The 144,179-nt window shown below is 38.9% G+C and overlaps 2 protein-coding genes across 4 annotated transcripts; one reads left to right on the top strand and one right to left on the bottom strand.

The window, feature by feature from the left end:
• The first annotated feature begins 35,922 nt into the window (after positions 1-35,922).
• Positions 35,923-141,779, top strand: LOC145989829 (uncharacterized). Of its 2 annotated transcripts, none has more exons than XM_083125224.1 (3): positions 35,923-36,007; positions 100,142-100,300; positions 135,648-141,779. In XM_083125224.1, exon 3 carries the CDS (start codon positions 136,116-136,118, stop codon positions 140,253-140,255), a length of 4,140 nt encoding a protein of 1,379 aa, XP_082981350.1. In that variant the 5' UTR covers positions 35,923-36,007; positions 100,142-100,300; positions 135,648-136,115; the 3' UTR covers positions 140,256-141,779. The 2 variants fall into 2 exon arrangements, with proteins under 2 accessions (XP_082981350.1, XP_082981351.1); XM_083125225.1 differs by lacking the exon at positions 35,923-36,007 and adding an exon at positions 41,628-41,744.
• Positions 61,382-106,426, bottom strand: LOC145989830 (uncharacterized). 2 transcript variants are annotated; one of them, XM_083125226.1, is made up of 4 exons: positions 105,849-106,426; positions 83,995-84,156; positions 77,414-77,865; positions 61,382-63,647 (listed from the first exon to the last, which is right to left on the bottom strand). In XM_083125226.1, the coding sequence occupies exons 1-4, from the start codon at positions 106,008-106,010 to the stop codon at positions 61,706-61,708; spliced, it is 2,718 nt and encodes a 905-aa protein (XP_082981352.1). In that variant the 5' UTR covers positions 106,011-106,426; the 3' UTR covers positions 61,382-61,705. The 2 variants fall into 2 exon arrangements, with proteins under 2 accessions (XP_082981352.1, XP_082981353.1); XM_083125227.1 differs by lacking the exon at positions 105,849-106,426 and adding an exon at positions 103,091-103,178.
• Positions 141,780-144,179: the final 2,400 nt, after the last annotated feature.

Here is a 144,179-nt window from a genome sequence, read left to right as displayed (position 1 = left end):
CTTTAAATTTAGGAATGTGGGCGATATCCGCCATTCTAGGCATCTTAAAATCTGGCCTTCTTCTAGGTGGCGATCCATCTGAAGTATCATCGTACCGAGGCCTCTTTCTTCCGTCAGCCTTCATTCTGTTGGCAGCGAATAGAGGTTTCTCAGCTAACCTGGGGGGCTCATAAGGAGTAGCATCCGGATTCAGATCTCTATCCGGAGTTAATGGGCTGGAATGAACATCTGGAGTGGGTTCTGGCTGCACAATCAATCTTTGGAACTGAACCTGAAGTTCGCTTACCCTCTGAACAAATGTTCCTGTCTGATCTTGCATTTCTCTTCGCAGAGATACTTCAAGCTTCCTTGTCTCTACCCTAAGAGAATTCACCTTCTCTTCAGCTGCCTGCTCTACGTCCTTCCTCAGAGTTGAGGTTATTGACTCCATCACTTCCTTCTGTTCCTGCACGACTTTCTCGATGGATTCGGTCTTGTCACCCAAGTTTTGAACAGCTTTCTCAATGGACTCCACTGTAATCTCTACTTGTCCGCGCCACTGAGATAATGGTTCCAGTCTTTCCTGAAGTACCTCTTTTACTCTCTCCTCAACCTTTGCTATATCTTGCTGAGAAGTAATTTGAATATTTTCTACTCCGGCCTTAAGACCTTCTATGTCAGTCCTCTGCTGGGCAAAGAGGGCTTGCAGTTCATTCCTACGCTTCTCTTCTTCTTCCTCTTTTTCTCTCCGTCTTTTGGCTTCTTCTTCCTCTTTTTCTCTCCGTCTTTTGGCTTCTTCTTCCTCTTTTTCTCTCCGTCTTTTGGCTTCTTCTTCCTCTTTTTCTTTCTTTCTTATTTCCTCTAGGCTCTCAATTAAAGCTCGGAGAGTTTCAAAGTCTTTTTCCCTCTTCTCCTCAATTTCTCTTCTTTCTAGCTCTCTCTTCTCTTCAATCTCTCGTTTCTCTAGCTCTCTTTTCTCTTCATGAAACTCTATTAGGGATCTAAGTTCTATCAGTTCCTTTTTTCTCAGCTTTTCAGCCTGAACTGCCTCTCTTTTGCGCACTTTCTCTTCCTCCTGTTTCTCTTTCTTTCTGCGCTCTTCTTCTTCAAGTCTCTCTTTCTCTCGCCGTATTTCTTCTTCAAGTCTCTCCTTCTTTCTGTCTTCCCTATCTTTCGTCAACCATTCCAATAACCAATGGTCTGATGGAGGCTTGGTCAGCGCACTTGGTTCTTGTATTGCGGTCTCTGCTACCTGGGTCTGCGGAGCAGATTCACACGTCTGGCATTTAACTCCTACAGCAGGGAAGGTAGCCACATCTTTTCCATCACAGCTCCAGTGAATTTGGCGTTGGCACTGGCAACACTGGAAATGTGCTGCCTCTTCTCCCAGTTCTTCACAGCAACCATATCCAGACTCTGAATCCATGGTCTTCCTCCCTCTACTTCTCAGGTTCATACCAGTAAATTCTTGGTCCATGTTTAAACAGTCCACACTTTCACTTTCACTGGACAGTCCTTTTAATGCACGGTTCGGTTGGCTTCACTTAATTGCACTGTTCTGTCGGGCCCCACGTTATGGCGCCAAATTCTTTTGCAACGTCCCACCACACTCTAAACACTTCAATTAGGAGGACGGCAAAAGTCTACCCATAAATGCTAACTTCTTACCAGTCGTTGAACACAGATTCTAGATATCTCAGGGCTTGCTGGGTAAAACGTGAACAACAGCTTTATATATATATATATATATATGTTTATTATAAACTTATCGTAAGAAAGTCTGTTAGCACACTAGTCTTTAACCCTTATCACTCAAGTGCATTTACATTTACCATACACGTGCATTCACCACTTCTGGATTCAAAAGGGGGAAAGGGACCATTCAATTTATTCCTCGCAGTGAGGCGCCAGGGGGAGTATAGGGACCTAATTTTATTTAGGGCGCTGTTCTCTGCTGACGTCACGGGCTCCCCTGTAAGAGAAAGTAGTATGTGCGCGGTGCCCCCAACCAAAGCTAGGAACTGGCCGTAGCCAGCCGGCACCTCCGACAAGCGGGCGCAGGGTAAAGGATTTAAGGATGCCGCGACACCCCCGGCGTTAGCTAGGAATCGGCAAGCCGACCGGTGTCTCCTGAAAAAGGGCGGCAGGTTAGGAAGGAGGTCTAGGTGCTCCTAGACAAGCCAGGCAGGTAGAACCTGGCACCTAGACCGGGTAGTTAGGTTGCTGCTAGGCTCTTCTTCTTCTTTCTTCCTCCTTCCTCCTTCCTTCCTTCTGGGATGGCTGCTAGGCTTCTGGCTGGATGGCCGGTTTTTCCCAAGATGTTTGCCAGTTGACATCCGGGAGCCAACTGAGCTCCGGTCTCGCTGTGCTGGGTTTTATACTCGCGGTGGCGCATGGGTGGTGAAAATTTTAACTACAAGTACGCGTTGCTAACTCATTTTTTTACATATTGCAACCTTCGTACTGAGAAATATCAAGGTTTTGACATTGAGAAATCACTAGTGGGAAAATCACTAGATGCACGTGACAATATAAACTAAAACTGTGTGCATTCAGATAATACAATTAATAATGAGCCTCGCAGGACTCTGCTATTCTAAACAACACGTTGAACAATGTAAATGACAATAATTGATAACATTAAAAAGAATATAGCGACCACGCAGGGTCTAATAATGAGTGAAGCTCGTAAACGTAGAGGTGGAACCGTTAACGTTTACTGAATACATTTAAACTAAAAGCGTACGCCTCGCAGGGACATTCCGCTTAACTCTTTCATCAGATTAAAAAGAATATAGTGACCACGCAAGGTCTAATAATAATTAAATGGCGACCAAACAGGGTCGTTACACAGCTTTAGGCCTCTCTGCAGAACTGATTAAGGGAGACTTTTATAAATTGTACTTCATAATGTTTCCCTCTAGTTTCCAGTATGCAAGATTTTTACGCACAAAGGAATCTAACGAGAATCCAACAACACCATTGTGTTGTGTTATGCAAGAAAAATCGAATTAATTAAACAGTGATAGTTACATATTAACTACACTTTGTTGAATTGTGTAAAAATTTGTAATACATTTTTTGTACTTGCTAAAACATTAAAACATGGGTCCCCTAGTCCCTTAGTTCTATTTGCTTGAAAGAGGAGACTCTTACATCACTACAGACAATGTTTGCCTACTGTTTACGTTAACCATTTTGCATAATATTGTGTGTATTGTATTTTATTGTTGAAATACGTGTTTGACACCAAACAAACAAATAGGAGTCCCTTGATTGATCAATGACTTCTTGGATTATACAGTGTCTTCATTAATATTTCATATTAAGTTTCATAGATGAAAATTTTGTATCCTCTTTACATTATGAAAAATATGTTCGTTAATGACTATGGTATGAAACCAAACGATATAAGGGGCCTCCTTCGCCTTACCCCATCCACGCGGCACGAGGTTTGGACCGCTTATCACCACCACTTTTTTGAGCAGAAGCTTACAAACCCCGAATATGAATATAAGTTGTTGTTTTTTTATCCTGATACTGATTTCTGCCAGTCGCAGATTGGCTTAAGAAATATGAATACAATTAGAAGAAGCCACTCCACAGCAGAAGAGTTGACAGAATTATTTGCCAAAAAATTAGGTTGTGCCTGAGGTATCTTTACAGACAACGTCTGTTACAGACACAGTAGAATATTATAAATAGAAGAAAATAATTAAAATATAATTTGAGAGATTTTTCATTCGTATTTATTTCACTGCAGCTTTTTTCTACTTGTAATTTTCTTGAACCTATATTCATAGGGTGCCGCCTGATAACACCGACAACTTTCACAGCGTGTACCGGACATCAAGGCAAGCAACTTTTCTCAGTAACTATTTGCTCGTCTAATTCTTCTTTCGATGTTACAATTAATCGAAATATGACATCTCCTGACCTTATGTATGCAATCCCATTGATAGCTTCGGAGTTGCAAATAGCATTTATTTTTGCTGCCGTTTAAAATTCTAAGAGCAATATATAACATGCTATGGAAATGATATCATGCCAACAGTCAGGGATATCACTTATCTTTTCCTTTATAAAATGCATTTATCGTTCGTAACACACGCCTATGTTTCTTATCATATTTGATGCGTTGGCATAAGATAAATGATTCATAAGATTTGAAATTTATATTTACACTCCAGAAGATGCCTACTGTAACCGTATCAAACTACAAATTTTATCGCTTTCTAACCGAAATAATCCAAATTTTTGCAAACTGAAAACAATATTGATTTAATAGGGCGCAAATAATTTCAGAGGGCGCTATGGCATTCTCTTGAACATTTTTTTCTTTTGGATCGTTTGGCTCCCAGGGCTGATTCCCGCCGCCCCATAGCTATGCTTCTGAACATGGACTTTAAAAATAGCAGAGACTGCGAGCGAAGCGAGCAAGGAAATTTTAGGAGATGTATTTTTATTTGTATAAAATGTGAAATCGAGGGGGGCAATTGCCCCTCTATGTCCCCTGCAAGTGCCCTTGGCTGTCTGGAAGAAAAATGCAAAAAACACGTGAAAACTAATTCCATCTTGAGTATCCATTTGTCCTACTATTCTTAGATTCTGCTAGTCTTGTTTCCTTACTTCAGTGTTTGCCCCCTAGAATGGACTTCCATCCAAGGTTGGGGGAAGGGTAATGCGGCACTGTGGGTGAGTGTCTGTTCATAAATTTCACATCACTTATTGTAGCGATTAGCTAGAAGTGGCAGAAAAGCCACGCTAAGTAAAAAAAATCAAATATCTACTCCCTCTCTCTACCACATGAATCACTTTTACAAAAAGGTAGACTTGGGAAACAATAAATTAAGCAGTTCAAACTTCATACGAACACATCCAAGAAAATCATTAAAACACATTAGGCACCTTTAATTCAAGACTACTCAAAATGTCACAACTGTCCTAGATACTGAAAATTGCGAAATTATTTCCCGAAGTCTGAATCTGGAAGGGAATCCCCCCCACTCAATCCTGGAACGACATTATACGGAATCCCACACACCTTAATAAATCACAAAATCAATAAGTGTATTTGTTATGTTGACAGAAAATACAGGATATAATTATAACGAATACTGAGAATTCAAGGTAGGAATGTGTTCTGTATTTTTCACAGGGGGTGCAAAGAAGGCTCTCAGGGGGGAAGGGGCAGTTGCCCCCCACCCCCTGCTCTCTCTAGCTACGGGCCTGGTCATAGGCGTGCGCAGACCATCTGATTAGGATGGGCAAAAGCCTTGATGAAAGTTCAGTCGGGAAAGAAAAACCTCATTTTATCTCACTGTTTAAGTTTTATTGCATCGATGCGCTCACGTGTGTGTATAAACATATTATTTAAATACATGACAAATTTTCTCTGAAATGTGCGCGGTCCTTTTCCTCCAAACAATTGTTTATGGAATAAGACAAAACTGTTTAGCAGCAACATACTGAAGTACTTTGTTGATCCTGCTTCCCTCTCTGGTAATTTCCAATGCATTACAGAAAATTTTTAGATCTAATTTTTTGCAAACTGAAAACAATATTGATTTAATAAGGGCACCATGGCATCCTCTTTACATTTATTTTTATTTTGATCGTTCGGGGCACAGGGCCAACTCCCGATAAAATTTGAAATCGAGGAGGCAATTTCCTCTTCGTGCCCCCCTGCAGGTACTCTTAACCGTCTGGAAGAAATCATGCAAGAAAGACGTGAAAAATAATATCATCTTGAGTATCCTTTTATCCAGCAACTCTTAAATTCTGCTAGTTCTTGCTTTCTTTTACTTCAATATTTGCCCCCCTTGCCCCCTACAATTTATTACCGTCCAAGGTTGGGGGGAGGGACAATTTAAAATAATTATAATGATGGGATTGCAGGAATGCGATAATTTCAAATTCAAGTGGTGTTTGTTGAGGGGGCAATTGCGTCCCCCCCCGGCGCGCACGTCTATGGAGACAGTGTGCCACAACTTGGGGAAGGGGAGTTAACTTCCCTTTGTAGCTAAGGTTTAGCATAGTGCGAGGGCAAAAGTGGTAAATAGTGGAGGAGGCAACTACCCCCACGCTCCCCCTAATTGCCGTCACTGCGCCCGTGGGTTCAATACTTACCACGAAAAAACACTTTTATCTCTTTGGACCTTACGCTGTCGACTTACAAAAAAGTACAGAGGAAAATCACGCCCAATGCTGTGACTCAGTGTCACGACGTCGCGAGCGCATTGCATTACACATGTCTTTCTATTCGCATCCCACTGGCAGTAGCGCCAACCTGTCGTTATTTGAACAGCATTAAGTTTTTATGTGAATCATTCACCATCCGATAAATATATTTTAACATTCGTAATACATTTATTGCTTGCTTTGTTGTCACTAGGGGCGTGCGAGTGGGATTTTCGGTGGGGACGGGATCTTGACGGGAAAGCCACTGAAAAATGATCAAAAAATATATTTCAAAATCGTCCTGGGTAATTTTTGCCTATAGGTAGATTTAGCGGGAGGGGTATGGGAACGTGTCCCTCCCATACGAGAAGACTAAATATAAAAATTATTGATAGCATTGTAGATACTTAAATAAGTCTATACCGGAAACCGAATCCAACACTTGGTTACAAGGCAATATGATAACTGATGATCGAAATATTTTCCATATTTATGACAGTTTCGCCTGAGGAAATGAATTATCAATCTTATCCCTTTCTGTACCATTGTTAATATAAATAACACATAACTACTTCTATTTCACCAAAATCTATTGCTTTAATCTTATAATGGGATAAGCTGTGGCTAAGTAGGTAGGGCATCTGACTGGCACGCGGGAGACCTGGGTTCGAATCCTGAGGTGGGTGATCTAAATTCAGACTTATTCCGGCCTTGTCCCCATATATAGCAGCTCTGGGGCTCACTCGGCCTTAAATCAATGGGTACCTTAGGGACAGCCCTGGGGGTGAGGGAAGATAAACTTCACCGTGCCATGAAGGCACATTCTCGATCTCGGCCATTCTGTGATCAGCACCACGCTCCGGCCGCCTTTACCCCCGCCTCATGGTTGCCATCAGATACCCATTGATTTGAGGTTGGGTGAGCCCTGGAGCCGCGTTATGCGGGGTCAAGGCCGGAAAATTTCCGACCTTAGATCATCCACCCCGGGAATCGAACCCGGGTCTCCCGCCTGGAAGTCAACGCTATACCGACTAGACCACAGCGGCTCTATCATTTGGGGGTGGGTGGGTGGGTAAAGGCAGCCTAAGAGTGGTAACGATCACATCACCTCCAAAATGGCCGAGATCGAGAATGTGTGGGGCCCTGCCAGGCACGTATGCAGAGGGGGGGGCTCAGGGGGCTCGAGCCCCCTCCGAAATTTTTCGATTTACACTAGATAAAATTAGGTTTTTGGCTTGTGTGTGTGAAATAAAATATTGTGATTATAATTTAAGGAGAAATATAATTATCGAGGAAAGGCGGAGAATGTTCTAGAACCCTGAAGGATAACCCTGTTATTGATAATATTGTATGTAAACTTTTCTTGTTCTTTCGGTGTTGTCGCAACGAACTTGAGCATTATTTAAAGATTTGTCAGCATTTGGAAGTTGCACAACAAAGCACTGTTGAAGGTAGTGCCATGAGTCGGGCGATTCGTTGCATTACTACAAAAAAAGTGCGGAACATTCCAGAATATAATATGGATATAAATACGCGGATTCAATTCAACAGAATAATTCAATAAGACTTCACGAGTAAGTGTGACAGTCGATTAGTGATCAGTCAGTGTCCATTGACAGTTTTATAAGATGTAGAGATTCGGGGGGAGGAGGGGGGAGAGGACAAGTGACACATTTTCCTGGAAAGTGCTGAAGTCTTCCACTATTAGTACAAGTTCGGGTCCAAAGCGGAAGACATTTCCGACAGTGTAGTGCTAGTTTCGGGTCATGAGCCGAAGAGATTGAAGATCTCTAAAGTAGTAAATATTTCAGCAGTAATGGGCATTGGAGCATTTTTTTTTTAAAAAAAAAGGAAATAACCTGCACAGATCGACTGAAAATCTAAGTTTTGAGTGACGATTTATTAGTGACCGGACCAAGTTTCCAGTATGCAGTCCGAGAGTTTCGTGGGTTAAAAAAAAGGACTTTTAAGTAAAGTGTTTTGAAAAAACACTCAAACGCTAAACTACCACAAAGGGGCAGCCATGAAGGCCGAGAATTTTATGAATGTCGAGAAGAGAAAGCAAGAAGATGTTGCATATGTGGAAATTTTTAGCGCGAAAAGCAAATTCGACCATGACTCGAAAACCAGGGTCTCTGGTATATACCGTGCCATTCTTTGTTCTACCAAGTGAGCTACCGAGTCACCCTTGGCTTCGTTTGATCTTTTGCTGTCGCTGTAGAGCAATGGCACGGTATGCCTGGTGGAGTCAGCATTTTCCGCTAAAATTTCTGCATAGCACATCTCTTGTGTATGCCCAACCGTAAGATGTTGCCTGTTTAATTAATAAGCACAGAAAAAGGAGATAGAATAAAACTAAGGGACATTCCCACCGGTTGACAAGATATTTTTCTTCTGTGGTCAACACGAGCTGCCGTTTCAAGGTGACAATGAGATTGACCCACCAGGTTTCTCACCGAAGCTACAAGCTATACGTGTCGCTTGAGGATTTCACAAATCGAACACAGGTGTGTAAAGTTTCTGTTGATTGGGTCGATTGCAATCGACGTGCGTGTGCAAACCTGGGAGAACACATACGAATGGATTATCCATTGCATAACAGCTTTGTGAAACGGACACATACACATACTGAGATCGTTTCGGCACAAACACAACGTTCGTGCATTGCAACAGAGGAGTCGAGTGGTAAAAAATGTCCCGATATCACGTTCTGAAAGACGAAAAAAAGAAAAGAAAAGAAGACAAAACAGCAGCTCAAACAGTGGCAGATTTAGGAGACAGTTGCTCTCCATTTTTGGCCCCGCACTATGGCTTTTTAATGCTAACCTTCGTTTACCAAGAGAATGTAAACTTTTCTTGCCCCCCCCCCGTTTTGGAACTGAATCGCCACCATCGACCTTAAACCTTGCGAGGTTCTATCTATACCCCTGTAAAAAAATAATGTTTAGGCCCCCCCGAAAAGAATTTCTGGATACGTGCTTGGGCCCTGCCCCTACATCTCTCAAATGTGCCTTCATGGCATGGTGCTATATGCATGGGGAAGTTTATATTTTTCTTTATCATCTTTAAAGAGTCCGGGATTCGTGTCGGTGTAGATAGCTTGTGCATTGGTTCGGATTCCAGATTAGTTTCTCTGAACACGAATCGTTGTGCCCGTTCAGTGGGCGAGCAGTTAAGCGGTCTTCCTTCGATCTCACCACCGATGTTTCCAAGTTCGAGTCCTGGTGTTGGTGACCTTTCACCATTTTCATCCAATCATTACTCCTCCATGAAGCCCGGCGGTCACGAAAGAGTCACAGTCAGGGTTTCGGAGCGGAGTGCGGAGCGTACTAAAGGAGCGCTCCGGAGCGACTTCGAAGCGTCATTTCTACTCCGCTCCTCGCTCCGGAGCGGAGCGTGATACAACAGCACTCCGCTCCGGAGCGGAGTGGTTCGGCTTTCTGAGACACACGCTCCGATCCGGAGCGGAGCGTGATACAGCAGTACTCCGCTCCGGAGCGGAGTGGTTCAGATTTTTTAGACGCACGCTCCGATCCGGAGCGGAGCGTGAGACAACAGCACTCCGCTCCGGAGCATGGTGCTTTTGACAGCACGCTCCGATCCGGTTTAAGAGTTTTTTCTACACGAATGCTGTAATGCAACTATGAATAATGGGAATGTGCACATTGAAGCCGACTTCCGTGACGGAGTGGTTATAGTAGAACCACATGGAAAAGAGCCTGCAGTCCTGTTTCCACGTACTCTAGTTGTTTGTCTGTATGATCGCCCCCGCTTGGAGGGGAGGGACAGAGTGCATCATGCTTCCTTATGGCCCTAGTCGAACGGGTGAAGTGGGAGGTGCGCGGGGACTTTTGGCCGAAGCTTTTTTGTTTGTGGTCGCTCTACAGCAAAGCACCCTATGACGTCAGGGATCCTTGGGGTGGTTCAAATCCCGGCATGGGCTTGTACAGGGTCAGCAAAGTTAGTAATAAGTTTGTTTTATACACTTGTTACTTGTATGTTGAATTGTATCTTCTGCAAATATGCTGTATAAAGAAACAAACTGCCGGAGTAGTAAGTGAGGCGAGTGTACAATGTTTGTGTATATCGTTCATCAATTTAATCATAACATCGATCATCCCCATCTTCGCGATTAGTCAAAAGCGACAAAGAAGAGAAGTAAAATAAACTAAATCAATCAATCAATCATTCACATTAAACATTGGCAAAACAATACAATAATGTTGTTTTGGCTCAAGAGAGAGAGAGAGAGAGAGAGAGAGAGAGAGAGAGAGAGAGAGAGAGAGAGAGAGAGAGAGCTATAGTACATAAATTGTTCATTTGATGTAAGTTGAAATATGAATTACGTAAATAGTATTTCTTTATTGAGATGTACTATTTTGTATTGTGACTCTTAGACATAAGAGTTTGAATGTTATGTGTTGAATGTGTTACGAATAATTTCAAGCAATCAGTTTTTCTGATTTGCGGATTTGTCCGACCCACCTCCCCCATACAACAGACAGCTTCGTTTTGTGTCGTATTCCGTGTTCCTTGCAGGTGACTCAGTGCAATCGGCTAGCGCATTGGTCTTGTGCCCGTTTCAAGAGGGGAGGAGGGTGAAACTGGTACATAGCTTGTTTGTGTGTGCTTTCGGGGTTGAGAACTTCGTTCGCTGCGCTGTACGTTGCGTTCGACTTATCCGTACATGGTAGAGACACAGGGACGTCGTTAGGGAGGGGCACGCGGGGGCACTGGCCCCGGCAAACGTCCACGTGGTCCCGGGAAACTGTTCTGTATTTGCTGGAAATTTTACTCCGGAGCGGAGTGAACCGTTCCCTAATACTTCGCTCGTCGCTCCGGAGCGGAGCGAGAAATTTTCCAACTTCCTCTGCTCCGATCCGGAGCGAACCATTTCTTAGAATCTCGCTCCTCACTCCGGAGCGTAGACAACAGCCGGAGCGTTGATCCGCTCCGCTCCGAAACCCTGGTCACAGTATACATTAATTTGAGAAACATTAGATTAAAATATTTTAATATGATGATTATGTTTTAAAAAGAGCACTGGGGAACACAGTAATATCTTTTATCTTGCCCTTCAGTCTTAAAAATCTTATATATTACGTTTATTTTTATTATTATTATGTTATAAATCCATGAAATTGAATTAACATATTGGCGTTGTCAAGTTCAGACGATTTCCACTATTTGAATAAAGCTTGGATTCAATTTGCTTCCTTTCCATAAACATCTATCACGTTGGTGATGAGCAGTTCCTTGTATTTTTGTACTCTTTCACGATGCACAGATATAAAAGAGAAACCACTTAATTTTCTGTCTTTCATGGCACCCGTCGTCCATTTTTTCATGCTGCAATTTCGCCATTCCAATTAGTCAAGTGTTTTCCTGATATCTCGTATGGGGGGAGGGGAGCAAGTGCCCCTCTGGAGGCGCCCTTGGTACTGTGTATGTTTCAGACGGATACGAACTCATTAAGCCGACCTCAGCGACAGAGTGGTTAGCACAGTCAGCACGAAGCCAGGGGTCATGGGTTCGAATCTCGACCTGGACATGTGATTGTCCCTTCGTCAGTTTCATCGTATCATCACTCATTCTGCCTCCCCGATGGTGCAGTGGTCCCGGGTTCGATACCCGGTGAACAAGTAGTTCGGATCCCACTTTAAAATAGTCCTGTTCCGATTGGCCATATCGTGCATAAAGTGGACTTCAAAAACCCCAGTCCAATCATCAATAGTAGTCCAATCAGCCCGGTTGAACGCCCTCAAGTGAGGAGCTGAAGTGAGGAGCTCCTTATGGATTTCTGTCGTAAGGCATGATCTTCACTTGATGGCGCAGTGTTGCCAGCTCCTCACTCGAAAAAATCACCAAGGTTTTTGGTCTAACCTAACCTAAAGCAAGGAGCTGGCAACCTTTTTCTCGCAGTGTTGCCAACACCTTACTCGAAAAAATCACCAAGGTTTTTTTTTCTTGGCCTAACCTAACCTAAAGCAAGGAGCTGGCAACCTTGCTTGAGGCTTGCCTTACAGTGCATAAAGCAAGGTTGCCAACCTACTGGTGCTTTTGCCATGGCTTTTTACAAAAAAGAGAGAAGAGAGAGAGAGAGAGGGAAGAGTTAAACAACCGACAGCCCACCTACAGCTTTTTTTTCTTGGTCTAACCTAACCTAAAGCAAGGAGCTGGCAATCTTGCTTGAGGCTTCTTAATAGTTTGCTCTTGTAAGGCATAAGCTCTATTTTCTCGCAGTGTTGCCAATATTTTACTCGAAAAAAATCACCAAGGTTTTTTTTTTGTCTAACCTAACCTAAAGCAAGGAGCTGGCAACCTTGCTTGAGGCTTGCCTTACAGTGCATAAAGCAAGGTTGCCAACCTACTGGTACTTTTGCCATGGCTTTTTACAAAAAAAGAGAGAGGAGAGAGAGAGAGAGAGAGAGGAGTTAAACAACTGACAGCTGCCAACACCCAACCTAACCTAACCTAACCTAACCCACCCTAACCTAACCTAACCTAACCTAACCTAACCCACCCTAACCTAACCTAACCTAACCTAACCTAACCTAACCTAAAGCAAGGAGCTGGCAACCTTGCTTGAGGCTTGCTTTACAGTGCATAAAGCAAGGTTGCCAACCTACTGGTACTTTTGCCATGGCTTTTTACAAAAAAAAAGAGAGAGGAGAAAGAGAGGGAAGAGTTAAACAACCGACAGCTGCCAATACCCACCCCAACCTAACCTAACCTAACCTAACCCACCCTAACCTAACCTAACCTAACCTAACCTAACCTACCCTAACCTAACCTAACCTAACCTAACCTAGGCTGCGTCCGAATCGGCAGCAGATGTCACCTACAGCACCGTTCCATCCGGGGACTCAGCCAACCTCCGTTGTCCGAATTCGCGGCAGACGTGGAGTCGGAGGGGAGAGCTGAGAGGAGCGACAGATGCACGCTTGAACTCGCTGTGACGTTGCGCTTGGCAGCCATATTCTAACTTTCACTTTGTACAGACAACATTTACTGATTAGAGGATGTAAAACTCAGTTATACTTTAACATTTTATTGATAATACTGAATGCAGAAAAATTGTAAATGATGAAATAGCGTGTTACATTTTTAATATGAGTAGTAAATAGGTGGAAATCATTGTCATGTTTGTTTGGCGTCTGCCTTCTGCTTCCGTGCGATGCGCCTGCGCCCCAGAGTGCGGTGGGTGAAGTTCGAGCTGACACCTGGCGGGAAAAGTGACAACCAGAGACCCCAAATAATTTTGCTTAAGAGGATCTAATGTATTATTTTGCTTCTCTTGTAAAGTTTACTCTGAATTGTGCCACATGAACTTAACTTCTAATACACATTTAAAATTTTCTAGACCATCAACTTTGGGGGACTGAAGCCTCTAAACCATCAACTTTGGGGAGGCTATGACCAGAGACAGCAAAACGCATGATTTATTACTAGTATATACTAAGTATGTAATTATGAGTATTGTTAAAATTTTTACTAAAAACGAGTTTCAAAAGACGATGTGCATGAACTAGGGTAGTGGATGGGACGTTCGGGCTACAAATGACTCTCGCATGACATTCAGAACGAGATCATTGATATATTAGGGAGATCTGTTTTGCGCTCCGTGGTAGCAGATAATAGAAGTCGGGAATATTTTGCTATTATGGTTGACGAAACTTGTGACATATCCATCCGTGGACAATTATTATTCTGCATTCGAACTGTGAATAAAAAAGTGATATTTTTGAGGAATTAATGGGCTTTTATTAGGGGTGGGTGGGACGGAATCGGGACGGGAAAAATTTTCAATTTCCCTACTGAGTCGGGAAATGTTCAAAATTTCCCGAAACTCTGAAAATCTCGAATTATACACATCATTTTCACTTTAAGTGATTTCTGGATTAAAAACTAACAATTTACGGTAAGTTCCAGAAATTGACAATGCAGAAAACGTCGAGAAATAACGACATTTTCAAATGAGCATTCGGTATTTCCCGACTGCACCGGATCCCGAAAATTCGGGAAATCATTTCCCGAAGTCCGGATCGGAACGGGAAATTTTTTTCCCGATCCCGGTAATGAGTTTTCGGGATCCCGCACACCCCTAGCTTTTATGAGATTCCGAACACTGAGGCCAAAACTTAAAAAAGGGAGAGAGTGAGTCATTCATTAATTTATTTCAGTGATCAGAGCCCCCCCCAATAATTTTGACAAGTCGGCGCCCGTGACTGCAGGGACAAAATTTGCGGGTAATAGCCCTCCTTTTTCCGCCACTACTGAAGTAGGTTAGGATTTATATTCATCTAAATTTCAAGAAACTAGATATTATAGAATTACTATCCTCGTCCTGAAAAAATTACGGTGAAATATTTCCTGCTGCCTGAACAGTTTATATAGCAGAAAACAACCTGCAGTGTCATAATAGATTCTCCAGATGAATTTATCTTTCAAAGTACAAAATTATGTTACCAAAAGTAAGCATCTGCGTTTCATTCAGTTATACAGACCAATGAATCGTATCGCAAAAGAAAAAAAAATCACGGCATGATCAAAATCACGCATTGTGTATTTAGATATTAGTTTCCATTTCAAGCTTCCACCAGTCTCAAACTTACAGGACGATACGAAACAAGGAACTGAGAGGTTTCGATTTCTACAGTAAAGCACGGGTCTTTCTTGTCGCACAACAATTTTGCTACCTTGTGCATACATAGCTAGCCTGCCTAACCTAACAACATAGGCATTTAGCCTAAGATTAAAAAGCTTTCTCCCGTGACGTCAGAACATAAGGTTGCTCAAGTGTTGTGCGATAAGTGAGACCTGTAATGCACGGATTAATTGACACAGATTCAATGAAAAACAGGGTTGCCAAACAAAAAAATTATCACAGACTATAAAATATCTACCACCAAAATGTGTTTTAAACACTTGTAAATAAAACATGTTTAAAACACATTGTTTTAAACGTTTAAAACATTTGTAAAAAAAACAAAGCCGTGTGTTTTAAACGTTTAAAACAAAGTGTTTTAAACACTTTTGTTTTAAACATGCCAACCCTGATTATACAATACTTGTACCTAATTGTACAACATATACACAGACATAAAAGAGAGAGCCTTCCTGTAACTTACTTCATGTACAATTTATATGATTTTACAACTGTGAAAAGAAAGCATATGTGTTCTGTATGCACACATTTATTCTTATTTTTCGAAGTTGAATGAAAGCACATGTTTTTACGCTCTCGTAATACTAACCTTGCTCCACTGATTTTAAATTGCTTCCATCCGCTTTTTTTTTCTGTGTTATTTCTGTATGCACGCAACATTCGCTTTCAATAGACAGAAGGAGTGTTAGTATAGCAGGCTTTGAGTTTACAATTTATTAAATTAAACAATAATTTATGTAAGAATATACTTGTACTTACCGAACACAAAATAATAAAAAGCACATGTGAATATTTGCGTGTGTTCATGTTATATGACGACTGAGTAAAAAAATAATATTGACTCCCCGAAAGATAAAAGTTCCTAGTTCGACATCAGATGCATGCAAATTTTATGTTTTGCTCTCCAACATCTTGATTTTTATGTTTGTGCTATTTGTCATACAGCAGAGGAGAAGAGGGGGGAGAGGAGGGGAGGGAGTAGACCCAGTGTCCCGGTTCTAAGCCCTCAATTGGCGCTCGAATCATCATGTGGCGCTCGATCGCCTTAATGGATTTCTCTCGTAAGGCGCAGTGTTGCCAACTTCTTACCCGAAAAAATCACCAAGGTTGTGGCGCTCGTCGTAGCCTTTTATGATGTATATTTTGAGAGCAGAGTTGGCAACACTGTGGGTTTACTGTAGCCTTTTATAAGGGGGGGGGGTTTATTGCCCTCTGTTTACATCTGGCAACACTACCGTAGATTTTTTGACAGTGTTGTTAACCTACTGGGTTTTTTCACTGTAAATTTTCATCAAAGGACCTGAGGGGTCCATGTATTTTTTATGTCTGGCAATACTGTTGGGGGCCTAGTGTTGGCAACACTGTGGGTTTTTACTGTAGCCTTTTATGAGGGGGGTTTATTGTCCCCCTTTTTATATTTGGCAACTCTATTGGATGTTTTTTTTTGAGGCTTGGGTTTTGCCAACCCATCCGAAGAAAATTCCACTATATGATCTTTCACTGGCTAAGCTAACCTACAAATAGAAATTGGCAACACCGACGAGGCTCGAATTATTATTTGAGGCTCGTCGGTGTTGCGTACCCACTCTACAAAAATTCTACTATATGATATTTTGAAGCCTTTCACGGTGTATGTTAACCTCACAATCAGTGTTGCCAACTCGGGGCGAGGCGTAGCCTTTTATGGTGTATGTTAACTCTACCAGCAGTGTTTCCAACTCGTCGTAGCTTTTCACGGTGTATAATTTTTACACACACACGCGTGTATTGTGACGAATGCACTCTCTCATCCTTGAAGGATGAATGCATCTTATCGTAATTTTCCAACTGTGGGACCAAATGTTTATATATCGTGACCATTGTAAACCTCTTTCGGGAACAATGTGTCGCACACACACACGTGCGTGCGCGTGCCTGTATTGTGACGCAAGCAAACAAAAAAAACTTTGCGTGTCATTACAAAAAAAAACTTTGACCGTATTCTTAAATAACTAACAAGGACAATGAATCTTTTTGGCTTCCGCAAACAGATCAACATGGAGACTGCACCGCCAAATTTCAATAACCTCTTACCTTCCGTGTTATCTAAACTCAATGGTTTACTGATTGTTCATCTCAACAGCATTTGGACGAAACTGAATGACGATGTGGGCAAGATGTTTTATGTTTTTAATAACAATTTACATTTCTACGAAATTCCGATCGACGGGAAACTTCAAATCACCGTGAATCCGGAAAACGCAGGCGAAATCAAAATTTCTACCGGCAAGAATATTTTTCGAATCAAGCACGACAAGATGCTTTCTAACATTACGTACGATGTTTCTGCAGGAGATTATCTTTACGTGGAACTTCTCGGAGATTACGACAAACTTATTCCTCTCTTCGTAGAATTACGAATCGTCTATCCTATTATAAATAACCGTTAACCAAAAATGCCTAACGACATTTTCGGCAACACCAAGCGTGTAGACCACGCAGAAGAGATTCTCATGTTGGACATTCGAGTTAAGAAGTTGAGGACCGATTTGATCGCTTTGCAGGAAACCTTAAACAAAAGTTTAGAGTCGGAAATCGCTACGCTCCAAACGCAATGTCTCGACCCCATTCTGAAAATCGATTCCGAACTGAAAACGCTGATAAAAAATTATGTCGACGTACCTTCTTACGACAGCGTTCAAAATATACAGTTGAGCGTGGATTCGCTTCAAAATGATTTGGCCAAATTACAGCAATTTCAATCGAAAAATGAAGATTTGGAAAAATTGAAACTCGAAATCGAAGAACGAACTTCCGCAATAGAAAAGAATTTCTCTGAACTTCAAACCGTCGTGAACGATATAGATGCAGAACGCTTGCATGTCGTCGTTTCCAAATTACAAGAAGAATTCACCAGCACGTTGGAAGAAATTAAATCCAAGTTGCAGACTTTGGAAGATACAATGACGAACCTACCATCGTCGGACGAACTGCAGGTCATCGGTAAAAGCGTCGCGAACATAAAAATTCAATTGGAGGCCTATCAAGATTTCGAACACATTCAAACCACCATCGCTACGCTTCAGGCGTCCTTGGAATTGATCAACGAAGAAATTAAAAATATTCACGCTGAAGCGAGAGCGTTGACGAGCATTCAAGACACGTTAAGCACGGTTCAGCAGAAGATCGAATATTTAGAAAATTTGAACGTCGAAACGAATCTCGCTCATTTTCATCACGTACTCGACAACATACAGGGTGACTTGGAATCATTACGGACGAGCGTGCCTTCGAGCGAAGATTTGGAAAAATTGAAAACGGCGGTGACGGTACTATCCGATTCGAACGACATCAAAAGTTCATTGAGCGATCTCGAGAGTAGGGTGGCCAATCTCCCCACCTCCAAAGAATTGTACGCTTTGAAAAGAAACATATCTCGAATGCTGAAACGACTAGAAACGGAAACGGCGAACGTGGAAGAGATTCGAGACGAAATTAGTTCGCTGGTGTCGACGCTGCCCACTTCGCAGAGCGTCGCCGACCTTCACACGCAGTTTACAGAGATGCGAAGCATCGTGAACGATCTTACCGAGAAGAGCTCGAAATTGAATCAAGTCGAGAACCTTCAGAACATCGTCGTCAACATCAGAGATCAAGTCGGAGTGCTGGAATCCACGCAGGAATCGACGCTGACCTCTTTCGGTGCCAAGTTGCAAGAACTCAACGAAAACTACAAGCAGTTGAACGTGGAAGTGAAAATCAAACCGTCGTTTTCTGCCGTAGCGGATACCATAATCGAGCATTTGCTGCCCATCGAAAATAAACTCGGACAAGTTCACAGTAATCTGCTCGGCGTCGACACTAAATTCGCTAAACTGCATTCTCTGCAAGCCATCGAAATCAACAGCGTTCCCAATCAACAGAGAATCTCCACGTTCGTCGAAGGTAACAAACTGTACATGTTGCATCCTTATCATCCGTACTACAAGTTTCTCCTCGATGGCACGATTCAGATAAACGAATTTTCGTACTGGTCTCACGGTAGAAAAGCTAGCGTTCCCACCATGACTTTGATATCGAATCGTGGTGTCCAGAAAGCAGGAAACATTCCTCTGGCACGTTGGAACGAAACGCGCAACATATATGAAATACACGAAGACGAAGATCTCACCGTTTTCGACGTGAGTGCCGGCGATAAGCTGATCATTCAAAACACGAGCGAGGTGCCACCCTCTTTGAATCCCATCACGCTTGTGCTTCTCTTGAAACGTAATCTCTAAAAAAATGTCTAGGCAAGCCATCGTCGAAGAATTGCATAAACCTGCACGCCGTAACTACGAACGTTTGGCTGTGGTAACCAAGGGCATCGACGACCTCTGGCAAAGTGACCTCGTGGAGATGAGCAGCGGCAATTTGAAAAACGTGCATAAATTGAACAAGGGCAACAAGTACCTTCTCACCGTCATAGACACGTTTTCGAAATTCGCATGGGCTCTACCTTTGAAGGCGAAAACGGGAACGTGCGTCACGGAAGCATTCAAATTAATTTTTCGCGAAAGCGGCGGCAGACGACCACGGTTTCTGCAAACGGACAACCGTAAAGAATTTTACAACGCCGTATTCCAAAAGTTTATTCAAAAACACAAGATTCGACATTATTCGACCTTCAGTCACATCAAAGCCAGCATCGTGGAAAGATTCAATCGAACCTTGAAAACACACATGTGGAAACGATTCACGCTTCGGGGAAATTACAAATGGGTCGACATCCTGCCGGAACTCGTCGACACCTATAATCACACGGTACACAGAACGATAGGCATGAAGCCAGCCGACGTTACGAAATCCGACGAGCAGCGTTTAATTTCTACAGTTTACTGTCCAAAGTACACTCCCACGACAAAAAAAGCTAAATACAAAATTGGAGACCAGGTGAGGATCAGCAAATTCAAACGCACCTTCGAGAAGGGATTCACAAAAAAATTGGAGCACAGAACTTTTTACCGTGGTTCGAGTTCTACCCGGAAACCGACACACGTATATAATAAAAGATAGTAGCGGCGAGATTTTGAAAGGAAGATTTTACGAAGAGGAACTCTCTAAAACGAAACACCCCGACACGTACCTCATCGAGAAAGTATTGCGTAGGAAAGGTGACAAACTGTTTGTCAAATGGCTGGGACTTCCGGAAAAGAGTTGGATCGACGCGAACGAAGTGATCTTGTGAGTACGTGGAACGTGGTGAAGCGTCTACCGGATCCGGAAAGTCAAACGAAGAAAAAGAACGGTGAGTTGCTTCCCGACAGCATCCGCTGTCTGATCGTAGGTCCTTCGGGGTGTGGGAAAACGACACTGCTCGTTGACAATTTTCTCCTCGCACCGAATTGGTTAGATTGGAAGAACAGGCACCTGTACGTGTTCTCGAAAAGTTTGGAGCAATCTAAATACCAGCAACTGATGAAACTGTACGATGGTCTGGACATTGCAACGTTCGCCTCGGAAATAAAACCACTCGACGATTGTCGTGAAAATTCAGTTGTCGTGTTCGACGACGCCATCCTGGAAAATCAAAATGAAATTCGCAACTTTTTCACGCAAGGTCGTCACAAAGGAATGGATTGTTTCTACCTAGCTCAAACGTTTTCCAAAATTCCAAAACAGTTAGTGCGCGACAACGCTAATTTCATATGTTTGTTTCGTCAAGATCACACCAACCTCAAGCACGCGTACGATGACTACGTAGGCGGAGACATGAACTACAATCAATTTTCGGAAGGCTGCTGCTCTACTTGCTGGAACGGTGACGATTTCGGATTCGCGACGATCGACATGACGAGGAAACCCAACGACGGAAAATACAGAAACAAAATCAACGACTTTCTAAACGTTGCAACGTTGTGAGAAACGACGTATATAAATAACGTCATGACGAAACGAAAAATCGAAGACCCAGTGTCCCGGTTCTAAGCCCTCATTTGGCGCTCGAATCATCATGTGGCGCTCGATCGCCTTAATGGATTTCTCTCGTAAGGCATGATCTCCACTTGAGGGTAGAGTTGGCAACACTGTGGGGGCACTGTAGCCTTTTATGAGGGGGGTCTATTGCTTTTTGTTTACATCTGGTAACACTGCCGTAGTTTGACAGTGTTGTTAACCTAGTGGGTTTTTTTCACTGAGGCTCGAATCATCATTTGAGGCTCGTCGTAGCCTTTTATGATGTATATTTTGAGGGGCCTAGTGTTGGCGACACTGTGGGTTTACTGTAGCCTTTTATGAGGGGGGGGTTTATTGCCCTCTGTTTACATCTGGCAACACTACCGTAGTTTGACAGTGTTGTTAACCTACTGGGTTTTTTTCACTGAGGCTCGAATCATCATTTGAGGCTCGTCGTAGCTTTTTATGATGTATATTTTGAGGGGCCTAGTGTTGGCAACACTGTGGGTTTACTGTAGCCTTTTATGAGGGGGGTTTATTGTCTTCTGTTTACATCTGGCAACACTACCGTAGATTTTTTGACAGTGTTGTTAACCTACTGGGTTTTTTCACTGTAAATTTTCATCAAAGGACCTGAGGGGTCCATGTATTTTTTATGTCTGGCAATACTGTTGGGGGGCCTAGTGTTGGCAACACTGTGGGTTTACTGTAGCCTTTTATGAGGGGGGTTTATTGTCCCCCTTTTTATATTTGGCAACTCTATTGGATTTTCTTTTTTTGAGGCTCGAAATTATTATTTGAGGCTTGAATTATTATTTGATGCTCGTCGGTGTTGCGTACCCACTCTACAAAAATTCTACTATATGATTTTTCACTAGCTAAGCTAACCTACAAATAGGAGTTGGCAGCACTGACTTATAAACCCACTGGGTTCTCTTGACATGTTTTTTCATGATGTGTTGCTAGACTATTGAGCATCTTGGCGTATACAATGTATATATTTTGAGAGTAGGTAAACCTACATCCAGGAACTGGCAACACTAGTTTCTGACAGTGAATTTGAAATAAAATATTAAACAAAATACATGAGTAAGCACTGTGATTACAAATAGTACCAGTGTTATGCCCCCAACTCCAACTGGACAACTGGGGAAAATAATTGTACAACAATTTGTACCTAATTGTACAATACTTGTACCTAATTGTACAACATATACACAGACATAAAAGAGAGAGCCTTCCCGTAACTTACTTCATGTAAAATTTATATGATTTTACAACTGTGAAAAGAAAGGATATGTGTTCTGTATGCACATATTTATTTTTATTTTTCGAAGTTGAATGAAAACACATGTTTTTACGCTCTCGTAATACTAACCTTGCTCTACTGATTTTAAATTGCTTCCATCCGCTTTTTTTTCTGTGTTATTTCCGCATGCACGCAACATTCGCTTTCAATAGACAGAAGGAGTGTTAGTTATAATTAATCACATATTTACCTCATGTTAATTTTGATTATTTTGATTGTAGAAATGATAAGATTTAATATATAAAATAAAACATATTTAATTAGATTTACAAACTTTTATGCTCTCCTCTCCAATCAGCTAGTTCCTCATTTCCATAGCGAACCAGGAGGAGAGGTTTAGGGGCTCTGGCCCCTTCCGAAATATTCATGAAAGTGAGAAAGAAATCTGTTTTTTTCATGAATTATTTCAAAGGGTTTTCTATATCCTCTTGAATAGGTATGTTTAAATAGAAAAACTTCTATTCTAAAGTGCCTACAGAGAAATTGGAGGTATGAACCTTCGATAACTGACTTAATTAATTTCTTATAATTTGCCTAAATGATATTCTACATGTGATCTATTCGCTATCTATTTGAAAAGGTACAATTTCTGGTCCTTACACAAAATCCATTCGTAATAATATGTTTCGTTCATTTTGTTTATCTGGATTCGTTATTTTATTAAATGTTCCATAAATAGTTTTCTGAAAATTAGTTTTACGAGGATTATTAGTTTTTCACCAATGACACCAGAAAACAATTAATTTCTCCTTCCCCTTTTCAACTCTACTAGAATATTCAAAGGTGATACATTTTCATCATTCACAATTCACAGACAATATCCATATTAATTAGGAAAGTATGTTGTATGCTAGGTTAGCTAATTGTGTCTTCTACAGCTTCACTGTATAGAGGGAAGATGGAAAAAGAGAGCTCTACGAAAACTGACGCTCTTAACAATATTGTACGCCCGTGAAAATTATATATAAATAAGACTTAAGCGTATTATCTGCTTTCATGTCAGATTTTGCCAACCTGTGAGCTGTAGTGTTTAGGTGACAAGCGACCTGCTCAAATATGATACTGTTGACAATATTGTACGTCCCGTGAAAATTATATATAAATAAGACTTAAGCGTATTATCTGCTTTCATGTCAGATTTTACCAACCTGTCAGCTGTAGTGTTTAGGTGAAAAGCGACCTGCTCAAATATGATACTGTTGACAATATTGTACGTCCCGTGAAAATTATATATAAATAAGACTTAAGCGTATTATCTGCTTTCATGTCAGATTTTACCAACCTGTGAGCTGTAGTGTTTAGGTGACAAGCGACCTGCTCAAATATGATACTGTTGACAATATTGTTCGTATATTGTATTGTATAGGAGACTAGAAGCATATAATTTGGCGAAAAAAAAACCCAAGTAAGGTCATAGAGAATAGTTAAAAAAAAGTGAACAATTATATTTTGCATTGCACAGCATTGGATATTAAATAACATACCCCCAAAAAATCTCTGCATTATGCGTTCTGTAAAAAATTGCCCTACGTGCCAAACTGCTGTTTTCAAAGGCACTGTCGTACTTGTGTGCCGGGAAAGCGAATATGTGCGACCAAACTGTGCTCTAAGTGTGGAAAAAATATTTCTATTGCCAACTTCAAGTTTTTTTTTTTGACACGTATATATATTATTATTTTTTTAACAGAGGAAGAAAGTCCGTGCTTCGGAAAACGCGATGATGTGCGTAATGATATCTTCCGTCTCCTGCATAGACTTGTACCAATCTACTGTGTACCGTCTTCTTCCCTGCCTTGCCTCTTCTAGTTCGTCTGACTTCTTGTTCAATTTTTCCCCTGCAGCCGAAAGCAGAATGTTGAGATCACCACACCTCAGGCCGCTGATCTCCCGAAGATGGTCCTTGAGAACCATTTCACAAGGGATGCGAAATTCCGGCGTCGTTTTTGCTATGATTACAAGTTTCCCTACATCCTCACAATCTCCGTTTACTGCGTGTTTAAATATTTTACATAGTAGCTCGGGCGGCAAATCAGTTATACGAGACATGTTGTTATTATTATTATTTTTCACTCTGTTATTTATATACCCCACCCTAATTTTTGTTTCGTGTTCATGGCGATGGTGGTAGAGTGCCACACACGTAAATTTGCCGTTGCGTAGAAACGAATTTTCGTTTCGTCTCCCTCTCTCTTAGCATCATGTGTTCTACCCTGCTCGATAACCTTCGCTATTGTTACTATATTGTCATTCTATTTCTGGACACACTCGCGCAAACATTATTGAAAACAATTGAATAGCTCACGGTTCGCGGTTCCCACCGTTCGGTAGGGACGCTAATGTGGCAATATAGCACGGCGTAGTGCTTGCTTCTTTTATGCAGTGCATGTTCATTGGCTAGCTAGTAACTAGTGTTGCCAACTGTAATAATGAAGCACTATTTCTGTCATGGAAGGGGAAAAGGCAGGTAAAGTGGCGGTGAGTTTTGTTGGATTGGAAGCACCATATTTTTTATTTTATACTAAGTATTTGACCGGTTTGACGTTGTGTGCGTGTATTGCGTGTGTGTATGTAAAAGTGTGTGTTTGCTAATGAACGTTAAATTCCATAATGCCTCCAGTTCTGTCGAAGTTGAAATCAAAAACCTTGCATATCCAAGCTCGGGAAAATTCTAAGCAACGTGCACGAGTTCATGAAGGAGGAAGCCAGTCATGGTGTTAGCATCCCAATAAAGCATTTTGGCAAGAGAGCAGCGAACAGCAGCAACAAATTGTTCATATTTCATAATTTTGGAATTAATATATTGATTTTCAATTTTCCGTTGCTGCGTAATGACCGGGGGGGGGGGGGTCGAAATAGAGCGGCATCTGCCGCCACCTCCCAGGGAGGCAAAATGACTAGCGCCGGCCCTGGTTCATAACAAAAGAAAAAGCCGCGCAGCTTATCGTCTAGTGGCAGTATATGTACTTGTTATTGTTGTGGAAGCCGGCATTTTTTGTAAATGTACAACAAAGGCAACCGACTGTCGCCGATCTCAGAGAGGAAATAATAATACTGCTTCAGGAGGAGTGTTATGGTGCAATTGTAGCGGTTTAACACGTTGGCATGTTATTATCTGCCGTTGCAGTTCCATACCAGTGTATACGGGTTTTGGAAGTGAAAAGTTAGAACGCCACCAGTGCATTAATGCAATGAAAAATAATATATATATTTTTTTATTTTGTTTGAAATTACTCAAATAAGGAATTGTATGAAGAAGTCTTTTTTGCAGCATTTTTGGTAATTTTACTTATGTGTTAGTTCATATTTTGCGAATTTTTAGTCCATATGTATGTAGCTACATACAAAGTTACTTGTTAGTACATATTAATCCTAGTCCTGGTATAATGCATGACGTTTAAAACTCAACGTTAGATAGACCTGAATTCTCTAATTTTATTGTTGTATGTAACAGCTGTGCATCGGCGCACTGCAGCGATTTTTCTATCTGCTCCATTAGCAACACTGTTTTTTTAGTTGTTTCGCGCATTGCATGGCAGAATTATCTGCGCTGGACTCCAACCAGTGCGGCGACCCGTTCACCCAGCGATGCGTCTCTGCTCACGAACCTTTCGAAAGCTGCGTGCTCTAACTTTCTGTCTGCTTTGTGATGTGCATCCAGATCTGTCTGTGTGGTGTTGTAAGCAATGTTGTGATTTTTGCATGCGGCGTCCAACAAATTCACACCCTTGTCCCCTCTCTCCAATTTTTTCTTGAGTTTGGTACCCGGTCTGCAGTACTGGTAGCCAGGTAAATGCATCTCAAAAGGTAACTTGTTACCTTTTGACAACAGGCACCTGTACGTGTTCTCGAAAAGTTTGGAGCAATCCAAATACCAGTAACTGATGAAACTGTACGATGGTCTGGACATTGCAACGTTCGCCTCGGAAATAAAACCACTCGACGATTGTCGTGAAAATTTAGTCGTTGTGTTCGACGACGCCATCTTGGAAAATCAAAATGAAATTCGCAACTTTTTCACGCAAGGTCGTCACAAAAAAAAATGGATTGCTTCTACCTAGCTCAAATGTTTTCCAAAATTCCAAAACAGTTAGTACGCGACAACGCTAATTTCATATGTTTGTTTCGTCAAGATCACACCAACCTCAAGCACGCGTACGATGACTACGTAGGCGGAGACATGAACTACAATCAATTTTCGGAACGCTGCTGCTCTACTTGCTGGAACGGTGACGATTTCGGATTCGCGACGATCGACATGACGAGGAAACCCAACGACGGAAAATACAGAAACAAAATCAACGACTTTCTAAACGTTGCAACGTTGTGAGAAACGACGTTTATTTATATACGTATATATAAATTTCTCTATTTCGACCCCCCCCCCGGTCATTACGCAGCAACGGAAAATTGAAAATCAATATATTAATTCCAAAATTATGAAATATGAACAATTTGTTGCTGCTGTTCGCTGCTCTCTTGCCAAAATGCTTTATTGGGATGCTAACACCATGACTGGCTTCCTCCTTCATGAACTCGTGCACGTTGCTTAGAATTTTCCCGAGCTTGGATATGCAAGGTTTTTGATTTCAACTTCGACAGAACTGGAGGCATTATGGAATTTAACGTTCATTAGCAAACACACACTTTTACATACACACACGCAATACACGCACACAACGTCAAACCGGTCAAATACTTAGTATAAAATAAAAAATATGGTGCTTCCAATCCAACAAAACTCACCGCCACTTTACCTGCCTTTTCCCCTTCCATGACAGAAATAGTGCTTCATTATTACAGTTGGCAACACTAGTTACTAGCTAGCCAATGAACATGCACTGCATAAAAGAAGCAAGCACTACGCCGTGCTATATTGCCACATTAGCGTCCCTACCGAACGGTGGGAACCGCGAACCGTGAGCTATTCAATTGTTTTCAATAATGTTTGCGCGAGTGTGTCCAGAAATAGAATGACAATATAGTAACAATAGCGAAGGTTATCGAGCAGGGTAGAACACATGATGCTAAGAGAGAGGGAGACGAAACGAAAATTCGTTTCTACGCAACGGCAAATTTACGTGTGTGGCACTCTACCACCATCGCCATGAACACGAAACAAAAATTAGGGTGGGGTATATAAATAACAGAGTGAAAAATAATAATAATAACAACATGTCTCGTATAACTGATTTGCCGCCCGAGCTACTATGTAAAATATTTAAACACGCAGTAAACGGAGATTGTGAGGATGTAGGGAAACTTGTAATCATAGCAAAAACGACGCCGGAATTTCGCATCCCTTGTGAAATGGTTCTCAAGGACCATCTTCGGGAGATCAGCGGCCTGAGGTGTGGTGATCTCAACATTCTGCTTTCGGCTGCAGGGGAAAAATTGAACAAGAAGTCAGACGAACTAGAAGAGGCAAGGCAGGGAAGAAGACGGTACACAGTAGATTGGTACAAGTCTATGCAGGAGACGGAAGATATCATTACGCACATCATCGCGTTTTCCGAAGCACGGACTTTCTTCCTCTGTTAAAAAAATAATAATATATATACGTGTCAAAAAAAAAAACTTGAAGTTGGCAATAGAAATATTTTTTCCACACTTAGAGCACAGTTTGGTCGCACATATTCGCTTTCCCGGCACACAAGTACGACAGTGCCTTTGAAAACAGCAGTTTGGCACGTAGGGCAATTTTTTACAGAACGCATAATGCAGAGATTTTTTGGGGGTATGTTATTTAATATCCAATGCTGTGCAATGCAAAATATAATTGTTCACTTTTTTTTAACTATTCTCTATGACCTTACTTGGGTTTTTTTTTCGCCAAATTATATGCTTCTAGTCTCCTATACAATACAATATACGAACAATATTGTCAACAGTATCATATTTGAGCAGGTCGCTTGTCACCTAAACACTACAGCTCACAGGTTGGTAAAATCTGACATGAAAGCAGATAATACGCTTAAGTCTTATTTATATATAATTTTCACGGGACGTACAATATTGTCAACAGTATCATATTTGAGCAGGTCGCTTGTCACCTAAACACTACAGCTCACAGGTTGGCAAAATCTGACATGAAAGCAGATAATACGCTTAAGTCTTATTTATATATAATTTTCACGGGCGTACAATATTGTTAAGAGCGTCAGTTTTCGTAGAGCTCTCTTTTTCCATCTTCCCTCTATACAGTGAAGCTGTAGAAGACACAATTAGCTAACCTAGCATACAACATACTTTCCTAATTAATATGGATATTGTCTGTGAATTGTGAATGATGAAAATGTATCACCTTTGAATATTCTAGTAGAGTTGAAGAGGGGAAGGAGAAATTAATTGTTTTCTGGTGTCATTGGTGAAAAACTAATAATCCTCGTAAAACTAATTTTCAGAAAACTATTTATGGAACATTTAATAAAATAACGAATCCAGATAAACAAAATGAACGAAACATATTATTACGAATGGATTTTGTGTAAGGACCAGAAATTGTACCTTTTCAAATAGATAGCGAATAGATAACATGTAGAATATCATTTAGGCAAATTATAAGAAATTAATTAAGTCAGTTATCGAAGGTTCATACCTCCAATTTCTCTGTAGGCACTTTAGAATAGAAGTTTTTCTATTTAAACATACCTATTCAAGAGGATATAGAAAACCCTTTGAAATAATTCATGAAAAAAACAGATTTCTTTCTCACTTTCATGAATATTTCGGAAGGGGCCAGAGCCCCTAAACCTCTCCTCCTGGTTCGCTATGGAAATGAGGAACTAGCTGATTGGAGAGGAGAGCATAAAAGTTTGTAAATCTAATTAAATATGTTTTATTTTATATATTAAATCTTATCATTTCTACAATCAAAATAATCAAAATTAACATGAGGTAAATATGTGATTAATTATAACTAACACTCCTTCTGTCTATTGAAAGCGAATGTTGCGTGCATGCGGAAATAACACAGAAAAAAAAGCGGATGGAAGCAATTTAAAATCAGTAGAGCAAGGTTAGTATTACGAGAGCGTAAAAACATGTGTTTTCATTCAACTTCGAAAAATAAAAATAAATATGTGCATACAGAACACATATCCTTTCTTTTCACAGTTGTAAAATCATATAAATTTTACATGAAGTAAGTTACGGGAAGGCTCTCTCTTTTATGTCTGTGTATATGTTGTACAATTAGGTACAAGTATTGTACAATTAGGTACAAATTGTTGTACAATTATTTTCCCCAGTTGTCCAGTTGGAGTTGGGGGCATAACACTGGTACTATTTGTAATCACAGTGCTTACTCATGTATTTTGTTTAATATTTTATTTCAAATTCACTGTCAGAAACTAGTGTTGCCAGTTCCTGGATGTAGGTTTACCTACTCTCAAAATATATACATTGTATACGCCAAGATGCTCAATAGTCTAGCAACACATCATGAAAAAACATGTCAAGAGAACCCAGTGGGTTTATAAGTCAGTGCTGCCAACTCCTATTTGTAGGTTAGCTTAGCTAGTGAAAAATCATATAGTAGAATTTTTGTAGAGTGGGTACGCAACACCGACGAGCATCAAATAATAATTCAAGCCTCAAATAATAATTTCGAGCCTCAAAAAAAGAACATCCAATAGAGTTGCCAAATATAAAAAGGGGGACAATAAACCCCCCTCATAAAAGGCTACAGTAAACCCACAGTGTTGCCAACACTAGGCCCCCCAACAGTATTGCCAGACATAAAAAATACATGGACCCCTCAGGTCCTTTGATGAAAATTTACAGTGAAAAAACCCAGTAGGTTAACAACACTGTCAAAAAATCTACGGTAGTGTTGCCAGATGTAAACAGAAGACAATAAACCCCCCTCATAAAAGGCTACAGTAAACCCACAGTGTTGCCAACACTAGGCCCCTCAAAATATACATCATAAAAAGCTACGACGAGCCTCAAATGATGATTCGAGCCTCAGTGAAAAAAACCCAGTAGGTTAACAACACTGTCAAACTACGGTAGTGTTGCCAGATGTAAACAGAGGGCAATAAACCCCCCCCCCCTCATAAAAGGCTACAGTAAACCCACAGTGTCGCCAACACTAGGTCCCTCAAAATATACATCATAAAAGGCTACGACGAGCCTCAAATGATGATTCGAGCCTCAGTGAAAAAAACCCACTAGGTTAACAACACTGTCAAACTACGGCAGTGTTACCAGATGTAAACAAAAAGCAATAGACCCCCCTCATAAAAGGCTACAGTGCCCCCACAGTGTTGCCAACTCTACCCTCAAGTGGAGATCATGCCTTACGAGAGAAATCCATTAAGGCGATCGAGCGCCACATGATGATTCGAGCGCCAATTGAGGGCTTAGAACCGGGACACTGGGTCTACTGGACGGGGTACTATTAGCGCCATCTATTAGCAAACAATAGAAATAAAAAGTAGGGTCAAACTTTTTCAACACCCAAACATTTTAAACGTCCTCGCGTAGTAATACGATCTAGCTGAATGTACAAAACAGTTACCGTACATAATCTTTTCCATTTACAACAGTATAAAATAAGAGGAATGTGTGACAATATCCATATTAATTAGGAAAGTATGTTGTATGCTAGGTTAGCTAATTGTATTTTCTACAGCTTCACTGTATAGAGGGAAGATGGAAAAAGAGAGCTCTACGGAAACTGACGCTCTTAACAATATTGTCCGCTCGTGAAAATTACATATAAATAAGACTTAAGCGTATTATCTGCTTTCATGTCAGATTTTACCAACCTGTGAGCTGTAGTGTTTAGGTGACAAACGACCTGCTCAAATATGATACTGTTGACAATATTGTACGCCCGTGAAAATTACATATAAATAAGACTTAAGCGTATTATCTGCTTTCATGTCAGATTTTGCCAACCTGTGAGCTGTAGTGTTTAGGTGACAAGCGACCTGCTCAAATATGATACTGTTGACAATATTGTACGCCCGTGAAAATTATATATAAATAAGACTTAAGCGTATTATCTGCTTTCATGTCAGATTTTACCAACCTATGAGCTGTAGTGTTTAGGTGACAAGCGACCTGCTCAAATATGATACTGTTGACAATATTGTACGTATATTGTATTGTATAGGAGACTAGAAGCATATAATTTGGCGAAAAAAAAACAACCCAAATAAGGTCATAGAAAATAGTTAAAAAAAAATTAACAATTATATTTTGCATTGCACAGCATTAGGTATTAAATAACATACCCCCAAAAAATCTCTGCATTATGCGTTCTGAAAAAAATTGCCCTACGTGCCAAATTGCTGTGTCAAGTAAACATTTTCAAAGGCACTGTCGTACTTGTGTGCCGGGAAAGCGAATATGTGCGACCAAACTGTGCTCTAAGTGTGGAAAAGATATTTCTATTGCCAACTTCAAGTTGTTTTTTTTTTGACACGTATATATATTATTATTTTTTTAACAGAGGAAGAAAGTCCGTGCTTCGGAAAACGCGATGATGTGCGTAATGATATCTTCCGTCTCCTGCATAGACTTGTACCAATCTACTGTGTACCATCTTCTTCCCTGCCTTGCCTCGTCCAGTTCGTCCAACCTCTCGTTCAATTTTTCCCCTGCAGCCGAAAGCAGAATGTTGAGATCACCGCACCTCAGGCCGCTGATCTCCCGAAGATGGTCCTTGAGAACCATTTCACAAGGGATGCGAAATTCCGGCGTCGTTCTTGCTATGATTACAAGTTTCCCTACATCCTCACAATCTCCGTTTACTGCGTGTTTAAATATTTTACATAGTAGCTCGGGCGGCAAATCAGTTATACGAGACATGTTGTTATTATTATTATTTTTCACTCTATGTTATTTATATACCCTACCCCAATTTTTGTTTCGTGTTCATGGCGATGGTGGGTACCCAGTGCGGCGACCCGTTCACCCAGCGATGCGTCTCTGCTCACGAACCTTTCGAAAGCTGCGTGCTCTAACTTTCTGTCTGCTTCGTGACGTGCATCCAGATCCGTCTGCGTGGTGTTGTAAGCGATGTCGTGATTTTTGCATGCGGCGTCCAACGGATTCACACCCTTGTCCCCTCTCTCCAATTTTTTCTCGAGTTTGGTACCCGGTCCGCAGTACTGGTAGCCAGGTAAATGCATCTCAAAAGGTAACTTGTCTGGACATTGCAACGTTCGCCTCGGAAATAAAACCACTCGACGATTGTCGTGAAAATTCAGTCGTTGTGTTCGACGACGCCATCCTGGAAAATCAAAATGAAATTCGCAACTTTTTCACGCAAGGTCGTCACAAAAAAAAATGGATTGCTTCTACCTAGCTCAAACGTTTTCCAAAATTCCAAAACAGTTAGTACGCGACAACGCTAATTTCATATGTTTGTTTCGTCAAGATCACACCAACCTCAAGCACGCGTACGATGACTACGTAGGCGGAGACATGAACTACAATCAATTTTCGGAACGCTGCTGCTCTACTTGCTGGAACGGTGACGATTTCGGATTCGCGACGATCGACATGACGAGGAACCCCCCTCATAAAAGGCTACAGTAAACCCACAGTGTTGCCAACACTAGGCCCCCCAACAGTATTGCCAGACATAAAAAATACATGGACCCCTCAGGTCCTTTGATGAAAATTTACAGTGAAAAAACCCAGTAGGTTAACAACACTGTCAAAAAATCTACGGTAGTGTTGCCAGATGTAAACAGAGGGCAATAGACCCCCCTCATAAAAAGCTACAGTAAAAAACCCACAGTGTTGCCAACTCTGTCCCCTCAAAATATACATCATAAAAAGCTACGACGAGCCTCAAATGATGATTCGAGCCCCAAATGAGGGCTTAGAACCCGAGGGCGAAACCGTGCAGACGCTCTACGAGAAAAACAAGATAGACGATCTGTTGCAGTACAACATACAGAATTCGATGCTTGTGAGGGACGTGTGTTTTTTAAAAACAAACTCGTGCAAACGATCGTCTCCACGTGCTGCCAGAGCGTGTTGCAAGCGGACCAGGTTCGAGGGCATCAACTCAACTTGCATCTCTCGCATTACTATTTCAGCAAAGCGTTGCAGAACAAGCAATATTTGTGTTTCCCGCGACAGCATCTCGAGTACCACCACAAGCTGGTCGGGGGTTACGTGCACCGTAATGGCTAAATTAATAATAAATAGTATGCACAGGTAAATATACAAATTAAAAAACATCCCCAAAGAGATTCGCCCCCACGTCAATCAATTTTACGTTCGAAGGCCGTACGGGAAAACCTTTACTTTTTTTGGTTGGGCACCACGCACTCCTGGCGGGGTTATGGGGGCCAGGAATCCTAAAAAAAAAACAATTATTATTATTTTGTTTGTTTGTTTGTGTCACAATACACGTGTGTGTGTATGTGTGTGTGTGTGTGTGCGTGTGTGTGTGGCACATCGTTCCCCCGAGAGAGGTTTACAAAAATCACGATATACAAACATTGCCGGAGTTGGAAAATTACGATATGGCGCATTCGCTCATTACTGTTGCCAGCCATAAATCTCTCTCTCTCTTCATCTTACAGCAAAGTTGGCATCTCTATTTTTTTTTTTAGTTGTAAGTAAATTGCCAACACACTCTAGTTAATAATGCTACATATTATACGCACACACGCACACACATACTATATTACCATCCACCCATCTCTCTCTCTTTTACGGCAGTGCGTGTTTGTTGCCGGCTCTCCTTGTTTAGTATATGTAGGTTGGCAAAAATTGCTTTATGCACTGTAAAGCAAGCCTCAAGCAAAGTTGCCAGCTCCTTGCTTTAGGTTAGGTTAGACAAAAAAAAGCTGTAGGTGGGCTGTCGGTTGTTTAACTCTTCCCTCTCTCTCTCCTCTCTCTTTTTTTTTTTTGTAAAAAGCCATGGCAAAAATACCAGTAGGTTGGCAACCTTGCTTTATGCACTGTAAGGCAAGCCTCAAGCAAAGTTGCCAGCTCCTTGCTTTAGGTTAGGTTAGACCTGGTTAGGTTAGGTTAGGTTAGGTTAGGTAAGGTTAGGTTAGGGTGGGTTAGGTTAGGTTAGGTTAGGGTGGGTTAGGTTAGGGTGGGTTAGGTTAGGTTAGGGTGGGTTAGGTTAGGGCCGTGTCCGGATTGGCAAGCGCTCCGTCCAGTTCTCTCCCGTTGCTCTCGCGTACCGTCGAAGTCACGTCCAAGTCGTCCGAATGTGCATGTCCCCTTGTAGTACGGTTGTCACTTTTCCCGCCAGGTGTCAGCTCGAACTTCACCCACCGCACTCTGGGGCGCAGGCGCATCGCACGGAAGCAGAAGGCAGACGCCAAACAAACATGACAATGATTTCCACCTATTTACTACTCATATTAAAAATGTAACACGCTATTTCATCATTTACAATTTTTCTGCATTCAGTATTATCAATAAAATGTTAAAGTATAACTGAGTTTTACATCCTCTAATCAGTAAATGTTGTCTGTACAAAGTGAAAGTTAGAATATGGCTGCCAAGCGCAACGTCACAGCGAGTTCAAGCGTGCATCTGTCGCTCCTCTCAGCTCTCCCCTCCGACTCCACGTCTGCCGCGAATTCGGACAACGGAGGTTGGCTGAGTCCCCGGATGGAACGGTGCTGTAGGTGACATCTGCTGCCGATTCGGACGGAGCCTAGGTTAGGTTAGGTTAGGTTAGGTTAGGGTGGGTTAGGTTAGGTTAGGTTAGGTTGGGGTGGGTATTGGCAGCTGTCGGTTGTTTAACTCTTCCCTCTCTTTCTCCTCTCTCTTTTTTTTTGTAAAAAGCCATGGCAAAAGTACCAGTAGGTTGGCAACCTTGCTTTATGCACTGTAAAGCAAGCCTCAAGCAAGGTTGCCAGCTCCTTGCTTTAGGTTAGGTTAGGTTAGGTTAGGTTAGGTTAGGGTGGGTTAGGTTAGGTTAGGTTAGGTTAGGTTAGGGTGGGTTAGGTTAGGTTAGGTTAGGGTGGGTGTTGGCAGCTGTCAGTTGTTTAACTCCTCTCTCTCTCTCTCTCTCTCCTCTCTCTTTTTTTGTAAAAAGCCATGGCAAAAGTACCAGTAGGTTGGCAACCTTGCTTTATGCACTGTAAGGCAAGCCTCAAGCAAGGTTGCCAGCTCCTTGCTTTAGGTTAGGTTAGACAAAAAAAAAACCTTGGTGATTTTTTTCGAGTAAAATATTGGCAACACTGCGAGAAAATAGAGCTTATGCCTTACAAGAGCAAACTATTAAGAAGCCTCAAGCAAGATTGCCAGCTCCTTGCTTTAGGTTAGGTTAGACCAAGAAAAAAAAGCTGTAGGTGGGCTGTCGGTTGTTTAACTCTTCCCTCTCTCTCTCTCTCCTCTCTCTTTTTTGTAAAAAGCCATGGCAAAAGCACCAGTAGGTTGGCAACCTTGCTTTATGCACTGTAAGGCAAGCCTCAAGCAAGGTTGCCAGCTCCTTGCTTTAGGTTAGGTTAGGCCAAGAAAAAAAAACCTTGGTGATTTTTTCGAGTAAGGTGTTGGCAACACTGCGAGAAAAAGGTTGCCAGCTCCTTGCTTTAGGTTAGGTTAGACCAAAAACCTTGGTGATTTTTTCGAGTGAGGAGCTGGCAACACTGCGCCATCAAGTGAAGATCATGCCTTACGACAGAAATCCATAAGGAGCTCCTCACTTCAGCTCCTCACTTGAGGGCGTTCAACCGGGCTGATTGGACTACTATCAATCTTCCTCATCGTCGTGATATTAGCCAAAAATCGAGGAAAGCTACGCTAAATAACAAAAATTCATTTCAAATGAAATTAAAACGAACTCATTGGAACTCAAGTAACCACGGGTTGGTACTACTGCTAGTGGAAGGCAAAAATGCATGATGCAACGCGCACGTGACGAAACTGTTTCCGCATTGAAAGTGTTACTGCAGCGCCGTAGTGTTACCGAGATTTCTTGTACGTCGACTTCAGATATGGAGAGGAGAAAATTGTATTTTGAGGTAAGTAGTGAAGTACATGCTATGTTAAATGTACGCAGAAAGTGTGTGTATGGTACTGAGCTCGAGTCTAGTTACAGTTCGTAGCGAGTTGAAATTTGCAATTGTCATGCTTGACTTGACATAATGCACGGACTCCAAAGACCGGACATCAGGTTATATTATATCTGCATGTAATAGAGACATTTACTTTTTTCGATCCCGATTTTATTATTTTTTCAGTTCGCGATAATGTGCAACTTTTTTGTTGTTGTTTTAGCTTACATAGATGCAGTGGCGCAACCACAGGCTGGGCGTTGCTCCCAACCTTCGACGGAAGTCAAATCTAGGGGGGTAAACATTGACGGCTAAGGGCACCTGCAGGGGGGGGGGGGCAGAGGAGACTTACCCTCTTCGATTTCAAATTTAATGCAAATAAAAGTACATTTCGTAAAATTTTCTTGCTCGCAACTCCTCCTTTCTCAGTTTCGTGAAGTTCAGAGCCGCAGCTAGGTGGCGGCTAGGGCCAGCCATGGGCGCCGAATGATCTAAATGAAAAAATGTTGTGCAAGAGAGAATGCCTTGGCACCCCGTGATATTATTTGCGCCCTATTAGGGGCAAATAGGGGGAGGCAACGGGGGTGCAAACATTGACGGCCAATGGCATCTGCAAGGGGGATGCAGAGGAGAAATTGCTCCCTTCGATTTCAAATTTTATGCAAATTAAAATACATTTTGTAAAAATCTCGTGCTCGCTTCGCTCGCCAGCACTACTTTTCTCGGTTTCGTCGGGTTCAGAGCCTTAGCTAGGGGGCAGCGGGAGTCGGCCATGGATACCGAACGATCTAAATGAAAAAAAAAATGTATAAGAGAGAATGCCATGGCGTCCAGTGAAATTATTTGTCGATAAGAGGTTTGTGAGAGATACTTTTTTCTCCAGGTGTGCAACACTTTCTGGGAGGCCAGTGTTTAGTTTTGTAATGCATGTCCTTTGCTCTGCTGTCCCATAGACGGAGGAAACAACAGAATTTCGTGAAACCTGATTGTATCCCCAAAATAATTCCCAGTACCTTCAGATCAGCACAGATTTTCCGCTGGTGTTTGTCGTAGCTAACACTTGTGAGAATCAAAGCAATGTTTTCATATGTTTCCTTCAATTCACTCGCATGAGCAACTGGCACTGAAGGTTTCTCATTTCCATTATGCAGAAGGACCACCTTCAAGCTAGTTTTTGACGCATCGATGAACAACCTCCATTTGCCTGATTTATAGTTTTCTCCTAACTCCTGCATTAATCCAGTGACATTGTTGCAGTATACCAGGGACCCATTCAAAGAAAAAAAGGAAGAAAATTTTAGTTGACGTTTTCTGAATGTAATACTTGTCCCTGGTTCCAGCAGGTTCCACCCTTGCAGTCTTGAACCCAGCAGTTCCGCTTCTTTCAATTATTCGTGATTGGTTTGAGGATCATTATGGACAATTCCAACGAATGATTTGGCCACTTAGATTGACAAGACATGAACCCCATTAAACACACTTGGGATATGATCGAAAGATTATTCATGCACAAGATTCTGCACCTGCAACAACCATGCAATTATGGGAGGGTATCAAGACTGCATGGCTGAACATCTTATCAGGGACTTCTACCGACTGGTAGATTCCATACCACATCGAGTTGCTGAACTTCGCCAGGCTAAAGGAGGTTCCAAGGTAGGTATCCCATGACTTTTGGCACTTCAGTATATATTCCTAAGAAATATCTCTTAAGTTTAGGAATTTTCATAACTCCACATGTTTCTAATATAATTAATGCCATGCCTCAAAATGTAGCAATGACCATGCAGTTAGGATTGGTAATGCATGGTTTAAAGTACTCACATGTTGAAACTGTACTAAATAAACAACCACTTTACAGAAGATAGATTACATGCGTCTGTTAGATATTATAAGCAGATAGTTCACATACTTTACTAAAATTGACCAGAAATCAATTTACATAATTTAAAATGGACTAGTTTCAAAAGTGACTGTGTTGGCTTTTGTTAATACTCAAAATAATTCAAGATATGTACACTACTCCATGTTGTCTAGCAACATTAATTTTATTCAAGAAAAATCTGGAATATTTAAATATATATATATATATATATATATATATATATATATATATAGACACACACACACACACACACACTAATAGAACAAAAATACACATGTATGTATCTTTAAATTCTTTAAGAGAATTTGAAAGTTATTCTTTGCAAATACAATCTTGCATTACACCATACAAAACGGATTGTCTCCGTGTGACATATTGAGTGAAGAACTACACGTTTCTTTGGATACATTAATTGATAGTGGGCTCACAAAAATATATTTTCATCAATGACTACTAATTTGGAATGACTTTGAAGCATATCTTCCTGCAAAGTCTTTGATGCATTTAGTACATGTAAATTCCCTTTTTCTAGTGAGAATATTAAATACAACTTTAAGATGATATTTATAGTTAAATGCTTTACTGCATGCCAAGCATACAAATGATTCCTGCTGTGTGAATTCTTAAATGCAATCGAAGATAACGCATTGTTGTAAATGATTTGTTACATGTTGAACACACAAACACTTTCTCCCCTGTGTGAATTCTTAAATGCATTTAAAAATCATGAATTGATGAAAAAACTTTGTTGAATGTTGAACATTCTACTTTATCTTCTCCAGTATGAAATCTTGAGTGTCTTCTAAGATTCCCTTTCATTTTAAATCCTTTCTTGCATGTTGAGCATACAAATGTTTTCTCTGTGCTGTGAATAATGGAAAATGCTTTGTTGCATGTTGTACATACAAATGGCTTTTCTCCCGTGTGAATTCTTGAATGATCTTTAAGCTCGCCTTTTCTTGCAAATGATTTGTTGCATGTGAAACACTCAAACAATTTTTCACTGGAGTGAACCACTGAATGCAATTTAGAGATGTAAAATTTGTAAATGATTTATCACAAGTTGAACACACAAATACCTCAGGCGTAGCATGAAATCTCATGTGAATTTGAAGCTTACGTCTATGATAGGAAGTCATCTTGCATTCATTACAAGAGAAAACATTTCTGGAGGTCAGGAAGTTGAAACACTCTTCTGCCTTACTGTTAAATATTGAGGTCAGGAAGTTGAAACGCTCTTCTGCCTTACTGTTAAATACTGATGTACATTCGCAATTGTTCATTGCAGAAACACATGTTGTAAATTCTTGTGAGAACTGTTGTTTACATTTGGTTTGTGGTGTGTCACATTCCTGCAAGGAATTGTTAAAAGCTGAAGAATGTTCTGGATTTAACTGTTCATCAGAATCTATATATCCTTGGTTATTTCCACTTCTAATTCCACAGGTTTTCAGTGAGTACCCGGAAGTAGATTTAGGTGCTTACACATTTCAAAGTGATAAAATTTAACATATTTCATAATTTAAATAAATCACTTGGAAACACACATTTTTGGCCCATGAAATGTTTATTGTGTTACTACATAACATTTTATGCTGAATTCAAATATGCACTCACAATTTTTCACTCACCCTCAGTTTTGTACAATCACATTTTTTCACTATTGCTTTTAAGAATTTTAGGTATTCTTTGTGTGAATGTAAAACAATGTTTTGAATGATTTCAAACAGAAGGTGAACACAAACAATTGAACTCTTATGTGCTGGTTTCATTATTTGTGAAGAAAAAATGTCATCATGTCAGTGACGCTAAAATCACGAAAGAAATTTTTGTAGGTCCCCAAATTAGAGCTTTGATAATGAATAAAAAAAACTGATGGTCTGTTAAGCGAAGTTGAAAATCAACATGGAGCTAATTTAAAAGTGTTGTGCAAAACTTTTTAGGACATTGTGGGTGAACTGTTAGTCATACATAGGGTGACCAGACACATACATTCAAAAAAGAGGACAGAGCATGGCGAAAAAGGAGGACAGTGTCATAAAAAAGAGGACACCGCAAAAAATGGCTATACATTTGCCATTACTCATAATTTAATCAATATACAAAAATCTTACCAACATTTTGCTCACAGATGCTTTTCAGAAGATCTCTTTCTGTTTTTTTTTTTTAACAAATTACAAAGAATATCTATAATTTGAAGCACAGAATTTTACTCCCTTTCTAATTTTTGGATATTAGACTGAAATATCTCCACAAGTGAATGCAAATGTAAGAAGTAAGATTCTCTTAACTTTTTTCAAAGAGCCAAATTAAAATTTTAGGTAGTTTGGATTGGGTAGAGAAATATGATTTCAATGCCACGAACATTTCTAGCACTCTTTCAACAGCAGGGGAAATTGGCAACCACCTTACACTTTACTCCATATTCGTTTCTTCCATCCTTTAAAACTGGATATTTTCTTTCGCTTCGTTATTTCATGAAAGTAAATATTACTTAATAATCAAAATTCTCACTACGCATTTCTGTATCGCGTATGTATAACTCGAAAAGGAACTGGCCGACCTCTGTGTTGGAGTGGTTAGCACACCCTGCCACAACGCCAGAGGCCTCGGTTTCGAATCCCGGCCTGGGCACGTTTGGCCTTCATCAAAATCATCATATCATCGCTCATACTCATCTTCGCGATTAGCCAAATGTGGCAAAAAAGCGAAGTAAAATAAACCAAATCAATCAACCGAATAGGAACTGCACAGACTACATGCGTTCCAGCAGCCTCAGCGCTTAATACTAATGACTGGGGTGAGGAAATTTGCCTATTTACCTTTTTTCTTCCTTTGTAGTATACCATAAGATTTCATGTTTAAACTTTAAAGTTCGTTTCATTGAGTTCCTATTCCGAAAACACATTTTTACAGTGCCCATAAATTCCTAGTTTGATGGTTAGTTGCAATTTTGCTTAATCATGCCAAAAAATGGATAGATGTTCTGCAATTTTTCCATACTTCAGCTTTTTCTTACGTGCATTTCGCTTTCCCTATATTGAAAGATTTAAGGCTTTGTTGATGTTGTACTGACTGAAATCTGGAATTCGCCAGATTTGATGGTCTGAATTGGAACATTGTTTTAAATATTCTTTTGTTACAATGGTGCAAATTGTTTATTCATCATTTGTTCATATCCGCACAGTCGTTAGCACAAGCTCTTCTTGTGAGAATTATTTTAACAGACGATTCCCCGCAAATGTGAATTTCGATCAAAAGAATATTATTAATATGTTAATCGCTAGCGCACTTTTATGTATAAACTGACATGCTAATACAGTATAACTGTGCATTGTAAGAAGAAAATTTAAATAAGTTCACATCCATTGCCTATTTTAATGTCTTTTTTTAATTTTAGGGTGCCTTTTAAGTGCCTATTTTCGTGCCTTTTCTTAGTTTATGGTGTTTTTAAGTGCCTATTTTCATCATTTTGGTGCCTATTTGACTGCCTAACGCGTCCCAAATGAAGCATTCTGTATGCAGCACATTTGCTATGGTCAATGCTATACTAAAGGAGGACATTTAGCGATTTCTAAAAAAATCCGCCCGGACGCCGGACAGACACCTGAAAAGGAGGACATGTCCGGATAAAAGAGGACGTCTGGTCACCCTAGTCATACAAAGATATGGGGGCATCCCTCAAAATACATTTCTTGGACTCTCACCTGCATTTCTTCCCTCACAATCTTGGGTGATATTAGTGGCGAACATGGCGAGCATTTCCACCACGATATTACTGTTTGGCATTCACTTGGGAACCATAGGACAGTAATCAAGGTAACTATACTGCTCTTGTTGGTGTATTCTCAGCTCAACATCTCTTCTCATATCTTGCGTAAGTCTAGCACTTTTGTGCAAGTAACAACTGCCCAAAAGTAACCGGGATCGACCTTCAGGATGGAGGGTGAAATCCAGCAGGGATCAAGTTAACGCCCTTATTTAGGTCTCCAGGGAACAATCCTGGGACGAACCACAATCGGTAACAAGAATGTGATTTTAGAAAATCATAGCTACGACATTAGACAGGAAATGGTAACGGTCACCTGGCAATCTACAAAAGTAAATATTCTCTCCTACATGAAATTCACAATAATGAAACCACCAAGAAACATGATTGATCCGAAAAGGACAGATTTCTGATGGACTAGTTACCGCTAAATAATTAGCAACGAGGTTATATTAACAAATGCCACACGTGTGGCTTTCTCTGAGAGTTTTCTTCTATTTCTTGTTGATGTCACATTGTCTTTACGATATTAAACTATCTATAAGTATTTAGACTATAATTTTTCTTAAATGTTAGAGATAATTTTGACAGTCAAATACCAAACCTTACATTAATGTATAAAGCAGTGGCATCTTCTGAAAATTTGACATGGTTCACCACAACAATTCTCATTTTTTTGTGTATATTTATATTAATTAGATATAGTAGAAATAAAACACCACTGTAGGCATGCAAATAAAATAAAAACAGAAGTCTGAAAACTTCAAATTATATGTCAATTTCTATACATATGAAGAAAAAAAAGTTGGTTTACCACCGGTAACCGGAGGCAGCATGGGAGAATACACCACTGGTATCAAGAAAATTGTAACTTACAGTGGCAACCAAGATATAAATGTACATGGAAGTTAAATCACAAGTATTCTTAATATGTCAGATTTTACACTTTCAGTTTTATTGTATTTATTGCAACTCACATCTGAAGCAATCCAATTTAAGTTAGGGTTGGAACTGAATTTCATGTATCAAAGTACTCCCATGATGAAACTGTACTCTACTAAACAAAGAAACACTTCCCAGAACATATCAAATCTCAGATTAGATATTTATTTATTTAATTATCTTCAACTGAGACAAATTTTCAATCACAGAAGGTAGTATGTACAACATATGCAAATATATACACTTTCCCTTTCTTTCCAGGTAGTATGTACAACATATGCAAATATATACACTTTCCCTTTCTCTCCATCATCACACACGCACACACACACACACACACACACACTTGCATACAAATATAATACATAGCATATACCATTTTCGCAAGTAGCACGCTACTTTCGTGGAAAAATGAATAGTAAGTGTATCAGAGTTAATAATATTTGCTGTCAAATTTTAAAATTGCAATATGTTTAGAACACTCTGGTTTACACATCAGTTTCCTCAATATATTTTATGATATTGTAAAAAGTATGTACAAGTTATTGACTTTTCTGCAGAAACGATAATTTTCTTTAGTTAATATACAGTTTCTAAATGTATGTATTTCTTGTACTTTTATATTATTTTTCTGTAACTTTTTCTAATCATGACAATGAGGCAGGCACAGTTGTCCCTATAGCGCACAGGAGCAGTGAACCCCCAGTAATGTAGGGTATTCGCTTCAAGAATGGACAATAAACAATATCTTTACCTTTTTGCAATTTTTCGCAAAAATTCCTACGGAATAAGTAATGTCTTTGAGGCCGCAACACGACAAATTATTTTGCTGTGAAAGAGAAACCTCGAGCCAGCCGCGCTGATGCAGTTCCTCAGTTGAACCCCCGCAGGACAACTCCTGCAATGGTGAAAGCACCAGGTGGTAGGCAGAAGCTCGGGGTGGAAATAGGGCAAAATAAATGGAAACGGATACTGCCGAACCTTTAGTCTCAGGAAAACAGGTGGAAACACTTCAGGTACGCGAAAGTAACAGAATGGTGCGATTGGAAGCCACGACCCTGTCAGTGTCTCAATTTTATTTAATTTTTTAGTTTTTGAAGTGCTTGGATAGTTGTTAAATATTAAATGATGCTTTGAGTGAAGCAAGGGGTGGACTGTGCTTAGGTAACGTCATTTGATGGAGTGTAGGAGTTTTAAATTGTAGTCATAGCTTATAATTGATGTTATTTATTACAATTTGGGCTGTATGAAATAATCTAGGCCAGTGATTCATAAACACATCCCTAACACCTTCGTAACAGTTTCTCATTCTTTTCCCATGCAACCTGAAATTTTCCATAAAGGCACAATTTATTGTCGTTTCAGCACTTAATTTATTCTTATATTCCTATTATAAAACATCATACTTCCACATAAGAACATTCTCCCCCATCCTACTTGTTTTGGGAAGAAACTTTTATTTGCGGAAACTGAAGATGTTTTATACTACCCAAGGAGGAATAGTGGGGGTCATAACCTCACCCTTTGGCCTAGCATTCCTATAATAATAATAATAATAATAAAAGACCGTCCGAGACAGGAAAATATGTCACAATGATTGCTGGCTATAGTAAAAATGTATATGTAACCCCCTTTTTGAAAATAGTGGGCACGCCACTGGTTTCATATTACATCGGTGAACCTCCAGGAAAACAATCCATGAGCCACACGTGCAATGAGGATGAATGGCTTATTTTGTTGTACTGTTATCTAGTCACTTTCTGCCACTTTTGGCTAATTGTGAGAATGAGGAAGAATGATGAATGATGATGAGTAGTGTGGGGAATGGAGGAGCAGTAAGATCCATCCTCCCAACTAGGCATCTTTCCTAGTTTTTGTCCACTTTATGCACAGATAAGCTAATTGAGACTGGATCCGAATCACTAGTGCCTCTGCCAGGTCGAACCTGGAGCTCTTTGATTACAAGGTAACAAAATTTCCACTGTCTTCAGGGAAGCATTCCCAACAGGAAACTTATGTAAAGCATCGCTCCATCTGTTGCTCATTTAGCTATTCCAAAGAAGCATCCCCCAAATATCCACAATGTTAGAGCAAACATCAAACGAATTACGGGAATTATGATAATAAATAATGATCTATTTTTCATTAAGTACAACTATCATACTAGGGGCTTCTTTTGAATATCCATGTGGTTGTTTCAAGATTTTTTTTAAATGCAGAAGTAGCGCAAAAGTAGCGAGTAGCGTAGATGAGTAGCATAGCAAAGCTACATTTTCGGACGAGTAGCGGTAGCTGTAGTGAAGCTACTTTTAAAATGTAGCGTTCTGATCACTGGCATATACACATACCCACACACATCTCTCTGACAGAATAAGTTTCTACTTAACTATAACAACAAAAAATTTCAGATATTTACACATTTCACCTGAATGACACAAAGCATGCATCACAAACTCTGGTACCAAATATCATTACAGTAACTTTACCAATCCCATCATCATAATAAATACATTTTTTAACAATAAAACCCCTTTAACATATTCATAGATTTAGCCTGCATCATACCAAAATCCAAGTCCACCAAATGATGTGAGAGCCTGTTATATCAAGAGTTATTTTTCTGTAGTGGGGAACTTTTATATGTATGTATGTATATCTGTTCTCGGAATGATGTATTTAAGTAAACATATATTACGTAAATATCCCTGTCTCACATTAAACCATATTCTATCTAGTAGAGGACAACTATCAATATATCCATTTGTTATTTTATACAGAACCATTTGTTGAGAATTTTTGTGTCTATTTGAAAGGCTTATGAAATCAAATTCATTTAACAAATTATTGCAGCGATATTTGATGCTTTTTATAATATGAAAATCTCAGAATTTCTTTCTGTATGCACTCAATCATATGGTATTTAGTGGTTAGGTGATGTCATACTAGCGGACACTAAAGAGAAATTTAACTAGAACTGAGCAGAAATTGATGTATATTATTCAATATGAAGTAGTTTCTCAAAGTTATGGTGATGACATTAATTAGTACTAAAATAATGTAATGAATACTATATATAGTAATTTTCTGTAATTTTGACAAAATGTTAAGAAATTGTTCTATTAGATACAGTAGAGTTGATCACTTTTGTGGCATTATATTGTAAAATATGTACAAAATACATAAGTAATTAAGACATGATACACTATTTTTTTGTTTAATAGGGACTATATTTTTAATGTAAGAAAAACAGAAGTTAATAGAACAAATATTTATGCATAAATATCTTTAAATCTTTTGACAGAACATATTAGCAATTTAAGTATTTTCTGTCGGGCATATACTATAAAGGTTCTAGCTCTGGTTCCAAAACATGCAGAACTCTATGCATTCCTACAAATCATTGTTGGACGAATTTCATATTTTGCTGATCATGGTCAGATCTACTATGTGTGTATTATTCTTCAGGGAATTTGAAAGTTATTCTTGGTAAATGGAATCTTGGATTTCCATCACAGTGGATATACACCTGTGTGAGATATTGAGTAATGAACTAGATGCTTCTTTGGAAATGTTTTATTGTATATTTGAAACACAAATACAGTTTCTCACTTTCCTCTTCTGGATGCTTTTGAAGACCTTACAGATGCTTTGATGCATTTGTAACATAAAATTCCTATTCTCGAGTGCAAATATTACATCTAATTTTTACACCATGTTTATTTTTAAATGCTACCACATATTGAGCATGTGAACCATTTCTCTCAAGTGTGAATTCTTAAAAGCATTCGTAGTTCATGTACTGTTGCATGTTGAACATCGTGATTTTTCTTCTCCAGTATGAAACCTGAAATTGGTTTTAAGATGGTCTTTCATTTTAAAACCTTTCTTGCATGTTACACATACAAATGTTTTATCTGTACTGTTAGGGTTAGCAGATAACTATAAGGAAAACTTAGGACATGCTGTCCCAAAATATAGGTCACAGATCATTCACAGTAAATAATACATATTACTAGAACGTGTTAGCTTATAATGTAAGCTGTACAAAAGAATACAAAAAAAAATAATAATGATTTTTCAATGATTTCTTAAATACAAAATTAACAAACTTGTAATCCGCACTAAACAATACACTTCATACTACACGTGTTTTCGATCTTAATTCTCAGAAACACTTCTTTACTCTAAATTTCAGGTTTTGTATAAATATACTAATAAAATTCTGAGAAGTCAAACTCTGAAATTATACTGAATCACTACCAAACCTATTACAGACTATGAGTTCATTGTATTGATGTTAATGAAAAACTCTCTGAGCATTTGCATTATGACCTGAAATCATAAACAAATATTCAGCAATTAACATAACTTGATATGGATCCAGAAGCTTACGTAAATGTGATTCAAAATGTACGACATCCATGTTTTTTTCCGAATTCCTCCCCGATGCCGGACATAAGGCATGTCCGGGAAAAAGGGAACATCTGGTAACCCTATGTTCTGTGAATCCTGGAGTTCTTTCTAAGGTAGTCTTTCCTTATAAATGCTTTGTTGCAAAATACTTTTCTCCGGTGTGAATCCATGTATGAACTTTAAGTTGACCTTTCCTTGCAAATACTTTGTTGCATGTTGCACATACAAATGGCTTTTATCGAATGTGAATTACTGAATGCACTTTAAGCTGTCTTTTGCTTGTAAACGATTTGTTGCATGTTGGACATACAAATACCTCAGGCCTATCGTGAACTCTCAAATGATTTAGAAGATCATTCCTCTTTGTAAATGTTTTGTTGCATGTTACACATAAAAATGACGTCTCACCAGAATGGAATCTCATGTGATTGACAAAGGCACATCTACGATTGAATGTCCTCTTGCATTCATTGCAATAGAAAGATTTTCTATGGGGCACAGCGCTAGAAAGCTCTTCTTGATTACTGTTAAATTTTGAGGTAGATTCACAATCAATCATCCCATGACCATGTATTGCAAATTCTTCTGGGAATTGTGGTGTACATGTGACTTCTTGTGGGTTACATTCCTGCAACAAATTTTTAATTTGTAAACAATGTTCTCCATGTAATTGTTTATTAATATCTATATATCCTTCGTTAATTCCACTTCCCATTCCATGAATTTTCAACAAGTACCTGTAAGCAGATTGGAGTAATTATACATTTTAAACTGAAAAAGTTTAACAAACTTCACAATATATAATTCATTATAACTAAAAATACTTGAACCATATTTTGGAAAGGTTCTTCAATAGTACAGACAAGAAAAACTTAACAGACAAGAGGAGGTATGTGCAGAGTCGTTGAACAAGTTGAAAACAAAAACAGGACATGTATCTTGAGCATGGTGGAGTTGTGGACATATATGATATGATCTAATATCAGAAGCAATAGCAGTAACATATTAAAAACAAGGTCCAAATTTTCACCCAAAACTCACTTTAATGTAATACGTAAGTCGGGAGTGACTTACAGACGATAAGAGGATCCACTTCAGTGTATTGATACCATATCAGGTAATGGACACTGATAATGTGGACACAACAAGAACATGACTGTGACTACTGATATGTTTGTGGGAGTGTGTGCATGTGCAATACACTTACAGATGTCCATGCGCATACGTAATCTATTTGCGAAGTTTTGACCTGTTACAAATGCTATGAAAACTAACAACATGGAGACTAGGGTCAAATCAATAAATTAGGTGACCTACTTCTTCATTACTGTTAAATTTTGAGGTAGATTCACAATAAATCATTCCATGACCATGTATTGCAAATTCTTCTGAGAATTGTGGTGTACATGTGACTTCTTGTCATTAGCAACATCATACAAGGATGATTATAGATAAATGGGTGCTTAGTGCAAATAAATGAATGAAGGCAAAAATAGACATGAAGCAGGACACACCATAGCTGTTCTACTTCCTGTCATTGAAGTTTGCTTCAAATTTCCTTCTTTCAGCTTCCAGACTGTCCTACGAATAAGTCATTTGGATACTCTTTAGTATCCTTGTACTAACTATTGTTCAACTTACTTGCATACACTACCTCTATCCGGACACTATCTATAACTCATAAACTGACGTCTAGAGATCACTATGACCTGACAAACAGGTATAAAAGGAGCATTGAGCTATGCATTGTTCAGTGAGAAGAAGTATAAGCAGAATGAGTAAGTCAAAGTTGCTCAGTGACTTTGAACGTGATCCAGTTATCGGTTGCCACATGAGCAGGAAATCGATCATACATTTCAGTGCATGATCATGTAAATCAGTGCTACTGATTGTCTAGCAAGCACCATGATCGTACAGGGAGAATTAAAACAAATGGGGTTCCGTGGTTGAACAGCCACCCGCAATGTATAATATGCATGAACCTTACATTTGTTAAACTTGGAACTTAAATATATACAGCAAAATTAAAACAACAACATAAAATGATAAAAATTATTCTCTCTGCTGTTAGGATTTTTCAAATAAATAAATAATATGTGCTGTATTCTAAGTGAGGTAAGTGTACATATAATTTAAGCTTTCCACATTACTCTTGGATGACTGAATGAAAAATAATGAAATATTCAAGCAATATTTTTGACTATTACCAAAGCTGCTGTGATACAACGTGAAAGAATTACTGTTCTAATGGGAAAAAAAATTATGGATAATAAAGTTTGGACTCCAATTAAAAATTAACCAGTAGACCTACAGAAAAACGAGTTACATCAAAATTTAGCTACTTCATTTCTGCATCAATCTGTAGGAACCAATTTATTTTTCAAGTATGCCTTCGAGTTTTTATCGTGGTGAGAACAAAAGAGTACCGGTTTCATGGAGTTTTGCAAATGATCACTTTCTTTGTAATTCTATAAATAAAAAATGGGTGGTTTAATCATGATGAAATTTTAATGCGGTGCAGACAGAAAAGTTTAAACACAATTATTAATTTTCAGATTTTAAAATTGGTCACAAAAACATTCTTATCAATCTGTAGGAACCCATTTATTTTTCAAATATGCCTTCGATTTTTTATCGCGGTGAGAACAAAAGAGTGCCAGTTTCATGGATTTTTGCAAACGATCACTCTCTTTGTAATTCTATAAATACAAAATGGGTGGTTTAATCATGATGAAATTTTAATGCGGTGCAGACAGAAAAGTTTAAACACAATTATTAATTTTCAGATTTTAAAAATTGGTCAAAAAAACATTCTTATCAATTATGTGAAACAACTCTTTTTCAGTATTGGGTAGTCGTACAGCTCCATGCATTTGTTTTTAAAATCCATTATCGTCAATGCGAAACTGATTTTATACAGATTTTTATTCAACAGAGTAAAGATGTATGTGGAACGTGGCAACACCGCATGAACTGACTCACAGTGACAGCCAGCAGTTTCCACAGTTCAATAGACATCGCTGTGTGTGGTGTCCATAATTTTTAATTTCATAGCACTATACAAGGTGTAGCAATAAAGTTTCCGGATTGATTTTCTTATTCATTTCAGGTCGCGTCGATAACAAAGAGCTGGGTAGTATACTGACCTGTGGACTATTCTCTGCCTGTGCACAAACTTTTACGCATATGCATGGAACAGTCTCGCTGTAGCATTTGTTAGAAGCAGACTGTGCATCTGAGCTTAGTCGGAATCATGTTGAGTTCGAAAGTGGAACAACGCATTAATGTCACAAAACTTGGGAAATCCGCCACGGAAATTTACAATTAGTTGAAATAAATTTGTGGGGATCAGTGTTTATTTCACACACGAGTTTTCAAGTAGTTTTAGAAGTTTTAAAGAGGGTAGAGAAGGCGTCGGGGACGATCCACCATCAGGCTACACCTGCTCTTCGAAAACTCAAGTAAGTATCGAGAAGGTCGCTAAAATTGGTCATTGATTGGGTGCATTTAGGCCAGACTGTCATTCAGTCGTATTATAAGAACGTTTTGGGGATCCTTCATGAAAGGGTGAGAAGGAGACCAGACATGTGGAAGAAAGGCTCATTGATTCTTCATCAGGACAACGTGCCAATTCACAACATGCTATCTGTCAAAAGTTTTTGGTGAAACGCAACATTCTAGTGTTGGAATATCCACAGTACTCGCTGGACTTAGCCCCGTGCGACTTTTTCTCTTCCCAAAAGTCAAGTCTGCACTAAAAGGAACCCGGTTTGAGTCTTTGGATACGGTGAAAGCCAAAGCGACGCGACTCTTGAACAGGATATCAGAAAATGACCTGCAATACTGCTTCTAGAAGTGGGAGATCCTCGTGGAGCAGGGTAGGGATCGGGAGGGGACTACATTGAAGGGTACAATATTTTGATTGTCTGATTTTTTTTCAATAAAGAGTTACAGCATGAGTCAGGAAACTTTATTGCCACACCTCGTATAACATATAATCTTCTTTTTGGTTTATGGGCAAGAAGATACAAAAAATGCAAATTTATTTTTCAAACAGAATCCATTCAACCAGAACAAAAAAAGTGTCTGCCAGCAAAGGATTTCATTTTAACTCTTAGCATATTCTTTTTTGCATGATAGAAAACTTAATTTTTGTCAAAAGAGTGAAGTTTTATTGTTATGAAAAAGCATTAGGTCTACATATTTAGGCACAAATACAAGGCCAGTTCAGAAAGAAACTAAACTCTTTTTGTAAAGTTTGAGCATAAATTTGTTGAATAGAACTGACAGTGGTGGTGCGTGTCCTTAGTTATTAACTGGGCCCAGTTTCAAAGCTGTTTGAGTGCAGATGTGCTAAATGCCCATGGCGATCTTCAGTTACCCTGCCATGAAGGAACTGGAAGAGCAGCGAGTATGTGTGACATACAACATGTTCCGTGAAGCCTGCAACATGTTCCGTGAAGCCTGTCGAGGAATGTTACAGTCTAACATAGAGTTATGAATGGTACGGACATTTCAGATCACGTCGAACCTCCATTGAGTATGACGCAAATCTGGATGCCCATCCACCTCGACCGACATGAAGCACATGAAAAGGGTGTAGGAAGTCATATGTGCAAACCGTTGTCTCACAATACGTGAACTGAACATCAGTATAGGCTTGTCACATGATTTTCATGGACAAACCTGCAGATGCAAGTCCTGGATGGTCTATCACGATAATGAACGTGCTCATTCATCAATCATTTTCCAGGAGTTTTTGGCACACAACTGGCATACTCCCCTGATTTGGCACCAGCAGACTTCATCCTCCTTCCTAAGTTAAAATCAACTCTCAAAGGTCACATATTCCAGACAATGAAAGAAATCAAGGAAAATTTGATACGGGTCCTACAGGCCATTCCAGGACTGGAAGAATGCTGGGAGCGGTGTGTGCACAGTGGAGGGAAGTACTATGAAGTACAGATCAAAATAGCTGGTGAATATTACAATTTTCTCAATTTTGTAAAAGTTTGCTTTCTCTCTGAACAGTCTTTGTATGTGATGGAAGAAACCAAATTTTATATCCAGTCTCTAGTAGAATTTACATCGTAAAAGGTCTAAGAGAGTTCAATTGGATACATTTCACCACCACAACTCAAATTAAAACAGAATTACAGACTTTCACAGATAAATTTCTTAAATTACATGGCCAAATATTTTACTGTTAAAATATTATTCTACTTATGTTGAAAAATATGATGACTATAATTATTTTTTTAAAATTACTTGGGTACTGGGTCAATAAATCAGTGCATACACAGGGCGATCTTAAAATTCTTATTTCTTACATGTTTCTCCTACAGAACTGAATCATGAATTATAGAAAGCTTTTTTTTTATTTATGTTAAATCAGGAAAACCTGGGTATTATTTACGTTGCCTTATTCATGTTTTTGATATTTTAAAAGCCTATATAACCCCTCTGGCCAGGATTTAAATCTCCCGCCTGACAAAACCTCAAGTGGTATTTAAATTACTCAGCTTCAGTGTTTTCTGGTTATATCAAACAAATTTCTATACTTTTAAAATGAGAGAATACATTTAAATAAAATTTTCTGTTACTCACCCACAGTTTCCACTATCTTGGTTGGTGTGAATTTTTGTGATTTATGCATTTTTCATGCATTCTAGATGAATGTTGTTCACATCACTATATTGTTTGAAAGTAACTAACATTTTCTGTCTTAATACAGTTTTTATCACATTAACACTTAAAGATAATCACGAAAACTAACACTTGATATAACACTTAACTTGAACAATTACTATATATATCTGCAGGGAAGAATCATTGTCGAAAATTTACAATTTGAGCTTTGTGTGGTACAGTTTGAAACAGTATTCAAAGCACAAGCCGACTTTACAATCAGGGCACCAGTATATTGTTTCTTTTCTCTTGTTCCTTTGGATCATACAAACAGCACATCTTCTTTGTGGTTTTGCTTTCTTTCTTGTTGGAGGCAGTTTCTCAATGAAGTGCCTACCATTTAGTCTTGTAGGTGGTGGATTTTTAAGCGGTTGTCCACGTGACGGAGGAGTAGGAATTTGAGATCTGTGTGTAAGAAGCAGAGCATTTGAAGAGTCCAGTCTACAGTGTGTTTAAAAAAGATAGTAAAACCTTATATCTGTGTAACCATGCACCGACAGTGAATAAAACTTGCACTACTTCAACTACTGTGGTGTAAAGTTTGAAATGACTGCCGCTAGATACCACTAGTAGCATATAATAGTAGAATAATAGATGCTAACCGTAGTCGTTCACATGATGGCATCTATGCAACAGAAGGTGTTTTTGTCAGCAAGACATTACACCCTGTGACTTTTTCTTGTGGGGATACGTAAAACAATGTATTTTTGCTCCACCTTTACCTATTGACTTGGATGAGCTCAAGGACAGAATCAGGGCTGCAGTAAATTCTATGGAAGAAGATATAGTCAGACACAGTGACGTGTTTGGAAGGAATCCAGCTATCGTCTTGATGTCATCAGTGCAGCAGGTGGAGGGTACATACGGCATTTATAATACAGTGAGTGAAACTCGAGGACATACTTAATACTACTTTGTAATTTGTTGGGTACCTGTAAGACAGTTTGATTATTGAATATAATTATTTGAAATTGGGTCATTCTTTTTGGAACATACTCTGTACGCGAGAGAAAGTCTTTGTGCTTTTGTAGAATATATTAAATATACATTGTGGATTGACTAACTAGCTAACTAACTCTCTAGCCTTCTTAAACCCGAAGGTTCATGGCTGCAGCAACACAGGCCTTCCATCTATCCCTATCCTGAGCAAGATCTATATACTCTTTTCCATCCCTACAGATTTCCTTTAGGTCCATCTCAACGTTATCCTCTATCTTCGTCTTGGCCTTCCTATAGGTCTCTTACCATCAGGTTTCCCAACAAGAATCCTGTAAACTCCTCTCTCCTACCCCATTCGTGCCACATGGCCTGCCCACCTAAGTCATCTTGATTTAATTATTCTAATAATATCTGGACATGAATACAAATTATGCAGTTCTAAATTATGTAACCTTCTCCACTCACCTGTCTCCTCATCCCTTTTAGGTCCAAATATTTTCCTAAGGATTTTATTTTCAAATACTCTCAGTTTATGTTCTTCTTTCAATGTAAGGGACCAAGTTTCACACCCATATAATACTACAGGCAAAATTACTGTTTTGTATATTTTAACTTTTAGTTTCTTAGATATTAAATGAGAAGACAAATGTTTATGAAGAGAGAAGTAACATGCATTTCCTGAATTAAGCCTACTTTTTATTTCCTCTTTAATATCATTTTCATTTGTTAGTATTACTCCTAAGTATTTGAATTTGGAAACTGGTTCAAACTAGTTATCAATAATTAGATTTTGATTATTACCTAACACTTGGTTTCAGCCTGTAAGCATATATTTAGTTTTCTCTTTGTTAACTTCCAAACCTATCTCTTTAGCAGTTTTGAAAAATATTTTAGCATTATTCTTAATTGTATTTATATCATCCCCTAATAAGTCTACATCATCTGCATATGCTAACAACTGAGTCACACCATTTAATTTTAGTCCTCCTTTAGTTTCTCTTACCTTCCTAACAGCATATTCTAAGGCAAAATTAAAGAGCAATGGAGATGCATCTCCTTGTCTTAACCCATCATGAATTGTAAATTTGCCAGACACATTAATACCCACACGAATTTTACTTTGTTTCACTGGTGCATACTTTTATCATACTAACAAGCTTCTTAGGTATTCCAAACTCGACTAATATATTATATAATTTATCTCTTTTGACCGAATCATATGCTTTTTTGAAATCAATGAATAGCTGATGGACATTTTGATTATATTCCCACTTTTTTTCAAGTGTCTGTCTAATGTAAAAAATTTGATCTGTAGTTGATACGTTTAAATCCACACTGATAATCACCTATAATTTCATTAGCATATGGGGTTAGTCTTGTTAAAAGAATGTTAGATAATATTTTATATGTTGTTGAGAGTAGAGAAATTCCACGGTAATTATTGCAGTTCATTTTATCACATTTTTTAAACACAGGAACAATTATGGATTCTTTCCACTGTTGAGGGATTTCTTCTTTATTCCATATTAAACAAATTAATTTATGAATTTGACATATTAACGAATTTCCACCATATTTAATTAACTCAGCTGATATTAAATCAATGCCAGGTGACATTGTGGATTGACACATTCAATAAATGACTAAAGAGAGCTTCAAGTACTATTTTCTACATCTCTTCCTTTCCAACCAATACAGCTGTATTCTTATTTTTTTTTTATCGACCCCTCCAACTGACACATTGTATTGCAAGATGGTTTAGTTACATCCTTTCCTCTCATATGTTTTTGTTATATCATTGTCATGGAAAAATGTTGATATGGAGACATCATTCTGTCCCTTCATTTCATAACCAGCACCATTGCATTTATCTGACACTCAGGATGTCTACAATTTCATAAAAACAAAATTATCTAACTTTTCAGAACAAGTCATGCAGGTATCAATGAACATTTACAACAGCACTTGTGAGATACTAAAATATCCCAGTCAACTACTGGTCTAGCAAAGCACCTCAAGTTCAACAAACAACCCAGTCAGGCATATCTCGCACACATTGACACCAAAATCAAAGAGACGTATGGAATTGTGCAGTTTCCACATGAACTAAACATTGACAGCGCTCACGAGCATCATTTGGCTCCTGAAACTGCAGCAACTGAAACCCAGTATGCACAGCAAATGTAGCAGATGAACTGGCTACACCAGCACTCCTACCAGCATGCAGGCAAAAGACTGGAACTGGAAGCCTGCCCAGCAGTGAAGCAACGAGTTCCCAAGTAGATAGTGGCAGGAGCCCATCAAATTAAATAGAACCTTCACAAGTCTCATGGAAAAAAGTTCGTAACTCGTTTAAGTGTATTTATTAAATGCATATTTGACCAAACAATGTGTACTACTGTATCATCCTCAAAATGAGATGTGCAGTTTTCTACTTTGATTTGATTCTCCGAAATAGACACTTATATATTATGGAATTTTAAACAACCAGGTACAGTTGATTGTCATTCAAAACCCTTATAGGGGATTTCAGTAAATAAGCTCTACACCCTCACTCAAAAAGTGATAAAATATCAGATAGATGAACAATCAACATGCACTATGTTTGGCACAAAATCATCCATCTAAAGTTCAGTGTATTTGGCTTCCGCTTTAAAAAATTTGGCTACCACTGACGTAGATGTATTTGATCTTTTCCAACAACACTTAGGAAAATTCAAATCTTTTCACTTGGTGCCATATTTTGAAAAACTCATCCATACGCATATATACATATTATAAAATAATGAAAACTGAGCATGACAATAAGCAGACATCAGCCATTATTCAAAACTTGGAAACAAATTCTCCAGTGGAAAGAAAACATACCTAGGATTATACCAGCTGTAAACTGATGGAAAACAAACAGAACTTGGTACTCTTGCAAGACTGCATTCGCATATCTGTTGAAAATTCACTATAGTAAAAAATGGTTAATAATTAGACCTAATGTATTTCTGGCATACAGTGACGATGCAAGAACATGTGGTCACAGGTATGAGTCGATTATTACAAGATTGCAATTCTTCATTTCAGGAGTTCCTTAATCTTAATTTTGTGTTCAGGCAAAATACCAGATATCTGTACATATGGCATTTTCCATATTTACATTTTTTTTCCTGCTCATGATGCCTGTGGGAGACAAGAAATTTCAAGTTTTTATTGTGTACTGATTACTTAACTTAGTCAGTCACCTATATTCTTTAGGAGTAAAAGAAGCTAATAGTAAACATGGCTCAATTTTTTTATATTTGATTTAAATCCTTGTTTTGTGACAATGAAAGTCAGCAGGTTGCTCAGGTGCCACTGAATCAGTCTACATTTCAAATTCCATCTCCCAAGTATACTGTTCAAACTTCTTCACTACAGCTCATGTGTTGAGTTTGATTGATTGATTGAATTATATTATTTAGTGTCACTTTTCTGTCACTGTTGGCTAATCAGGATGATGAGTGAGGACATGATGAAATTGATGAAGGGACACTCACAAACACCCATGCCCAGGCTGGGATTCGAACCTGGGACCCCTGGAGTTGTAGCGGGATGTGCTAGCCACTCCGCCATGGGGGCCAGCTCCCAGGCGTAGAAGCATTACCACTACACAACGGAGGTTGGCATGTGTTGAGAGTGTGCATGATATCATTCAACTGCGTGCACTTTGACCTGTAACCAATGACACACTCAGGCTCCTTATCCTTAAATGCATCCATTAATTTGTATCAGAGTTCTGTAGTTCGAAAATCTGATGAGGAGTTTGAATGTTTACTTGAAGTTGGCCATAACTGAAATTTTGTGTTGTCTCAAATCATTTTCATTTTTCAAGTAAGGTTTTTGTTCAAAAGTTAAGCAGGCTTCAGACGGTCTCCCCGAAGGTGCAGTTGTAGTAGCATCGCCATCTTGTAACCAAGAGGTCCTGGGTTCATACCCGGGAGGCACATAGTGGTTCGGATTCCACTTTAAATTGTAGGTCCAGTCCCGATTGGCCTTACTGTGCATAAAGTGGACTTAAATACCAAATCAATCGATCAATAAAAACTTTTCTGCATGTTGCGGATACAAATGTTTTATCTGTATTGTTAGGTTACCAGATCACTATGATGAAAAAGGAGGACATGCTGACTTTAAGTCAAAATGTAGGACACAAATCATTCACAGTAAATAATAAACACTACTACAGTCGTTTTCACGTTCAGAAGACACAATGGGCTCTTATGGGCAATGCTTTTCTTATGGGAAATACGAGCGCGCTGTTGTGAAATTTCTGGATTTACAAATTTAGCTTAAGTAAAATCGGTACCTGCAGTTTTGCAGGAAATTTTGTAGAGAATACGATGGTGAACACAAAAAACTGGTAACTTGCTTACATAATTTTAGATAAATTAAAAATGCAAATTTTCCGTGAAAACAATTTTTACATTGTTTCAATTCCTAACGTTGAAACATGCCGTAAAATTGAAGCTTTCATTATGAAAAAAATTGACACTGTTTTTTAATTGTCATAGGTGATGGTGGTACTCAGAATTTATCAATACTTTAAAGCATATTCGCATTAAAAAATATTCAAATAAAGTATGTGGAGATTTTTTATATTCGGGCAGTAGAAAATGTCGTCACTGGCCATTTTTTGTTCTGTAATTCCAAGTAAAAACTTCCAGCGACAAAGTTGTGGAGAAAATAATGAAATTATTTTTTATAACCACTCAAAGGTTCCCAGAAATATTACTTCCATGCATTTGGAGTTTCTTTTTAACCCGAACCGCGCGCGAAGTAAGGGGAAGTTGTCTGGCCATCTTGAGCCGACTCACCGCAGCATTCCGGCTATCACCACCAAGTTTTCGAGTTGTTATTTTATTTCCATTCAGTAAAAATATGAACTTCATGCAGTTTGTTATAATAGAATTGAAATTACTTAAATTTAATAATTGACAATTATTTCCAATGCTGCTGTTGTGAGCAACATTAGTGCTGTCGCAAATACACGTTGTTTTCGTTTACATTACTGTCGACATTAATACTGAAATGAAGATCACCTTTCAGTTTCCAACGTACACATAAATTCATAGATACCATATTAACCTTTGAAAGGCTTTCCAACACGTGACAAAATATGGGGCTTCAAGATAGAAATATGACATGCCTTGCTTGAGTCATTCACGTCTTATCAGTTCACGTGGGTCATAACTCATTTGTTTGTTTGGGTTGCAACTTGAATTTAACCCATGTGCCAGGTTCCCCTTACTTGAGTGAGAGATCTACTTTGGTCTGTTTAGACTTTTTCCCTCTCCCGAAAAAGTGTTTTCAGTTATGTGAGCTCTCAGTGATTTTTACTTTTGTAAGTGATTTCTGAAGTGTCATATTCGTGCATTACACTCGCGTGTGTAGTGATCGCAATGGATCATAGTAAAAAGGGTAACTGTAACGTTCACAGTATAATATTAATATTAATAATTACATATAATTATCATTTTATATATACAAAATATGTAATACCTTCATTGTGAAGGAAGGTCATCATTTCCCGGCGACATGAGCTAGCGCTGTATTGGCAACACTGTGCGGTTTCTCCATAAGCCCCGTTGTGTCTTCTGAACGTGAAAACGACTCTAGAACATGTTAGCACATAATGAAAATTGACACATTTCAATACAAAAATAATTATGATTTTAATGACTTCTTAAATACAAAATTCCCAAACTTGTAATCCAAACTAAACAATACACTTCATACTACACGTGTTTTCGATCTTAATTCTCAGACACACTTCTTTTCTCTAAATTTCAAGTTTTGTCTAAATATACTTAAGAAATTCCGACCAGTCAAACTCTGAAATTATACTGAACCACTACCAAACCTTATACAGACTCTATGAGTTCATTGTGTTGATATTAATGAAAAACTCTCTGAACATTTGCATTATGACCTGAAATCGTAAACAAATATTCAGCAATTAACATAACTTGAAATGGATCCAGAAGCTTAAACGTGATTCAAAATGTACGACATTTATGTTTTTTGCCAAATTCCTCCCAGATGCCTGACATAAGGCTAAAATGTAGGACATGTCCGGGGAAAAAGGGAATGTCTGGTAACCCTATGTTCTGTGAATCCTGGAATGCTTTCTAAGGTAGTCTTTCCTTATAAATGCTTTGTTGCATGTTGCACATACAAAATACTTTTCTCCAGTGTGAATCCATGTATGATCTTTAAGTTGACCTTTCCTTGCAAATACTTTGTTGCATGTTGCACATACAAATGGCTTTTCTCCAGTGTGAATTGTGATATGCTCTTTAAGCTGACTTTTTGTTGTAAATGATTTGTTGCACCTAGGACGTACAAAGGGCTTTTCTCTACTGTGAATTCTTGTATGAATTTTCAGATGACCTTTCTGCACAAACGATTTGTTTCATGTTGGACATACAAATGCCTCAGGCCTACTGTGAACTCTTAAATGTGATTGAAGAGCATTCTTCTTCGTAAACGTTTTGTTGAATTTGAACATAAAAATGACCTATCACTAGCATGGAATCTCATATGATTGACGAAGTCACGTCTACGATACAATGTCCTCTTGCATTCATTGCAATACAAAGATTTTCTATGGGGCTCAGGGCTAGAAGGCTCTCCTTCATTACTGTTAAATTTTGAGATAGATTCACAATCAATCATTCCATGACCATGTATTGCAGATTCTTCTGAAATTTGTGGTGTACATGATGTGATTTCTTCTAGATTACATTCATGCAACAAATGTTTAATATCTGAAGAATGTTCTCGATGTAACTGTTTATCAATATCTACATATCCTTTGTTAATTCCACTTCCCATTCCATGAATTTTGAACAAGTACCTGGAAACATATTGGAGTGCTTACAAATTTCAAATTGAAAATGTATGACAAACTTCACAATTATAATTCATTATACCTAAAACTACTTGACCCATTCTTTTCAAAAGACTTTTCAATGAGTAAAGGGAGAAGGAATTTAGTAGTACAGACAAGAAAAACTTCACAGACAAAGGACGAGGTATGTGCAGTCATTAAACAAGTTACAAAACAAAAGTAACACATGTTACTTGAGCATGATGGGGTTGTGGACATGTGATGTGATCTAATATCAGGAGCAATAGCAGTAACATATTAAGAACAAAATCCAAATTTTCCCCCAAACTCACTTTCATGTAATATGTTAGTTGGGAGTGACCTACAGATAATAAGAGGATCCACTTCACTGTATTGACACTATATCAGATAACAAAGACTGACAATGTGGACACAACAACATGACTATGACTGATATGTTTGCGGGTGTGTGCATATGCAATACACTTACAAATATGCATGCACATACACTATCTGTTCGGGGAGATCTGACCTGTTACAAATAGTAGAGGAAAAGATCTAAATATGGGCCCCCCTTTTTATGCTATTTTTGGAGGAAAAAAATTAATATATCAAGCACCTGCCTTTAAAATACATATCTATGAAATGTATACTTAAATGTAATAGCATGCTAAAAGTATAGAAGGTCTCCATTTAAAGAAATAAAGGAAATTTCCAATAAATGGAAAATGATGTATTTCAAATGGGCTACTATTGGCAATATCACAGAAAGCAATTAAATTTTTTTTTTAAAAAAACAGTCATTTATGGCTAAAACATAAAATTCACATTTATGAATAATCTGCTGTTTTGAAAATCACGAAGAATTGGAAAAAAATCGAAATTAAGAAAAACATCCAAATATTTGTTTAAAATGTGATCTCAACATGGACGAACAATTGATTTGATTTTGCGTTTTAAGTCCACTTTATGCACAGTAAGGCTAATTGGGACTGGACCTACAGTTTAAAGTGGGATCCGAACCACTATCTGCCTCCACCAGGACGAACAATTGAAATAACATAAAAGTTCAAAAGTAAACAATGAAATATATTCATTCTTCATGTAGCAAGGTGAAAAATGTTCTATGTAGATGACAGTGTCAGTCTATCATTTGCAGAAATCGCAAATATACAGATCTTTGTCCGCCCCTGCACACTTGTTGTGTGCCCACAAAGAACAGGATTGACACATCACCCACAATTCATTGGGACGGTCTTCAGAAAATTTTTCGCCGCAAAACATGCACTCAGCATCATTATCTTGTGGCTGTATTTCTCCGAAAGGAACTTCAATATCACTTTCGTCACTTTCAATCAACTGCATCCTAGTGACGGGCTCTTCTTCATATTCATTCGAATGGCTGCTGTCCGCATCTTCCTTGAGTTTCGTCTTTTGTGCTGCAAGGTTTGATGAACCCTGTTTGCAGAGGATTTGTTTTGCTTTCTTCTTTTCTTGGTCTTCTACCAATGACTTTCGTTTCCCTTCTCCAAAATCCAAGTTCCTCTTTCCCTTTTGTGGTTTACTTGCCGACCTCTCCATCGATGCAGAAAGAGCAGCCTTGTAGGGAGTTCCCGTAACAACAGAAGCCACTGCAACCTTCGGACCTCGATTACTCGCTTTCTTTGTGATTGATGGAACAGGCGAGATATCGAATGGGCTAATCAGATCTCTTGACATTTCTTGATGATTGGTCTCATCCTGCATGTAATGTGGCACAGAATCTAGCCAGCCTTCTGGCAATGTTCGGCCTCGCTGGGTTGATCCACTTGGTCCAGGGATTGCATCGGGTGACATCTCAGCTGAGGAGCACATCTTGTCAGATTCCCTTTGAGCTTCAATGAAGTCCGCCTCGGAGAAGATATTTTTATTCAGAGGGTAGATTCCTGTTGTTCTAAATCCATTTACTGCAATTTCACAGGTTTGGACCTTCAAATAAGCTTTTCCAAAAATCTCCATCATGTTGTAGGGAGTGACAGGTTTCTGATTGTGACGTATCCACATCCGCACTTCCTCGCTATAGAACACCTTCAAGGGTCCCATGAAAGTTTTATCTAGTGGTTGAAGTAGGTGCGTTGAGTGCGGAGGCAGGGAAATTATGGTTATGTGGTTAGCTCTGGCAATGTCAATGACTTCCATATTCCTAACATGGGTGTAGTGTCCATCCAAAATAAGGAGCACGGGGGAGTCTGCTGTAGGGACTACTTTTTCAATGAAATGGTTAAGCCATTTCGTAAAAATGTTGGCTTGAATCCACCCAGATGGATGTGCGAAACCAATAGATCCTGGTGGAGCACCTCGCATGAGCTGTTCGGACATGTTCTTCCTTGGAAACACGATTGTTGGGGGGACGAAAACTCCACTAGCACTCATGCATGCAATGATTGTGACTGTAGCTCCCCTTTCTGCTGATGTGAGTGCAGCGATTTGCCTCTTTCCTCTCCTTCCGATGACGTAAGGTACTTTACTTTGCACTATCGTGAGACCTGTCTCGTCGACATTAAAAATTCTGTCGGGAAGGAATTTGAACCTTTCGTAAGCTTCATCAAGAAGTTGAAAAAATTTCTGGACGTTTTCTTTGTTAAATCCTACAGCTCTGGAGAATGGGGTGGCACACTGTTTTCGCATAGACAAGACATCGCTGTGACGACGAAGAAAGAGATCTGCCCATGTTCTTCCTGCCTCAGCTGACCGGAAAGGATGGGGTATGTTGTTCTTTTCTGCAACTTGATAGGCAATTCTCTTCAGATCGCCAATTGTAAAACCAAAAAATCTTTGTTCCGTGAACAGCAAATATGCCACAAGCAACTTCTCCAGTTCTTCCCCTAAGATTGTCTTTCTTCCTAACTTTATTTTTGATGCTTCTGCTGGCGTCAATGAATTATTCTTGCTAAGTCTTTGCAACGTAGAACGAGGAACTTTATGAACAATGGCTGCTTTATCACAAGTCATTTTCTTTGATCTTACGTCTGCTATGGCACTCGCCATATCATCTTGATTCCATGTCTTTCGTTTTCCCTTCCTTTCGTAGCATGGCTTTGTCCTGGGCATTCTAAAACAAAAATAAACATTTTTTTAGTTCTTTGTTGAAGTATTACTAATATTACCTTATGCCATAGCCCATATTTAGACCATCATGCCATTTTCTTCTTCAATTTATTTTCGCACTCTGTAGTACATATTTCACAAACAAACCATGGCATGATAAAAGCCCACATTTGTTTTATGTACCGCTAATATCATAACCTATACAAAGCAGATGAGAATTCAGAAAACGTTGAGTTAAAACATACCTGCAAAAAGTTTTCGGAGGTCGCAAATCTATAACAGTGTCCAAGGACAAAACTAACCACCACTTTCTCTTGCGAATTGGCAAGAGAACTTTTGTCCTTGACAGATAACCAGTTCCCATAGCCTCCACCAGGCTGCAGCACCCGCCAGTGCTGATAACTCCAAAACCCATATTTAAACCTTCGCCCATATTTAGACCTTTTCCTCTACGAAAGCAAACAACAGGGAGACTATGATCAAAACAATAAACTAAGGAAACAATGTTAGCAACATCTGAGAAGGAATGTTCTATCTCTATGGGTACAGATAAGTGAGAACTTAATGCAAATAAATCAATGAAGGCAAAAATAGGCATGAAGCAGTACACACCATAGCTGTTCTACTTCCCGTCATTAAAGTTTGCTTCAAATTTCCTTTACTCTGCTTCCAGACTGTCCTACGAATAAGTAATTTGGATAATCCTTAGTATCCTTGCACTATACTATCTGATAAAAAGTATCCGGACACTATCTCTACCTAGTAAACTGACGTCTAGAGGTCGCTATGATCTGACCAACAAGTATAAAAGGAGCATGAAGCTATGCATTGTTCAGTGAGAAGCAGTACGAACAGAATGGGTCAGTCAAAGGTGCTCAGTGACTTTGAACATGGTCTATATCGGTTGCCACATAAGCAGGAAATCAATTATACATTTCAGCCCTTCTCAATGTGCTCAAGTCAACTGTTAGTGACATGATTGGGAAGTGGACACATGAAGGTACAACCACAACAAAAACATGAACGGGTAGGCCATATGTAACGAAACAAAAAGACTGTCATGCATTGAAGACAGTGGTTTGCAAAAATGCCAGTCATTGAGTGAAAACATCACCCACGAGTTTTGCAGTGCTACTGATTGTCCAGCGAGCACCATGACTGTACATCGGGAATTAAAACAAATTGGGTTCCATGGTTGAGCAGCCACCCACAATGTATAATTATGCATAAAAATTACTTTTGTTAAACTCTGACCTTAAATATATACACCAAAATGAAAAGAATAAAAAATTATGAAAATGAATCTCTGCATTCAGAATAAAATGTGCTGTATTTTAAGTGAGGTACATATAATTTAAGCATTATATATTAATCTTAGATAAGTAAAGTTGTAGGTGACTGAATGAGAAAAAAAAAGTAATATTCAAGCAATATTTTCTAATTACCAAAGCTGCTGTGATACAACGTGCAAGAATTACTGATCTATCAGATTAAAAATTGTGGATAATCGAGTTTTGACTCCAATTAAAAATTAACCAGTAGACCTACATAAAAACGAGTTACATCAAAATTTATCTACTTCAATTCAGCGTCAATCTATGGTAACCAATTTCTTTATCAAGTATGGCTTCGATTTATTATTGTGGTGAGAACAAAAAAAGTGCCTGTTTCTTGGAGTTGTGCAAATGATCGCTCTCTTTGAAATTCTATAAATAAAAAATGGATGATCTGATTATGATGAAATTTTAATATGGTGCAGACGGAAAAATTTAAACATAATTCTTAATTTTCAGATTTTAAAATTTGGTAAAAAAAATGTTCTTATCAACTTTGTGAAACAACTTTTTCTTAGTATTGGGTAGTCCTACAAATACAGCATTGGTCTTGTTTTGAAGCTCCTTGCATTTGTTTTTAAAATCCATTATCATCGTCAATTCAAATTGCGAAACTGATTTTATACAGATTTTTATTCAACAGAGTAAAGATGTATGTGGAACGTGGCAACACCGCATGAACTGACTCACAGTGACAGCCTGCAGTTTCCACAGTTCAATGGACATCGATGTGTGCAGTGTCCTTAATTTGATAGTACTATACACATTATAATTTTCTTTCTGGTTAATGGACAAGAAGATACAAAAATGCAAATTTATTTTTCACACAGAATCCATTCAACCAGAACAAAAAAGTGTCTGCCAGCAATGGATTTCATTTTAACTCTTAGCATATTCATTTTTGTATGATAGAAAACTAATTTTTTGTCAAAAGAGTGGAGATTTATTGTTATCTAAAAGCACAAATACAAGGCATGTTCAGAAAGAAACTAAACTCTTTTTGTAAAGTTTGAGCATAAATTTGTTGAAGAGAACTGACAGTGGTGGTGCGTGTCCTTAGTTATTAACTGGGCCCAGTTTCAAAGCTATTTCTAACCGCAGTAATACAGTACATCGTATTGAGTGCAGGTATGCTAAGTGTCCACGGCAATCTTCAGTTATCTTACCATGCAGGAACTGGAAGAGCAGCGAGGATGTGTTAAGTTCTGTGTAAAATTGCAGAAAACTTTCAGAGACATACAATATGTTACATGAAGCCTATGTCGAGGAATGTTACAGTCAAACACAGAGTTACGAATGGTACGGACGTTTCAGATCAGGTCGAACCTGCATTGAGGATGATGCAAATCTGGATGCCCATCCACCTCTACCAACATCGATCACACGGAAAGAATGCAGGAAGTCACGTGCAAACTGTTGTCTCACAGTACGTGAAGTTGTTGCTGAACTGAACATCAGTATAGGCTTATGTCACATGATTTTGATGGACAACTTGCAGATGCAAGTCCTGGATGGTTCATCATGATAATGAACGTGCTAATTCATCAGTCATTTTCCAGGAGTTTTTGGCAAAGCACCGGGCACCTGTTATCCCACAACCAGCCTATTCCCCTGATTTGGCACCAGCATACTTCTTCCTCTTCCGTAAGTTAAAATCAACCTTCCAGGGTTACATGAATCAAGACAATAGAAGAGATAAAGGAAAAATTGCTACGGGACTTACAGGCCATTCCAGGACTGGAAGAAATGCTGGGAGTGGTGTGTGCACAGTGGAGGGAGGTACTTTGAAGTACAGATCCAAGTAGCTAGAGAATATTACCATTTTCTCAATTCTGTAAAAGTTTGATTTCTTTTTGAACAGTCTGTGTATGTGATGGAAGAAATCAATTTTTATATCCAGTCTCAAGTACATTTTACATCGAAAAAGGTCTAAGTTCAATTCGATACATTTCACCACCACAACTCAAATTAAAACACAATTACAGACTTTAATAGCTATATTTCTGTAATTACACGGCCAAATATTTTATGGTTAAAATATTATTCCACTTATGTTGAAAAATATATGACTATAATTATGCATTAAAATTGCTTGGGTACTGGGTCAATAAATCAGTGCATACACAGGGTGATCTAAAATTCTTATTTCTTACATGTTTTTCCTACAGAATTGAATTATGAATTTTTTTAATTATTTAAGTTAAATCAGGAAGACCTGGGTATTACCGTATTTACGTGTGTATAGTGCACGTGCGTGTATAATGCACACCCAGGTTTTTGATGGGTAAAAGTTACGAAAAATTATATCTCGTTTATAATACGCAGTACAATCCAGTTTCAAGAAATGGGTTCCTTAGTTGTAGGTCGTAAAGCTGTTGCTATGATGATCAAGAGTGAATGACATCATACCTATTCAATGAGTCATCTGTTGCTAGAATATCCTCTTATCCTCAGTAATCTCCAACCCATGCCACCTCCCCCTTCTCCCTCCACTGTGTTTAATCATCACAAAGCTTTCACTATTTAACCCTCTTATTTATTCTGTAATAGTAGAAAGCAAGATCAAAATTACATTATGGATTTGCAGTGCTCAGGAAGTTATTTTCTATTATTTCTCGCCCAACAAATACTGCTGATATGCATCCCATGTTACGGAAGGTGTATGCTCATATTCCGCCAGAATTGCACTGCTTTTCTTGGTGTCGCAGAACATTACATTACAAAGTGAAAAATCGTGTTAAATGGCCTTCAAAATTTTATAAGTGATTTTTCTCATTCCTTCTTTACCTTTTCTAAAAGAGCTTCAAAATATATATATACTTTTTCCACGACTAATGTAACATTTATACGAGGCACATTCAGGACATTCAAACTAGCAGTTAGCACAAGATTTCTACCACTAAGGAATTTACACACTCCATATATATATTGTGGAACGATTCAAGGGAGACTATGTAAAAAAGGTAAAATCTCTAGCCAGACATCAGAACTCGGTCAAGCGACAATTTACAAACACAAAGTAACATTCCACAAATAGCGGAAACACATGATGTCAGGAGACAAGGCATTCTTCGATACTACCGGGTTCAAGACCGTCATCGGCTGGCAAATATGGAAGTGCTGTCCAAGCATCAAGGAAGTATTTGCCAGCAGCTTAAAAGAGCTAAGCACCAGAATTGGAGGCTCAGTCAAGTCTCAGAATTCAAAGGACCTCCAGAAGAATACCAGCTACCAGGTGAAGACCTCGACACCTTTCAGGTCTCAGCCTGGTTCGGGAAACCGAAACTAAGCTTTCGCCTAAGTCAACCGCAGTACATTCGCAAGTCGACTATCTTCAGTACCACGGGCTGCAACTTGTGGCCGTCGGTCAGACCATCGTCACGGCACCTTTTCCAGGGCTGATACTTCAAGACCAGCGTGTGCTTCGTCGCCAAGCCACGGTCAAGAAGACCGTGGGTTGTCGAACTCAGGACTCCGTGCTCTGTCACCTGACGTCCGCACTCAACTGCTTGGCCGAGAGGTAAGTTGAACGGTAACGTAGCTCTACCATCTGACCCCTAAAGCATTCACATTAACGATCCTCGTAGTTTGAGTAATTGAAACTAGTGAACGCATCAATATATATATATTATTATTTGGCCAGTAATACATTTTAATTATGTTTTTTTTTCCCTTGGGTTTTCTTTCATCCAAAGCACCATAGAAATCAGAACGTTCCTTCATTTTGTGATGAACTTATTTCAACCGCATTTCACATTAGTGTCGTTATATTGAATGGAATACTGTTGCCATATTCAGAAACTGCAGGATTTAAGCTTTACAACGATATTTAGCATGATAAGGTTCCATAAACATGAAAAATCAATGCAAGTGTCCCAAAATCATGGAATGACCCTGTAGGGTTTCATGTTGGCTGTCTTAATTATTCCGTGCATAATACTCACTACAGATTTTGGGAGCAAAAATTTTGGAAAATAGTGTGCATTATACATGAGTAAATACGGTATTTACATTGCTTTATTCAAGTTTTTGATATTTTGAAACCCTATATAACCCCTCCGGCCAGGATTTATATCTACCGCCTGCTAAACCTCAAGTGGTATTTAATTTCCTCAGCTTCAGTGCTTCCTGGTTATATCAAACAAATTTCTATACTTTTAAAACAAGAGAATATATTTAAATACAATTTTCAGAGTTACTCACCCACAGTATCCATTATCTAGGTTGGTGTGAATTTATGATTTATGCATTTTTCATGCATTCTAGACGAATGTTGTTCACAATACTCTATTGTTTGAAAGTAACTAATATTTTGTCTTAACACAGTTTTTATCACATTAACACTTAAAAAATGACAAAAACTAACACCTGATATAACACTTCATCATCATCCTTTGCCGTTTCCTGCCTCTGGCTGGGTCGGCATAGAAGTCAAGCCTCTCCATTTTTCCTGGTCTTCCACCACTCCTCTCTTTCCACGGTGTCCAACCTTGTCCTCTTCTCCTAACACTCTCCGCTATCTAATCTTTAGACCGAAATCTTGGTCTCTCCCTTGGCCTTATTCACACTCCTTGTGCTTGGTAAGTTCTTACTGGTAGTCTTTCTGCATCCATCCTCTTCATGTGTCCGAACCATCTCATCTGTGCCTGATCTATCCTGTCCTGAAGCTTCACCACACCCACCGTCTGTTGGATCTCCTCATTCCTTATTCTATCCTTTCTAGTCTTCCCCAATATACTCTTAAAAATTTCATCTCACTGCCTACATCAAGCTGTCTCTGTACTTCTTCTTCCCTGTTCCCCCATATTACTAAGTCATCAGCAAACAACAGGGCCTTCATCCCCTCCTCTCCTATTTTCTTCCTCACCTCTTCGTTAATTGCATCCATTGTAATTATGAAGAGCAGTGGGGAAAGCGTTCCAACATGAATGCGGGGATCTTAAATAGGGATGTAACTTGCCCCTCCCGATTAATACTGTTGATGGTATAGACAGCCCTGAACGGGCCAGGTACAAATATCTAACTTAACATTAATATAGACTCATGATTGGGTTTTATACTGAACTGAGCAATGCGAATGGCAGATAAGGGTGTAGAATAGCTTACGCTGTTCGGTTTAGAAAACAGACCAATAGCTCCTGCTTCTCCGATGATTCCAAGTAAAAAGACTTCGTGTCACTCTCATGCGCACCTATTTAAACCCTCGCTTGGCCTCTCATCACCTCCAGTCAACGGCCAGTGTTATTACCATTTCCTGTAAAAGGCTTATCCTACACATTTCTGAGCAGGAGCTTGGCAAGGTCTGTCAGGGTCAATATTTCTGAAACCGAACGAATATGCTACGAAAGAGCACTTCTTCGTTTTAGTCCATTACTTATACTTATACTGAACCACTCCGTTCTTCCCAATGGTGTCTTCACACAGCTCTGGTTGGCCTTGTATGTGTTCTGTACACTATCTCTTCCTCGACTCCTTTCTCTCTTAGAGCCCTCTAAATCTTTGTTCTGTCCATGCTATCATATGTCTTTTCTATATCTAGGAATGCCATAATCAAATCATTTCCATACTCGTAGCGCCTTTCCTGCATTTGACTAATGGTGAATATCAGGTCTACTGTTGATCTGCCTCTTCTAAATCCATACTGTTCCTCTCTCTCATGTTCAGCTCTGTTACTTCCCTTATTCTTTTCTCTAATAAGAGTGGCACATAAGTGTTATTCCTCTGTAGTCTTTACATTCCTTTCTGTCACCCTTCTTGAATATGGGAACTATTAGTCACATATAACAGAGAAGGCAGCATGTTACGCACCCAACCCTCAACACTCAGACAGCGGTAGCAGGCATTTTACAGCAAGTGGCCCTGCTCAATAAATCATCTAAATCACGGACGCCTAACGACTGAGCTACTTAAAAAATAAAATCTCAGCGCACAAGCTAACCTATGTTTTCCGCAATAGCATAGATACCAAAGAACTTGTGACCTTCATGGTACAAGCTGACCATGCCAAACTTGCAAGCATTGCTATAGTTGATATGTATAATTCCATCCCATTTGGCCTGGCCCGCACCTTAGTTGAAAGATGGCTTACTATAAAAAAAAATCATCCCACTGGAAGTAACTGAGGTATCGAAATTATTGGAAATCTGCCTCAGACACAATTACTTCCAGCTTGAAGGCAACTATTTCACACAGTAAAGGATTTGACCATGGGCAATCCTCTATCTGCACCCATATTGTGAGGCACTTGGCTGAAAAAACATCATCAACTCTTCAGAACTCCAGTACGTAGTATACGGTACATATGTAGATAACACAAGTGCCATGTACGAAAATGACAAAGAAGTAGACCTACTGATGGAAAAACTAGGCAACATTCACCCCAGGTCAAATTCACTATAGAAATGGAAAACCAAGGTAGCATCAACTGTTTAGACCTAACTATCAAAAGAAGGGACAACAAATTCACCACCACAGTCTACAGAAAACCAGGGGCAGAGAACCAGTACATTCACGCTCTCTGCAATCATCCACACAAACAGAATGCCAATTTGTGGCTTAACTCTTGCCGAAGAGCTTTCTCTTATTGCACAAGTAAAAAAGATCTAAGGGAAGAAGATATCACAACAGACACAGGACTTAAGAATGGGTGGAGAGTGCATCAACTCTCAACATGGTGCAGGCAGCCAAACTATCATAAGCAAACCAGCAACAATAAAATGAAATGGATTGCCTTCCCTAACAGCCAGTGCTCTCAACAAAGACAAATGATATTTCCTCTCACCCCTTGACAACCCTGGAGTATATGATGCCCAGTGAGTGTGCAATTTGTATTACATTGGCAGATCAATTAGAGTCATCAATGAATGTTTATAACAGCACTTATCAGATGCTAAAAAATCCCAGCCAACTAACGGTCTGGCAAAGCACCTCAAGTTCAACAAACAGTCATAAAAGTTTCAGTCAAGTATACATGGCACACATTAATTGACACCAAAATCAGACACACACATGCAATTATGTAGTTTCCTCATCGACAGCAGTCAGGTGCATCACAATTGGCTTCCTCTACTGCAGCAACTGAAACACAGCACTGCAAACGTAGCAGACGAACTGGCTACCAGGTGTGCCGGTTAATAATTCTTAATTTCGTCGCTTTCGTCAAAAGTGGTGATTTCGACTTAAAGACAAAGATCGCCTGGCCAGCTGAAAAAATTCCAAGATGCTGAATTGCAAGCACTGTTGGACGAAGACAATACGCAAACGCAACAACAACTGGCAGAGAAGTTAAATGTTGGTCGCCAAACCATATCTGATCCATCTTCATGCCATGGGAAAGATCCAGAAGGCAGGAAAATGGGTCCCACATCATCTGAACAACAGACAAATGGAAAAGCGAAAAACAGTGTGTGAAGTGTTGCTTTCTCGGCATGAAAGAAAGTCTTTCTTGCATCGGATAGTGACTGTGGATGAAAAATGGATCTACTTCGAGAACCCAAAATGCAAAAAGTCATGGGTTGACCCAGGACAACTTTCAACATCGACCGCAAAACCGAATCACTTTGGAAGGAAGACAGTGCTGTGCATTTGGTGGGATCAGAATTGTGTGGTGTACCATGAGCTTCTGAAACCAGGTGAAACAGTGAATGCGGTTCGCTAACGTCAACAACTCATCAATTTGAACCATGCATTGATCGAAAAGTGTAGAGATTGGGCGACAAGACATGGAAAAGTGATTTTGCATCTCGACAACGCCTCATCACACACAGCGAAAGGCGTCAGAGACACCATTTCTGCACTTGGCTGGGAATTCTTGCCCCACCCACCATACTCACCAGACTTAGCCCCTTCGGACTACCACTTGTTTTCATCGATGTCTCACTCACTTTCCCAGCAACACTTCAACAATTATGAAGATGTCGAACGCAACACTTCAACAATTACGAAGATGTCGAACAATGGCTTGCTGACTGGATCACCTCAAAATTTGAACGATTTTTCTGGAAGGTCATCCACAATTTGATGGACAGATGGGCACAATGTATAGCTAGCGATGGCGCATACTTTGAATAAAGCATTTGTTACCTTTCTCCCCAGATAACTTGTTTTCTTTCGGATCAATTAAGAATTATTAACTGGCGCACCTGGTATACCTAGTCCTAGCAGCACACAAGGAAAAGACAGGAAGTGGAAACCAGTCCAGCAGTGAAGCAACAAGTTCCTAAGTTCCTAAAATTAATATAACCTTTATAAGTCTCACGGAAAAAAGTTGGTACTGTTTACGTACATTTATTAAATGCATATTTGACCAAAGAATGTGTACTACTGTTGTTTCATCCTCAAAATGAGTTATGAGATGTGCACTTTTCTAGTTTTATTTGATCCTTAGAAACATACACTTAAATATAATTTATGAAGTTTTACACAACCAGGTACATTTCATTGTTATTTAAAATCCTTATAGGGGATTTCGTTTAATAGGATCCACATCCTCACTCAAAAAGTGATAAAATATCAGATAGTTACACAGTCAGTATGAACCGTGTTTGAAATCACCCATCTAAAGTTTACTGTATTCAGCTTCAGCTTAAAAAAGTTTGGCTACCACTCACATATAGATGCTTCGAATCTTAACAAAAAGGTAACAACACTTGGGAGAATTCAAATCTTTTAAGCTGGTGACATATTTTGAAAAACTCATCCATATGCATATATACATATTTTAAAATAATGAAACTGAGTATGACAATAAGCAGACATCATCCATTGTTCAAATCTTGGAAACAAACCTTTCTAGTGGAAATAAAACTTGACTAGGATTATACCAGCTGTTAACTGATGGAATAAACAAAAAAAAAACTTGATACTGTTGTGTAGGGTTACCAGATGTCCGGTTTTTCCCGGACATGTCCTACATTTTAGCCTCATGTCCGGCGTCCGAGAGGAATTTGAAAAATGTCATTAATGTCCTACATTTTGAGCATCACATAATATTAATTAGGAAAATATGTGTTTCAGTTCAACAAAGAGAAATCAGCAAGTTACAAGTCAATGGACTCCGCTCCCAAACTCAATAGTGAAATTTATTTTGATTCAGTCATTGGCCAAAAAGAAAGAAAAGTTTGTCCTGCTAGAACAAAAATGGAAGCAGTTAATGAGCAAAGTTTTGAGGCCACATATTGATGATGTCACTGTTCAATGCCTGAGGGTAATTTCTTGCCTTGGGATGGAACAAGATGTTTCCCATTCTTATTCATTATTTTGATTGTAAAGAGAACAAAGTTATTTAGGGTGTTTACCAGTCAAGAAACTCATGGAAGTCAAGAAGAAGTAAAGAAATCAACAAGTAGCTCAAGAAGTCAATAAAAAGTCAATAAATTATACTTGTGGTCAAGAATTTTTGCTATCACAATGACTGATTAGTTGATTTAGCTTATTTTACTTCACTTTTCTGCCCCTTTGGCTAATCGTGAAGATAAGAATGAATGGTGGTAAGATAAGATGGATGAAGAGAGACAATCACAAACATATAGGAACAACAACACAAGCCCCACATAAGATTATACAGACTGAGAGTCCAGATGCCAGAGTCTCGCTAATCTGGGAAGTGCAGTCCCAGGGCATTAATAGATAAAGAGGTCTAATTCCCTGGTTAAATACAACTTCAGTTTTCATCTTAACTGAACTTTTGGTAGGGTTTTTTCATTAAATAGATATTTATTTTCTTAATTGCTAATTTCCAACTTTACCTAAGTAGGGGTCGAATAAATAAAGGTTAAGAAAAACTGAAGAAAAAAAAAGGTCACGAAAAGTCCTGAAAACGTCAAGAATTTTGGATTTATTTTGGTAGAAACCCTGTTATTGAACTAAAAACTATCCAAGATGAAACTTCTGGAATCATTTCAAATTACGGTTATTGCTGAATTCTTGTTTGCTATTATAGGTCATAATGCAAATGTTGAGGACTCACGAGAGAAATATTTTTTTCATAAAGTCTGTAAAAAGTTTGGTACTGGTCCATATAATTTAAAAGAGTTTGACTGTCCAGTCTCTCATATATATATTTTGATTAAAACCTGAAATTTTGAAAAAAAAATTGGCTCCTCTGAGAATTACCAGTTAAAACATCTAGTAAGAGGTTCATTGTTTAGTATGATTACAAGTTTGGAAATTTTGCATTCAAGAATTCATTAAGAAATCTTTTTTTTTTAATTGAAAAGTGTTAATTTTAAATTACTCTCTAACGTGTTCTATAGAAATATGTATTATTTATTGCGTATGTTTTGTGTCCTCCATTTTGGGGCATCATGTCCTACATTTTTCTTATAGCAATCTGGTAACCCTACTCTTGTGAGACTGCTTTGGCATATCTGTTGAAAATTCACTACAGTAAAAAATTAGTATCTCAGATCAAATGTACTTGCGGCATACAGTGATGATACAAACACCGCACTCAATTGAATCCCTCTTACATTTTTTCTCAAATATGACAAGAACACACGGTCATTGGTATGACTATTATTAAAAGATTGTAATTTTTAATTTGAAGAGTTCCTAAATCCTATTTTTGTGTTCAGGCAAAATATAAGAGATACAGGAGTTGGACAAAAATATGGAAACACCTGGTATAAAACAGGTAGCCATTTCAAACCGATTTGCGTCTGAATGGTAGGTGGCGCTGTGGTCACTGGAACTTCCTGCGAGGTATACACCCTGGCCAACCTGACAGAGTTCAAAGAGGGCAAATTGGGGGTGCGCGTATGGTGGGAGCTTCCGTGACGAAAGTAGCGGAAATGTTTGGTGTATCAAGAGGCACAGTCTCGAAGATCATGACTGCCTACGAGACTTCTGGAAAAATGCATCAGCGAAGCACCAGCGTGGACGCAAGTGTGTGTTGCGTGACAGAGACAGACGCACATTGGGTAGGATTGTGACCAAACAGAAGATCACCACGGCTCCAAAAGTCACTGCAGAGCTGAATACAGTGCTTTCAAACCCTGTTAGCGTCAAAACAGTCAGAAGAGAACTCCACAAGCAGGGTATTCATGGCAGATCTGCAATTCCCAAACCACTCGTGACTGTTGACCATGCTGCTAGACGGAGACAGTGGTGCAATGCCCATAAAAACTGGACAATGGAGCAGTGGAAGACTGTAATCTGGTCGGATGAATCATCCTTTACATTGTTTCCAACTGCTGGCCGAGTGTACGTGTGGAGAACGCCAGCACAAGCGTACGATACAGACTGTCTTGTTACCGAGAGTGAAGCATGGCGGTGGTTCAGTGATGATTTGGGCAGCCATCTCCTGGTATGCTGCTGGACCCATCATCACCCTGCATGGACATGTCACTGCCAGGGACTACGTAACCATTTTGAGTGACCAGCTGCATCCCATGGTGCAAACTTTGTTCCCATTTGGTGATGCCGTGTTTCAAGATGACAGAGCACCTGGTCATACAGCTCACATCGTCCAGGACTGGTTTGATGAGCACGAAGATGAAGTGTCACATCTGCCGTGGCCTCCACAATTGCCAGAATTCAATATATTTGAGCCCCTGTGGTCGGTTTTGGAGACCAAGGTGCGAGCCCGCTACCCACCACTATCGTCTCTACAACAAATTGCAGCTGCTTTGGAAAGAATGGTACAACATCCCTTTGACAACCATACGCGACCAGTATTTGTCCATTTCCACGTCGACTGCAGGCCGTTCTGCGTGCCAAAGGTGGTCCTACTCGATATTAATAAAGGTAATGTGCATTTCTGCAGGTGTTTCCATATTTTTGTCCATCCCCTGTATGTTCATATGGCATTTTCCATATTTACTTTTCCCATTTTTTTTTTGGTTCATGATGCCTGTGGGAAACAAGAAATTTCAAGGTTTTATTGTGTACGAATTGCTTTACGTCACCTATATTCTTCAGGAGTAAAAGCAGCTAAGAGTAAACATGGGTCAATTTTGTAAAACTGATTTAAATCCCTGTTTTTTGAAAATGCAAATTTTGGGAGAAACGATATGAGAAAAATAAGACAAAAAACATTGCTTTGGTACCACTGAATCAGTCCATTTTCAAATTCTCTCCCCCTGAGTATACTGTTTAAACTTCTTCACTACAGTTCATGTGTTGAGAGTTTGATTGATTGATTGAACTAGGTTATTTACTGTCGGATTAAAAATTATAGATACTTCCAGTTGGGACTCCAATTAATAATTAATGAGTAGACCTACATAAAAATGAGTTACATCAAAATTTAGCTAATTCAATTCTGCGTTAATCTATGCTAACCACTTTTTTTTTTTATCGTCGTGAGAAGGAAAAAGTGTATTTTTTTCTCACTTTGCAAACAATCAAAATATTTGCAGAGGAAATTCCAAGGTAATATGGATGAACTACTGCCATACTCAATTTCATTCATGTGGAAACAAATTCATTTGCTTACCTTTCTTCCTCTGTAGCTGGGCCCTCATTTTCAATTTTCAGTTCACTCTTTATTACTAGTCCAGGTACTATTTCAACATCACCACCACCACTGTCTTCAAATGGATCATCATCACTTGCATCCATGTGGTCTTTCTCCTCAAATGTCCCAGCATCAATTTGCAAGTACTGTTGTGAGGAGCTGTCACCGAGAATACCTTGTCCATCGATTCTCATATGTTCCTCCACTGGTTCAGAGTGAAGAATTGTTGATGGGTTAGACTCCGAAGCAACTTTGAGTGTCTCTTCATGAGGAGGAAAAGTGGAGTCAAAATCCTGGGGTTCAGTCTTGATTGAGCAACTCACAAAGTCAGGCATTGGGTGATGTGACGGGGATGAATGGGATTCACCACACTCTAGGTTCCCTTTGCTCCCTGCCTCCATGTGAGGTGATGATGGTGAAGCACTTCGATCCTGCAAAAGACATGGGAATAAAGTTGTGCTCAAATTGGTGACATACAGGGTGATTCAAAACCATTGGCACATTTTTCTGTGGTCTCTCATTTGCAAACCAGAAGTAAGAAAACAAACTACCCACAAGAATATGAAAGTTGTACGAGTCTCGACACTGACTTCAACTGTATCTAGTTCTGTACTTGTTATGTTCTACTTGTAGGTAATTTTTACTTGTATGTATGTGGGAAGGTGGTGTTACAATGAAAGAAAAAGTAACATATGTAGTGAAACTGATGCATTCACATTAGTGATGGTTAAATAGAGATAAAATTTTATAATTTCCTATTCAGATTTCCAAATTGTCCAGATTATCCAAATATCTTATATTTGGATTATCCGAATCATCTGAATATTTGAATTAACAGATACCTGGATATTGGGATTATCTAAAATGTCTGGATATCTGAATGTATGCATTATCCAGACAGTTTTATTGTTTATCCATGTTACAGGCTACCCACATATTATTTTACCTGTTATTTTCACTCCATGGATTTTCTACAAATCCTGCATCAAATCTTCTCTCTCCGGATATCTGTACTATCTGGATATCCAGATTATCCGTTGCATCTGACACGGATACTGAATAATTTGAAATCCAGATATCCATTATTCGGAGTTTGTGGCTATCCCTAATCCATATATGAAATTAAAACACAATTAATAGCTTTACTTGTGGATCATCCCATGAAGTGGTCTGGCATGGATTTCTGGACTATTTTTAAAAAGTTACATTTCTATGTATGTAATTAGCATGATGTATTGCTACTTCAGGTCCTCCTCCGTAGCCAAGCGGGTTAAGGCGTTCACTCATCTTGAGATCGTTTGCTACGGGATGGCGTAGGTTCGAATCCGGCTCTGGTCGGAATTTATTCGGCCTACGTATAGGGCCGGTGGCAACCCACCATCGTGAGGAAATTGGGGAGCTTCGAATGAGTAAGCGTAATCCGGTCCCGGAAACTTACTATAACAGCTGGGGATACGTCGGGCTGACCCCCCGACTATTCCAATACTGGTTGCAGACCTCCACTCTTAGAGGTAATGAAGGAAAGCGTGGGAGGGAGACCGGCAGTTGGTAGGTAAGCCAAGGCCCTTCAGGGCTGTTGTGCAAAGGATTATTAGTATGTATTATTGCTACTTCAGAGCTTTGTGGAAATTTCATAATTTAAGTTACTATAATTCAGAACAACCTAGGAAAAAGTCATTCAAGCTACAACTTCAGTACTATTAGTGATGTGAAAAACTAAAAAAATTACTGATTCCAAAGTATGTATGTGCAGTGGCGAAGCATCCTATGAGGCCAGGAGGCTGGGCCTACCCACGCTATTATTCTTCTAAAGGTGTATTTACTTATTTCGTCAAAACATGTGTAATGCAATGGAAAAGTTTGGAATTTTCATTTATGATAATTACAAAAAAATTCTAATCCTGTCCAGTATACAAACTTTCCACGGAGTGAGGCACATTTGCTGGGGCCTCCTCTTCACATTCCGTCGTATATGTGGGAAGCCTAATCTTACGAGTACTGTACGTATGCTTATAACGTGCTAATGAGGCCGGCCTCGCGGTGTTACCCACTAGGATGAACAGAATATCAGCAACACTGCATTTCCGCCAGGGTTGGAAATTTGTGGTGTACCAGCATTTTTTATAAACATTAGCCTGTGTTCGTGCAGAGATATTTCTATTTCATTGTACATTCTCCATATTTTGTACGAAACTTAGGTTTTCCTTCCTTTCATCGACAAGTGTAAGTAAAATTGAAAATTACGGAGTACTGTAGTTCCGATTTCGTTTTCAGTCAGAGTGCTGATGGTCTTGTCGATTCACCCAACACCGTAGCGTAAACAGAAAGTCTAAAGAACTTATATTTGTAAAGTAAGTCGTCATACCAAATTATGTAAATTAAAATGCTAGTTACGCCTTATATTTACAAAGTAGTTTTACTTTCACTGGAAATAGAATAATTTACTTTTATCGTGAATGGAGATTCCCTCGTTTGTTCCGTCTGTGAAAACTTGCCTCCTGCTCAGGACGCTAGAAGGGAGCTTGGCTCGGAGCGCGAGGTTCGTGATGGTAGAGCTGTGTTTGTGATTTGTGTCGTGTGCCGTCATCAGATTTATGCAAGGAGTGCTGGACTGAAATGCAAGAACAACAAGAACAATCGAGTTCTTAATTGAGTGAAGATGTAATCATCGGTAAGGTAGGACCCACTTTTGGTCTTTCATGTTTCCATCTTATAACAATCATTTCTAATATGTTTTCAACTATATTTTCCTTTGCAAGTAGCAGTGGCAAGTGACAGCAAAAAAAATATTAAAAAAAATAAAAAAAATTGTTGAAACGTTATTTAATGCATTAACATTGTCGTCGAATAGATATTACAAGCAGACATTTTTTTATGCAGCCGACACAAGCAAAGAGGTAGGCAGTTTTGTTTACCCTGAAGGGATAACAAGAGAAGAGGGTGGTCAATGAGGGAAGACATTTTGGGTTTAGGACAAAGAATGTTATGGGGTTATTGCACGGGCCATGTCTGTTTCAGGTCTGGCGGAACAGGCCAGTGTTGTTACATTGGATTGGCAGAAAAAAGCTAAACTGCACCTAAAAATTGGGATTCTATTCTCTCAAGCAACTACATTTATTATAACCTGTTTATATGTTACATAGTAACCTGTCGTGTTGCCGGGTCCTAAACAAGGATCCTATGTTCTATTATCACGTAAAGGTGTCTACTAACACAAGTGGTAGAACAAATTAGGATGCAAAGTATACACACTGAATGAGAGAGGTCACCTTTACTTATGTTTTTTCTTGTAAGCCCCGTAGCGAGCATCCTAACACGTTACGAAACCAGGTGACCTAATTGTGGTCATGTCAATGTTTCCTGATCATCTTTAATTCATTCTCCATACATTCTCATCGTCACGATTAGCATAGAGCAGAACAAATGAGACGAAAATATTCAAAATTTAAATTATGTTTACTTGCACATACAGGTGTCAGAAATTCATTTATCTAGAAAGCCAAGATGGGAATTAACTACAACCATTCCTTTAGTTAGACAACAGATAACAATGGTGTTTTCCTCGGTGGGAGGAAGTCTTGCTAAAAAAAAAAAACTAAGTTGGCAGCAGTAGAACATACCAAACTGACAATCGCTGAAAGTGTGGAATTCTGTCGTCTGCTCATGGCACAAACGTCAGACTGACCCGAAAATTATGGGGTTCTTCTAGCCCTTTTCACCTCAATTGCAAAATAAATAAATAAATTTAGAAAAAAAGTGATGAAGAATTGACAACAGGGCTCGAGCATTATTCGTTGGATTTTCGCGATGTCTCATGATTGGTAGTTCTTTGTGGAGGTGTGTGCATAAATCAGGGATTGAAAAAATACAAACAAATAAAAAAAACTGAAATGAACAAAAATCTAGATTGATGACATCTGGTGGGCGGGAGGAGAACGTCTAAGACATAATTATCGTACTGATGGCCGGTAACAACACTTTTGAAAACGTCACGCCACTGGCAAGTAAAGAAGCAGCCTGGAGAGACATTGAACCACTCTCCATGACATGAGCCCCCCCCCCCCCTCCGTTTTTTTTACAGATTTAAGCAACTAATGGAAATTATCACACTTTTGTGCCTACCCTGCTAGGAACTCTACGCTTCGCCACTGTGTATGCATGGATATTCTTTAAGTGGTGCCAATATTTAACTGATTCTGGTATATATTATTTATTCTAATGTACCAAAACACGAGACAAATTACCAGCATGATAAAAAAAACACATTAACACTCTGTCCAACCTCAAGTATCAGTGGAAAGATCAGCTTCATTCAGCCAGTGTTGACATGTACCAAAATATTCAAGTGGCAGCAGAAGATTGATTTTTCAATTTGATTACATTTTTGATTGATTGGATTGATTTGGTTTATTCCAGTTTGCTTTTCTGCAACGTTTGGCTAATTGTGAGGATGAAGATGATTGATGATATGATGAAATTGATGAACACCCATGCCCATGCCGGGATTCGAACCCAGGACCCCTGGTGTTGTAGTGTACTGCACTAACCACTCTGTCACGAAGGTCGGCATTCTGATTACATTTCATTACATTAGGAGGAAAGAAAGTAGTTATTTTGGTTGATGAAGCATGTTATAGAAACAAATCACCAATTGCCACCAGACTGTCTCTCCTTTTAAGCACATGCCAAAGGAAAAATTGAACATGATATAAAGGAAGACGTGCACACATAGACCCTCTGATTAAGGGTACTTCTCTCCCTGCTAATTTACAATGCATTACAGAACACAAATTGTGAGCGAAGCGTGCAAGAAAATTTTCAGATCCAAATTTTTGCAAAATGAAAACAATATTGATTTAATATGGTGCCAAATTTTGATAGAGCACCATGGCATTCTACTTTCCAATTGTTTTCATTTAGATCATTTGGCGTCCAGAGCCAACTCCTGCCAACCTCTAGCTACGACTCTGAACTTGATACAGCTGCAAGAAGAGGAGAGAATGCAAGCGAAGCGAGCAAGAAAATTTTACGAAATGTATTTTTATTTGTATAAAATTTGAAATCGAAGGGCAATTGCAGCTCTGGGCCCCCTTGCAGGTACTCTTGGCCGTCTGGAAGAAATAATGCAAGAAAGACGTGAAAACTAATTCCATCTTTAGTATCCTTTTATCCTGCTACTCTTAGATTCTGCTAGTCTTGCTTTCCTTTACTTCCATATTTGCCCCTCCCCCTAAAATTGATTCATTTACAAATTTGGGGGACAATGCCCCCTGACCCCTGTGGTTGGGCCACTGCACCCACTTTCCCTGTAGTTGCTTTGAACTTTCTTCGGCTTGAAGATACTTCATTTTCTTTAAGAGTATAATACTGTTTAATAATGGCGATAAGATTCCTCTATCCTAAATTTCTAGGTGAAAACGTAATAATATAGGAGCATGGACATCTGGAAGGGAGGGCAAGGATGGCTACATCTGACTCTTAGAAAATGAATGTCAACCTAAAAGTACATTTTCACATGTATAATTTAACTTCAGTCATAATAATTTACATTAATTATTATAATGGGGAATGAAGGAATGTGATAATTTCAAATTCAAGAGGTGTTTTTGAGGGGCCAACACTATTATCAGCGCAATATGACCCATGGGAAAAACCTTGCTTGTCTCACCATGGAAAAAAAATTGCAGATGTCCATAGGGAGGGCATATGCCCCCCCTCCCCTTGCCCCCTGTGCACATAATTAATAATGCAAACAACCTCAATGACAAGATGCATTATTTACTAGAAACAGTGCATCATTTTTGGTGTTATAAAATAAATATGCCATAAACATATTTTTTGGTGTTTTATATATAATCTTAAAGATCTAATACTAATTCAGAAGAGGTTAGTGGTATGTTATGAGAAGTGAATAAAATGTAGTACTGGAATTTACTATTTCACATGACTTACGAAACAATGCTTTAATCCCTTACAAATTCAACATTTACTGTCGGCTGTCCCATTTGGCCATAAGATAATCACATGTAAGTTACTTACAATTGAAATGCACGAGAACAATACACTCATTAGTACATTCGATGCATTTCTGCTTCAATGTGTTTACAATTTGATGCACGATTTGAAATGCTTGTTGTTGGTTAGTAGCGAGAAATGTGTTACTATGAAGGTTCTCTTAAGACACATTAGTAAAAATTGAGTTCGTATGTTAATGTACATGTTAAACCTGTAAAAGGTTTAAAAAGGTTGTGCTTTATCAACATTACTCCAGTGTGACACAATTTGAGCACCTTCTACATATTTCTTTAAACATTTCATAGCCGTGATGAAAATGTTCACATGGCAAATCAAAATATTGAGGATACACTACAAATACCATACATAAGAAAACTGTATTTCCAAACCAAATGTTTGTCATTTTATATCAGTATTCTATTCATTATTGCTAAAATATTTCACATCAGTATATTAACACTTGAGGTACAGCAAATCGTTTTTTCTATGTCAAAACTTCCTGAAAATTCTAAATAACTTGAGGAATAGGAAATAATTGTCTTTACCTCATCATGTTGTTTACTGCGATGGCATTCTCCCACTTCAGAGATGTACCTAGTGAGAAGATTCTCCGACTCATGGCACATGTCTCGAAAGTCCTGAAAGTTATCTAATTTGTCTGTGCATGTCACACACACAAACTTTGGTAAGTGGTCATCTTTGGTAACCTGTCAGAAGACAACAGGAAAGTAATCAGCATAACAGCACATGAAAGACAAGGAGATTATGAGCAGCATAAAAAGAATAAGACAAGCAAATGGGAAAAAACAATCTTAGAACAGTATTCATTTTCTTTGCACCCTTGGGATCAACATGTTTGAACATTGTTGCTTTGGTAAACTGTTGGAGTACAAGGAAACACAATTAAAAGTAGCATTAGCATGTAACACAAGTTTCAGGAAAAGGTGCTGGTATGAAAAGGAGCCATACTACATTACTTACACATTATAGACAAATGCAACCACATATATTATTTTCTAGTCCCCTTTATGGGGAAAGTGTGAACATCATAATTTCACCATAACACGTCAGTATAATGCTTACAGTGGAAACCAAATTTTACGTTTCCCTATTATACATTTTCCCACATTATACAATCAATGTTGATGGTCCCAACATAGCAAAACATTACTTTTTGGTTATCTTTTAGGTCTCACGTTTCTTTCCTCTGACTTCTATTTTAAAACCAGACATACAGATATTATGTGTGGTGATTCACTCAGTAGAGGTCGTAAACTTTTGTCTATAACATTGCAAGAAACATAAAATTTATCCGAAATTTTACATGCATATACCTCCAACAATGCAAAACAGGTTCTAACACCCCCCACCCCATGTATGTCCCATAGTGTGACTTTCAGTGACCTTCATTTGTTTTGTTTCACAACGTTGCATCTGGGTGGTGTTGGTCAAAGGACATTTTGGAATAAATTTGATGCTAGATGTCTACCTTAAAACTATTGCATCCACAAATTGGTGAGAGAGTAAGAGACAACAGGAAGCTTTGTTACACAGGATTCAGGACACTGGAAACTATCTGAGGAGACCCAAAAGACGTGGGGGGACCCAAAAGAATTGTTCTCTGGTGGGCAGGCCCATTGTAGTACATACTTCTGCAGCTAGATGTCTAGTGAAATCGTGGTGCCACGTAGTAAATTTATTTGTTAAACACCTCTGACTTGTTTGTCGATTTTTGTGATGGCTGAAAAGTTTAGACAACGTGTGGTTGTAAAATTCTGTTTTCTATTAGGGAAAATGGCAGGGGAAACAGTTGTAATGCTTGAAGCAGCTTACAAGGAAGCTACACAGGGGAAGACACAAGATTACTATTGGTTTTCCCACTTCAGGAATGGTGAATTGTCACTTGCAGACCATCCTCGGTCAGTGCAACATGTCAAGACTAGGGATGGCCAGATCTGGATCCTGGCGGATCCGAAATCCGGATCCTAAAATTTATCGGATCCAGATTCGCGGATCCGGAACTTTCGGATCCAGATCCAGTACTTTCGGATCCGGATCCAGTACTTTCGGATCCGGATCCGTTTTGCAATCCCACATGTGGTTTTTTGGAAAGTAAGAATGTGTTTATAACATATTGTTACCTGCTACTGTAAATATACAGGGTGATTGGTAATTCGACCTATTCCTGGAAAGGGGTAATACTAGAACACATTTGCAACAAATTTGACCCTATGCACCGGGGGTCGGAAATCAATGGGTTTCGAGTTATTGCAGTTTGTAGATTTTCGTGACATATTCCGACTTGCGACCAAAAAACTACTAATTCTGAAAAAACTACTACACCCTGAGCATATAATCGACATGTTGCTAACAGATGACGAATGAGTGACTACTGGGGAAAAAATTCATGCCCAAAATTCCCATACCCACAGAAAGAAACAGTCATTGGTGCAAACGTCATGAAGAAATTTGGAAATTATCATTTAAATCGAAGAGGATTACTCAAAAAATTGGTAACACACTTGGCGTAAAAATTACGGAAAAAAACTTCTTCGTTTCATAAGCTCTCCAAAAAGATAAAAATGTTGTCAACTGACACACAGGTTGGGGGAAAAATCTGAATAAAAAGCGCAGAAAGCGCGTTGTAGACCTCTTTGTAAAGTGAAAAGAAGTTGTCGGCTGTGAGAAATAAAGGAACGAAAATGAGTGAAATAATAATGTTATTTACCATTCACATGATTCCAGGTTGTCAGAATTAACTGTTACAAAAACTACAAATCCTGCGGTGTACTTCAGACACAATCACTCGCGTTGACACTCTGTCTCTTATGTTTCAATTCTCTCTCTCATCTCTTCTTGGGAATCCACTGGTGTACTGTAGACTAACTATTTCATGTGACAACAAATGTAAAAGTCGCATGCTATTAAGGAGGGAGATCCTGTCAGAAGGATGGATTTTTGTCGATTTTTACTACATACCGGCACTGAAGAAACCCCATCACCTGACAAGAATTCTGTGAACGGACGAATCCAAATTCGACCGCGATGGTATTACGAATTTTCATAATGCGCATTTTTGGGCCCCTAAGGGTCTAAGAAAATCTAAAGAAAATGCTCACCAGAGAAAATTCTCACTAAATGTGTGGATGGGAATCATCCACAATCATGTGATCAGGCCATTTTTTCTGCTACAAAACCTAAACGGCATTACCTACGAAAACTTCCTAACGGAAGAATTGACGACGCTGCTGGAGGATGTGTCGCTCGCCACAAGAAGGGGTACCTATTATTACCCAACATGATGGCTGCCCAGCCCACTCTTTATGGGGTGTGCGACAGTGGCTGGATGGCAATTATCCCATGCGATGGATTGGTCGAGGTAGCCCGGTTCCCTGGCCGGCGAGGGGTCCGGATTTGACACCATGCGACTTTTGCATTTGGGGTCACATGAAAGAGTTAGTCTACAGTACACCAGTGGATTCCCAAGAAGAGTTGAGAGAGAGAATTGAGACATAAGAGACAGAGTGTCAACGCGAGTAATTGTGTCTGAAGTACGCCGCAGGATTTGTAGTTTTTGTAACAGTTAATTCTGACAACCTGGAATCATGTGAATGGTAAATAACATTATTATTTCACTCATTTTCGTTCCTTTATTTCTCACAGCAGACAACTTCTTTTCACTTTACAAAGAGGTCTACAACGTGCCTTCTGCGCTTTTTATTCAGATTTTTCCCCCAACCTGTGTGTCAGTTGACAACATTTTTATCTTTTTGGAGAGCTTATGAAACGAGGAAGTTTTTTCCGTAATTTTTACGCCAAGTGTGTTACCAATTTTTTGAGTAATCCTCTTCGATTTAAACGACAATTTCCAAATTTCTTCATGACGTTTGCACCAATGACTGTTTCTTTCTGTGGGTATGGGAATTTTGGGCATGAATTTTTTCCCCAGTAGTCACTCATTCGTCAGCTGTTATAGTGCAGGAGCCCTTAGAAAGATCGCTTCGCGGGCTTACAGCAGAAGACAATATGGGAGTGTGTGTGCGAGAACCAATCAGGTCCGCGAATGAGCGAGCCCTGTTGCCACAGCTAGCTCGCTGCACCCTTCTGGAGGGGTGAATGACCTCTGCCTCTTGCTACCTCGGCCTGTTTGTTCGGCTGAGGAGCAAACAGCACGAGAGAATCGGCAATAGTGTGCGAGCGACGTCTACTGTTAGACCGCGAAACGCTCTTTCTAAGGCCTCCTGCACTATAGCAACATGTCGATTATATGCTCAGGGTGCAGTAGTTTTTTGGTCGCAAGTCGGAATATGTCACGAAAATCTACAAACTGCAATAACTCGAAACCCATTGATTTCCGACCCCCGGTGCATAGGGTCAAATTTGTTGCAAATGTGTTCTAGTATTACCCCTTTCCAGGAATAGGTCGAATTACCAATCACCCTGTATATATAATATACATATACACACACACATATATATAGTGTGCGTGCGCGATTTGTAATTAATTAATACACTTACAAGGGATGTCTAAGTCTCCCCCTCCAATTTCCATGAAACTTGGCAGGTGTATGGAAGAGCCCAAAGGAAGAAATACGTGTTTTTGTGTTTCAGCTAAAAAAAACTGTTTTAGGGGGACTCCCCCCCCCCCCGAAAGTCAAGATGAGGAGAAATTGAAGTGGGGATCCGACCCCGAAACCACGTAAATATGGCATAGGAAGAAACAGGGGGCATAGGGCCTCTCTATACACCTGACAAATTTCATGGAAATCGCAGGGGAACACAGGGGTCAGATCCCCACATCAATTTGTCCTCATATTGACATTTGAGGCAGGTTTTGCCTCCTAGAACATTTTTTTAGCCGAAACAAAAAAAACACGTATTTCTTCCTTTGGGCCCCTCTATACACCTGCCAAGTTTAATGAAAATCGGAGGGGGACACAGGGGCCAGATCCCAACTTCAATTTGTCCTCATCTTGACATTGAGGGGATTTTGCCCCCTAAAACAGCTTTTAGCTGAAACAGAAAAACACGTATTTCTTCCTTTGGGCCCCTCTATACACCTGCCAAGTTTCATGGAAATCGGAGGGGGATACAGGGGTGAAATGCCCACTAAATTTGTCCTCATATTGACATTTGAGGGGGGGGTTGCCCCCTAAAACAGTTTTTTAGCTGAAACAAAAAAAAAACACGTATTTCTTCATTTGGGCCCGTTTATACACACACCTGCCAAGTTTCATGGAAATCGGAGGGGGATACAGGGGTGAAATGCCCACTTAAATTTGTCCTCATCTTGACATTTGAGGGGTGTTTTGTCCCTAAAACAGTTTTCTAGTCGAAGCAAAAAAAAACAACACGTATTTCTTCATTTGGGCCCGTTTATACACACACCTGCCAAGTTTCATGGAAATCGGAGGGGAACACAGGGGTCAAATGCCCACTTAAATTTGTCCTCATCTTGACATTTGAGGGGTGTTTTGTCCCTAAAACAGTTTTCTAGTCGAAGCAAAAAAAAAGTATTTCTTCCTTTGGGCCCGTTTGTACACACACCTGCCAAGTTTCATGGAAATCGGAGGGGAACACATGGGTCAGATCCCCACTTCAATTTGTCCTCATCTTGGCATTTGAGTGGGTTTTGCTACGTAAAACCGTTTTTTTAGCTGAAACAAAAAAACACGTATTTCTTCCTTTGGGCCCCACTATACACCTGCCAAGTTTCGTGGACATCGGAGGGGGACACAGAGGTCAAATGCCCACTTAAATTTGTCCTCATATTGACATTTGAGAAGGGTTGCCCCATAAAACAGTTTTTTAGCCGAAACAAAAAAAAAACACGTATTTCTTTCTTTGGGCCCGTTTATACACACACCTGCCAAGTATCATGGAAATCGGAGGGGGAAACAGGGGTCAGATCCTCACTTCAATTTGTCCTCATCTTGACATTTGAGGGGGTTTTGCCCCCTAAAACCGTTCTTTGGCTGAAACAAAAAAACACGTATTTCTTCCATTGGGCACCACTATACACCTGCCAAGTTTCATGGAAATCGGAGGGAAACACTTAGATAACCTCACTTGTTAGTCTTACACTTTGTAATTATATAACACTGCATATATTATAATGTTTTATTTTAATTTGTAAAACTGTAACTAGAAAAATTGTATAACATTTCTATCTTGTTATACGTGTTAAAGGTTTCATCCTGGAATGGAATGTCTCACATTTATGTGTGTTTCCATTTCCAATACATTCGAATGAATACATGTTCGTTTCAATGGCATTTAAAAAATCACCTCTGACATTTTATATTAAACAAGTAAGATTATTTTTGTGCACGAGTGTGTTAGCCGATGCGTAGCAAAGTATTTTAGGAACAACACTTGAAAAAAATTATTGTAGGACTAACTAATGAAAAATGTCTTTGTAATCAAAGATCATAATACCTTTTAAAGTGTGGTAATATTATAATGGGATTGAGATACGAAACTCTCGGATCCGGAACTTAGTGTTCTGGATCCAGATCCGATACTTTCGAACCCGGATCCAGAACTTTTGGATCCAGATCCAGATCCGTAACTTTTGGATCCGGATCCGAATGGATCCTGATTTTTCGGATCCGGATCCAGATCCGTTTGGCCATCCCTAGTCAAGACGATGCACATTTCTTTTTTATAATTTTTTCTATGCAAACTGCACTGTTAACTCAGAATTCATCCTTAATGCAAATGTTAACCAGGTGTTTTACCTGCAAGTTCTGAAACGTTTGCATGATGCGAAGATGAAAATGCCCCAAGTTGTGGCAAAGTGAGGAGGGGTGGCTTCACCCAACATGCCAGTGCACAAAGCCTTGAGTGAGACACAATTTTTAACCAAAGACAGCATGATCCAGCTTATTCACCCGATCTCACCCTGTGCGACTTCTTTTTATTGTTCTGAATGTAAAAAGGTGTCAAAGAAAAATGTTTTGCGAACGTGGAACAGGTGAAGAATAAAACAACGGAGGCATTAAAAGACATCTCTTTTCAAGAGTTTCAGGACTGCTTCGAAAAGTGGAAAACACGTTTAGACCAGTGCATTGCATCAAATAGACAGTACTTTGAAGGATATTAAATTTGTAACACCTAAAAAGAAATACACAATTTTTTGTTACAAAATTCCGGTTTCTTTTGGGTCCCTCCACGTACAGGGACAATTACAGGCATCGCAAAAACTTTTCCAAGAGACTAATCAACCATATTCTGTGTCAAAGAGCTGCAAAGAAATTGAAACTACATGAATACCAAATGTTGTGTGTTCAAGAACTACTACCAATGGACCATGAAAAATGTGCATAGTTAAGTTTATGGTTTCAAAATTTTGTTACTTCGAATGCACCATTCATATTCTTGATGGAAAGTTTGAAAAAATATTAGTTTATAACAATTGCTATCAGCCAATACAGATCGATACGGTGCATCAGTTTTATCAGTAACATTAGTAATCTGATGTATTTATAAATAGCCTGTAATTTAGTGCAATATTCTATAATTTTGTTAATGAATAAAAACATATAACTCATATGTCATGGTTCTAAATACACAGTTCCTGGATGTTATTTTAATGCTAAGAGCAGGGGTGGCACCAGAAAGTTTTGACCGAGTGGGCAGGAGCCAAATATTGATAAATTAGGGTGGGCAGATATAAAATTTATCATTTTCACAAACACATATTCTCTTGCTCTCTTCTCCACTCCTTTGTATTTCTTTCGCCTTTTCTCTTTGCTGTTGTAGGTCTATTTTTTTCTTTCTACCATTTTCCTCTGCTTTAATTACCCCCCCCCCCTCCTCTCTTTCACATACATGCTCACGCATGGATAATCCATTCACCAATCTTCTGATTAAATTTCCCTCTATCCACTCCAATCTAGGAAAGAGAAGGAAGTGAGTCCATATGGTCGCCTATTGTAAAGCTGCTTGGCTATCATTCCTATCTTCCCTGTGTGAATCATGATGTAACTTTCCTTATTTCTCCCATTTAAGTGTCCCTTCTCTTTAGTGTGTCTTCCTGCTCAATGTGTACTTCGCTCTGTAAGTGGATATTTTGTCTTATCCTTTTCAATTAAGAAGGAATTCAACACATAATATACCTAATTAGCTGAATTAACTGATTTGTTTAATTTTACTTCAGTTTTCTCTTGCTTTTGGTTAATCACAAAGATGAAGATGAATTGTGATAAGATGAAATAGATGAAAGGACAAATGAAAATATAAAATAAATATTAAAATAATTAGAATGTATTAGTTGAATATTTAAAGAACCACTCCTTATATATTTATACACCCCCTGTCCACCTATAATTTCACTCCATCCACAGTCAATAGCCTTAATATACAAGCCTCCAGTAATAAATGAACTACCAATTAATCAGTCACAAACACACATAGGCAGATCACAAAACAGGTCCACAGAAGATTATACTGGATGTGAGTACAGACACCAGAGCCTCGTTAGTCTGCAAAATACAGTCCCGAGTATAACGTGAAAGAAAGGCTGATACTTATACTCTGTCCCGGCTATCTCTTAGGCAAGGCCGCGAATAGCGGCAGAGAATGGGGGAGGGGGGGGGGGTCGATCTGTCAGAGTGAAGCAGTACACGTCCTCACAGTGGAGCCATCTCGCATCACTGCTTGCACAGAGACTTGTTTTTGTTTGCTTTCTCCAGAGAGAGCCAGGACAGATTGGCAGATTAAAGTATATTGCTGAATCCATGCGACAAATATAAAAAATATAGAACAAATTCTTTACAAATGCAAGAGGCACTGAACGCTACAAGAAGTATTTGTATGTGAGAAACTAGAGCCGTCCCTTGGAGAGGAACAAGGCCTTCATGGAGTGAAGCAACATAACAGCAAAACTATATTTAAAATGCAATTTTAGTGTTTTAGATTCGGAAAGCAAGTTATGCCAAAATTTCGACATTTCCAGTTGCGCATTACATTATTTATTTATTAGTCTTTATTCCAAAGATTCTTGGTGAAAAGGCATGGAAAGCGTCAATTACAGAGTTTGTTACATTTTTTTAGTGGATCTTCGAAATTAATAGGATTTAACCATTAAATTGTGCAATGAGCAAGTAAATTTAAAACTGTGTTTACCAGGTGTAGAAGTATGAAACCGGAATTGGCCGATAGATGGTGCTAGCCGGCAGTGGAGGGCGCGGAAGATCGTGTAAGCAGCGCCAGCTGCTGCCCGCCACTCCCGAGGATGTTATATCGGAACATAGTAACCCGAGTGCCAGACAGAGGAAGGTGTTGCACACCCGGAACATGTCAAGTTTTGTGCCTACGAACTACGATTTGCGGACAGCATTGGTGTCTGTTATCATTTGAAGAAAACCGCTGCAGAATCGCATCGAATGCTCGTCGAAACTTACGGCGAACATGCTCTTGGGAAAACACAGTGTTTCGAGTGGTTCAAGAAATTCAAAAGTGGCGATTTTGACTTGCGAAACGAGGAACGTGAGAAACCTTCGAAAAAGTTCGAAGACAACGAATTGCAAGCCTTATTGGATGAAGATGATACCCAAACGCAGCAGGAGCTCGCGGAACAATTGAATGTGACGCAGAAAGCAGTTTCTCTTCGGTTGAAAGCTATGGGAAAGGTGCAGAAAGCGGGCAAATGGATTCCGCATGAACTGAATGAAAGATAGCAAGGATTCCGCAAGACCACTTGTCAAATGCTGCTCGCCAGATACAAAAGTAAGTCGTTTCTCCATCGCATAGTGACCGGCGATGAGAAATGGATATATGTGGAGAATCCTAAGCGTCGTAAATCGTGGGTGAATCCAGGCGAACCAGCGAACCATCGACATTCACTGCAAGACCAAATCGCTTTGGAAAAAAGACACTGCTCTGTGTTTGGTGGGATCAGCGGGGCGTCATCTATTATGAGCTGCTAAAACCCGGTGAAACCGTTAATGCAGATCGCTACCAACAGGAAATGATCAATTTACATCGAGCATTACGTGACAAATGGCCAGAATATGAATCAAGGCAACACAAGGTCATCCTGCTCCATGACAATGCCTCACCACACACAGCAAAACGGGTCCGGGAAACGATCGAGGCGTTCAAATGGGAGATACTAGGGCATGCGGCGTATTCTCCCGACTTGGCTACTTCTGATTATCATCTATTTGCCTCACTGGGACACGCTCTTGCAGAACAGTGCTTCAATTCGTATGAAGATGTACGAACATGGCTCACGGACTGGTTTGCTTCAAAAGAAGAATGTTTTTTTTTTGGCGTGGCATTCATAACCTGCCGGAAAGGTGGGAGAAATGTGTAACTAGCAATGGAGCTTACTTTGAATAAAATATTGTTTCTCAGTTGCAAACAACAGCCGTTTACTTCTTGCAAACAAATTCTGGTTTCATACTTCTACACCTGGTACTGCATCCATCATGAATACAGATTTACAGTTGCAGAAATTTGTGAAATATTTACACATTGAAATAAGTGTGTTTGGTACTTTAGTATTATACAGGTACTTTAGTATTATACGGACTACCTCATTTCTCTACATTAAATTATATTCCCCTCGCAAACGTGAGTCATTCCTAACCTAACCTAACCTAACCAGATAGTACCATCAGCTGGCAATCAACGGTGGCTGCTCCCGGTGTCGATGCTTTCAACGAGCTTCTCGGTGATATAGCTGACTTTTGGAAATCACAATTAACAAAAGGCTAATTGTATGAATTATATATTGTAAACTTTAAAATACAGTGTTCCTATTATGTCCATAAGTGTTTCTTTTGCTTTCCAAGAAAACAGACGGTCTGAAATGAGGTAGTCCATATAATACTAAAGTACGTACCGTGTGTTTATATAATGAACATACATATTGGATAATAATGTAACATACTCAGAAGGGTTACCAACATATTTATTAATCTCTATCATTCAATTTTTATTACATATTGGATTCTGCATGTTCATATATTTCTTGAGTATGGAAAAGGGAAAATCATCTAGTTATCATTGAGTCCCAATGAAGCACATCTGAAGGATTAAAATATGCTTGTTCTTGTACTAATAATTCCAACTTTACTAACTTGCTTTATATGAACTATTTTGAAGTTGTAGGTTTGAGATATGTGTTTACTGACAGTACTTCCTCGATGCTGGTCCGGCAAGCAGTGACTTAATTCGCATTGCAAGCTCACTGTTTTATCAGTATAGTATCAGATTAATTGATACTATAACAGCGTGTCTACCAGTCAAGAATGTCAAGAAATTATGCTTTAGGTCAAGAACTTTTGCTATTTTTTACAGTATAGTGAATAAAAACATTAAATAATATTAACTGATTTAACTACTTATGTGAGTGATTGTGGAGTCTTATTAGGACAACGTTTCGGAGGTCAACTGCCTCCTTCATCAGGTTCGTGTATGTTTCTAGACACCGAGCATAGTGCCGCGTAAAAGAAGTGTTGAATGAGGATTCAGTTAAGGGTTAAGATTAAAAACACTTACAAAAACTCTGCCATATTCCAACTTAAAAAATCTCAGCATGTTAAAACTTCGTCAAAACAATCCACACTTATATTAAAATAACTAAAAAAGGATCCCAAGCAGCCGTTATCCAGGCTGGATTCGTAACCTTAACCCTTAACTGAATCCTCATTCAACACTTCTTTTATGCGGCACTATGCTCGGTGTCTAGAAACATCCACGAACTTGATGAAGGAGGCAGTTTGACCTCCGAAACATTGTCCTAATAAGACTCCATACTCACTCACGTAAGTAGTTAAATCAATTAATACTATTTAACGTATTTATTTCCTTTAATAGTGAGTAACACGCACAAATCTACAATATGTTACAGTATAGTGAACTTACATTGTTATATTCCTGTGCTGTGAGTTGATAAAATTGAATATTTGCAAATCTAGAATTGTATTAAGTTGTGGTTAAGATTTGTTCACTTTATTTCTTAAGAATACTGATCTGATATAAAATTGCAATTGTTCTTTGAATGTTCGATGAATTGCTTCATGGTTCACCTCCTTAATTAATGTATATAACCATGTGGTTGTGGTGGATTTTGTCTTTGAAAAGGAACTACCTATTTAAACATTTACTTTGCAAAACCATGCCATTAATTACATGTTCCTATTCATAAAATAAATAACAAGATGGCAGAATATTACACTAAATTACAGATTGTTTATAAATATATCAGATATGTAATATTACTGATAAAAAAGATGCACCATAGGCCATGTAAAATACACTTAGAATAGTAATGTACTGGGTATTAAGTACTGTAGAAAAAATGTGGTGATTCTGTAAAACTTTTTCAGTTTTCCTGGAGAAGGATATTTCCCTCCATATACTCCTGTATGAGTCTTTGTTTGCAAGTACGCATTCATTACTGTCATTGATTTTCTTTATTTTACTTCACTTTTTGTGCCAATTTTGGCTAATTTGCGAAGATGGTGATGAGTGATGATATGATGAATGGACACTCACAAACATCCATGCCCAGGACCCCTGGCATTGTAGCGAGATGTGCTAACCACTCCATCATGGGGCCGGCTCAGTACTGTTGTCTTAGATATGGACTGTTGCTACAGTACAAGAGGTGAGACAAGAAACTCTCCCACCGATGTGCTGGGTCGGAAACGCAGCAAGCGCATGCGCGAACTTCCCCTATCGAGCACACAGGCAGGGTTGCCGAACGTCTTAATGTTGTGTGAGCACCGAGAAACAACGCGATCGACTTGCATGTCTTCATTTAAAGTGTGTGTTTGTTTTGTGTGAAGTGTACTTGCTAGCTTGGAAGCTTGCAGTTCAGAGAAAGCAAGTAAACTCGGTGGACGGAAAATAATCCACAGCCAAGGGCGAGAAATTGTATATAATGTATATGTATTTATGAAACACGAGGTGGGAGTTTGTTAGTCCGAAAACCAGTTGCAAAGGAGGGTGGCTCGCGCATGTGATGTTTCATTCAGCAGTGTGAGAAGAATTGTACTAATAGAAAGTAAAGCATGCACTACGTTGAAGAAACACTTTCATACGCCCCATAGAACACGACCTCGCCGAAAAATCAAAAGTCATATAGACGAGTTCGAAAAGTGTGTTGTTAGGCGTGTTGTGCACGAATTTCACCTTACGGACGGGGAAGGTATCCGAAGGGTTTTGAAACAAAGAATAGAGTTCCAAGGCAGTGTCTGGTGTGTGCACAAGATAATACGTGACCTAGAGTTTAAGTGGGAAAAGCAGAAAATAATAGACAATTGCTTATAGAAAAGGACGAAATAAGAAGTTTACGTTCATCGTACCTCAAAGCCATAAAAATCTTTCGTCGACAAGAACGACCCATTGTTTACGTTGACGGACTTATTTTCACAGCTCGACAACAAAGAAAGAATCTTGGTGGATGGAACCGCGGCTGCCGTCAAAGCACCGGTGTCTAAAGGGCAACGTGTAATTGTTGTACATGCTGGCGGTTAATGTTCAAATCTGGAAAATCTTTTGGCGATTACCACCATCATATGAATGCCCAATTTTTTTTTATTTGATATATTTTATTTTACTTCGCGTTTTGTGCCTCTTTGCTAATTTGCGAAGATGGGGATGAGTGATGAAATGATGAAATTGATGAATGGACATTTACAAACAACCATGACCGAGCGGGATTCGAACCCGGGACCCTTGGCGTGGCAGCGCGATTTGCTAACCACTCAGCCACAGGGTCCGGGGAGAAGTTTATCCCAAATTTGACACGAAACAGTGTTGTTGTTGTTGACAACGCCTCATGCCATAACGTACAAATAAATCCTGCGCCTTCTTCCTCCTCCCGGAAAGACATTATGATTCACTCAGTGGCTCGTTCAAAACAACACCCCCTTTGACGCACACATGTTCAAACCAGAATTGTATTCCTTGGTGAAAATTAACAAACCCCGTTTGAAGATGTTCAAAATTGATTCCATCTTAGCAGAACGCGGTCATTCAGTTGTATGTTTACCACCATACCACTCAGATCTTCTTGTTTAGTTTTCTTGTGTTCTCGTTATGCGTAGACATTTGACCCGTATGCACTGCCAACCCTGCTTCTGTGCGTCCTTCCCCTACGTATGGCTTGGGCGTGAGGCCGCGAGGAGTTTCTTGTCTTACCTATTCTACTGTACCACCTACCTTAAGTGCATGGGGTGTAAAGAGGTACTACATCACCAAATGCTTTCGTTGCTAGGTTAGACATGTCAGGTTTAGAGCTTTTAGCATTAATAAAACATCCATAAATACTTCGAGAGTGTCTACCAGTCAAGAAAGTCAAGAAATTATGTTTGTGTTCAAGAAGTTTTGTTATTTTTTACAGTATATTAAATTTACATACACATACTAGAATTTTAGAAAATTGAATATTTGGAAATCTCAAATTGCATTGAGGTGTGGTTAAGATTTGTTCACTTTGTTTCTTAATAATTACATTGAAGGTTTGCAGAAATATTAAATAAAAGTAATATGGCCATTTCCCATCCAGGATGAAGTCTGAAGCATTAATTTTTACATGCATTAATAATTCAAGCAAGTCTAAATATTTTGTTAAAGTACAGCTTCAGTTTTCATCTTGACTAACCTTCTGGTAGAGGTTTTTTTTATTGAATAAAAATATATATTTTTTTAATTTTTGCAACTATACCTAAGTAACAGGTGATTACATAAATGTTAAGAAAAAGGGAAAGATAGGTCAAGAGAAAGTAAAAAAAAGTCAAGAATTTAGGATTTGTTATTTTGGTAGACTTTTGTTGTTAGGTGTGTCAGGTTTAGGGCTCTCCAAAAATTTCTCTGCCCACCTGATAGCCCACCCAAACAAATTCTAGAAGTATTAATAAGTATGTAGAAAAATATGAATACTTCAATAAAAATATAATCTTGTTTTGACTTAGTGCATATTTTTCTTACAAATATTGTTGATACGATAAAGGTTCACAAATTATCACCCTATAGGAAGTTCCGCTGCCTTTGGATTTACATTAGTTTAGAATAAGATAGTGAAAATCTTAGCAAAATATAGTGAGGAATAATAGCTATTATTTATAATTAAGTATTTTCCGTGTTTAAAATTTGAAGCATAAGACTTGCCATCGAGTTAACACTTCTGTGACTACAAGTATATATTACAATCTATCGTAGTAATATTATAGCACTATAATTGGGCTCGGCCTGTTGGGCTCTATCAATAAAATAAATTTCTATACAGCCAAAGTTCATTTTTTCCAAGGTGAGAGGAGTACAAAATCATAGAGGAAAAATATCTAGAAAAACCAAACAAACAAACAAAAAAAAAAGCTTCACATTTTACTTCCATATAGTATGCAAGAGAACTTCGATTCACAACTAGGCTTCTTTCACCTAGGATTTTGGGTAATGGGTAACTTTTTTTTGCTCGTGTGGCAATTGTCAATAACTGAAACTGTTTCCAAGAGTTTCAAAGCCCAATTAACAAGAGAAATTCCATTTGTATGAAGGCAATGTGTGAACAGGAGAAGAATTGCCACTTAGCTACTACAATGATCATACATACATTTTTGTTTGTTTTCTCAATCTCTAGTCATGTTCATTTTGCATATATTCCTTTATTTTTACAATTTTTAGTTTTATTTTGTGTGAAAATTCACGTTTTTGTGCTAGTAAAGTATAAAGCAGAATGAACAAAAGGGCTTTAAAACTTTTCTAACAGGTAATAATTAAATACAAAGATTCATGCAGGCAGCTACAGGTATCAAATTTGGAACACCCCTATGAGCCAAGTAAAAGGATCATTCATTAAACCTGAATGAAGAAGCAGTGCTCTTTTCGGTTAAAAATTCATTATTAAAATTGTACATTCAAAATCATTCATTTAAATTATGGACAAAAACCAAAAAGTATTATTTCTTGAATTGTTGGGGTTTATCATACTTTTTGGTGATCATCTTTGAATATTTAATGTTTGGGGCATACAACATTGTATCGCAAGAAAAGATAAGTTATTTTGATTTCGAAAGTACGTCAGTAGTAGCAAATAAAGGTGGATGGTTAAACATATTCACAATGTCATAAGAATTGGTGCATTTAGACGACTTGTATTTGGAAGTTCAACGAAAATTTCAAATAATCAAGAATTTAATCTTGTATTTCTGTCACAGAAAAGTCAATCCAATTCTTTATTCAGTGCATACGAGAATCTGTAACTTGTACTATTATGTCTCTAATATGAGATAATTTTTGTAAAGGTGCTGGCAAGAACTAGTTGCATTTGATTTTTCGAGGATCCTCATTACAATGACTAAAGTGAATAAGTACATTAAAAATGGTAATTAACTTAAGTGTATGATGAAATGTTAGTGTGGCATTAAACTTGGGTTTCTCATGGGACATATTTACATTGAAGAAAGATAATATACATTATTAAAACACTGCATTTACACAAAATTCTGGCAATATTATTATCCTTTACAAACCATAGCAGTTTATCGGTATAGCGTTGCAAGTGATTTTGTCAGGTCGTCGAATGCTGAATTTTCTACAGGTCACAAAAGAGACCAAACATCACATCTTGTCTCGTGATCGATTAAAAAAATCACTAGGGTATTTCAATTTTGTAATAAACCTTATTTTTTTAAAATTTCATGAAATATAACACTGCTATTGTCTCATTATCAGGGAAAGGTGCGTCACAACTTGGATTGCAAATGTGATTAGCAGAAACGGGCAGGAATAATTGAGTGGGAATAACAACACTTCTTCTGGATGCGAGGCCAAGGTGAACACTCATAGCCCAGACCACGAGCCACCACTGGACTGATGTCAGGGAACTTGCAGGTAAGAAGGTACCTACTTCATCTCACTTGAATGACTGAATAAGTGCATTTTGTCCACCTTTTGTGAAGACTTGTCTTAGAAGAGACAAGTAAAATTGTTCCTCTGACAAGGAGATTAATTTCAAACTTAATAAATCTTTCACAAAGTTTACTTGAACCGTTGGTAACACTTGCTGATCGGAATAACGGATTTCTTCATTTTTACACAAGAAAGTACTTAATGGAATGAGTTGTTTTTTTTAGCATTTGGATACTTCGTGGAGGTATTTTCTGTCATCGTAGAATCTACTTGCATGGAAAATCATGTGTTTTTCACGAAAAATATATCTCAGACGCACAATTCCCGTTGCTGTTCCTTGCTTGCTAAACGTAAACCGGATGTTGATGACGTAACCTCCTGTTTTCCAAGAAGATGAAAAAACAAAATATACATTCCCGATATTACTATGACCCCAAATTTTAACTATGTTTGCCGGAATGACTTAAGATGACCAGACCCCTCTCAGATTTTCTTCATATTTGGCATCTCACTCACTGAGGCCTCCTAATCACGAATCTGAAGTTAAAAGTTGTTGGAAATGTCTAGAAATTGCAAAATAAGCAAAAATAGTTTTCGGAATGGAAACCGTCGATTTTCGTGAAATATATATATTCCTGATACTACCACGACACCAAATTTCAACTATGTTTGCCTAACCTAACCACACGTCAATGGTTCGTGGGGCTAGCATCAATGGTTCGCAATTATTTTGGAATTACTAGAAGTTTCCGACAAATTTTAACTTCAGATTCATCATTAGCAGGCCTCAATTAGAAAGTACGCCAAATATGAAGAAAATCGGAGAGGGGTCCGGTCATCTTCAGTCATACCTGTTTGCCTAACCGAACTGAACCTAACCTTACTGTGAATGATTTGTGGGACTATCCGGGAATGGTTTTTGGGGCTATCCGTGCATGGTTCATGGAGCATTTTTCGTTGAAGAAGGTTGGAAACACTGTATACCCACTAATCATTGATGCTACTGAAGCTGTACCCACCATATTTTGTCTTAACCCTAGAACACTACCATACGTAAAATTTACGTATGCTTCGTGCTCAATTCCCTCCCCTACCTCCCACATCGCACTCACCTACCCCTCCGCTAATGGTATTCCTTGGGCATTCTGTCAGGCATGTGGCAGCACTGTGGTAAGGAGGACAGAAGCAGTGAACGTTTTTAGTTGTGCGTTATGTGGGACTCTGTACATCAATAATACGTAGTGATAGTAACAGAAGAAAAATCTTGCACGTAATTTTGATGTGCATGTAGTAATAACACCATTTATATTCACGTAAGATTTGCGTGCCGGTAGTAATACGCGTAGTGAAAATGTGTGAAAAGCATCTGACAACTGTGAATTTTTGGTAAGTTGTGAAGAAGAAGAAGTGCTGGAAGAGAATGAAGAAGATATTTTGAAGTTGAGGACTCTGATATCAGTGATTACGATAGCAACAACGACCCAGAATATGTTCCGGAACTAAATACATGGCCAATGCAATACCATACAATGGGAAGGGTTTTGTGCCCAAGGGCATCCCAGCTGGAGATTATTACGTGGAAAAATTGGTGAAAGTGTTGCTGAAAGCAACAGGAACATAACTTGTGACTATTGGTTCACAAGTGTTCCACTTGCTGAAAAACTTCTCAAAGAAAAAACTAACAATGTTCGGAACAATAATAGATTTTCAAGAGAGAAAGACTGGATCAGGCCTCTTCCTGTTTCACGACTATGTAACTGCAGTATCATACGTATAAGGCCAAACAAAACAAAATTGTGGCTTTAATTTCCACAATGCACAAAGATGCAACAATCAACAGTGAAAGTAAGAAACCCGAAATCATTTTCACCTACAATTCTAGAAAGGGTGGAGTAGACGTTTTTGATCAAATGTGCCAACTAATGAATGCTGGAAGAAAAACTAAACGCTGTCCCCTCACATGTTTCTATGATATGATGAACATCGCAGCGATCAATGGATACATTATTCACATTCACAACTTCTACAACAATCAGGGCAACTCAGAAAAGAGACCATTCTCACGAATTCAGTTCATGCTTCACCTCCATGACAACTTGACCAAGATCTGGCAGGAGCAAAGGATAATAAATCCAGGACTGTCACAGGAGTTAAGAAAGTCAATTTTGAAGGCACTGGTACAAGTACAGTAGCAGCCGCGTCACAAGGGAACCGAAAGTATTGCAGTTTCTGCAACTACAAGAAAAGGAGGATGATAACTATGTACTGCTCCTGTGGGAAGCAAATTTGTGGTGAGCATCAAAAGAAAAAGTGTCCCGACTGTGGATAATTCGAGAAATGCACTATTTTTTTCTAAGGTGTCTTTTTATTCCTCGTTAACAATATTATAATTATTTGCAAAATTTGTTTTCATTGTGTATTTTTCGCATTAATTCTTAATGTACGTACAAATTTGTCAACTCATACATTATTTTCATATATTCTGTATTTAATAAAGCCATGCTCATATATTTTATAAAGAATAAAAACTCCAAAATGTAGAAAACAAAGAAAATTATATTAAAAACTATTTGTCACTTTGATTTTATAAACTAAGGTTTATGTTAAAAATAATTTACTGCACGTACGTAATATTTACGTAGCGGTAGTTATACAGTAATATGGGAACACGGTAGGGTTAAGCAAGCGAAAATAGGACGAACAATAATTACTGGGTAACAGTTTACTATGGGGGTGACGGCTTTCTTCAAATTTACAGGAGAAAGTACTTACGGAAATCATTTTCTGTAGCATTGTGGAAGTTCGTGAATGTAGTTTTGATCCATTTTAATGCAAATACATGTTGTTTTCTGCGAAAATCTCTGTCCGACACGCTGTTTCTGCTGCCGCCATTTGCTTTCGGCACGAGAGCACAATGTTCCGTGTGTTAGATGACGAAACCCCGTAGTCAGTGTTTCAAACTCGCAGTGTTTTCACTAGAACATGACGTGTCACGTAGGTAAAACTGTCATATGCGGGAAATTGCTCTAACTCATTTATTCTCTACTTTTTTACATTCGTACTTAGCTATTCTGTATTGCGAAAGATTGTTAGCAAGGGATTTAGCTTTTTTCAACGAAATAAGTATCTATTGTCGACATATCCAGTAATTATTGTTCCTTCTTTTTTCGCTTCCTGACCATGCAAAATGGCAGGCAAATATTGACTAGCGTTGTGTTTCAAACGGCAAAGCAGTGTTTCAACTTCCTTAACATAAAAATTCCCGCATAGCCCCGAAAACCATTCCCGCATAGCCCAAAAAACCATCCACGCATAGTCCCAAAAACCATTCACAATAGCCCGATGCACCATCACGGTAAGGTTAGGTTAGGGTGCTTTAGGTTGGGCAATATTGTGAAAAAAATGTATGTTTGGAAACACTTACCGGCAATTACGTCATCAGATGCTCGCAACATCCGGTTCAAGTACATGGATGGAAATGCAAGCAACAGCTTTCGTGCATCGGATGGACATTATTATAGAAAAATACATGATTTAGTGGCAAAATAGTTTGAAAAATGCGAGAAAACACTTCTACGAACCTCCGAAATTACACAGAAACTCAATTCCATAAGTACTTTCTCCTGTAAATTTGAAGAAATCCATTTCCCGCATATGACATTTTTACCTCGAGTATTTTTTTTTTTTAACTATGCTTGCCTTGCCTAACCTAACTTTATGGAAAATGGTTTGTGGGGCTACCGTGAATGGCTTTTGGGGCTAACGTGAATGGGTTTTGGGGCTAACGTGAATGGTTTGTGGGGCTAACGTCAATGGTTTGCAGGGTATTAGCATAATTTCATATCCAGGCACAAAAGCAGGTATTTTTCGATGAACAAGCTTGCAACACTGCATAAATCGACAAAACCACTCGCACAACGCGTGATGAACCAGTTCACTATCGCCATAATGTGCGTTACAGAATGGAAATAACAAGTAACAGTAAGTACTCTTAAATGTAAGAAATAGACATTATCTTAGTTAGAAATGCATTATTTCACCTTAGGAAATGTTCCGCATTCCAAAATAGTACATTAGCAATGTAGAAAAGTGCGAAATAAATGATTTATAGGTGTCACCCCCATAGTAAACTAGTACCAATTACTGTTATTGACATTATTTGGTACTAGTTTCATAGATCGGAGACACATTAAAATCGGATATTTTGTGTTTCGCATGGTTCGTACTTACCAATTGTGTATTGCAGAACACAGTTCAAGGTGCCATTATGCTTTTTACATGAGAACAAACACTTTTTCTACTAAAATAAAGCATTTTTCTAAGTTTCTACCGAACGCACGTAACAGAGCGATATCGCTTCTTCAGTTTTCGAATATCAGTGTTTTCCAACTTTCTTCACCGAAAAATACCTACTATAGTGTTCGTGACGTGTGCAAATTGTACATTATGCACGGGTAACTGACGGATAGCCCCACAAACCATTCCGATAACGTTACGTTAGATTTGGTTAGGTTAGGCAAGCATAGTTAAAAAAAAAAAGGGTTGGAATCACTGACATGATTTCCAGGTCAAATAGATACCTCGACTAATGTTGGAAACCTTAGAGAAACTCATTTCCGTAAGTAGTTTCTTCTGTAAAAATGAAGAAATGTCTCTCCGATGTATGAAACTGTTATCCATTATTTTCGTCAGAAAAAGTGAGAAAAACAAAATCATACATTAAACAATCTTTCGCAATGCACAATAGGTAAGTACTACAAATGTAAAAAGTGACGAAATAAACGAGTGACAGGTGTTTGGCTGATCGACAAGAGGTAAATGAAATTTTCATTAGACGGATTAAAAAAAAATGTTTGGTACTACTTTACTGTTTGGTACTACTTTACTATACCGGAGACACCTATCAATGATTTATTTCGCATTTTTTTTACATTGCTTATGACCTATTCTGCATTGCGGAACATTTCTTTAGGTGAAATAATGAATTTCTAACGAAAATAATGTAGGCTATATTTCTTACATTAACGAGTACTTACTATTGTTCCTTATTTCCCACAAACCATCCACGGGTAGCCCCCAAAACCATTGACGTTAGCCCAAAAATTCATGATAGCCCCACGAACCATTACGGGGACGAGGTATGTCTATTAGGTTAGGTTCCATTAGCACTCCTTTCGTTCAATTTAGCATATACAGACAATACGAGAGCGTATTCTGCTCTCGTGCAGAAAGCAAATGGCGGCAGCAGCAATAGCGCGTCGGAAATAGATTTTCGTAGAAAACCACATGCATTCGCATTAAAATGGATCAAAACTACATTCCCGAACATCAACAACGCTACAGAAAATGATTTGCGTAAGTACTTTCTCCTGTAAATTTGTGAGCTTAATTACAGGAGTTTGCCTTCACTGATTTAAAAAAAAAGGTGTAGTCTTATTTTTGTTAATCGGTTGAGTTCGGTCAAAAATTACCTATATAAATACGTACTAGTGTAAAATCTTTCCAAGGGTTTATAGCCAACATTACTTACAATAAGTGACAAACAGTTTAATATTTTCCTTGAGATGTCTCTTCGTAATCCATCTTCATTATACATATCGACTTTCAAACTAGTTTTCTTCAAACAAAGTCTGCATAAAGTATGGTAATCTTCACCAATTTGTTCGAATTGTCTTGATATTGTTGGTCTCATTTTGCTCAAACCAAATTATTTGTACATTTGAAAAGCGCTTCTCGCGAGATACTATCTATGACACTACTTGATCACTTTATATCAAAGATTTGTTGTTGTTGTTTTTATCACTATCATATCAAAGGCTTATTCTGCAATTCTGAATGTCAATCAAACCATGAAAATCCTATTTTTCGTTTGTTTTGGTTACTGTTGATGCCCATGCCCAGTCAGTGTGACGCTTTGCTCTCCTTTGACCAAACACGAATACTTTCTGGTAGCGTAATTTATCTTTCTCTAGGTGTCAATGCGCATATAACTCACACAAAATGGAATAACGCACGTCTAAAATCACTGAACATTGACTAATAATTAATTACAGTGGTGGTTATGATACTGTATGTTATTAATTGTATTCGTAACACATTCTCGGCGTGATAAGCTAAACCGGGGGAAGCAGACAGCTTTTGCGGTAACTGGGGCGACACTAGAACTGCAGTGGCAGGCGGACGAAACACGGATCCCAGGAATTGCGAGAATCTCGGAACTTGCGTGAAAATCGGGAATAGCGAGAATCTCGGGGTGCAAATTTCATTCTTTACCCTCTTGTTCACAGCTCTTGTTAACGTACGAGGTCGTGGTGGCTATACGCGTTTGTTAGTATTCGTGTCTGTCTACCCATCTTTTGTGTTTTCAGCAGTTTCCAATGTCGGAGAAGAACGACAGTCGGAAATGTTTGGTGTGTGGAGGAACGCAGCGAGATCTTGGAGTTTCGTTTTTCCGAATACCAAGAGACCCAGCCAGGTATGTTTAAACATTACCAATTCTGTATGTTTCCGAATGCTTACAATTATTACGGCGTGGTCGCTGCAAACCATGCGTAGCGAAATATAAGTCACAGATTATATGATATAAGTTGTATAAAAACACTAAGAAATAATAATTGTGAATCCACCAATCATGTAAGTTTACTTCTCTTTTGTGATTAGGCCTACCTTTGTTATAATGAAACACGTGCATTTGAACATGCACAATTTGGATTATTAATAATAGTGTGTACGCTCACAAGATACCTAAAAAATTATCATGCTTTAAATTTCTTGTGTAAGATGAATTTTGTTTGTTTGTGAAAATTGTCTTTGCTCTGAAAGTTTATAATTTTCCGGCGCACGGCCCAAGTTCTGATTGTGTAAGTTAACTTGTGCATGGTGGGCATGAGTTTACAATACCGGATGACGTAGCTGTAGTTCATATTTGGCGGTCACTTGTTAAAATTGTACATTTACGTGTAGAACTTATAAAATAGCCTTGCGATTTACCACTGTGATTGTCCATACACAGCAATTCGGAACCATCTTTCTTTCGCAAATCGTTAATGGTTTTCCTTTACGCACAACAATAGTGCTGATATCAGACAAGGAATGCCAAAGAGGTTAGGTTAGGCCTGTTAGGTTCCATTCGCATAAATACAAAGAAAATTGGTAAATTTCTCGTATCGGACAAACGGATTTCTTCAAATTTACAGGAGAAATTACTTACCGAATGCAGTTTCTTTAGACTTGTGGAAGTTCGGGGAAGTGTTTGCTTGCATCGTTCATTGAATTTTGCCGGCAAATCATCAATTTTTCGATATAAATGTGTGACCGATGCACGAAAGCTCTTGCATCCATTTACTTCCAGGTGGATGTAGCCTGTGTCTGATGACGTAATCCTGGTCAGTGTTTCCAAACACATGTTTTTGTAACTGAAGAAGGTACGTTTCCGCAAATGGTTCGTGGGGCTGTGTGTCAATGGTTCGTGGGGCTATGCGAGAATGGTGTGTGGGGCTACACATATTTTTTTTAAACCAATTTTTCACTATTGTAACCTATAGTGACCCTACCTAACCTAACCTTACCGGAAATGGTTAGTGGGGCTATGTATGAATGGTTCGTGGGGCTTTGCGTCAATGGTTTGTGGGGCTACGTAGGTATTTTTGGGTGCAGTGGGGTGGAAACACTGCATGCCGAGTACGGTAGTGAAACTGTGACCGCCATTTTGCGTGTTACCGAAGGCAAAAAGAAATGAATAAAACTTACTCGATATGTCGCAAATAGAGCTTATTTCCGTGAATTAAGCGAAATGCCACCTTCAGCAATGTTTCTCAAAGCAGAATACGTAAGTACGAATATTCAAATTAAATGAAGTAGCAAATTTAAATTAAATGAACTAGCAAATTTCAGCCGTTTGTCCGATACGAGAAATTTACCAGAAAAATTAATATTTTTAGCTAAGAGAACTATACCTTGTCTTGCCTGTTGATTTCTTCATGTTGGGAAAATGGCGTTTTCCGTGGAGCTATTGCTCTTATGGTAGGGTTGCGTTACGTTAAGCAAACATAGTTTATTTCATTTTATTTTCTCCATTTCCATTCTTGACCGCCAATTATTACATGCAGATTCGTGATTAGGAGTTCACAATTAGTGAGTAGGCGAAATTTCATAGAAATTGGAGAGTGGTCTGGTATTGTAAACTCGTTCCCAACTTGAAAATTGCCTTACACACTTCTCATGGACAAGATATTCTCAGTCGACAAGCGACAGTAAATATCGTAAAGCGTGGGAATGAATGTAGTAGTAAAGCGGAACCTTAGGAGAATGCATTTAGGGACTTTATTTTAATGCTAAGGGAACAAACCTAACCTGCCTAACATTTTCATGTTACCTGTGAGAGCTAAAATAAATATATTTTTGTTATTCTCGGAAACATTTTTCATAAAGTTAAATTGAAGATTTTATTTCATCTTTGAAAAAAAAATCTTATTGATTATATTCCTAATTACGGATTTCGAGTAATCAACATGAAGTTGTTATTTGGGTTAGTTGTAAATAAAAAAGAAGAGCTGGAAGCTGTCACTGTAGCAAGGCTTTGAAACTGAAGATTAGCTTCCACATGTGTGTCTGTACACTCGCACTAAAATTTTTCAAGGAATAATAGGGAGAATGCATCTGGAATTGTCTAGTGGTGGCTCTACCACCTTGTAATCTAGGGGTACAGGGTTCGATATCTGATGGATGCGTGCACATAGTGATTTGGGTGCCATCTAACTAGGTGAGATCTAATCTGTGCATGAAGTGGACCTAAAACAAACCCAAAACTCGATAGAATGTGTTGATGGTGAAGGTATTCTTGGCTTATGCAACATTTTCCATTAAGAATACTCAGTCTGTTTTAATTCTTTGCAACCACACTAGTGATGTAGTATTATATATATTCATATGTTTTTTAACTGATTAAAACTTAGACAGATTTTCATTATTATTTTCAGATCCAGGATTTGGCTGGAGGCACTTAGAAGGGAAGACCTGCAGGTGCATAATTATTCATATTTGCATGAACGTTATCGCATCTGCTCTCTCCATTTCGCAGAGTGGTGCTTCCCTTCAAGCTTTAAGAACAGAATTGTCAGAACTGCTGTTCCCACATTAGATGAGGTGGTGGTTCAGTCGGAACCATCACCGAAACGTTTTAAACCCAGTGATGCATGTTCTGACAACCTGCCAGTGTATAACCCCAGTGATTTAGATTCCGGTGTGCCTGTAGGAGATTGTCCAGTGACTACACCCAGTACCTCAACCAGCTTTAATAATTATAGGGAACCAACACCCAGTGAATCATCTAGTTTTAATATTTATAGTGAACCAGTGACCAGTACACCAAGTTGTGGAAATCTCGGTGAATATAAAACCCCAGTGACAACTCCAAAGACACGAAAAATTAGACAGTTACGTGTAACAGTGTCTAAACTTAAAAGAAGAATAATAAATTCAACAAAAATCAAAACTTCCAGTAAAAAATATGTTTTACAAGAACTAAGAAACATGTTACCAATGACTCTTTACAAGTTTATAGAGGGTCAAATTGTTGCCAGTGGTCGGGCCCCTAAGGGTCGTCGTTGGTCTATGAGAGACAAAACATTAGCTTTAAGTGTGTATTTACATAGTCCAGCTGCCTATAGAGCACTGTCACGGATTCTGAGTTTGCCCAGTAGGAGGACCCTAGTTAAATCTATTTCAAGTTTGACACAACGTCCCGGTTTTTGTCCAACACTCCTGAATACTATGAGTGTTGTGGCAAAAAAACTATCTCCCAGAGATAAAATGTGTGTCCTTTCTTTTGATGAAATGGCACTTAAATCTGGTGTGGAGTATAATGCTAAGTATGATTTGATTGAAGGGTACGAAGATTATGGTCCAACATTGAAGCTAGATCATGAACCAAGGCTAGCAACAAATGCACTTGTGTTCATGGTCAGGGGCCTTTGTAGCAACTGGAAGCAACCCATTGCTTATTTCTTTAGTACTAATGGTGCTCCTGCTTCTGCATTGCAGCCTCTCCTAAAAGAGGCTTGTACAAAGATAGCAGAAGCCGGATTGACATTGGTAGCTGTTGTTTGCGACCAGGGTGTTCACAATCAGCGACTGTTCAGAGAATTAAATGCATCCCCAGATCATCCATTCTTTGAACACAACGGCCGCAAAATTTTCACCTTACATGACCCTCCACACCTGCTAAAATCAGTACGCAACAATCTCCAAAAGTACAAGGTACTGTTTGGGGAGATGCTAGAGAAATCTGCTTCATGGGATCACATACGTAATTTTTATGAAGTGGATTCTAGTCTGCAGTTCAGGACCTGCCCAAGACTAACAAAGCGGCATATTGAAGTTAGTGGGTTGGGGGCAATGAGGGTGTCATTAGCAGCCCAAGTGTTGAGCCACTCTGTAGCAGCAGGCATTTGCCTGTTACACTCTGTTGGCTGCTTGCAATCAGGGGCAGCTTTCACTGCAGAATTTTGTGGTAGAATGGATCAGTTGTGGGATTCATTGAATAGTTGCGGTCTTCACCATGACAAGGAATTGGCCAGGGCTGTGACTTCATCGTCACGGCATGTTGAGTTTTGGAAGGAGCAATACCGGTGGATAGAGACTTGGCAGTTCTTGAAATCTGATGGATCACGAGCGCCGGCACCACCTTGTAAAAAAGGTTGGTTGTTGACAATCTCTGCGGTCATTCAACTATGGGAGAATTTGAGAAATGAAGGTTTAGAGTTTCTGTTAACCAGGCGTCTCAACCAGGATTGTCTTGAGAACACTTTTGGTTCGATAAGAAGGAAAGGTGGGAACAACGACAATCCTAATTGTTTGCAATTCCAGAGCTCCATGAGGGCTGTGGTTGCACACAATTTGTTGAGGCGTTCTGACTTAATGAACTGTGAAGCTGAAAATGATGTTCTGTTGACCTCAATGTGTCAAACTCAGTCCCAGAAGATTGCGACTTCACTTTTTCCTGATGCTCCAGGAGCAAATGATGTGGGACCATCAGACATTGAGGCCACAGGGTCATTTTCTTCTGAAATGCCATCCATAGTTGACTGTGACCATGGTCCATTAGAAGAAAATGTCGTGGTGTATATTGCTGGATACTTTGTGTGCAAATCATCAGCGTTTCTAAAGAAATGTACTGATTGTCTCCAGTTGCTAAGGGGCTCTAAGGAAGAATTGTTATTTAGTGGTATTTTCATTGATTTTAAGGAGTATCCCGGTTGTAAGCTTCAATGTCCATCACTAAATCTGGTAAAAACTCTTCATGAATTTATCAGAGTGGCTCGTGAAGCAGAGGCCAATCTGCTAAAGAAAACTGGAGTTGGCAAAGCTTTTTATGACCTCCTGCACCAGGTGGCAATCCCGTGGCTTGATGGTCATGCTTGCCATAACATTAAACATTTTCTAACAGCTTTATTTGTAAAGCTTTACATATACAAGAGAGTAAAGGAGATGAACACAGAAATTAGATTAAGTATTGTACAAAGAAAACAGTCCAGGCAGCTGAGACATGTAAAAAACCAGTAAACTGATTTTTGTCAGCCAGTAAGAGTACTTATTGCCCAGTGAAATGACATCTATTACCCAGTGAAATGACATGTATTACCCAGTGAAATGACATCTATTACCCAGTGAAATGACATCTATTACCCAGTGAAATGACATTTATTACCCAGTGTAAAGGGTACTGTAAATAAAGTTGACTGTCAGGACTCAAGCTTGACATGCTTAGTACTATGGTTATTAGTTTATAAGTAAGATGCACTCAACCACGAAGGTAATGTTTAGTAAATGTAGAATTATAAACATTTCAAATTTTGAACTTTACGTTATATTGTAATATATAGTAATATTTGAGAACTAGTATCTTGTTGGAAATTTTATTGTGGGTTTTGGTAAAAATGTGGCTTTCTTTAGTTGAACAACTTTCTTTCTGCCGTCATGGGCAACATGATTGTAAAGATACAAAGATATTTTTTTTTCTGAAAACAGACTTGAGTATTTATGTTGGCCACGTCACCAGAAATGGTCACCCAATTTTTTTATTGACAATGTTCTATGAACATCACTTGTTGTAATTCATGTTGTAAAAATCTTTTAAAAAATCAGTATTCCATGGTAAATTTCCATTTTTTTAAATTTTTTTTTTGAACCTGGTCAGTGGATGTTGATTCATGATTACTTGTATTGGCTTTGTAGGGGAGACAGATTAATAGGAAAGGCAGAATGCCTGGAAGGGGTGACCAAGTTTCCAGCTTGTGTAGTGGCCTGGATGGGCAGACATATTCTATGTCTTAATAAAGTCAGCCAAACTAAACAATAAATTTTACAGTGTAGTATCTGGGCTAACCTATGAGGTAACTGCTAATTAGTAACAGTAAGTTGTTTTCTGAATTGTGTTGAGTGGTGGTGTCAAAAAAGCAGTTTTTTTTTGCAACAAAGTGAAATAACAAAATTTGCATGTAAACTATGTCACTAGTTCTTATTTTAATTGCTGAAATCCTGTTTAAAATATTTACTTTAATGGTGACATATTAGCAGTAGTCATTTCAAACTGAATGGAATTTTTTAAAATTCAAAAATTGTAGTACAAGCATCTCTACAAGTTGTAATGTAATATCAAGGGTCTATTTTTGTGTTGGTCTTGTGTTAAGCAGTGTTGTGTGTGAATTAAAACAGCTATGCGTTTCCTTATTTTAAAAATAAAATGAAACTGTTACATTAACATGTCTCTTTTTGCCCCCAGAAGAAATAAGTTCTTTATGGATGGATATTGCTGCTCCAATGCCAAAAGCACGAAGGTGCTAAAACTTACTTTTGAGATGAAAGCATTTTAGTCAATATCCCAGATTATTAATAACTTTTGCATTTGATTAAATGTTGTCATTGGGAAAAATGCACCCACCTATGACTGTATATTACACAATGTAAATGTATCACAATTATTGATGAGCAACTGTACTAGGTTAAATAGTCAAAATTTGCACACTCAATGGTTTTGGCATTTGAATGATGATAGGTCTTGCACGTTGCAATATGTTCTGCATGAGGTTAATAATGTGATATAAGCGATTTGTTGATTTGAAGGTGATATGAACATAGGCTGGAAAGAAAAGTGTGCAATGCACTTTGCTTTTTATGTTTTGTTCCTTGGGCATTTACAGTTTGCAATTATGGGATTTTGTTTCATATAACTACCTCATAAATAACCACAATTTCTAAAAGTTTGATGTAGTGATGGCACTTTTGGTCAACTGAATAGAAATTGTTATTCATTTCAAACCAATTGTATAGCATGGAATGTGATAATCGAGAATCAGAGTGGAACCATGATTAATATAATGGCATATGCACATTTCCTCTTTCTATCCTACAGCATCAAATATAAAATAATACATGCAGGTGGGGGTGGGGGGGGGTTCATTTGGAATTATTTAAGTAGGAATTGCTGTATTTGCTTTGTTGCATTACTGAAGGTCTGTCAGCAAATTAGTTTTCAAAAATTTCCTTTCTTTCAAAAACCTCATTCCAACTTGTGAGAAAATATTTACAATTCCTTCTCGGAAATTCAAATTCCATCTTTCTGTGGTTTGTTTTCAGTGAAACATGAGGGAGAGAAATTTTTGAATGGTACCTTACTGGCATGTACCAATGGTCCAGTGCACTTTTTTCACAGCAACATATTTCAAGCGAATCTTAAGGAGCTGCCGTGAGAAAACACCTTAGTAATCGGAATCCATGGTAAGAAAATTCATTTTGCAAATAAATTCAATTCATGCCATAATGTTTGCTGTGAATAAACTGTAGAGGTGAGTAACATAAGATATCTGTATGAATTCTGTTTTGTGCACAAGTTACCTGAATCTCTAGTTCCATATGATTAGATATACATTTTCACTAGTACAAAAGGCTTGTGCCATGATTTTGTTTACATGTACGTTTTGCAAGTGGGCTACTAACATGAGAGAAATAAGCCCAAGTTCCTGTAATTGTATTCCGAGCTAATCATGGTATGTGTGCATTTTAACATCCTATTTGTTAACGCATGCTTCAGCCTTAGTAATTACTGTTTGCGTTTTCCGGACCATCAGACATTGAGGCCACAGGGTCATTTTCTTCTGAAATGCCATCTGTTCTGAATCTGCTACCAAGTATGATGGCAAATGCAGTTTCTCATTCCGTGACCTTGCTCATTTTGTGCAAATAAATTTTATTTTTTCCAGAAGTACTGCATTGATTTTTGCAAGTGCAGTTGGATGTTCATGTAATTACAGGTATCAGTAGGCAAGGGACGTTACTTAGTTCTCTGTGAATTAGAGGTTAGAATTTTTTAAAAAAATGGATTGAAACCTATCTTGCCTAATACTTTACAAAATATTCATTTCACCCACGTTTTATTTGTGACTTGTGAGTGCTTTCATCAAATGCAGTGGTTTGCTATTAGGTTATGAGCATGTTTCACCTACATCACAAACTATTGCATTGTGGCTTTGAGATGCCACGATGGAGGCCAAATCATTCAAGCAAGTGGGCTGGATATTTGAGCCTTGCTTATGATGTACTTGGTGCAATATTCACATTGTTAAATCCTGAATTCGATGCACTTTTCTGCCATTATAGTATACATTATATATAATGTAGTTCAAACAGAAGTTCACTATTTTGCCTTGCACATGACACAAGATTGGCTGTGCAAATCCTGGCATCACATGAAGCCTGCCTGTTGAATCCTGTAAATTTTTCATCATAGATTCTGCTAGTTTTTTGCAACTAGTATGATCATAAATTGCATTCTGTTACTAACTTAATGCAATGGAGTCTCAAATGTTTTATTTTACGGTACAGATCTGCAAACATACCGTTATAGTCTGTACAGTTTGTTGTAGGGTTTTTTTTTCTTTACAATGTGTAGAACTATGAAATACATACTCTTCCTTAGGGTTGCCAAATATCCTTTATTGTGCAATTTAGTTTTGTTCCTGTGAAAAATTATGGTAAAATTTATGTATCCCCGAAACATATTTCTTCAATTTTACAGGAGAAAGTACTTACCGAACTGACTTTCCATACACTTTTGAAATTTCGTGGAAGTGTTTTTTTCCTCTATGTCCTTCCACTATGTGAATCAAATGTTGTGTGTGTTCGATGTTGTAACCCCCGGTCAGTGTTTCCAACCACACCGTTGTTCTCAAAGAACATGACAATTTTAACTCTGTTTGCCTAAGCTAATCGAAGCTAACCTTGCCGTGCATGGTTCGGGGGGCTATTTATGAAGGTTTTTAACAACTTTGAAGATGACAATTTTAACTGTTTGCCTAACCTAACCTTGCCGTGAATGGTTCGTGGGGCTATTTATGGATGTTTTTAACAATTTTAACTTTTTGCCTAACCTAACCTTGCCGTGAATGCTTCGTGGGGCTATTTATGAATGTTTTTAACAATTTTGAAGATGACAATTTTAACTGTTTGCCTAACCTAACCTTGCCGTGCATGGTTTGTGGGGTTTTCGAACCTCGAAAAAAATACATAATCAATAACACGAAAGTAGATATTTTTCGATGAAGAGGGTTGCAAATGAACAAACAAGAATTACTCGATATGTCGAAAATTGAGATGCGTGAAAAAAACGAAATGGCACCTTCAAAAATCCTTTGGAATGCAGAATATGTTAGTAGTGTGAAAAACAAGAAAATAAAGGTATTTCAGACGTTTCTGGGATACTTAACAATTAATAAAATTATGTATTACTTCAATGTAATATGTAATGAGATATTTACCTGTGTGTTAGTGTAACTGGTTTTTATGTACCTGTTCAGTGTGCCCTTTATTGGCAAAAAGGGAAATATGGCAACTCTTACCATGGTGTATATGAAAGTATTTTTTTCGTCTAGAATGTTTCTCGTGTGGAAAAAGAAAATCTGATATGCATTATGAACAGAATTTTTCGGAGAAATTTAGCTATTTGTTTTTGCCTTAAAATGTAGCTACTTTAGGAACGCATTGAAAACAAAAGATTATTCTTATTGCTTTTCACGACATTCTAATTATTTAATAAAAGTGAATTTATTTGTGCAAAATATAAAGTATTGGCGTATTTCTTTGAACGAAACTAAAAGGGAAACTCAAAGCAGACGAACGGTAGTTCCGAAAGCAGACGAACGGTGGTTCCGAGAATGCTGTGCGTTGTCATGGTAACGGCATGACGAGAGCATGTGACGTCACGCTCCCGGCGATACTAGCGCTGCGGCGACAGGCGGAAGAAGCACGCTAGCAGACGACAAATGATTTCCACGGGAGGTATAGGAACATTCCCATCTGTAAAACCTATATCTAATCTGTGATAAGCTAATCCTAATCGAATAGGTAAAAAAACATTGAACTATTTCAATTTTAAGTATGCTCTGACGTCACTGCGTGTCTTGTTTAAAATAGTATGATTTGATTTAGGTTCGTTACTTAATTATAGTATAATAAACTATTTAATTGTATTCTAAACGAAAAATATATTGGCAGGTTTATTGGGTTTAGGATAGAGGACATTTAGCTAAACGTCCGTCCTGTCATGTGGTGATCAAAGGGCCCGTTCGGAAAGTCGCAAGAGTTTAACGCGAGTACAGCGCCTAGAATAACGTAGTGTGGAAAACGGCATGCTTCTGCGCTCTCTGGATGGTTCCACTCGAAAATGATCCGCTAGAGGCGCTGGTGTTGACCCCGGTGCTTGGTGTTCGACTGCTTATAATGGAAGTAAATGGAGTTTTCGCTGCAACGTCTGATTCTTTTACATGAAGCATTTCTATGAATGTGATAATTGCTATGATATTTGGTACAGTGGTCGCGAAGATATTAACGAACATTCTAGACAGTCGACCACGTCCTGTTATCGTCATACTTTCGTTAATAATACGGTAGAAAAAATACGCGTGGAATGTTCTTGGCAACTAAATTTTTGTGTATGAATTAGGTTCATTATTATTATCATCATCATTTCTTTTAAAGATATACACACTGAAGCATTTGTATTTTTTATATTTACTGTCTCTTTTCTTCCGCTTTAAACTAATCGCGGCAATGATAATAATGATGATTGCATGAAACGACAAGGGGAACCCCACAAAATTTTCTTAGTGGCATCGACATGAGTGTAAGGCAACTTTCAAACCAATGGGACAAGCGACACGGGATGTTCACACTGTCACACTAGTGACACACACTTCCAGACTGTAAAATAGCATTCATTGCACATGAGGGTCCAAACTGCAAACGACACGTTCATATGGCGTATTCGCGTGCTAATTGTTGCTTCGGTCGGAAAGCTCCTTAAAGGAAGGGTGCTGAGACCGAAGCGACGCGCTACAGGGGGAGTTCCCAACTAAGTGACAAGCGACATGGTGCCTTCAGTCTATTAGCAAGCGTTGCTTGCGAACAACAGATAGGCGACACGATAAACCGCACATTACAACAACAGATCTAGGCGACACGATAAGCCACACGTGTCGCTTTGTCGCTTGTGCGTCGCTCAAACTGGGCCATTTCCTCAATAGCTTGCAACATGTTGCCGTGGTTTGTTGTTCGCGCATACGCGATGCAATGAGTGTCTTGCTTTAGTGAGATTGCGCACCAAAGCGACAAGCGGCACGCGACACTTATCGCTTGAGGATTTCACCAACCGAACGCTGGCCTGTGCTTCCCGTCATGCCGCTACGATGTGAAATGTTGCTCTTGATGGCTCCTTTCCAAGCAACATGTGTCACTTCGGTATGAAAGTTGCCTTGGACCGAATGACCCGTGTCGCTTTGGTGTGAAATCCTCGTATCGTTTGTCGCGTGTCGCTTTGGTTTAAAATCTCCTTGAGGAAACGGTGCAGTCAGAGCTTTTGTCCCTACGGTTCGAAAGGCTGCATTGATTTCCGACTGCTCGCTTTCAAGCGACATTTGTGGTTTGTCGCCTCGGTATGAAATATCTCTCAGGATACTATTTATATTCTAATAACATAGAAAAATAAACTCTAATACACAGTCCAAGCAGGCCCGTAGCCAGGAATTATTAGTAGGGGGGGCAAAGTCAATTCTTGAGGGGGCAAATTTTTAATATAGCTATTTCGCATTGGCAGATATAGTGGGGTACATAGGAGGACGTGTTGCCCCCCCCCCACACACACACACACAAAGCTATTACTAACCGGAAAGGGATGATATTGTGAAACTCCAACGAACAAAAGAAAAAAAAAGTCTAACATCAAATATGAATAAAATTTAAGACAAATAGGCTAATCCGAAATGTATCTACTTGAAATTTAAATGTGCTGCCACCGAAAATCGAATCTGAGGGTCTCTTAGGACTACCACGGATCCTATTTGCTTCAAAGGGGAGACTCTTACATCACTACAGAAAATGTTGGCTTACTGGTTACTTTAACCAATTTGCAAAATATTGTGTGAATTGTATTATTTTATTGTTGAAAACACATTTCTTTGACACCCGACAAACAAATGGGAACCCCTTGATTGATCAATGACTTCTTGGATTACGATGTCATTTCATACTAAGGAATTTTGTATCCTCTTTACATTATGAAAAATATGTTCCTTAATGACTATAATATGAAATCAACTATACAGTGTATAAGGGGCCTCCTTCACCGTACTCCAATCCTTGCTGGGTGAGGTCTCACAGATGCCTGTCACCAACAAAGCGTACAAACCAGGGTTGGCATGTTTAAAACAAAAGTGTTTAAAACACTTTGTTTTAAACGTTTAAAACACACGGCTTTGTTTTTTTTACAAATGTTTTAAACGTTTAAAACAATCTGTTTTAAACATGTTTTTTTACAAGTGTTTAAAACACATTTTGGTGGTAGATATTTTATAGTCTGTGATAATTTTTTTGTTTGGCAACCCTGTTTTTCATTGAATCTGTGTCAATTAATCCGTTCTTTACAGGTCTCACTTATCGCACAACACTTGAGCAACCTTATGTTCTGACGTCACGGGAGAAAGCTTTATAATTTTAGGCTAAATGCCTATGTTGTTAGGTTAGGCAGGCTAGCAATGTATGCACAAGGTAGCAAGATTGTTGTGCGACAAGAAAGACACGTGCTTTACTGTAGAAATCGAAACCTCTCAGTTCCTTGTTTCGTATCGTCCTGTAAGTTTGAGACTGGTGGAAGCTTGAAATGGAAACTAATATCTAAATACACAATGCGTGATTTTGATCGTGACGTGATTTTTTTGCTTTTGCGATACGATTCATTGGTTTGTATAACTGAATGAAGCGCAGAAACATAATTTTGTACTTTGAAAAAAATCATCTGGAGAATCTATTATGACACTGCAGGTTGTTTTCTGCTATATAAACTGTTCAGGCAGCAGGAAATATTTCACCGTGATTTTTTCAGGACGAGGATAGGAATTCTATAATATTTAGTTTCTTGAAATTTAGATGAATATAAATCCTAACCTACTTCAGTAGTGGCGGAAAAAGGGGGGCTATTACCCACAACTTTTGTCCCTGCAGTCACGGCCGCCGACTTGTCAAAATTATTGGGGGGGCTCTGATCACTGAAATAAATTATTGAATGACTCACTCTCTCCCTTTTTTAAGTTTTGGCCACAGTGTTCGGAATCTCATAAAAGTCCGATCCGGACTTCGGGAAATGATTTCCCGAATTTTCGGGATCCCGTGCAGTCGGGAAATACCGAATGCTCATTTGAAAATGTCGTTATTTCTCGACGTTTTCTGCATTGTCAATTTCTGGAACTTACCGTAAATTGTTAATTTTTAATCCAGAAATCACTTAAAGTGAAAATGACGTGTATAATTCGAGATTTTCAGAGCTTCGGGAAATTTTGAACATTTCCCGACTCAGTAGGGAAATTGAAAATTTTTCCCGTCCCGCACACCCCTAATAAAAGCCCATGAATTCCTCAAAAATGTCATTTTTTTATTCACAGTTCGAATGCAGAATATTAATTGTCCACGGTTGGATATGTCACAAGTTTCGTCAACCATAATAGCAAAATATTCCCGACTTTTATTATCTGCTACCACGGAGCGCAAAACAGATCTCCCTAATATATCAATGATCTCGTTCTGAATGTCATGCGAGAGCCATTTGTAGCCCGAACGTCCCATCCACTACCCTAGTTCATGCACATCGTCTTTTGAAACTTTTTTTTAGTAAAAAATTTAACAATACTCATAATTACATACTTAGTATATACTAGTAATAAATCATGCGTTTTGCTGTCTCTGGTCATAGCCTCCCCAAAGTTGATGGTTTAGCGGTTTTAGTCCACCAAAGTTGATGGTGTAGAAAATTTTAAATGTGTATTAAAAGTTAAGTTCATGTGGCACAGTTCAGAGTAAACTTTACAAGAGACGCAAAATAATACATTAGATCCTCTTAAGCAAAATTATTTGGGTGGCTCTGCCCCCACATTGTTAATATTGGGGGGCTCGACCCCCCCCCTTAAGCCCCATGGAGTCGGCGCCTATACCTGCAGTAGAGGTGTGCGAGATCCCGAAAAGTCGGGACCGGGATCGGGAAAGAAAATTTCCGTCCCGATCCTGACTTTCCGACGTTTTGGGATCCCAAGCAGTCTGGAAATTCCGAATGGTCATTTTAAAACGTCGTCAATTCTAGACATTCTCTGCATTGTGGTTTTGTACCAGAAGTGCAAAAACAAGCACTTAAGATGGAAATTACATGTAGAATTCGAGATTTCAAGAGCTTTGGGAAATTTCGAACACATCCCGTCCCGAAAATTTTCCGACTTTTTCGGGAAATTGAGAATTTTCCCCGTCTCGACCCAAAAAATTCTGTACCCCACACCCCTACCCTGCAGTATGGTAAACCTTATCTCCAAAGGTAAATAAACTGTCCTTGTCGCCATTGTACTCATAAAAATGAGTATTTTTTCTCTTTAACGACTTTAACTATAATTTACTGGGAAAAGGTTGAATTTGTTTTGTTTAAAACATGTTTTTTTTAACTCATGTTTAAAACTATGTTTAAAACAAAAAAAACATGTTTTAAACAAAAAAAACAGTTTGTTTTGTTCTTTTTAAAAAAAACACAAATTTTGCCAACCCTGGTACAAACCCCAAATATCAGGGTTTTTTAAAATACTGATACTGGTTTCTGTGAAAAACAGAATGGCTTAAGATGAGTAAAATTAGGAAAATCCACTCCACAGCTGAAGAGTTGACAGAATGTTTTGGCAAAAAATTAGGTTATAAAAAAGGCAAAGTTTCCTGTATATAGCACCGTGCCATGAAGACACATTTAGGGGATGTGGGGATAGATCCACACACATTCTCGACCTCGGCCAAATTGAAGGTGATGTGATCAGCACCATGCTCCGGCAGCCTTTACTCCCCAGGGTTACGCCCAGGTACCCATTGATTTAAGGTTGGATGAGCCCCAGAGCTGTTTTATGCGGGACAAGACAGGAAAAATTCCGATCTTAGATCACCCACCCCAAGAATTGAACCCCGGTCTCCCACGTGGCATACAAACGCCATACCGACTTTTTTATTTTTTAAAGGAACACCCCTAAGCGGTAGCATGCCCTGTTATTCACTTTTTCTCAGGTTGTCATTTTTTACATTTTTGGACAAACACAAACATTCATGTCCAAACCGGGATTCGAATCCAGGACCTCTGGCAACGCAACGTCATTTTCTTGAACCTATATACGCAGGGCAATTTTCACAATGTGTAGAGGACATCAAGGCGAACAACTTTTCTTATACTTGCTCGTCCAGTTCTTGTTTCGATGCTACAATACAAGCCATCGAAAAATGGCATCATCTGCCATTCTTAATGTATGCAATCCCAATTAGCTTCACGGTTGCAAATGGCATTTATTTTTACTGCCGCTAAATATTCTAAAAGCAATAGAATACTATGGAAATGATAGCATGCCTACAGGAAGTCAACACTTACCCTTTCCTTTATAAAATACATTTATCATATCACACACCCATTTTGCTTATCATATTTGCCCCCCAAAAAACATCATTTGCATTTGAAATCATCGCATTAATGTAAATTGCTATGAAAAATCAAATTACACGTGTTAAATATATTATTTTAGGTTGACATTCATTTTTCTAAGGGGGAGGGGTGGCTTTGCCCCCCCCTTCCATGTTCCTACATTATTATACTTTCACCTAGAAATTTAGTGTAGAGGAATCTTATCACCGATATTAGACGACATTAGACTCTTAAAGAAAATCAAGTATTTTCAAGCGATTAAAGTTCAAAGCACTACGGGGAAAAAGGGTGCAGTGGCGCAACCACAGGGGGCAATGGGCATTGCCCCGCCCCAACCTTGGACAGAAATCAATTCTAGGGGGACAAACATTGAGGTTAAAGAAAGCAAGACTAGGAGAATCTAAGAGTAACAGGACAAAATGATACTCAAGATACTCTTTCTTGCATTATTTTTTCCAGGCGGCCAAGACCACCTGCAGGGGGACACAAAGGGGCAATTGCCCCCTCGATATCAAATTTTATAGAGATAAAAATACAATTCGTAAAATTTTCTTGATCGCTTCGCTCGCAGTGTCTGCTTTTATTGCAGTTTTGTTAAGTTCAGAGCCGTAGCTAGTGGGCGGAGGGAGTTGGCCTTGGGTGCCGAACGATCTAAATGAAAAAAAAAATGTAAAAGAGAATGCCATGGCGCCCCATGGAATTTTAGTGCCATATTAAATCAATATTGTTTTCAGTTTGCAAAAATTTGGATGTAAAAGATTTCTTGCTCGCTCCGCTCGCAGTTTTATTATTTTCTCTAATGCATTGTAAATTACCAGAGAAAGAAGTTGTCTTAAATGTATGAACACAATTATATGAAGGAAAAGGAGGGCTAAATATTTCACAGATAATTTATTTATTCGTTATGGTGCCTCTATGTTACTGCATTATATATACCCACCAATGCAATGAAACTAAACAGAGAATAAAATGAGGATTTTCTTTCCCGACTGAACTTTCATCAAGGCTTTTGCCCCTCCCCCTCCCCTAATCAGAAGGTCTACTCACGCCTATGCCAGTGTCTGTGCAAGAATCTCGATCAGTAAAGAAGAGGATGGTGGTCGCCTATACTGTAAGGAGAGTTGTGGAGCATAGTGTTGCCCACGAGACGAGACTTTGGCCTGTCTCGTCTCGTGGAGTCCCGTGGAAATGCTGTCTCGTCTCGAAAATATTCGTTTGTCTTATGACACACGGTCAATCTCGTCTCGTCTCGAATTTTTAAAAGCCTGTCCCGTCTCGTCCCGTGGGCAACACTAGTGGAGCACGTGGTGCTATTAACACAGAAGACCGTCACCGCGAAGTGGTACACCGAGGAGTGCCTGCCCAAGTAGTTCAAGCTCTCAAAAACACTCGTCCACGTTCAAAGGCAGATGCTTAGTTGGCATCGAGTATTTTGCACCTACGGGACTGAAAGTGCTGGAGCATCCTCGCTACGGTGCAGACCTCGCCATGTGACTCTGCACTGTTTCCTCACGTCAATAACAGGCAAAAAGGAATAGGTTTTCCAATTAAGAGAACCTTCTAAGGGCGTGAGATGACGAGTGTACCCACTTCCCTCAGGAAATATGGAAGAGTTGGTTCGACGAATGGTTTTGAAGGTTGAAGAAGTGGTGGAAAGTATTTTCAAAGATTTTGAAAATGAGAGGTGTATTGCAAAACTTTCCTAGAACCTTTTCTATTTACACTCCAAAAGATACCTGGTGTAACCGACATCACACCACATTTTTTATTGCTTTCTAACAGAAATAATAAATGTGAAACACTATCACATTTTCGTCATGTTTGATAACTGACCCAGTAATCTGTTATACAACGCACTGCGACGTCAGGGGTCGGTCGCTTTGCAAACCCCAGCCTGGGCATGGATGTTGTTTAGGAGTGCCCCTAAATCAATTTCATATCATCACTCGTTCTCATCGTCACGATTAACTAGAAGTGGCAGAAAAGAGACGTTAAGTAAATAAAATAAAATATCCACTCTCTCTCTCTCTCTCTCTCTCTCTCTCTCTCTCTCTCTCTCTCTCTCTCTCTATCTCTACCACATGTATCAGTATTAGCAAAAGGTAGATGTGGGAAACAAAAAATTGAGCAGTTCAAACTCCATAAAAATACATTCAAGAAAACATATCCAAACACATTAGCCCTACGCATCTTTAATAATATAAGGGCACTCAGAAAGTCTAGATACTGAAAATCGTGAAATCATTTTCCGAAATCTGAATATGGAAAGATTTTTTTTCCCAATTCTGGTACGACATTATGGAATCCAACACACGTTCCTTAATAAATCACCAAATCCATAAGTGTCTTTGTTAAGTTCCCAGAGCAATATAGGATATAATTGTAAAGAACAGTGAGAATTCCCGATAGGAATGTGTTCTATATTTTTCACAGGGGGGGCAAGGCATGGTCTCAGGGGAGGCAGTTGCCCCCCTTGCCCCCCCTCTAGCTACGGGCCTGAGTCCAAGACCTGACGTCCGGAATCACATTGCGATGTTTCTTCTTGTGTTACGCATGCTATTTATTTATTAATTTTATTTTACTTTTCTTTCCAAATTAATGCCATTTCGTGACTGCAAATCACTCCACAAATATAACTGTTTCCATCAATTCACTTACCGCCTTTCTAGAGAAACAAATCTACACAATATATTCCAAAAACTAACTAAGCCGCATTACTTTCATAACAAAATTAGCACCTGGGTCGATCGCACTGCCATCTACTTGTCATCGTCTCGGGGAACCAGTTTCTTGGGTCGTTTTCCACACTACGTTATTCAAGGCGCTGTAACGCGAGTTATGTAAGTGCTTCCGTGCGTTTCGTGCAAGAACGAGATTCACCAAACGCACGGGCCAGGAGGCTGGTTTGTTCGGCGAGAATCGTCTGCTGCTTTCAGACATCGCGCGTGCTGATGGATTCAAACTGCACTAGTTCGGAAAATGTATTATAATTTTAACAGATAGCGATATAAAGCAACATGCACAAGATGAGTATGCCTTAAACCGTTCTTAGAATGTGATGAAAATGAGTAAGAATGTCCACAGTAGAGTCTTGACAAAACACGAAGTACTTTCTGTTGTTTTGTATTTACGATTTTTTTCGTTTTGTATTGAACGAAGGAGTTATTTAGAGGGGTCCAGGAGGTCCGGACCACTCCCCCCAAAGACTTATCAAGTACTAAAATTAGATAATGAAAAATATATTCATTTAGCCTTTGTTGTATAATTTCCTCTGGATTATATTGGGATCATACGGCTTTGAAGGACATTACAAAGAAGATTTATATACACTACTACTCAATATGCATAAAATATTAATCAGAAACTTACTTTAATCAGAGCAGGAAGGACGTATTTAGGGGGTCCGGACTGCCCCCTCCCCACCCGAAAGACTAATTAAGTGCGAAAATTAAATAATGAAAATATACTCATTTAGCCTTTGTTGTATAATATCCTCTGAACTTATTGGAATACAATATTGGGATCATACGACTTTGAAGGACAGGAGGGACGTATTTAGGAGGTCCGGACCCCTCCTTCCCACCCGAAAGACTTATTAAGTACGAAAATTAAGCAATTAAAATATTAGCATTTGTTGCATAATCTATAGTTATTAATTCCCTTTGAACTTTTAGAAGGCAAGGATTATATTGGGATCTTACGTCATTGAATTACATTACAAGGAAAATTTATGTACATCATTACTCAAAATAAGATGCACAAAATATTAATCAGAAACTTACTTCTCTTCAACTACATGTAACATCATTTTTGTTATTCGATAAATATTCAATTCTTCATCTATTTGACATTAATTTCATTTCCGGGGCACTTGCATTTATGTAAATTATTACGATCTTAACTACAGGTAAGCTACGTAATGAATATGCGCTGTTATATATCTATTCTTATACAGTCTTTTTATCTATTCGTATAATAATAATAATATATTAATTTATGTATTGTAATTAGTATAAATTTGATTTAATATAATTATTTTCATTAAAACATTATTATTATTATTATTATTATTATTATTATTATTATTATTATTATTATTCCTGAGACACTTGGTTTAGACCCCACCCCTGAAACATATTTTTAGATAGTTGTCTGTATTGAACAGACGAATCATAGGAGTAATCAAGATTCTTGTTCTCGATCTGACAGACACTTCCTAGCAATCTTGCCTTCACACTAATTATGGACAAAAAATCCAGATTCCGAAAAATCTAAAATCTCGATTCGGAAATTTTACTATCTGAATTTCGGGAAGAGAAGTTTATATATAACCACTTTCCATTTTTCAGGTCAAATTTATTAACAAAGCTCTCAATGTTCTGAACTTTAAGTATCGCTTTTATCTCCCAGAGTTTCCTTCAAGTACCCACTTTATACGATGCTGGCTGGGTGCCGGAGCCGCTTGAACATGTGCAAAAAATCCCGGTTCTCCCACCGGCATCGATCCCGAGTCTCCAGAATGGTAGTCAGATCATGTACTCCGTAAAAAGAAAAAAGTCCGCATTTGGCAACCCCAACTTCACACGCCTTGCAACAACACTGTTATCGTCACTAAGCTAGTGTAACTGGGATTATCACTGTAGGAACGGCGCCTTCCTTCAGACTCTTCTTTGCTGTAATTCCTACTAATTCGGATTATAAATCACATTCGTAACACACTGGTATAAAAAGAAAAATAGCAACCTGAAATTTGTCTTTCAATAGCATTTGCTCGGAACTTCTCATCGGACGGAAATATGCGGTAAACAAAATGGGAATTTTTCGTTTTTTTTATCAATTTATGTGCTTGCAGCACAGTGAGACATTATTTATTGTCACCCAGACACTACAACATGAAACGTATAAAAAAATACTGGAAATACACTAACATAAGCGCAAGGAAATAACAGAGAAACAAGTTTCCCTTGATAAAACTAGTGGACTTTCCCCAGCGACCTGTCATTACTATGACGTCACAGTTTTACAACCACCTCGGCTTGGTCAAAAGGGTCGTTATGAACAGACCTTCCAAAGCAGGCGGCAAACAAGACAAAGGAATAGTAGGGAAAGAGAAAGACAAAAATAGAGGCAAAGGTAGTGGAGTGAAAGAGAGAGAGAGAAAGAGAGAGAGAGAGAGAGAGAGAGAGAGAGAGAAGTTGACAAAGGAAAAGCGGAGAAAGTGAAAGAGGAGAGATACAGAGTATAGTAGAGAGAAACAAGGAGATGACAAAGGAATAGTAAGGAAAGAGAAAGAAGAAGAGGAGCAAATATAGTGGAGTGAAAGAGAGAGAGAAAAATAAGACAATGAAAAGCAGAGAAAGAGATAGAAAAACGGAGAATAGAAGTAGAAAGAGATGGGGATGATCTTGGAAACAGACACACAATTCAATCATCTGAAACAACCATAGTAATGTGCATTTAGAGGCTCAAACTAGAGCTCTTTACTGCTAGTATCATTCATGTTGATGGTCGCAATTATGCATGTGTTATGAATATAACTTGCAAAGCTTGTCAGCACAAACCATTAAGATAATGGAAGGAAATATTTATCTCGTGTTGGGAAACAGACTACTTTAGCGATACGGAAAGTTTTGAAGTACCATCTCCCTCAAGTTGAAAGTTCTGGGGAAAAAAACTGTTTTTATCATGGGCATAGTTAGGTAGGGGCTAAGGGGAGCTAAGCCCCCCCCCCCCCCAGAGACTGACATTACCCCCCAAACACAATCGGCATATGCAAGAAAATAATTAAGAGAAAAGAAACTGCACAAAAAAATAAAAAGATAATCATAAAATTTTCAGTCACATTTATTGAAAGAAGTTCAAATTATGTTTTGATGCAGGCAGTTCTACAAAAGAACAACAGAAGGGATATGCAGGGTGTGATTTATTCTCTATAAAAGTTGAAGTCCATGTGCATTTTATGGACCATATGTACAGACAAAATTTCAAATAAAATATATCACCATTATTTTTATTGCTATTCCACCTTGGAGAACATGGTAAAAAATAATGTTGCTTTCAAACAATAGCGGATTGTCATACAGTGTTGACACAAATGTAGTCCTTCAACAATGATTTCCTACAATTGATTGTGAGTGGTTCTTCATTTATCAGGGGTATCACCCCTTACCCTTTGTGTACCTCTAGCTTAGTCAGCAAGTTGCTTCTGGCTGTCGTAGCCTTAAGTAACGATTCCCCTAAAATCGAACATTCCTATAAAGTGATTTGTTCTGAACATGCAAAAGACCCGTTAATGTGGAGACATGACCTTGTAATCTAGGGATCTCTGGTTTGAAACATGGTGAAGGCACTTTGCACAGTAGTTCCGATTCCATTTTAAACTGTTGGTCCAGTCCCGATTAGTTTATACAGGATGTTTCCGTGACCATGTTACAAACTTTCAGGGATGATGGAAGGGGACAAAAGCATCAATATGAGATAAGACCGGGAACAATGGTGTCTATGAATTTGGCATCTCTACAATTGCACTGCGCTTGGTACCGACAATCATACAGTCCTGTACTGTGTGTGTTCCAATTATGATTATATGAGCGTGTTGTTCCTATGCCAGATTTACGTGGTTTCAGAGTCAGATCCCCACTTCAATCTGTCCTCATCTTGACATTTGAGAGCGGTTTTTAACCCCTAAACAAATTTTAAGCTGAAACAAAAAAACAGGTATTTTTTCCTTTGGCCCCCTCTATACACCTGCCACGTTTCATTAAAATCGGAGGGGGACACAGGGATCAGATCCCCACTTCAATTTGTCCTCATCTTGACATTTGAGGGGGTTTTGTCCCCTAAAACAGTTTTTTAGCCGAAACAAGAAAACACGTATTTCTTCCTCTGGGCCCCTCTATACACCTGCCAAGTTTCATGGAAATTGGAGTTGGACACAGAGGTCAGATCCCCACTTCATTTTGAGATTTGAGGGAGGGTTTTGCCCCCCTAAAATAGTTTTTTAGCCGAAACAAAAAAAAATACGTATTACTTCCTTTGGGCCCCTCTATGCACCTGCCAAGTTTCATGGAAATCTGAGGGGGACACAGGGGTCAGATCCCCACTTCAATTTGTCCTCATCTTGACAATAGAGGGGAGGTTTTTGCCCCCTAAAACAGTTTCTTAGCCGAAACAAAAAAAAAAACACGTATTTCTTCCTTTGGGCCCCTGTATACACCTGCCAAGTTTCATGGAAATCGGAGGGGGACGCTTAGATAACCTCCCTTGTTAGTGTTTCCTTGTTTTTTGCCAGAAAGGTGCTGATACTTCTGATAAGTTTGACGATACAAACGAAAAGAATCAAAGTTAAATTTATCTTGATAATTGTAGCCTTGTACTTGATTATTTATATTTCGTTCGTGAATGCAAACTGTTATTAATTGTTATCCGATCCACGAGAAAAGATGCCGGTAGTAAGCTTTGCGTAATGTTAGAAATAAAGCACTGCTTGGTTAAAACATATTAATGATAGGCTATATCAACATATCTCAAGTTGATTGATTGATTATGTTTATTTTACTTTGCTTTTCTGCCAGTATTGGCTAATCGTGAAGACGAGAATTAGTAATGATATGATGAAATTGATAAAGGGACACTCACAAAGAACAACAATGCACAGGCTTGGATTCAAACCCGGGACCCCTGGCATCATAGCGCGCTGTGTTTACCACTCTGCCACGGAGCTGGCATATCTCAAATTGTTAAATCAAGGGGCAAAATTACTGTTTTCGAGCAACTCAACATTTTAAATTATAGCGCTTGAACAAACCTTAAAAGGAAACAGAGACGATAATGGCGGAACCTTGGAATTTACAGTTAATCTGTACTGGATATAAATATTTCAAGCAGAATCCTAATCACTAATAAATACAAAAACAAATTGATTCCATGTAGATGGGCCAAGTAAATACACACACGTGAACTACAGTTGGCCAAAGGTTTAGGCCTTCTTTCATTTCATTATCGTCCGGTTCATTTGGATCTACACCGGAAAACTTTGCTTCTTCTCCATATATTTTTCTGTCGACTGCGCAAAGAGTTTGAACATATGAAAAATTACTACTATTTACAGATGGCACAACATTGTCATTAATTTTATGCAATGTTACCGACATTTTACACAGTACTAACAAACGTACAGTTGGCACAGGTGTAAAACGGACACAAAGTGGTGGGTATTTCCTTGCAGATGACAAACAACTTGGCCGTGAACATGGCGGCGATGCGAATCCTGACGTCACATGAAACCCACCTATAGAAAAGAAAAAAAAGGTAAAGTGTTCCCCTGTGCTTAGCACCACGCCATGAAGGCGTATAGGGGGTGTGGGGGTAACGCCCCACACTTTCTTGATCCGGTCCTGAGTGGGGGTGATGTGATCAGCACCACGCCCCTGACCGCCTTTACCCCCCAGGGTTTCTCCCAGGTACCCATGTTATTCGACGCTGGGTGGGCGCCGGGGCCGCTTCCAACGTTAGAAAAGTTCCCGGATTTGAACCGGCCGGGGATCGAACCCGGGACCTTGAGCATGGTAGTCAGACGCGTTACCGACTGAGCCACCGCGGCCGCTTTATAGCTGACTGTATCTACCTGACACGCTGATAATGTAGAAACTGATAGCAAGCACTAAAACACCTGTGTTAATCGAGGGGTGATATTTTGAAAGTATGTGGCATCCTACTAGTAGAAGGGGGACTGAAGTAACCCTCGGAATATAGTTAAAATTGTAAATGGCAAACACCTTGTTATGTCTCTTCACTTCAAATCATTTTGTAGAAAACACTTTTCCTTGGTCTCATTCATGGTTGTGTAAAGCTATTCAAAAGCATTCGTTGGTTGAGTGGGACTAATTTTGTAACATGGAAATATTTTCAAAACAGAGAATAAATCAAAAGAGAAAGAAGCAACTTTATACAGGACATTAGGTGGAAACGTATAGGGCAAGTGGAATGGCACCTTCTTGAAAATTTATGAGGTCTGCGATATATATATAGAATGAGAAAGAGTGCCAGAAGGGCGGATAAACAAAAATGGCGTAGGAGACAGTATTTATTTCTACCTATTGTGAAAATGAGGTCACGACCTCGAAATACTGAACTTTTCTTCAATTGTGGTGAGTGTTTACTGTCTCCTACGCCATTTGTTTTTTGTGTGTGTGTGTGTGTGTGTGTGTGTGTGTGTGTGTGTGTGTGTGTGTGTGTTTATATATATATATATATATATATATATATATATATATGAATCCTTTGGTATGAATCCTTTCACGTATAACTCCTATCAACTGAACCGCCTGCGATCTCTTATTGTTTCCTACACCAAAGCTACGTCCCATGCACGCTTCCTGCACTCATGTTTGATATTAGGCCTAACACCCAAAAGCCTCACACCCAAACTGCCATTTTCCGCCATGCCCCCAAGCATAAAACCCACGATTTTCCCACTAGCGAGAATTTTCGCTATTGAACTGACCCACGCCATGTACCGATCCCAGCTAAATCGCGCCCGAGAACTGTCCATCTCTATTCAATCCCTTACCAAAATCCTGTTGCTGACCCCAGGTAACCACCATCACAAAATAGACTCCTTCTGGTACACCGCCCATTCCATTGCCAGTGACCTTAACACTAAACACCTCCAAAAACTCTCCAATCTCTGCCGTCAAGCTTTTCAGACTGGCTGCACCCTTCCCCTTCCACTGCTGCCCAATTTCAGTCCCACACCAACATGCCCGTTATTACCCGACCCCCCTCTACCATTGCCCACCCCTCCCACACCACCACAGACCTCCCCTGAAAACCAAAACTGCACTCCCACACATCGCACCTTGGGAAACAACCAGTCCACGGACAAACCCACCCCTACCAGATCCATGACCACAATTGACCCTAACCCACTCAAAAACAACCAGACTGTACTCAATTTATCCAGCCATAAACTGAGCACTGATGAAATAGCTGTTTTATCCAAAGGCCTCACCTTCTCCCCCCCAACTCCCCCCAACCAATTCCGTCTACTTTTTGACATACACACATTTGCTCGCAACCTCCGATGGCAACATTTCTGGGCCAAAAATCCTTCACTCCAAACTACTACCAGTGAAACCCATCCGAGCCTCCTTCAATTTAGCCCTCCCTCCTCCCAAGATCCACCCCCCCTGCCCACCAACCACCCCTTGGAAAGATACATCACTGCCGTCATTTCCACCACCTCTGACAGCTCATTCTTAAATAACTTTCACAACCAACCTAACCTCAACCCTCCCCAACAGAAAGCTCTCAGAGACCTCCGCAACAACCACAACATCAAAATCCTCCCAGCTGACAAGGGGTCCACCACGGTGGTCTTGAACTCTCAAGACTACCTGGCGGAAGCCAACCGCCAGCTGGCTGACCCCTCCACCTACAAACCCACCACAGTTGACCTATCCGCCGAACACCTCACCAAAATCCGGGACTTCATCCACACCCGTGGCCCCCCTGAAGGCCTAACAGCTCGTACCACCGCCATGTTAATACCCGACAATCCCCGAACCCCCACCTTCTATCTATTGCCCAAAATCCACAAACCTGGCAACCCTGGTAGACCCATTGTGTCCAGCTACAACTCACCTACAGAACGAATCTCAGCCTTTGTTGACTCCCATCTCCAGCCTATTGTGAAAGCTCTGCCCTCCTACCTCCGTGACACCAACCACTTCCTCCAGAAAATCAGCACCCTCCCACCATTGCCCCCAAATACCATCCTTGCCACCATTGATGTCACTTCCCTCTACACCAACATACCTCACTCCCATGGCCTACGCTCCATAGAATTCTATCTCAATAGCAGACCCAAACCTCACAACCCCAGCACCAACTTCCTGACCCACCTAGCCCATCTTGTCCTCACTTGTAACAACTTCACCTTTGAAAACCAAAATTTCCTACAGATCCGAGGTACAGCCATGGGTACCAGAATGGCCCCATCCTATGCAAACCTCTTCATGGGCAAACTTGAGCAAGAGTTTTTGGCTACCCAACCCCTCCAACCCCTCCTCTGGCTCCGCTTCATCGACGACATCTTCATGCTCTGGACACATGGAGAACCATCCTTGTCAGCTTTCCTGGACCAACTTAACCACTTCCATTCCCTCAAATTCACCTGGACGCACTCCCCCAACCAGATCACCTTCCTGGATGTGGACGTGCACATCGAGGGAGGACACCTGACTACCTCCATCCACATAAAACCCACCAACCACATGCAATACCTACACTTCTCCAGCTCCCACCCGTTCCACACCAAAAAAGCCATTCCATTCTCTCTGGCCCTCAGGGGACAGCGCCTGAACACTTCACCCACCTCCCGCCAGAATTATAACCTCCGCCTACACCAGGCCCTGGTTAACCGTGGATATCCCTCCATCCTGGTCACCAAGCAAATATCGCGAGCTGCCTCACATACCACCACCACCAAGAAACCTGCTGCCACCAACCCACCTGCACTCATCACCCAATACCATCCCCACCTCAACAAAATCAGGTACACACTGCACTCTCTTCTCCCAATTCTCCACAGTGATCCCGAAACCAAAAACATATTTCCCGACAAACCCAGAGTAGTTTTCAAACGCCCCCCAACCTCCAAAACATCCTGGTCCACAACACTCCTTCACCACACATCCAACACCCCCCTGCCCATAAATGCAACCGCCTCAGGTGCAAGACCTGCCCCATCCTCATCACTTCTCACACCCTCCAGGTGCACACGGCCACTGGCAAATTTACCCTCCATCCCAAAGGGACCTGCCATGCCTCAAACCTTATCTACATCCTCACCTGCAACATCTGTGGTGATTTTTACCTGGGGGAAACATCAACGGCCCTCAACCTCCGCATCAATAACCACCGCTCCTCCACCCACAACCTGGACTTCACTGTCTCCGTCCACACCAACCACCACAACATCAGTTTCAACGACTGCTTCCGGGTAGCGATCATCCATCTCCTACCCCAACCAGCCAACACCTCTGTTCGCAAAAGATGGGAGAGGGCCTATATATCGGCCATGAGTGCAACCACTCCACCTGGCCTGAACAAGGCCACCCAGTAATGCCCAACCCTCACCCACCCTCCCGCCCCCCTCCCAACTCATCCTACACACACAGTTTACGACGAGCCTTAATGCCCAACCCTCACCCACCCTCCCGCCCCCTCCCAAGTCATCCTACACACTCACAGTTTACGACGAGCCTGGTGATGAAACAGTGTTTTTTTCGTTCTACGCACCACTTCTTCTTCGATGGGGACCTGGCAACTCTGCAGGGCCCCAACTTCCGGTTCCGTCTATTTCTCCTCACACCGATGATGCTATGAAATTAGCGAAAATTTTGAATTTTTTTACTGTCCGGTGAGTGTTTCCTTTTACCTTCTTTGATTTTTACTTAGCCCTTTTGGCCCTCCTTGCTTTTATCCATATATATATATCTGGATCATTGTGAACAGATGATAAGATCTGATAATTTACATATTATCTCCTTCTGTTCCACATTAATTCTTTGTCATGAATATAAATATACCAAGCAATATTTTGAAGTTTTGTTTTAAGCCCAATATATGCATCTTGAAAGCTGCTATTTTTGAATCAACTTTATTTTCGTGAATGGAAATATGAAATATGAAAATGGACTCACGATGGTGTTCTTAGTTTCATTGTTATCATAATAATTCTCTTCTACCTCTTAGGTTAATTGAGGTGATGATGAATGATAAACTGATGAAATCAGTGATGGTCATATGTAAGTCCTAATTAAATGTTTTGTTGTTTAAATCATTACAAAATCAAACGGCGAACAATAATAAACATGCGACCTTTTATAAATCAGTAATGATGAAATAAAACACATTGTCCTGCTTCTTGTCAAATTCTGGCCAATTTTGATATATCACATGACCACTTTTCCATTTAAGAAATGAAGTTGACTTCGAGATGGCGGACATCTTGGTAACATGGCTTAGAGGGTTTTCCTCTCACCATCATCATCATTCTTGGCATTCGATTGGTGTGTGTCACACCTTTTGTCTCTTGTAGGAGTGGAACCACAATTTCAGCCCATCCTGTAGAGGGAAGTTTAAGAACAAGTCTAAGAAAACTCTGTACTATACAAAAACCTTTATGCTCTAACTTTGAAGTTATTCATAATGGTGATTGGCGTTTTCATTATTCAAATGTTAAAACTTCTATTTGGCATGGATCAATAAACTCTCTTTTCTATATTTCAGGTTCTACTACAATTTAGGATATTCTTCAGGACAGCCACAAAGCTATAGAAACACTTTACTTCTCCAGAGGACGATTAGGCCAAGGAACGCCATGGTTCAGATTACATGTGTGTGTATTTGTGTTTGCCTACTTATTTCCAACCACACAGAGCAGCAAGAGATACAAAAAGTTAATTGGTACATTCAGAACACTTGTTGATGCTAAAGGACAGAGAGATATAACAAGACAACCAGCTTACATACAAAAGAAACCTGTGGGCACAGAGAGGAGAGACATTTTGAGGCACAGTAAGGAATGGACCTTTAACCGAAAGTTTTTTGTTTTTTATCGAGTGTGTAGTGATATTATGTGCAAGGAAATTTACAAGCATGTGCATGTGAAAATACGTATTTCTCTCCAACTCACCAGGAGAAGCATAGAATTGTGAGAAGTCTTTCGATACATCAGTACCATTTATAATTGCAAAAATGACGACTGTACTTTCAAAAGGGGGTAAGAGATATAACGAGGAAATATATGATTCACCTGGAATCAAAGGAATAGGATCTCTAAATGTGCAGCAACACATAACATATAACAAGAGGCCAGGGGCTGCACAAATGAGTGGCCATCTCTACGAAATCTACATATCGATGTATTTACTGTTGCAAGGAAAGAAGCTGTGCGACGAAAACAAGATGAAAGACTTCCTCTTAGCTACAAATATGCAGGAAGCAGGTGATCTTGACGATGTAGTTTTCAGCTACAACTATGCAGACCAGAGCGGAGAAGAGAAGACAAAGGTTATATTCCTGCAAGCAAAGCACCGAGACAACCCACAAAAGAATGTTATAACCTTAGATAAATTACTCTCAGGTGGATGTAAAAAGGACTATCACTTGAAGACATACTTCAATGCCTATCGTAACATTAAAGAGTCTTTTAAGAAACTCAAAGCTCATCCAATATTTGGGAGTAAATTTCAAGAATATGAGCTGGTGCTGTTCACTAACACTGCATCTATTTTCAGTGATTGCGATCAAGATATTGAGAAACTTGAAGTTTCAGAAAACGACATTCTAAATACAGGCAAAAGTAATTATTACTATAAAGTCAGGTTAGGTGGAATGAATGACAAAAGAATCAGAGACAGTCTAAGTAATTTATCTGATTACAAGATGCTGGCTAAGATGTTAGCTGAATGTTTTTCTTCCGAGTGTCTAAACGTGAGTAATGGTATTATGAAAGTTTATCACAAGAAACTTGCAGAAGAAGTCATTGAAGTGAGAGAAGGAGGTAAAGGCAAACTCAGAGAAAGTTTTCTCAATCCTGAAAATGAGGATCCTTTCAAACAAATGCTTTTAGATGAAATTCAAAATAGTGAAGAGTTCGCGAGACACTCGAGAGAAGATGTGATATCACATTTGGCTGCAAAGAATTTGAAACTTCCTAAGAATTTCGGAAGTGTCGGAGATAAAGATGAATGTCCAACAATATCCAACCAAGTTGTTTGTGACGAGGAGATAGAATACTTTCTCAATAGATTTAAAATTTTTGTCAATCAACCGAATGAGAAAGAACTAAGTGAAACCATAAAGAAGGAAATACAGGCTAAATTTGCTGTAGATGACAGTGACGTAAATCGTGTTTTTTCAGAAACGAAGACTAATGTCGAGAATTGGTGGAAAGACGAGAATCATTTCCTCACAAAAGATAATAAATTTTATGAGGAATCAGCTAGAGTTTCAATTTGGTTTGATGTAAGAGACCCAGTGGAGTTGTTTACAGGAAGGCAAGAAGAGTTATTCAAATTACACGGAGCAATGCAAAGAAATCCAGAGAATAACAAAATCACTATTATATCTCAAACTACTTCCATTAGTGGACTGGGTGGAATTGGAAAGAGTGAGTTAGCAAGGAAATATATTCAACAATATTCCAGCGACTACGATGGTAACATTGTGTGGATAAATGCTGAAAATTATGTCACACTTTGTGAATCCTTTCGTAGATTAGCGCAAAACAATTTAAGAATATGCACAGAAACAACTGAAGGAAAGCCTAGAGATATCCAGACTATAGTGAAAGAGGTGTATCATTTTTTCTCAAAAAGGAGAAGTCTTTTTGTGTTTGACAATGCTCAGAAATACAGAAGTGGAAGAGATGAAGATGAGGGTATTGCTCAGTTCATGCCTTCATTACCTCTAAAAACAAACAAACCCTACATTCTTATCACTTCTCGAAATCGGAACTGGGGTAACATAGAAGTCCTCTCTTTAACTCCATTCACCGAGGAGGAAGCAACAGATTTCATTAGGAATGCTTTGCATTTTCTAGAAGAACCAGAAGAAACTGAAATTAAGACGTTGGCTGAAACTTTGCACTATTTCCCCTTAGCTTTGCAGCAAGCAGTTGCGTACATAAGGAAGGCGAACAACAAGTTACAGACCGTAGGTTCAAGGTTCGGTATTAGAGACTACATAGTGAGATATGAGAGAGAAACTGAGAAATTACTGAACTATATATTTCCAGATGAGAGTTCCGATTTGTACACCAGAACTACATTTACAACCTGGACAATTACAACTGACAAGATACAGGAAAATGCTGAATACGGAGAACAAGCAATTATGGTTCTACGTATAATTGCTTATTTGTCTGAAAACAGTATTCCTGTAGAAATATTAAGAAAGATTGGAGAATTAGAAATTAAGGATGAACTGTTGGGAAATGTATTGTACGAACTTCAACAACATTCAATGATTGATGTAACAGAAGGTCTAGTAAACGTTCACAAATTAGTGCAAGAAGTGACGCGAATTAATACAAGGAAAGAAGGCAAGGAATTTGATATTCTGAGCAAAGCATTTCAGTTACTAAAAAGCCGCGCACAATCTTGTAGTGACACAATAGATGATGCTGCCAGAATGAGACGGTTACTACCACATTTTGAAACATTTCTTACGCACATTGATACTTGGATCCATAAGGAGAATCAACATCATGAAAATTTGGAACGTATGTACGTTGAGTACTTATTAACAGAAATGGAACGGATGTATGAAACAACAGGTAACCCCAGAAGACAAGAAGAGTTACTACTTCGAGTCCTCACAATTCAGGAGACGTATCTTGAACCAGATGACCCAAAAATTGCTGACACGCTCCTGAATTTGTCAAATAGTTATGGTAATTTAGGTGAACCTCTAAAACAAAAGAAAATATTGGAGGGGGCCTTGCAAATACTGAAGAAACATTACGGTCTTGACCATCTTAAAGTTGCACCGTGTCTTGAAAATTTAGGTAATGCTTATGGTGTGTTAGGTAAACATATGGAACAAAAGATATTACTTGAAAGAGCCTTGGAAATACAAGAAAAATATTATGGTCCTGATCATTATAGAGTTGCAATATATCTTCAAAACTTAGGTAACGCCTACGGACAGTTAGGTAAACATGTGGAAAAAAAGACATTTCTTGAAAGAGCATTGCAAATAAAAGAGAAACATTATGGTCCTGATCATTTTAGAGTTGCAATATCTCTTCAAAACTTAGGTAACACCTATGGAGATTTAGGTAAACCTCTGGAACAAATTAAATTACTTGAAAGAGCATTGCAAATAATAGAAAAGCATTATGGTCCTGATCATTTTGAAGTTGCAACATGCCTTGGAAACTTAGCTAATACCCATGGTGTGTTAGGTAAACATCTGGAACAAAAGAAATTACTTGAAAGAGCCTTGGAAATACAAGAAAACTATTACAGTCCTGATCATTTTAGAGTTGCAATATGTCTTGCCAACTTGGGTGATGCCTACGGAGATTTAGGTAAACATCTCAAACAAAAGGAATTACTTGAAAGGGCCTTTCCAGTACTAGAGAAACATTACGGTCCTGATCATTCTATTGTTGCAATATGTCTTGAAAACTTAGGTAATGCCTATGGACATTTAGGTAAACCTCTGGAAAGGAAAAACTTACTTGAAAGAGCCTTAATTATACTGAAGAAACATTATGGTCCTGATCATTTTCAAGTTGCAATATGTCTTGAAAACTTAGCTAATGCCTACGGAGATTTAGGTAAACATCTGGATCGAAAGGAATTACATGAAAGTGCGTTGCAGATAAAAGAGAAGTATTATGGTCCTGATCATTTTAGAGTTGCTATCTCTCTTCAGAACTTAGGCAATGCCTACGGAGATTTAGGTGTACATCTAGAACAGAAGAACTTAGTTGAAAAAGCCTTGATTATACTGAAGAAACATTTCGGTCCTGACCATTTCCAAGTTGGAATATGTCTTGAAAACTTAGGTAACGCCTACGGACATTTAGGTAAACCTCTGAAGAAAAAGAACTTACATGAATGTGCCTTGCAAATACTAGAGAATCATTATGGCCCTGATCATTTTAGAGTTGGAATATGTCTTGAAAACTTAGGTAATGCCTACGGAGATTTAGGTGAACACCTAGAACAAAAGAAATTACTTGAAAGAGCCTTGCAAATACTAGAGAAGCATTACGGTCGTGACCATTGTAAAGTGTCAAGGTGTCTTGTTAATTTAGGTAATGCTTGCCGAGCTTTAGGTGAACATCCAGAACAAAAGAAATTACTTGAAAAAGCCTTGTAGATTAAAGAATGTCATTACAGACCAGGTAATGTAGAAGGTGGAAAGTAGTTTGAGAAATTCTTAGACCACTTTGTAAAGGTACGCAAAACTCTAAAAATAGAAACGACTGGAAATGTCCTTGGAGCACCAGCAAAGAATTATGGTCCTGATCATTTTTAGGTGAACCTAATTTTTCAAAATGGAAGAGCAACATATCTACAGGTTTTAAATTTGCATAAGTGGTTAACCTAAACATCCAATTTTGCCTCAAAATGTGGTTTTTGAAATCATAAAAATGAAAAGTGACAAGTGCATCTAATTTGGAATTAGAATGCACAATCGCTTTCCACTATATTAAAAGAATGCTTATTCATATGCTGTTCTTCATTTGTTTTCATCTTGTTGGCCCACAAATTGGAATTGGAATTTTGAATTTACCCACAAACATAGTTTTTTGTCATGTTTGAAGAAGACATAGTTTTGATTCCGTGCTGTTTTCCTGTCATTTTATAACACACTTACTTGGACAATGCTGGTACGAAAATGGAAATTCCATTCAACTATTGATACAGTTGCTCAAAATTTTTATGAGAATGGAAGAAATAATATTACCTAACCTATAATGCTGGAGCTAACTTGGCAAATATTTGGAATTATTTTGGACAAATATATTTGCTGTTCTTGTTCTAAAGAATTTCATTTGAATTGAATTTAATGAATGGTGATAAGCCTTGGAAACTTACAAGATCATGAGTGCATACGTTGTAACTGACAGCAGTCATTGAACACACAATAATAAACTCTGTCACGTATGAGGTTGGGCTCTGCACATACTTGGCTGCCGATTATTGCAAAGAGTATACCTCCAGTGTATGCATTGCAAAAACACTCCAGTTACAATTATGAAGGGGCTCTATAATAATATGCAAGTTATATGCGGTAGAAAATCAGTGTGATATAAGTGTCATATATACTAAAATTAATTTCTGAACAATGAGCTCTGCATTATATATTGTTTTCTTGTATATAGATGCTATGTTACAATGTGTTTATTTCTACATGTCACAGAACAAATGTCTTAATAGAATCTTTAGACTTATCCACATTAAAGATTTTTAACAACAATAATAAATAACTTCCAGTTGAAAACAGACAAGAGCATAACATAGAAACAGCCAGTTTACAGTTGGTTTGGTGGTTAGATTCCAGGTTAGTCGCTGTAATATAACAAGCCACAAGAGTAACATTGTTAGAAATATACGTATACAGTGCCTTTTTTCTGGGAAGAAAGGTTCCGGTACTCTTCAAGTTGGCTTGTTTTTGTATCCATCATAAGAACTACTCCAAACATTGTGGTGTTCATAAATGATTACCTATAAAAAGGTGGCAGTTCTTCTTAGTTGCAACTAGAATATATGTAATTGTATGATAATTTCATAACTTTGTCAATTTTCATAAATACAAGGTGATCATACTAAAATATTTTGTCTGATGCTTGTCATAATCTTGCATAGAAATTGTGTATTTTCTTGGAAGAAGTGTTTAGTGTGGTAACATGTTTTTGGAAGAGCATGTGGTATAGCATATGTAAATAGTCAATGTAAAGTAGCCTTCATAAACCAGTGCAAATTGAAGATGTCAATAAAATTACAATTACAATAATAATTGGAATATTGTATATTGTAATACATTTAACTAATAAGTACTTCATAATTTAATAAATTTAGCGAGTTCATTAACATATGAAAATTATTTATCGTGTGTTGGAGAGATGGTTAAACAAGTTAATGAGAAACAAATTCTTAATTCGAGAGTTGATTGCAGTGTATATTTAAAAACTATTTCAATTTTTCGTACACCTCATTTGTGTGAAGAGGAAACACATAGAGCGACTAACAGTAAGTGGTGTTTTTCTATAAATAACTAAGACTCCATTCAAAACTTATTTATTTATTGCTATATTATATTCTTGTCATTAAGGTGTAAAGTATGTCTATTTCCGAAAATACTCATATCTCAACTTCCACATGGTGCATCATGGAAAGTGCACTCCATAGTAAAGTGATGCATCAATCTAGAGCTCGAAACCTGCCTGGAACTGGGAGGTTGTCTTATTTGTGCAGTATTGCCATTTACAGTTTTTATTATAGGGTGATTTTTTTTAAAACTCATGGTTTTCTTTGTTGTGTAAAATTTGTAAATGAAGTATTATTTCCATGCGGTTTGTGGCAAATGAATAAGGAAGGATGGGAGATTTATTGGAGTATGTTTACTGGTTTATATGCATCCCGGGTAATATCGCCCACGCCTCAACAAAAACAGCAAATATTCACCAGTGTACCCTACAATAACATTGAAGTATTGGATTTTTGCTAAACTGAATTAATGAAAATGAGTTTTTTTTTGTTGTTTTTTGTATTCACTCAAACATAAATAAAACATAAAAATTATGGCACAGACATATTACGTCGTTCGTAAAGTAAGTTCCACTGATGAATACCGTGGCGCTGCAAGCGGGGCAGTGTGAATGCGCATGCGCCTTGTGTAGCCACAACCTTGATGAAGTGCAGACGTCAGTCTGAGGCAGGTTGGTTAGGATAGTAGTGCGTAGTGCGTTGTTGTTATGTTTCAGACAATCCAAACTCCCGCCACACGTGAGGTACGATCTGTGATCCGTTTTCTGGATGCACGTAATGTTCCAGCTGCGGAGATCCACCGTCAGATTTGTGAGGTGTATGGAGAAGGAATAATGAGTGCTTCAATGGTAAGAAGATGGGTGAGACAGTTTCGTGGTGGACAGGTTAGTGTTCATGATGCAGAACGAAGTGGTCGACCGTCTGTTGTGAATCCCAATTTGGTTCGTTTAGTGGAAGAGCAGATTGGGGAGAACAGACAATTCACTTTGTCTGAGCTGTCATTAGAGTTTCCACAAATCTCCAGAACTGTGCTGTATGAAATTGTGACAGTGAATTTGAAATTTCGCAAATTGTGTAACCGTTGGGTCCCTCACCAGCTCTCCGAAAATGCCAAAAAGGAAAGAATGGGAAGTGCATTAGAGTTTTTGAAACGGTATAGTGAGGAGGGGGAAGAGTTGTTGGATCGGATTGTGACTGGAGACGAGACATGGGTTTTGCATGAAACCCCAGAACAGAAACGAAGCACCATGGAGTGGAGGCACTCCGCGTCACCGCGGAAAACGCAACCAAAACCAAAGCTTACAAACAAAAAAAATCATGTGCACTGTGTTTTGGGATAGGCATGGAGTATTGCTTGTGGAATTTATGGAGCGTGGACAGCACATCAATGCTGAAACCTATTGTGTGACACTTCAAAACCTTTGTCGTGCAATCCAAAACAAACGACGTGGCATGCTCAGTCGGGGTGTCATTCTCCTCCACGACAATGCTCGTCCGCATGTGGCAAATGCAACTCAGGAACTCCTGACGACCTTCCATTGGGAAAAACTACCACACCCCCCTTACAGTCCTGATCTTGCCCCATCTGATTTTCATTTGTTCCTCCACCTTAAGGCATTTCTTGCTGGAAAACATTATGGTACTGACGAAGAACTGAAACGTGCAGTTTCCCAATGGTTCTCCATTCAGGCGGAAACGTTCTATGATAGGGGTATAACGAACTTGGTATCTCGCTATGATGCGTGCTTGAATTCTTATGGCGATTATGTGTGAATGTTGTACCATGTATATATTCTCATCCCTATAAAGGTCGTGATATTACTATTTATATTTTTCATTTTATTGCATGATGGAACTTACTTTCCGAACGACGTTATATGACATAACTTCTCACCTTTAAAGAAGGTGCTGAAAGTGTCGACCTCCTTCCTGTAAACAAAGTCGAACACGCCGTTCCATGTTAAGGGCTGTCTGACATAGTGTTTCGGCGCTAATGTTCTGCTTCAATATTTCCAGTGATGTAGGGTTG

The sequence above is a fragment of the Lepisma saccharinum genome, chromosome 7 (assembly GCF_977018435.1).
Source record: "Lepisma saccharinum chromosome 7, izLepSacc3.1, whole genome shotgun sequence".
Lineage (NCBI taxonomy): Eukaryota > Metazoa > Arthropoda > Insecta > Zygentoma > Lepismatidae > Lepisma > Lepisma saccharinum.
This window is presented reverse-complemented; position numbering and strand designations above follow the sequence as displayed.

Coding starts and splice junctions, on each gene's coding strand:
- LOC145989829 (XM_083125224.1), top strand. CDS start 136,116: ATGACGACTGTACTTTCAAAAGGGGGTAAGAGATATAACGAGGAAATA.
- LOC145989830 (XM_083125226.1), bottom strand. CDS start 106,010: ATGAGACCAACAATATCAAGACAATTCGAACAAATTGGTGAAGATTAC. Junction 84,157..105,848: donor TAAACTGTTTGTCACTTATT/GTAAGTAATGTT, acceptor GTCTTCTGACAG/GTTACCAAAGATGACCACTT. Junction 63,648..77,413: donor CCAGCTACAGAGGAAGAAAG/GTAAGCAAATGA, acceptor TTTTTGTTTTAG/AATGCCCAGGACAAAGCCAT.